This window comes from Toxorhynchites rutilus, chromosome 2 (genome assembly GCF_029784135.1).
Source record: "Toxorhynchites rutilus septentrionalis strain SRP chromosome 2, ASM2978413v1, whole genome shotgun sequence".
Classification (NCBI taxonomy): Eukaryota; Metazoa; Arthropoda; class Insecta; order Diptera; family Culicidae; genus Toxorhynchites; species Toxorhynchites rutilus.
The window spans coordinates 279,677,187-279,803,500 of NC_073745.1; the positions used below are offsets into that span (position 1 = coordinate 279,677,187).

Below are 126,314 nucleotides of genomic sequence, written 5' to 3' on the forward strand. Positions count from 1 at the left end.
AAATCAAGGTGAGGATACATTCGCGAATCAGTAACAATCGAAAAATCGAGGGAGAATCAAGTGATGACAAAGAATTCGGTGGGCTCCAAGAAAAGGTGGATAATAAAATTTTTACAAGTGTAGTGTAATAAAGATGGAAATGAGAGTTACAGTGAAGGTAAATAGCATGAAAAACGAAAGTGATAGTGGAAAGAATATTGAAAAGATCAATAATACGTGATCTTGCCTAGCAGTCAACTGACGAAAGCTTGTTTCGTGTATTTTCAGATGATCATATTTTCGGCGCTTTTCACCGTAGTCGTGTGTTTGCCGCGAACCTTTAGTGAGAATGGGTTGTCAAAAACGGTTGCGTCGGTTACCACAGAAACGCGAAAGCTTCAAGTGAACCATCCTACAATTCTCGTCATGTCGAATCCTGAGTTTGGTGATGAGCACAAACGAACCAAGCGAGCGCTTCTTTTTCGACCTCTGTTCGTCTATCGCCAGCAGCAGGTCAACAAACAGCGTCTCCAAAAACAGCGGGAGCAGCAACAGCAGCCTGTTACTGCAGCCCCAACTAGAAGTCCACCCAGACCCCAGAGGCCAATCTACGCATATCAGTACCCATATATGAGGTACTGATGTTATTCGAATGCACATCGAAGCAAACGCAATGCAGGGATGATCGACCAATGTGTGCTCACAGTTATTGACTCTGGAAAAAAACACATTGTGCTCTCACTGTGACAACGTTTTTCATATCCTCAGTAATTATAACTATCATTAACACGACAGTGCTAAAATGTCGTTTTGTTCAACGGGGGTATCTACTTCCGAAATTATATTTATTCAACAAACGAATCGCATCAAATGTGATAACAAAAATGACATTGACATTGTGTAAGTTATACGGAAGCTTTTTGCTATTTTTTAGGATAGTTACATGTTTTGAATAGAATAAAATTTGGAATTTACTAGAAATAATATGTCGCTGTATAGAAAGTGTATCCGAATACCCTTTAGATTTCTGGAAGGTTACTTTTCTTCTCAGTAATCAAGGGAGACTTTTGTCTCGAGGTTTTTTTAGTTTCCAGTTAGTAATAATCGCACCTCGGATGAACATTGTTGATTACGATATCGCCACTGTGCTAAGGTAGTCTCGATATAATTCACTCGCCTTTTTTTTTATGAATTTCCAAACAAAAAATCCACATGTAGGGGAAATTAGGGTAAAACCGACACCTTAAGGATTGCCACAAATTTCCAAGATATACCATGTGTCTTCGACTTCAAATGGTTAGATAACCTCTCTTCAACTATTCATTAACAATTCTACAGTATCTGTTGATCATTTTTCGATAAGTACTCGAATTTTGATAGAATACAAAAATTTATGTTTTCATGAGAAATAAATGGGAGTGCGGGTGAGATCGACACCCTGTCGGGTAAAAAAATGTGCCTAGGAAGGGCAACTTGAATGCCCGAGTACAGAGGGACAAACAGTATATCAGCAAAAAAAATCAGTAACTCCAATTTGATTATTCCAAACAGTATGAAACACATCAGTCTTACTGGTAAGATGTTATTTCCGTAGATGGGTCCTAATTTGATATTTTTGTCTCCGATGGTTATTGTTTCGTATGGAGGAAGCCAACGATGAATTAAACGTAAAAAAAAATCTGAAAGTAACGCTTAAACATAAGGGTGGTGGAGAGATGGTATGAGGGTGCATGTATGAGCAATTTGGTTTTCATCGATTGTGTATTGGATCAGAATGTTTACTGGAACATCCTGAAAGAAAATATGAAGCAAAGTGTCGACAAAATGTGATCCAATCGAGGATACCAGTTTTACCAAGACAGTGACCCAGAGCTCAAGACATATAAAGTTCGCACATAGTTACATTACAATTACTCAAAAGTTATTGACAATCTTCCGACATCAATCCCAGTAAAAAACTGAGGAAGTTATCTGTGTAGGAAATTTAGAAACCATGAAATTTCTTTAAATTCTTCTTCTTGTATGGCGTTAACGTTCCCTGTGGAACTTTTGCCGTCTCAACATATGCATTAACTAGCGTCATTAATTAATACTTAGTTGAGATTTCTTAAGCCAAATAACACGCCTTGAATGTATTCCGAGGGGCAAGCTCTAGAATACGCGTGACCACAGTGCAAGTCTGAGGAAATTTCTTTGACGAAAAATCCTCCGGCCAGAACGGGAATCGAACCCGCACACCCGGCATGATAATGTGAGACGCTAACCACTCGGCCACGGGTGCACCCTAAACCATTGTTCTGAAAACAGATAGCCAACCTTTTAACTCTCATATTAAAGGGTGTGTCACATCAAATTGCATCATGCATCACGCATCACGCATCAAAACGCTGTAGAAATTCGCCCAGTAGACCGATCCTTTTGAAAATTTTAGACAGTAAAATAAAAACTATTAAACAACTTTTGGCATTTTCTTTTTATTCATACTTCGAGCCCAAGCCCGTATGCTCGCACCTTCCTCTTTACCCCGTCCATAAGGTTCTGTACAACGTCAGGTTGTAGTTTTTTTTGAACAGAAATCCATTTTCTCTTGAAGTCCGCCTCCGATTTGACAACTTTTGGGTTCTTCCGGAGGGCCTGCTTCATAATCGCCCAATATTTCTCTATTTGGCGAAGCTCCGGCGCGTTGAGCGGGTTCATTTCCTTTGGCACAAAGGTGACCTCGTTGGCTTCGTACCACTCCAACACGTCCTTTGAATAGTGGCACGAAGCGAGATCCGGCCAGAAGATGGTCGGGCCCTCGTGCTGCTTCAATAGTGGTAGTAAGCGCTTCTGTAGGCACTCCTTAAGGTAAACCTGCCCGTTTACCGTGCCGGTCATCACGAAGGGGGCGCTCCGCTTTCCGCAAGAGCAGATCGCTTGCCACACCATGTACTTTTTGGCAAACTTGGATAGTTTCTGCTTGCGAATCTCCTCCGGAACGCTGAATTTGTCCTCTGCGGAGAAGAACAACAGGCCCGGCAGCTGACGAAAGTTCGCTTTGACGTAGGTTTCGTCGTCCATTACCAGGCAATGCGGCTTCGTCAGCATTTCGGTGTACAGCTTCCGGGCTCGCGTCTTCCCCACCACGTTTTGCCTTTCGTCGCGGTTAGGAGCCTTCTGAACCTTGTATGCACGCAGGCCCTCCTGCTGCTTGGTCCGCTGGACGAATGAACTTGACAAATTCAGCTTATTGGCGACATCCCGGACCGAACTTCTCGGATCACGTCTAAACTGCTTAACTACGCGCTTGTGATCTTTTTCACTGACGGAGCATCCATTTTTGCCGTTCTTCACCTTCCGGTCGATGGTTAGGTTCTCGAAGTATCGTTTTAGTACTCTGCTGACCGTGGATTGGACGATTCCCCGCATCTTACCGATGTCCCGATGTGACTCCGGATTATCGAAATGAGTGCGCAGGATTAATTCACGACGCTCTTTTTCGTTCGACGACATTTTTCCAAATTTACGAAAAATTGACAGTGAAGCATGGCCAACGTGATCTATACACTCTTATCTGATTATTAGCGAAAGCTGAAGATATAATTCCTAAAAATTAAATTTCTACAGCGTTTTTTCCGTGATGCAATTTGATGTGACACATCCTTTAGCCAACCTTTTAACTCTCATATTACACTATAACTTTATCTAAATAGAATGTTCCGAAAGCTTGTTTTCGACCTTCAAAAGAAGGGAAAAGAGATCTGCATGGTGGAGTACGATCACGGATTTGAGTCACTGTATATACTATGTAGACACTTTAAGATCCCAGCTTAGGTGAGCATCTACGTGAAATGTACCGATGGGCGTTGAACAAAGGGATACCATGAGCTCTGCCAGGCTTTTTGTTGACATGCCCGATTCAACGTTCATTTTGGCTGTTTTATTAGTTCAGCCCTGCCGTTTTGTCTTTCGAATATAAAAACGAGGCATCTACAAAAAGTAAGAACGCATTTTTCCTGTCTATGATACAAAAACCAGGTGTCGGTTTTAGCCTGACTGAAGGTGTCGGTGTTACCCCGAATGGACTCGAAATTTCAAAACAACGTTTTCGAGAATCGAAAAGCAACAACACCACCTATCGTCTGACGAATTACATTGAACAATTATGTACAATGAATTCAGCTCATAAAAGTATCGAATTTTCCGACCTAAACACTTTAAGTCCACGAGCGAAATTTTACATGGACTGTCTCATGTTTGCTTGTCGGTTCTGTTTTGTTGTTTGTTTGGACAGCAAAGCGACTTCCGCAGATGTGAGATACCTCGAAACGTAAGAAATGCCAAGTGTGTACAGGGAACATCGGACAGTTTTCAAAAAATTGCTTCTAACTGAAAAAATCAGGGGGTGTCGGTTTTACCCACAGTGTTGGTTTTTCCCTGATTTCCACTATATAGAATGAAATCAATAACAGAGCGACTTTTATTTCAAATTCTGGAGAAATTCAAGCGGTCTGAACACAAGATCTGCTTAGAGGCGGCTTAGAGGCACTGTATAAACAATTTGAGTTATAACAGTTCCTTTTTTGTGGAAGAACTGCAGCGATATTCATTCAAACAACGGTATGTCAAATGCGCTATATAACAGCGCCAATTAGACTAAGCATTCTATCAAACTATCAAACTTTGTTCAAAAGTAAGTTATGAATTTCAGTTTCCTTGGAGATGATGGTGAAGACATTTAAAGACATTTTTTCGTACCATGTAAAGACATTTGAAAAATCACTCGTCATCCCTAGTACAAAAAATAATATCTTCTCATTCAGCTGTATGTCCTGTTTAATATTTCTCTTCTGATTTGCCTCTGTCGGTCAAGGCAAACTCTGTGCTGTTCTTACTTTGTGCATTCTGTGCATTCCGAAGCAAAATATTTTCCACGTCTGTACAACCAATAGAAACCAAGGTTGGCCAGAGTGATATTTATAGTGCTTTCACGGCCATCCGACGATATGCATCAACCGCCGACCAATCTTGACTTCAATGGACTTTCAAGCATGCTTATAGATTTTTTATAATTTCACTAATATTTATAGACTTTTAGGATTACAATAGTTTGCTTTCAAAGCAGTATTTGAGCCATGGGCCATTACACTACTGTGTGCGATATCAATCATTCATTCCTTCCTTTTTTTTAACGAAAAACACAGCTGTATCTGACATAAACATTGAGAAAAACTGTTATCTGCTAGTTGAGCAAGACTATGATGTTCATGGTTTGAATTAAAGAGGGATCCAAAATATCAGAAAATATAAAATCAAGGATACCACTTTACGCGTTTTCTTGTCAGAGTAGAATCACTCAAAACAGCCACCAGCGAGCTTTATGAGATCATTCAAATATTCAAATATTAAGTAACGCACTCAGGAAGGGATGCCTTGAAATCTAGTTTTAAAATAGATTATATTAGATTAGATTAAAGTAGATTTGTTCTTTATCGCTGAATTTTAGACCCGTATTTTTTAATTTTTTATTAGGGTGCCCATTTCCATTTTGGGGTGGTTCAGAAATTCCCCCTCCCCCCTTTTCAAAATCATATTCCCTTTTATCAAAAATTCATAACTTTTGAACTACTGAACCGATTCAGATGACATATCAAATTAAAGCCGAATTAAATTTAACACTTGCAAGAATTTTGCTTTCGTAATTATTGATTGTATTTGTTTTTTGTTGTTTGGCTTTGGACTAGAGGGCCCTTTGTATTTTAATATTTTTTCTCGAAAACTGGTTTTTTTTTACATAGCATATCCAGCGATTTTTTTTTCTTTTTAGAGCTATGATTTTTCAAAGTTAACCGATGATCCGAAAAATCAATTTTTCCCTTTTTTCCGAAAATCACTTCTTTTAAAATTCATAATTTTTGAACTACTGAACCGATTCGGAAGATCAGCGTTGAAATGAATTGAATTAAAGCCAATGGGCTAGTCCTTAAAAAAATATCACACTTGTGGGAAAATTGGATTCTTGTCACATAGAATTGTGAACGAAGACTAAAAACATGTTAACTTTGTAAAATAATGACTTAAAAATTTAAAAAAAATACACCTAGCTGATTTTTGGATATGTTATGTAAAAAAACTTCAGCATTCAAGAAAAAATATCAAAAAATATAGCGCCCTCTATTTTTAACCGAGTAAACAATTAAAAAAACAAATACAATCAATAATCACGAAAACAAAATCCAATTTTCTCTCGAATGTAATATTATTTTGGAAGAAGACTTGCTCATTTGTCTTGATTGGATATGCTGATCATCCGAATTGATCATTTAGTTGAAAAGTATTTTTATTTAAAGTCAGTTTAAAAAAAAAGGAAAACAAATATTTTTCGGACCAACGGTTAACTTTGAAAAACCATAAACCATAATAACTTTATATTTTTTATACTTTCCTCTGATTTTTTGATATGTTAAGTTAAAAAACCCTTGCTATAAAAAAATAGAGCGCCCTCTAGTCAAAAGCCAAGAAAACAAAAAAAAATACAATCAATAAATACGAAAACAAAATCCAATTTTTATGCAATGTGATATTCTTCCAAAGAAGACTAGCTTAGCTTCAATTTGATACGTCGATCATCTACATCGATCCAGTAGTTTAAATTTTATGAATTTTTGAAGAAAGTCATTTTTGGGAAAAGAGGGGAAATTGATTTTTTGGACCACTCTAAAATAGAAATGGAAAAGAAAACAAAAAATAAATAAATACGAGTCTAATATTTTGCGATAAGGAACAAAACTACCAATTTTCACGAAAATCTGAGACATGGAATGGCTTTGAATCCAAATAATTTTTGTGCTCCCGTGCCTGAGTGGTTAGCATCACACATTCATGTCGGGGGTTCGGGTTCGATTCCCGTTCTAGCCGCTCAGAAAAAGTGTGGCAAAAGGAATGTTGTGGCGCGGGAAAACATCATGGGTATGAATGCCTCACAGAAAAAAGCGTAATTTCTATTATAAATATTTTTTGACGTAGGACTATGTCTAACCGTTCAATATAGGGGCCCATTTCAATAATTCGATGTGAAAAAGTGTTCAGTTTTTGAACGTTAATACCTCTTCAATTAATGGATGGATTTTGATTCCAAATACATACACTAATAGGAAATATCTTCAGCAATTGTTTATATACTATACATTACGGGTTTTCAGCTCGTATTAAGTTCAAATTGATGAAAAGTTGAAAGAAAGAAATCCCTACTTTCCCATACATTTTGTCTGCGTTCCCGCAGCGAACAGCTATTCAAGCAACCACGGGTACGGGCGAAACGTATGGACAAGGTGAAGGTGGGGGACGAAAAAGAGATTATGAATAAATATAGGCGGTCGCTACAACGTTAACTATATGACTATATAAAGAGAGCGATGGTTTTTTCGTTGCTCCTTTTTCAGCCATTCTTTGTGTGGACACCGACTGGACAACATCGTTGCTGGACGGGCTGGACGGCGAGGGATCGAGTGCCTTTCTCAAGGCAAGAGGGCGGAGGTGGTAGCGCTGGAGTAGAATAGAGTAGAGTTTTCAAAGGGCCTTTCTCAAGGCTAGAGACGAATGAACTGCAAAAGTTTAAAGTCTCTATAATACAATACCTTCCTACCTTCCTTCCGTTGCGTGGACACCGACTGGACAACATCGTTGCTGGACGGCGAGGGATCGAGTGCCTTTCTTAAGGCAAGAGGGTGGAGGTGTAGTGCTGGAGTAGAGTAAAGTTTTCCAAGGGCCTTTCTCAAGGCTAGAGACGAATGAACTGAAAAAGTTTAAAGTCTCTATAATACAATACCTGCTTGGCCACATTCTATCATCGGACGCCAGGCAGGAAAGATACCGAGGAGCGATTGTGAACGCGAAAACGCTTGTGCTTTGTTTTTTTTTATTATGTGTCGTTTTAATTTTAGCGACATAGGATGGTTATGCAAAACGCCAATTTCGGTCGCGCGCTCCATTAAATTTGCGGACACGCACTGTATAGAAGAGAGCGGCGATTGTGCTTGGCTTCATTCTATCACCGGACGCTATCACGAGATTTATTTTCAGCATAAGAGATATCGATGTATTTGCAGGCGATGTATGCGGTGCGATACCGAAAGAGGAAGAGACAGGAGTTTCTATGGGATGTGGAACAGAAGAGCCTAATCGCTTATCGAAGTGTGTTAAAAACGGTGGAAGCGTCGCGCCAGGTGAAGAGAGACTAATTGCCCTCGATTTGATAGAATGCTGGAGTTTTTGAACGCTTTTATTTAGCTGTAACATGTTTGTATGCTTGTATGTAACCTGTTTGTCTATAGCGCTGTACCACAATAATAGAAATTTGACCCCCTTCCTGTTGACCGATTGATCTGAAATTGAGAACATACCTATGTCTCTGCAGTCATTATAAAACTGGGTGTTTCGTGATCTTGGACATCCAGGATGGCGGCCGCTACGAAATGGCGGATTACAGATTTTCTCAAAACTCCATCAAAATGGGTATCAAATGAAAGGGATTGACTAGTAGAATACAGGTATTTATGAAAAACACAAATTCAAAATGGCCGCCTCCATAAATGACGGATTACATATTTTCTCAAAACCGCACCAATATGGGTATCAAATGAAGGACTTGACTAAGTAGTATTTGTATTTATGGAAAATGTAAATCCAAAATGGCCGCCACCAGAGAACCACCAGTTTCATTCAACTTGACTTGTTTGTATATCTGTAGGGTTGTACCACGTCCTACGTCTCGCTGGTTATTTCCCCGACATTACCCACCCGTCTTTTTCGTTTTAGTTTTTCGAAAACGGTAAACTTTTGTTTTGAAATATATCAACTCATAACTATTGCACCACGATCTGAGGAAATTTCCACAAATATAGGTATTTTAGTTTGGACATATTAACATTACTCTTATACTCGTGCACGACGTCGCAGATCGTCCAATACCCATGATGTTATTCCCGGGCCACAATATTTCTAAGAAAAAATGATAATTTTCAATTTAGTTTCTAAAATCACTACACTTAATTATCGCTATTTGATTACCTGCCAGGCAAATATTTTTAATAAAAATCAGTGTTTTCGGACCGATTGATTCAGCGCACAGAATTTTTTGTTTTATTCCATGGACGTCGAAAAGTAAACAAAAGCACTTTAACCCTCTACCGCCCAAGTTTTGACGTAGGATTACGCCTTTCGGGAACATATTGGTGTACAAATTAAAAATCGAGAATCAAGCACATCGTGAAAATTGTCCAATTTCCAACGCTTATTGCTCAGTTATTTCATGATGGATTGATGATATTTTTGCGTCAATCGATTTCGGCACTCCAATTTTTTAAATTGATGAGAATAATATATGTAATGGAACTAACTATCGAACAATTGAAAAATTTCAACCCCTATCCTAACGGAAATACCCACTTCTGATTGGTCGAGATTGACGACACATGCGGCGGGTCCCTAATAGAGACATCAAAACCAAGCTGCCTGGGGGAAATCGGCATTGCAAATACATGAAAGTAGGGGGAACTTTATTTCTAGCGAAATGTGTTCCCTAACAGAGACATCAAAGCCAAGCTGCCTGGAGGAAAACGACATTGCAAATACATAAAAGTAAGGGGAGCTTTAGCTCTCACCGAAATGTGTTCCCTAACAGAGACATACAAACCAAGGTGCCTGGGGGAAATCGGCATTACAAATATATGCAAGTCGGCGGCAAGTAAGGTGAGTGATACGATTATTTCTAGCAAATAAAATTTAAATTTAGAACTTTCATGTTGGTTGCTCCGTGAAATTTTATATCAATTACTGATCGTGTATTGTGAAAAATTTAGCACGAGTGTAAGTGTAAAATTGTATATGGTAGCAGTTGTGTTAAAAATGACTTGATATATGAAACGATTTATTTCAATTTTCATAAATAAAAACCAAGGTGTGTTCCCGCTCGAGAACGGGTTGTTTGGTTTAAGCTGTCTGTTTTGGTGTGTTCATTCTCACCCAAGGAAAGTTTATACGGCGAGAAAAATTAGAAAAGTGAAGAAATATCAGAATAAGTGATTTTCCACATGCTCTACATATAGTATTAGGTGTTGTGAGTCCAATTAAAATTCTCATTGAGTTGAATAAACACTCAAAAAGTAAAAATTATAAAATAAAATTATTTTTTCCATTTCAAATATGTTTTCTCTATATTAAAGTAACATGTTTTTACTGATGAGAAAAATTGATAATTGTATTCGGTATGTTATATTATATTACGTTGGTGAGTTTTTGTTCATTATTTCATCGATACATAACACAGGAGGTATCTCGTCTAGGATCACAGAGAGTGGCTTTCATCATATCTCGTTCCACTTTGGTATCTTTTATCTTATACGCACCATCCAACTACTGTTTACTATCTTTCTGTCATCATCACTCCGTAAAAACTGGTGGAGTGAACAAACAATACCCAACAACCAAACAAAACGGGCCTTTCCAGGGCCACTAAATCATTATCAAAGAGTTTAACGATGTAATTCTACAAACATATTCAAAATCAACAGATAGCCTAACGGAATCCTACGTCAACTATGCGGTCGTGTCGGACACAACCCTCCTGTGACTTTTTTATTTATCTAAAAAAACTACTCCACTTTTATCTCGAATTTCCGACTTTCAATATAAAATACTCCTAGCAGAATGCTGACAGCATAAAAACAATGTGTATGTGTGATAGATGAAAATATTCTAAAGACGTTCTAGTGGGGGTGAACATTGAAAATAATGTCTAAATAATGTGAAAAGAGCTAGGTAGTGCGGACTGAATCAAAACGGCTGTCAAAAAAGATCCAATTGAAATGTCAAAAAAAATCCAACGATCATGAGTGTTATTTTTCTTATGATAATCAACACTATAAAAAGGGTATTGTTATCAAGAGTAAAAATAATTAAAATTATAAAATGAACGAACTACATTTTTCTGTAAATTGTTTGATTAACCTTTGCATCTCTGAAAGAGCATCTCAGCTTCTCACTGAGCAACGCATTTTTAATGTCCCCTTTCATTGACATAACGTTTTCCTGAACGGAATAAAAACAAGCGAAGTCAGAGTCACGTAAATGTTTACTCCTGCGATTTGAAAATATTCGATAAAAAGTGGAATGAAGTGATGCCAAATGATTTTTAAAAAAAAGTCTGTAAAAACATATGAATGTCTGTTAAAAATGTGGAAAAGCCTGTAAAAGTGTGTAGATCTATAGAAATGTCTTTTAACGTTAATTTTTACACATTCATTAATACTTTGTACATTGCGATGCACGTAAGATTGTATTTTGTATATATATACAGCCATTCCATGTCAAACCGATATAGTGGTTCTCAGATTTTCGTCATTTTGTTCTTTATCGCAAAACATTAGACCCGTATATTTTTATTTTTTCATTAGGGTGCCCGTTTCCATTTTTGGGTGGTCCAAAAAAACAATTTTTTCCACTCTTTCCCAAAAACGACTTTTTCAAAAAACTTTCGAACCACTTAATCGAATCAAATTGAAGCTTACGAGTTATTTTTCTTTGAAAAAAAATTACTTTTGCGAAAAATTGAATTTTTGTTTTTGTAATTATTGATTGAATTAGTTTTTCATAGTTTTCTCGGTTTTTTACATTTTTTATGGAAAGCAGAGGATTATTTACCTAACATATCTCGATATCAGAAATGCTATAATTATCATTTTTAAGTTATGATTTGTAAATTTAACATGTCTCAAGTCTTCGATCAATATTCCTATATGACTAAACTGGACCTATGCGACTAGAATCCAATCTACCTGCAAGTGTGATATTTTTTCAAATTTTGCTTATTGGCTTCAATTTAACTCTTTGTGGTCGTTTGTCTGCTCTCAGCCACCACAGCAAGAAACCATGCTAATCTTATTTTTCACTCAACCAAGTAACAGTTTATGCTTTTCCTAAACGTAGCTTGATGTCTGGTAAACCTTTTCACGAATCAATGCGGTACTCCTTTGAGTACTAGATAACGGTACGCAGTATCAAACAAAGTAGTCACCCACACAAGACAACGCACAGTGCGTTGAATGCATAGGAATGCATTCACAATAGCAGAATTTAGCCATCGTAACACTGATGGAAGATATTGTTGATAAGTAAAAAGTTCTGATCATTTCAGATACGCAGAAATCATTATTTGAGTAACTGCAGAAGTAGTTGTTTTTGAAGAGTAGAATAATTGTTTCCATAAGTGTGTTACGTATTCTGTATAATCTCATGTAAAAAAACTTTGTTAAAAGTGAAAAGTGCTGATCGTTTCGGATACACATAAACGCTGGCATTAATTACACATTTAATGCTTCAATAGCAAAAGTGTCTCATATTTACGGGTAATAAAAATAAAATTATGTATTGATGATACTTCATATGATTTACTCTTGGAAACTGTTTCGAAAGATTTCACACGAAGATCAACCATAAAATATAATTTGATGTTTTTATATATTTTTTTATAAAATAAAAAAATAATATTAAAACATCAAATTAAAATACATCGTTAAGCTAATACGTATACATATAGTTCACAAAAAAATAAAAAAAATGTTCGTTTCCCAAAATCTTGCATGTATCACTGCTTTTTCAGGGAAAAATATTTCCGACCAGTACGACACCCATACCCAAATTTAATACGACCGCAAAGGGTCAATATATCGATCATCTAAATCGGTTCAGTAGTTCAAATGTTATGATTATTTGCAGAAAGTCATTTTTGGACAAAGGGGGAAAATGATTTTTCGAACCACCGGTTAACTTTGAAAAATCATATCTAAAAAACGAAAAAATTGTATCTCTGATATCGAGATATGTTATGTAAAAAATCCTCAGCTTTCAAGAAAAAAAATATAAAAAATATAGCGCCCTCTAGTCCAAAATCATAGAAAATTAAAAAAACGACTACAATCGCAAGTAAAATATTTTTTAATAAAAGGGTTGGTCATTAGTTTCAATTTTATATGTCGATCATCTAAATCGGTTCAGTGATTCAATAGTTATTAATTTTCCTTTGTCATTTTTGGGAAAAAGTGGAAAAAATTGATTATTCGGACCACCCTAAAATAGCAATGGGCACCTTAATGAAAAAATAAAAAGCCACAGTAGGGTTGTGTTCGAGACACGACCGCATAGTTGACGTAGGATTCCGTTAGGCTATCTCTTTGATAATGATTTGGTGGCCTCCTGAAAAGGGCCGTTATGTATGGTTGTTGGGTATTGGTTGTTCACTCCATCAGTGTTTACCGAGTGATGATGATAGAAGGATGGTAAACAGTCGTTGGATGTTGCGTATCAGATAAAAGATACCGAAGTGGAACGAGATCTGATGAAAATCGACCTCTGTGATCCTAGACGAGATGCCTATTGTGATATGTATGAATGAAATAAAGAAAAAAAAACTCACCAATGTAATATACAATTATCAATTTTTTTCATCAGTAAAAACTTGTTACTTTAATATAAAGAAAATGTAATTGAAATGGAAAAGGATTTTTTATAATTTTTTTTTATAATTTTTACTTTCTGAGTGTTTATTCAACCCAATGCGAATTTTAATTGGACTAACAACACCTAGTACTATAAGTAGAGCAATCACTTTTTCCAATGTTTCTTGACTTTTCCAATTTTTCTCGCCGTATAAACTTTCCTTGGGTGAAAATGAACACAACAAAACAGACAACTTAAACCAAACGACCCGTTCTCGAGCGGGAACACACCTTGGTGTACTTATTTATGAAAATTGAAAAAAATCTTTTCATACATCAAGTCATTTTTTACACAACTGCAACCATATACAATTTTACTCTTTTTTTTTTACTCTGTTCAATATAAAAAATAGTTATGGAGTGTCGAAATCGATTGAAGCAAAAGTTTCATCAATCCATCATGAAATGACTGAGCAATAAGCGTTTGAAATTGGACAATTCTCACGATGTGCTCGATTTTAAATTTTCAATTTGTACCCCAATATGTTCCCGAAAGACGTAATCCTACGTCAAAAATACGGGTCTAATGTTTTGCGATAAAGAACAAAATTGCCACTTTTGACGAAAATATGAGAATCACTATATCGGTTTTGCATGGGATGGCTGTATATATACCCGGCAAACGTTGTTCTGCCATAAGAAATATTTCTAGTGAATATTTTAGTTGTAAAATAAAAAATAACTTATGTGTTGTAAGTGTGTTTAAATGTTTCAACGATCTACACATACATACATACACATACATACGCGTTGTTAATTTTTATAAAAATCAGTATTTCTTCGTTGATATATTGGACATCCACCAAGGCTTGCGGTCTTATCGTTGATGAAATTTATAAGAAAATGCAGTGTATATTTTCCATCCGCCATGCAAGGCTATACAAGTTTTAGATCACCACACGGCCATGAACCGTCTGTGGTAACAATATAGAACAGTAACCCATATTTCGTCATAAGCAGACCCGAAAGCAAATATAAGTTGTTGAAAATAGAATGAATAATTTTATTCGATGTTGTTTAAATACATAGACATAGGCGTGACCCTAACTTAACTGTTTTTCTATAAATCTCTTTGCGTTTCAGCAAAACAATCTTATCCAGAACAGGAAATAATTATCATAGACAATTTTCGTTCAAGATTTTTCCCTACCTGCAGAGAATGCAATTTTTCATTAATTGTGAATAATCGTATCCTCTCTTTCGTCTGCAATGATGTCAGGGCAAAAGTACTTATGTGTATGAGTTCCAAACTTCATACACACCAGATGAATCAACCAGAAAGTCTGCCGGGCCGCAGATTGAGTAACTAAATATAATAACTTTTCTGTATTAAAACTATGGACAAATGTCATACGGTGAGTCAAATATCTTTGATGTGTTGAATAGAGCCTCTTATTTTTCAAAAACCTGTGAAATATTGTTATATCCAAAAAGTCTGCAACAAAAATAAAAAGTTTTACAGATATGTCTGTAAATTTACAAACATATTTGTTAATCTGGCATCTCTGGTGGTCTGAGAATTTATTGCAAGAAATCGCTTGAAAACATGCATGAATTTGCTTGAAAATGAAGTGGATTGAGTCCGCATCACTTAGGAAAAGAGAATCCGCGAAGCCCGTCTCAAGGCGGGCTTGGGCTGTAGAGGGTTAAGGCACTTGCTTGTAGGGCATCCCAATGTTCTGGTTATGACTGTCATAAGGTGAGTTGAAAGATACTGTTTACTGAAAAATATACAGTGTGGGCCATTTAAAGTGGAAGCATCCTGCAACCCCATAACTTTTGACAGAGATGTCAGATTAACAAATGTCATACCGCGTTGGAAGCGTCATTTCAGTACAATTTTAACCATGGAACAATACACACCTAAACAACGCGCTGAAATTGTTTAGCTGTACATTCAAAATAACTTCTCAATTGTGTTAATCATAATGTCTGATGAGGCGCATTTCAACTTGAATGGAGGAGTGAATAAACAAAATTGTCGGTTTTATGCTACTGAAAACCCTCAATTCATCGAAACGCAACCTCTTTACGACCAAAAAGTTACTGTGTGGTGTGGCATTTATGCCGATAAAGTCATCGGCCCGTACTTCTTTGAAAACGAAAATGGAGCAACGGTAACCGTGAATGGGGAGCGTTATCGGACAATGATAACCGATTTTTTATTGCCATTTGTTCGTGAAAATGAATTGGACAATTACTGGTTCCAACAGGACGGCGCTACATGCCATACAGCGGCTGCCACGACCAAAATATTGCGCGAAATGTTCCCCGGAAGATTAATATCGAAAAACGGCGATTAAGACTGGCCACCGAGATCACCTGATTTGACGCCTCCTGACTTTTTTTCATGGGGATATTTAAAATCCAAGGTATACACTGGTAAACCAAGGACCCTGGCTGCGCTGAAAGACAATATCCGACAAGAAATTGCTGTCATATCGGCCGAAACATTGGGCAAAGTGATGGAAAATGCCGAAAAAAGGGCACATTTTGCGGTCAAGGCCAGAGGCGGTCATTTACGAGATATCATAATCAAAAAGTAGTTAGAACAAATCTCCTTGGACCAAAATAAATGAATTTCAAAAAAAAAAATTTTTCAATTCCACTTCTTTACTTTGCTATTGCAAAAACAAATCCTTCCACTTTAAATGGCCCACCCTGTATCACGTCAATCAACCATTCCTAGTGAAAGTTCTTGTTTCAGTTTCAATTTACCCCGTTGTACTTTAACACATTAGGGACCGCACGTTTTGGGGCAAACTTGAACGCTTCATTCGTGAGATCGTTTCCTTCGATGTGATTGAGACGAAGGCGAGCCATCGGTAGGCCTTGTTAGATACTTGGCAAATCAAGGATTTAACCTTCAAGTGTAGAAAACACGGGTTATTTCGTGATTCATCCGTAACAGACGGAACGCGAAACACGATATAACTCGTGAGCGGTCCGCAATGTGTTAACACAATAATCAAATGTTCTTGCAGACGTTTCTTATATGCAAGTACTGTCATCAGATGAACCTTCGACAAGTTCATAGTATTTTGAACCAACAATTAATGAGATCGTTGGGATTGGTACTTTCAACCCATATGGCGTTAAGCTGAGAGGAACATGGACTCATATAAATTGATGTTGTTTTCCACTACTCCTTGGTTCAATGCAGCAATTCCTGTCGTTACATTTCACTACTTGCAAAAGGCTTTGGATATCCTCACGTGACTAGTAAACCAGTCAGCTTAATATCGTACTAATTCCGCTTTATCGATTTTGGAGTTTGCAATACATTCTGCTTTGAGGGAATATCCGTCGATCGCTATATTATTCCACACATCAGTTAACGATTCCCCTGCATACTTAAAATGATTCGTTTCCAGTTGAGATCCCTCATGATCATGAGGAAATATTGAACCTACACTAACTCCCGAGGAAGAGGAGCCATCCGACGTTCAACGATTGAAAGCACTGCGTCCTAGAGCATTTGTAGTAACGCGTATTGGATCAATATTCAATTGATTAAAATGATAAATCGAGAATATCTATGACCTTTTCAAAACGGGTTCTCGCCTGGTCCTCCATTCACATTGTTTATGATTACTGGCTTGATTATCCCTTGATGCTGAATGATCTCGAATTCGGGCAGCTCGCTTACTCTTTTGAAATCGAGCACATGAGAAAATGCGTTCAAAGAACAGTGCCTTCCTGAACGAACTGCAACGTACATTGGATCACTGTATTAAACTGCTTCTGCATGACCAAGGTATCCTAGCAGTCTGCGATAACAGACGGAAAGAGCTTTTGTTAAGCAGCCATGACAAAATCCAGATCTGTTTTTTTGGTCTGAAAAAAAAATTATTTTTTTTTCATTAAAATCTGTATTAGATTTTTAAGACCAAATTTTAAGCATAATTTTAGCTTTAGTATCATTGATTGGTATAGAAGTTATTGATTAGACGATGTTGATGGTAACCACGAAATCCCAGGAAAGATATACACTGGAGTCGCTTTTTTACGCGGGGGATATATTCCGCGTAAACAAAAACCGCGCAAAAGAAAACCGCGTAAATTCCAAAAATCCGCGTAAAGATAAACCGAGTAGTTTTCCAAATCCGAGTAACAATCTAACAAACAGCGAATTATCAGTTTAAAATGCAACCCATATTCTAACAATTGATTTACTCTTTTTTTTTGCGTGCTACAATCATGACATTTGTATCTCCTTTTATTTCTCAACTACTAATCAGTGATACAATTAAAACTTATTTGGTGAAAAGTCACATCAATTAGTATATTGAATTTTTACGCGGTTGATACGTGCCGCGTAAAAAAACGCCTAAATTTCAAAATCCGCGTAAAAAACGCGTAAATTGAGAAATCCGCGCAATAAAAAACCGCGTAAATCCCAAAACCGCATAAAATAAAACCGCGTAAAAGCGACTTCAGTGTACACTATAGTAAAAATAAATTGCTTTACTGAGGTGCAATGGCAATTGCTTTACTGAGGTGCAGACGTCTCGTTTGTTTTCACATTCCAGAAGCCGAGCTAGACTAAAAACAGACGAGTAGCTCGTCTGGCTCGACGACCGTTTGGCCGCGCTCGTCGATGAATCAGTCGAATCGTCTAGTTTGTTTGATGTGTTTGTTCACCTTGTAGATTGAAAGCATTGGTATTCTTCTGCCCCGTCTTTATCTTCAAAAATTGTCTCACGGCTAAACTAGTATTGCATAAGCAACCATCCTGCAACCATCAAATTCAGTTCAGTAATTGCTAGATTTTACAGATTTTCAAATGGGCCTCTTCCAAACAACACAACCAAATGTTTTTTTCGGCACATATGGGGCGGTATCTCGGTCATAACTTCACGAATGTTGTCTTTCAAATGTTCAAGAGTTTGCGGAGAGTTGGCATAGACACGGTCTTTCGCATAACCCCACAAAAAAAAAGTCTAGCGGGTTCAAATCGCATGATCTGGACGGCCAATTGGCATCACCAAAACGCGAAATTATACGTCCCTCAAATTTCGTTCGCAATATGGCCATGTTCGGTCGTGTTGTGTGGCACGTGGCGCCGTCCTGCTGAAACCACATGTCATCCGTATCCATATCTTCAAATTGTGGCAAAAAAAAATCGGTTAACATGCGGCCATAGCGCTCACCATTCACAGTTACCGTCTCGCCGTCCTCATTTTCAAAGAAATACGGCCCGATGACTCCACCAGACCATAATGCGCACCAAACAGTGACTTTTGGCGGATGCAATGGCCTCTCAACAATCACGTGTGGATTTTCTGAGCCCCATATACGGAAATTTTGGGTGTTCACATAGCCACCGAGCTCGAAATGTGCCTCATCGCTGAAGAAAATTTGATGAGAAAATTCAGCATTTTGCTGCTGTTGTTCGTTCACCCAATCGACGTATGCCCGACGCATTCCATGGTCACCACGCTCTAATTTTTGTACCAGTTGGACTTTATATGGATGTAGGTGCAAGTCCAAATGCAAAATTCGCCACAATGATGTGTTTGACAAGCCCAATTGCTGAGCACGCCGTGGAATCGATACATTCGGGTCATCCTCCACACTGGCAGCAACAGTAGCAATATTTTCGGCCGAACGCACATTACGATGATGCACAGGTTTCACAATATCCGCTACGGATCCAGTTTGTTCGAATTTACGCACTATATTAGCGATTGTGTGCTCTGTAGGCCGTCCTTGACTACTAAAATCCGTCCGTAATGCTCGAAAAACATTTGCCGGTTTTTCATCATTTTTATAGTATAATTTAACAAAATTAACACGTTGTGCGATGCTTAAACGATCCATATTGTAAAATGGCAGACATTCAACTAACGATATGACGCTTTGGTTGACAGCTATGTCAAACGGTTGTCAGCGCAGGGCTGTATATATATATATATATATATATATATATATATATATATATATATATATATATATATATATATATATATATATATATATAATCACGTTATGATATGCACACCAAAGGACCACGATCAGCACATTCCAAACATCGTACGATCGCGGCCAGCCAATAGCCATCGTTCCGCTGCATCAGCATTACTCATCGATATATACCAGCAGCAGAACCCACGACGCTGTTCAGTTCTCATTCAAATTCTTTCCGTGACCGTCCACGTTTGCTTAATAAATGATATTTAGATAATAAACTGTATGTTGATTATAATAAACGTTTTTTAAAAGCTGAACGTCGAAGGCCACAACAAGATTGGCGCAGCCGTGCGGTTTCAGTGAGTGGAATAGTAACGAGTGTGAAAAAACAGTGTTATAATCAGGATTGGTAAATCCGATTAGAGTGAATCCGCGAAACATTAATACGAACTGTAGAAAGTGCTAGCATCTGACGCCGCTATCAAAGTGACGAAAGAGTTGAGGTTCCACCGCACACCGCACCCCACCACTGGAAGAACCGAAGAACCCCGCACACACGATTGCAAACGGTAAGTTTTTTTTCTCTCTTCTTTCTACGCCCCCACATTCTAAGTGAAATAAAACTCGCCCCGGTCAGTGATTTTTTTTGTTGTGCATCGAAGTCCGTTCTAAGAGAGAGACTCGGACGCAATTTTAATTATTACTTACCGCGTGGAGTAAAAGTGTTCTAAGAGAAGTTTTACTCCACCTGGAATTGTGAATTCTAAGCGAAGCACACTTCCAGAAGCCACACGAGTTCTAAGCGAACGTGTGTGCTTAAAAATTAACAAATTTGTGTAAACGGTGCAAGGCTTCATTAATGCCAAAAACACCAAAAAGTGCTCTGAAGAAAACTCGCAGCTTGTGGAAAAGCATTAATCACAGCAATTGCGACTCTTCGGACTCAGAAGAAACCATTTCATCCGTTGACTCAGGAGACTTGGCACACATCCCAATTGAGAATCCCCCCTCATTGGAAAATTTATTAATTGAAGAAAGCTCAGATATGGAGCAAATCGGCGCGCAACTCCAGAAAATGATGGAGATGATGGACGCATTTTCCACCAAACAAAAGGAACATGACGCCATGTTCCTGCAAATTGAATCGCATTTAAATGGAACAACGCCAGCAGAACAACCTACTGCACAACCGGTAATATACGAATATCACCAACCAACAACCAGTTTTGAGATGCTATGCAGAATTCCGGATCCAATCAAAATGATTCCAACATTCGACGGCAATTCGAAACAATTGAATGCGTGGCTAACAACTGCTCAGGAAACACTCAATGCTTTCAAAGAGCACGTTACGCCAGTGCAATTTAAAATGTATACCACTGCAGTAATACATAAAATCCAAGGGAAAGCAAAAGACATAATATGTCTTGCCGGTAACCCAGACAATTTTGAGCAAATTTCGGAAGTTCTGACAAATGCTCTCGGCGATCGTCAAGAACTTTCCACGTATAAATGCCAGTTATGGCAATGTAAAATGACTGAAAATATGAGTATTTCGAGATACTACAATAAATCAAAAAATATTATTCAAAATATTAAGACCTTGGCGAAACAAACAGAAAAATACCGTAACAACTGGGAAGTCATAAACGATTTTATAGAAGAAGACGCCTTGGCTGCTTTCATCGCCGGACTAATCGAACCATATTTTGGCTATGCTCAAGCCGCAAGGCCGAAAGATATAGAAGATGCCTATGCATTTCTATGTAAATTCAAATCAAAAGAAATAACAGCACAAAACATGACTTTTGATTATTCTCCAAAAAAGTATCAGAAGAACAAAGATTTCGATAACAAATCAAGCAGTAAAAATCCTCAATTGAATAAAAATCAGAAACCCTTCAAATTGGATCAAAAAAGAGAGCGAAATGAAATTGAACCGATGGACGCTACTACTACACAGAGCCGTCTGACAATAAATAGGAAAACAATAAATAACCATGAGACAGTCAAAGATGATCCTGAGGATGATATTGCAAAATCAGACACTGAATCTGAAGATGATCTTGATCTAAATTTTCACTTGGGATACACAAATCTAAATCCAACTTAAATTACTTACCCTATCTCAAAATTAAACATCCTAAAAATAATCAAACCCAAAATATTTTGATAGATTCTGGAGCAAACAAAAATATTATTGCACCAGGAATCTTGGGAAAAACTAGCACCGTACCAAATACGAAAATAAAAAACGTGTGTGGAATAGGATTGGGCGATCTCGGATCGATTCTTAGAAGATCGATCTTTTCCATTCCGATTTCCGATTTTTAGGATCGATCTTTTGTACTCGATAAAATCGAGAAAATCGATTTTTCTTGCTTTCGATCTTTTCGATCTTTCTGTAAATTTGTTTTTCAGTATACATCGATTTTTTATCTCATAAAATGTCTCCTAACATTTTTTTGAACATAATATCAACATTTGGATTGCTTCTTCTACGATTTACTTCTGTTCAAATGCTGACAGAGACGGAACTAGTGGCAGCTACTGAGGGGATGAACTGTAAACGATTGCGTATAGGATCACTGAACCTGATGTTGGCATCAATTACAGGCGAAAGATTGTTTTCTGGATCCGGCGCCAAAATCAAGAATCGGCATCGACTAAATGACAAATGTATGACACGATTGGCTCTTATTGTCAGCTGAGTTTTGGGCGGTTGTTGAATTCCTAATAATGTTATGCTTTTCCAATTATTTTTTATGTAATGAAACGACTACCTGACAGCACAATATGAAAGCCTTGTGGCTATGGCCTTCATGCTGAGAAACAAAACAAAATGCTTTTGTTATTAAAATATGAAATTTGTATTCCCTGTTCAAAGAAAAGACGACATTCATATAGAACAAGCATATTCGAAAAAAAGCTTTAAATTTTTCGAAAATCGATTCGGTAAAGATCGATTCAGCAAAGATCGATTCTTTAGTACCGATTAAATCAGTGGATCGATCCTTAAGCCGTTTGGAAAATCGATTCGATAAGATCGATCTTTTTATGAAGATCGCCCAATCCTAGTGTGGAACCAACAGTGTAACCGAAAAAGGAAAAATTGCTTTGTTTAACGGCGCTTTCAAACCCTTCACGTTTTACGTCTTGAAATTTCACAACTTTTTCGACGGCTTAATAGGATCGGAAACATTGGCAGAACTCAAAGCACGCATCAATTACGAAGACGAAACACTAACACTATTAGACAAACAATTTTCATATGCCAAATTTTACCCCACCAAACAACTTTACAATCATTTTGTAACAATTGAGACCACAAATAACGGTGATTGGCTTGTCCCCTCTTATCAAAAACTTTACAAAAATATCTTTATTAATCCTGGACTCTATAGAGCAGAAAATAATAAAACAACCGTCAATGTAATTTCCACATGTAGAAACCCCATAAATATCCCGAAAATTGGATTAACAGTTAACAATTTTGAAACCATTTCTCCCTTCCTAATAAAACACTCAGAATGTATTTCTGAAAATGAAATTAATGACATCATTAGAACAAATCATCTTTCATCATTAGAAAAAACCAAATTAATTCAAATTCTTCACCAACATCAAGCAGTTGTATCTAAAAAGGGGGAAAAACTCACATCCACATCAGCCACTAAACATAAAATTTTAACCACTAACGATATGCCAATTTACACAAAAAATTATCGGTACCCACATCATTTCAAACTAGATGTTCATGAACAAATACAAGAAATGTTAGATAATGGAATAATTCGACCTTCCAAAAGTCCGTACTCCTCACCCATATGGGTGGTCCCAAAAAAAACAGACGCATCTGGAAAGAAAAAAGTACGAGTCGTAATCGATTATAGGAAGCTTAACGAACATACTATAGACGATAAATATCCTATGCCTCAAATTGAAGAAATTTTGGATTCCCTAGGAAAATCTGAATATTTCACAACTCTTGATTTAAAATCGGGATTCCACCAAATTCCAATGGACCCGAAACATATCGAGAAAACAGCTTTTTCTACAGACAAAGGGCATTTTGAATTCACTAGAATGCCTTTTGGGCTTAAAAACGCTCCCGCAACCTTTCAGAGAGCAATGAATGATATCCTCGGTGATTATATTGGAACGAAGTGCTACGTGTATCTTGACGATATAATTATTATTGGATATAATCTAGAGAACCACTTAGAAAACCTTCAATTAATTTTAAAGCGTTTATCCGATTTCAATTTAAAAATTCAATTAGATAAATGCGAGTTTTTGAAAAGGCAAACAGAATTTTTAGGACACATCATAACATCCGAAGGAGTAAAACCAAATCCCGAAAAAATTGAAAAAATTCTTCAATGGCCTTTACCGAAAAATCAAAAAGAAATTAAACAATTTCTAGGTTTAATCGGTTATTACAGAAGATTTATTAAGGATTTTTCAAAAATCACACGACCCATGTCGAAGTATTTAAAGAAAGACTCGACAATTGAATTACAAGACACTTCATACATAAATTCCTTTAATACTCTTAAAAAAATACTATCCACAGACCAAGTACTGGCATATCCGCAATTTGATCATCCCTTCATTTTAACTACGGATGCATCTGGCTTTGCATTAGGAGCTGTCCTATCACAGATACAGGACAATGTCGAAAGGCCAATCGCATTTGCATCACGAACACTTTCGGATACCGAGTCACGATACGCCACAAATGAGAAAGAAGCATTAGCCATAATATGGGCGGTAAATAAATTTAAACCTTACCTGTATGGTCAAAAATTCACTCTTGTTACGGACCATAAGCCTCTAACGTTTATCAAAACTTCTGATAAGAATTCTAAAATCTTACGATGGCGCCTAGACCTAGAGAATTACGACTACGAGATTAAATACAAGGAAGGAAAATCCAATGTTGTAGCAGACGCCTTAAGCAGAATGCCAATTGAAGCAAATGTTTGTATCACAAATAATAACACATCTTCTAATATTTCAGATCCTAGAGACCAAGAGGACGGTGAAGCATCTGTCACCAATAATCCCCCACAATCGGACAATCCCGAGAACCATCCAAACCTTTCCGATTCCCAAACAATTCACTCTGCCGACGACTCCTCCAACTATTTCATCCATTTCTCCGAACGCCCGTTAAATTATTTCCGTAACCAAATGATTTTCAGAATTTCTCGACTGGATACCATAATACAAGAAACCCTATTCCAAAATTATCACAGAACTATAGTATCTCAAAATTCTTTCGATAAAGATCAAGTTACACACTTTCTCAAACTCTTTCATAACGGTAGACAAACTGCTCTCATGGCTCCAGAAAACCTCATCCAAACTATCCAGGAATCTTACAAGGAAAACTTTAGTCAGAAAGGCCATTTTGTTTTCACAGACCGAATGGTAGAAGATGTTCAAAATGAAAATAGACAGGACCAATTAATTGCAAAAGAACATGAAAGGGCACATCGCGGTATTACCGAAGTTGAAGCTCAAATTAAAAGATCTTATTTTTTCCCCAACATGTGCATAAAAGTGAGAAAATTTATAAACTCTTGTGAAATATGTAATACCCATAAATATGAGAGGAAACCATTCAACATAAAAATTTCTCCTAGGCCCATTACCGAAAAACCATTAGAAAGAATACACATGGATATATTCATAATAGATAAACATTCCTTTTTGTCACTTATTGATTCATTTTCAAAACATCTTCAAATGATATTTATAAAATCAAAGAATTTAGTACATGTTCAAAAAGCACTAGGAAAATACATAAGTACATTTGGAGTGCCCAGACAAATCATAACAGATCATGAAACAACATTCAGATCTATTCATCTTAAAGACTTTCTCAGCCAACTAGGAACACAGATAGACTACGCAGCATCTTCCGAATCCAACGGACAAATAGAACGTGCACATTCTACCATTATTGAAATATTTAATACAAACAAGCATAAATTCAGAACTATGGGCACAAAATCAATTGTTAAATTATCTGTAGCATTATATAATAACACTGTACATTCTTCAACACAATACACACCAAACGAAATTCTCTTTAACCAAAATAATATTGTTAACCCTCAAGAAATAATTAAAGACGCACAAGAATTATTCCTCAAAGCTAAGTTAAATATGGAAAAATCACAAAAACAAATTGTAAAACAAAATTCAAAGAAAGAGGAACCTCCAATTATTAATGATAAACAGGAAGTTTTTGTTATTCCCAACATCCGTACCAAAAAACAAGCTAGAGCCAACAAAACCAATGCTAACGAAGTAACAGATCGCACATTCAAAAATAACTGCGAAATAAAAAGACACAAAAATAAAATTAAAAGACCAAAAAAAAGATAACTTTTCTCTTTCTATCTCACATTGTATTACAGATGCTCATCTCATACATAGGAATCATCATCGTCATCTCAAGAATTTCATGTCAGGAGCTCACCATAAGAAATCTTCATAACGATCTTATATTAATGCAGAAGATTGGTTCTTGCAAAATCCAAACGGGAAATATTAGGATAATACATCCAATTAATCTTACAGACCTAGAGTCAACAATCAACCAACTTACAAGTTTGGTATACAATAATCAAAAGAATAATAATGTACTTAATCAGATTAGCAAGCATAAAATACGCGAATTGTATTCTAATTTTCTACAAATTAAACCAACTATTCATAAGAGGACCAGAAGATGGGACATCATAGGCACAGCATGGAAATGGATCGCCGGCAGCCCCGACGCCCAAGACCTACGAATCATCAACAGGAGCTTGAACCAACTAGTCAGCGAGAACAATCATCAAATCAAAATCAACGAACAGATTGGCAACAGTATCTCTGAATTAACAACCGCAATTAATCAAATAATTGAGAAACAGCATATCAATCAAATCATCCTCGACGATATCGACATAATTACAACAATTCTGAACATCGACACTATCAACAAAATTCTAATCAACATTCAAGAAGCAGTACTCTTCTCTAAAATGCGAGTTACCAATAGCAGAATATTATCCAGCAAAGAAATTAACCTGATAAAAACCATCCTCAACAATCAAGGAATTCAAATGGACATACCTGAAGAAGCACTCAATCTAGTGACCCCAAAAATAGCCACTAGCGAAAATACTTTACTGTACATTATCCACGTCCCAGAAATGGAACCGGAAGAATCAACAATTATCCGTATATACCCAATAAATCAGAACGGTATTGTTATAAAAGAATATCCCCAATTCGTAATCAAACAAGGTAGACAACTCCTTACCACAACGGAACCAGAAAACTACGTCCAATTAAACATTTACACAAAAGAGTTCAAAGACTCATGCATTTACCCACTTATAATGGGCAACGATCCGCATTGTGTGATGGAAAAAAGTGAAGAAACATCTGCAAAATTAATAGCTAATAACAAGGTCCTGATCACTAATGCAAAAGACCAGGAGTTACGTTCCGATTGCGGACCTAGTAACAGACATCTTTCCGGAAGTTTCATAATATCTTTCTCGAACTGCACGGTTACCTACATGGAACGCAACTTTACTTCAATCGACAAAATTAGCGAAGTTGAAACATTCCAAGGAGCTCTTCATGACCTTTCCATTAAAAAGCAAATCATAAACGATCACGATGTGGCAAAAATAGAAGAAGTAGCACTCTCGAACAGGAAACATTTAGACAAAGTATTCCTTCAACAAGAATCCGACCAAAAATGGAAATGGAGTCTAGTAGGAGGGACATCCCTGTCCTCAACTCTATTGATTATTATTCTATTTTTAATCTATTATCATCTGAAAGCTACTCAACAAAGGAAATCAAGGAAACGCCAGAAGTTGATAAACCTCGAACTCAACAACATCCTGCCAGGAATTCAGAATAACCAACCAAGTGCCGAGGACGACACTTTTTCACCCCCCCGATGAATCACGTTATGATATGCACACCAAAGGACCACGATCAGCACATTCCAAACATCGTACGATCGCGGCCAGCCAATAGCCATCGTTCCGCTGCATCAGCATTACTCATCGATATATACCAGCAGCAGAACCCACGACGCTGTTCAGTTCTCATTCAAATTCTTTCCGTGACCGTCCACGTTTGCTTAATAAATGATATTTAGATAATAAACTGTATGTTGATTATAATAAACGTTTTTTAAAAGCTGAACGTCGAAGGCCACAACAAGATTATATATATATATATATATATATATATATATATATATATATATATATATATATATATATATATATATATATATATATATATATATATATATATATATATATATATATATATATATATATATATATATATATATATATATATATATATATATATATATATATATATATATATATATATATATATATATATATATATATATAGATTTAAAACTTTTCTTGATAAATCGTTGATTAGATGAACAAACATTGCCCCCAATAAATCCATAATAACAAAACGTCTGAGTGATGAACCCATATGCTCGAGGAAAAATATCAATGGAACCAAAAGATATATGAAACCTTTTCCCTTTTTGTTATGTTTTTTTTTTAATATTTTGGCACTGAGAAAAGAGTGTCGATTGATCAATTTTAAAACTGTTTGTTGTTTTTCTCAAAACAAAAACATGTCTTCTCATCTGACATCACTGATCACACCGAGAAAAACTGACTGAAGTCTCTCCAGTCTACCAAATAAAACATTTCAATGAAACTCGTGTACTGGAATTGGATATTTTGCTCGTCTCGACAGTCACTGAAACCGAGACGAGACGAGACGAATTGCTCGTCTCGTTTTCTGGAATAGGGCCCTATATTTCAGGTACACCCAAAAATGTAATGATAGTAATGAATAAAAAGGTAGCATAATAAGGTTAAGCTGGGGAACTGTTAACGCTAGAGAATGGCACGTAAAGTTACTATATAGCTAATGCTTAGTATATGGACAGGACAGGATTTTTTCATTCTAAACAAATAAATTGGGTATTGGGTATGGGTATTTAAATTTCTATTTGTTATGCAAACTTTATTAGTCCAACCATTTGATGGTGCAGCAGATGGTCCTAAAAGTTATAGTTTTGTTCTCGCCCAGTACAGTAGTTTCTATTTCTACATCTTCAACTTTTCTAAATCTCCAAAGTCTGGTCCTGGAACTTCAGATTTGATGTATTATTCTTGGCATATATTACTCAAGAAAGTAAAATAAAATTCTATTGGTGTCCGAATTAATCTGAGTGAATTCAGGTGTTTCAGTTTGTATTCAAATCAACAATCAATAGCAAAACGTAGTTCAAAAAACAATAAAATAGTAATTCAGCCGTAGTTGAATCTCTCCAGGTTATGTTTAACGACGGATTTAGTGAGAACGGGCGAATTCAGCATTTTCAATGGTTCGAGCTTCAATATTTCCTGAACTGATTTAACCCCTTCACGTATAACGTCGAACCACACTCGTGGCGATTAGACTGTGCCAGAACGTACAACATCAAACCTCATTCGTCGTCTATCGATGTGAAATGGATACATGCTTCATGCATGTGATGATGCGGGACTGCTCCGATCGTAAGTAAGATACACACACTCAGCAGAGTATCGAAACGACTCACTGTGCTCGTGTTTGGGCCCAAGCATATAGGGGCCTGGAATATATTTAAGAATAGAAATGGAATTTTGTTACATAACGAAACCTTGACCCTTGGACTGCAATCGGTCTCCTAGCTCGGTCACGACTTAACGTGTTAAACAGGCAATATTTTTTCACTGGAAGCAGATTCTTCAAACAATCTCCTACAAATTACAATCAGAATACTAATACAATTGTGGAAATTTATTTCGAAGAATCCATAGCGATTACTTATTGTGTTGAATTAAAAAGAAAAATGTATTATTTCTGTGATAATTTGCATCAGTTACCTGTGTGTTACAAAATATTCAACAGCATTTAATGATCTTCAATATCGCTCTCGATTAGATCTGTCTTATTCTCTAACCTCTAATTAATCGATTAATAAATATTTAGCGTTATGTTTATGTGATGCGATCCTCTTTCTATCAATTATAATATACTTTCATTCGAACGAACACTTCAACAAAATACGAAAATTAAGAAGAAAAACAACAACTCTATTCTTACGCTAGTAATAAGTGTTGAGAAGTATATCTGGTTCCATCAGTTACAGTTTGAAACAGTCTCTCTCATCATTTCGATTTGTCGATTACAATTGACTCACTGAATAGTATCTACCTACATTCCTCTCTGTTGCGCACGCCATCATCATTCACACGGTGGCCCTAGCATGCTTCTTTTCATCGTTATTTGCTACCATTGGTATGTTAAAAGTTCATTTGCAAAATAAACGCCGAAACGGGTGGCAATCTACTCAAAAAAAATCGTCTTACCATTTACCATACTTCACTTAAACCTAAACGTCAGTCCTTATGGGCAAATATAAACTTTCCCTTTTCTTAGATTAACTTCCGAACTATTGGTTCTAAAACATTTTAGAAAATGAAACAGAAGAAAGCTGTGTATTTGGGTATTATATCGAACAGAGATAACGTTCGATTCTCGCTCTATTCTTACATATATACATTGATTAATCGCACACTTTCGTTCCTAATTTTACGACCAACTGTTACAATATCCTAAACCTGGTGTGGTGTGTATTGTCTAGTGCTAACATATTGCTATCATTCCGAAACAGAGGAACTGGAGATGTAGTTTGTGCTGGCAGTTTGACTCTCTGGATGATTGGAGAAAAGAAAGAGTGAAACGAAACATACATTCAGTATTTATATATAAATGTGGGACAATGGAACAAGACGACTAAAGCAAACAAACAAATAACACAATAAGAGCAAAGCAAAGCATTTGTGGTAATGAGTTGTTATCCGGTAAAATGAAAAACCGTACATATACACCAGCGTACCAAAACAAAATCAACATAATTATTGCAGACAACCATAGGTAGACACATACTCGGTACGGAAAATAGCGACACAAGGTAATGGCCAGCACTAACCTAGATGCAGGGGAACACTTATATACCCGTGTGTCAGAAGCGTTCTCCCGCGGATACACTATTGGTTCTCTTTGATTACTAGAATGGGTGAAATGTTCCGCTTGGACCCACTTGCTACTCCCGATCGAGTTTCAGGATCCAAATGACACTACTAATTAAATGATCTCAATCGGTTGTTGTTATGACGAGCGGGCAGCGACTTCCGACGGGAAACGGGCGCATCGCTGCTGATGTCGGTGACTGTGTGGATGACTATGACTAGCGTGGTGATGAGCGTGATTGTGACTATGCGAATCTTGGGTCAATGTTTGGTCGTGTGATTCCGAGCCGGATGAGCTTTCGCTAAGCTCCAGCTCACAACCTTATGCACGAATTAGTGAATCAGAATACAAAGACGTTAAGGCCGCACGTTTATTAATGTCGTATGTTTTATTTTTTGGTTAGTAATTTTGGGTAGCCGTTATAAATAGGGTTGCAAATATTGAAAGCAGCTAACAAGCAATCTTTGGCAAGGAGGATTATTGGCTCAGCTTCTTACCTGCGACAGCTCGTTCAACATTTCGTCGATCCCGCAGAATGTACATCGCCGTTAAGAGAAAGAAAACTCCACCGATGATTTCCACGAAACTCGTCGAGAAGAGCGCATACTGCAAAGCCCTGAACTGGATGGCTGGGGAATCTTCGGCTACAGGAGCGAACGTCGTCGTTGTGGTGGTTGCATTTTCCGCAAGCTGTGAGTAACTGGTGAGATCAGCCGGGAATACCAGCGCAGCGCTTGCCGCAGTGAGCCGTAGTAATCGCTTGATGGCTTCCGAGATCTGATGTAGTAGAAAGAGATAAATATGAGCGTTGTAATTTCTGACAAAGATGTTTTTGTAGAAATGCATGGAGCGAGAAACTAACTCTTGACGGAAATACTCCTCAAAAAGGATCGTGCGATAAAGATTGGCTCGATCGGGCCCTTACATGAACTTGAACAAACAAATCCCATCTATTGTTATGAGGTCACGACAGTTGCTTTCTGCTTTTACTTCGTTCGTGTTCATTTCATTTTTCACTATCAAATGAAATGAAGGACCTTAGGATTTCACTTCAATTGGCATATCGTCACTCAATAATGAGTCTATCGTCCTTAAACTTGCTGCAAATTCATGCAGGGTAAAAATGTTTCTGTTCTTCTTCCTTCCTTCCTTCCTTGCTGCTTTGTGTTGTTGTAAACAAACAACGCTTCAATTTTAATTCTAGTGTATTGGTATTCGTAGCTACCATACACTGCATGATTTTCATATGTGTATGTGCAAGCGCTGAGCGTAAACAAATGTTTTTTTTTTGTATTTTTCAAGTGTCAAGTTTGTATAAGACCAGTTACATTTTCCGTTGTTTGAGTTGTTTTGAAAAGAAAATGCATGGTTTGGGCGGGATTCTAAAACTCAAGATAGCTTTCACATCCTTCAAAATGAATAGCAAGGATTACATACATGTTTTGACAATCTTCTCTCATATCGTTCGTACGTAGATATCGCCGCTATTACGGACGGAAATCCCGAATCAGGGCCGACCGTAGAATTTGTTTACGATAACAGGAAAAGCAGATAGGGATCAGGTAGAACACATGGCAGGGATAACTAGAATGACGCAGGCAAAAGAGTCTGGTACCAAGGCAAATGAGAAAAGTCAATGAACACCCTCACGCGCCAACAGGTACAGAAATCTTCACAAAAACAAAGGGTCTAAAATGTTTAGTCACCAGATAAGGGCCATAAATATGTTGACGGCAGCTCATAGAAAAGAATGTTTTTGTTGTTCGGCGAGGGTAGAATCAAGAACTAGGGATAAATTTTGTATAAAAATCAGAGAAAGCACATAAATAAACTCACTCTTAATTCGCCCGAAGTAGAAGCATCTCCATTTGTGAATTTGACCAGAGGAGCCGAATCAGCTGGCTCTAAATAGGGTTCATTCCCTATTTAATAGTCGCAATAATTCACATTCCAGCAAGACAATGCCGCTATTCATACCGGCAAGGAAACTATGTAATGAATTAACAACCAAAAACATGACTCATTGGATTGGCCGACACGCTCTTCAGACTTTAGCCCTATCTTTGGGGAATCCTAGTACGCAGAATCTAAGCTGGGGGAAAGCAGTACACCACGGTTGATGAACTCAAAATATCGAGAAATCCGTTCTGCAGAATTTGATAAATAGTATGCCAACACGATTTTTCACGGTTATTAACCGAAAGGAAAAGGTTGCAAGGAAATATATCAAGGTGGTCTTATAGAAGTTAGACAGAATGTATATGCTCTTTTCGTTTCACGTTCATTTATTTCATTCTTCACACCAAAGCAAAGTCAAATCAGTTGTCAGCGCCGTTTGTATGACGAAAATTATGTTCTCATATCCTTCTTTCAATTTCATTTTTTTAGAAGACAGTCCGGGGCAATCCAGTTTGACGAAATAATATCGAATGAAACTTTCAATTGCATGCAGCGAGCGTCCTTTCGCATGTTAAATGAAACTGGCATATATTCTTTCCGAATGATTATTCGAGCAGTTTCAATCGTCATTTGAGAGCGAAGGGAAATGGAAACAACAACAGAACGAATCGATCGTTGCTTAGTGTCCACGGCCTCATAAAGAGTTATCCCCAAAAACACTGTTTGCCGCTACCTTGTAGGCTCACTTTATTTCGCATTTGGCTACGCAAAAATTAAAACAATATTTCTAGTGCAACGAAAGAATTTTTTTATATACACTCATTAGTGCCAAACCGACATAGTGGTTCTCAAATTTCCATGGTAGTTTTGTTCTTTATCGAAAAATATTTAACCAGTATTTTTTTTAATTTATTCGTTATGGTGACCATTTCCATTTTTCCACTTTTTCCCAAAAATGACTTTTTTTTAAATTCATAACTTTTGAACCACTGAACCGATTTAGATGATCGACATATCAAATTGAAGCCAACGATTAAGCCTTATATTAAAGATATTGAATTTGCAAGAAAATGACTTTATTTTCGTAATTACCCCTTGCATTCTAAGCCCCTCATATAATCGAAATTTCACTTTCAACGTTAATTTTCGAATCCAATACATAATCGAATCACAAAAATACTATATTTCTATTAATGTTTGGCATCCATACATTAATGAAAAAATTGTTTTCTTGAGATTCGATTATGTATAGGATTTGAAAATAATTGTTGAAAAAAAAAAATGGTCGACTATATATAATCGAGTCCGACCTGTATTTTTTTGAAAACATTTTTACATAACATTTCTCGATACCAGAGATTTTTGAGATATTATTTTCCAAAATTAATCGGTGGTCCGAAAAATCATTTTCCCCTTTTCATAAAAAAATGGCTCTTTGCATTAAATCATAACATTTGAACAACTGAACCGATTTAGATGATCGACATATGAAATTGAAGCCTATAAGCTTACCTTCTTTGAAAAAATTGGAATTGAAAGAAGACTTAATACATGTAAAAATTGCAAAATAATAACTCAAAAACGAAAAATAACACCTCTCTGATTTTCGGATATATTATGTAAAAAACCTCAGCTTTCCAGAAAAAAATATAAAAAAATATAGCGCCCTCTAGTCCAAAGCCATGAAAACTATAAAAACCGGTACAATCAATAATTACGAAAATAAAATCCGTTTTTTCCAAGTGCGATATTTTTTAATAAAATGGCTTCAATTTGATATGTCGATCATCCTAATCGGTTCAGTGGTTGAAAAGTTATGAATTCTTGAAAACAGTTATTTTTGGGAAAAAGTGGAAAAAATTGATTTGTAATAAAAAAATAAAAAAAATACGGGTCTAATGTTTTGCGATAATGAACAAAATTACCACTTTTGACAAAAATCTGAGAACCTCTCTATATCTGTTTGGCATGGAATGGCTGTATAGAATTACAAAGAAAAATTGAATTTGAATCCCATTTATTTTATTGAAAAAACAGCATGATCTTACACAGCTGATCCTAAATAGAACGTTTACAGTGAAAAATTTATCAACTTGTTGCATTTTCAACGAATTCAAATATAATTTTCTGCCGGCGCTCTAAATCGCGATTTTTCTACATAAAAATGACTAACAAATTAATATAAATATTTTTAGCAGCCCTAAAAAAATGGAGTATTCCTAGATACCTTAAGAAGTTTTTGTTAACACGTTGAGCCACGAAATGTTCTTTCTGCGCTTTTCATTCAGCCCGCTTCAAGCGCATTTTCACAATATCAGTGTCGCTCCCAGCTCCCAAAGATACTTATTGTATAGTATAGTATAGTCAGAAATTCGACTAGAAAGTAGTCACGTTGTGTAACAGACCCGGAAACAAACCATATATTTTTTATTTTTCAATTTTGTAACTGTCAGTTCCAGTCAGTCAGCGCTTTCCCATCAAAAAGCTCAATGTCGGCTTCTATGGACCGAGGGGGCTCAACGTGTTGAGCAAAATATTGGAATAATATTCCAAGTGCGGCGAAAAAGAAATTGTTTTTCTGGGATTCAATCCATGAGCAGGAATATTAGGTGGAGCAGATGGTATAGTTTGCGAGCGTAGTGTGCGTGATAGCATGCACTGTCATAGATACTTTTTACATCGAGACGTCAATATTTCAATTGCCCTCCACGTCTATGTGAAATTGCAATTTTCAGCAAGTGTGTCGCCTAGTTGCAAAATCGGCCAACTCCACAAGTTTGAGAAATTCGTTTTTTCGGTTTTTCAGACCTTAGATACATTTTTCCTCTTATTGGAGGTGAAAAACAGCACAAATATCCATCAATTCACTATAAACACGCGTTTGAAAAATCATGATGTGATGCAAACCCGGTAGGATGATGCTACAGAAAGATGTCTGTCCTGATTTTTTTTTATTTTTGGAGTTGGCCGGTTTTGCAACTAGGCGACACAAGTTTTTATCAATTAAAAACAGATCTTTTTTGGAGTTCCACTGAATGTGAGTATAATTTGACAGTGTGCAGTGGACATTTGTTGAATGATGTCGAAAAAGATGAATAAAAGTAATATTTTTGTATGCCATTTTCACCAGCAAAATGATCAGGCGGGGCGAAATGGGCCACCCTTCTTTTGGACTTGTTATTGAACCAATAACACTTATTTCCCCACAATTGTGTTAGAAATACTCTTATTAAATATCTCCGTGAAAACCGTTTTCAAAATCAATTGTTTCATAAATAAATTGAAAGAAATCTCACACTGACTAATTAACACGAAAACCATATAGGAAAAGTTTTCAACAAAAAAGGCTCTGTACGCTTCATACCGAAATTTATTACTCTGCTCTTTTTATCAATTCGTACTGGTGTTATTTCTGAACATTTCCACTGATTTATTGCGCTGCTTTACGCTATGGAATAACGGTTCTACGGTGTTACGACAAAAGAAATCCGGAAGCTGGCATATGATTTGGCCGAAAGAAACGATATTCCTCACCCTTCCAATAGCTAAAAGCAAATAGCTGGAATAGATTGGTTGGCTGGTTTTCGAAAGCACCACCCACAACTCTCTCTCTCTCCGGACACCACAAGCAACCTCCTTTTTGCGTTATTTCCTATCGAAAACATGCTCGAAACGATGAATCCACTAACATGGTCATATTGCCCCGCATGGTGGCCCATTTTGCCCCGTAGTGTTTTCGATCGACGGAATTGGAACACATTTTTAAAAGTGTAAATTTTCCACATAAATCTTTGTTAAAGCTTATTCATACAATTTACATCGGTCAATAAGGTTTCAAATCGTGAGGTTTTAACATGTAGTATTATTAATAAATGTTTCTACGTGGTTTATGACGTTTCGTTCTTAGGGGGACCATATTGCCCCTATCTACCCTATTGGTTTTTTTTTCGCGATGGTAGAATGATATTTTCAAGGCTCACAGTGTCGGTGTATGTGACTTGGGAAAAAGATTTTACAATTAAGCAAAATTTCATTCAAAACACTGCTATTCCAGAGGACTAAGAATACGACTCTTCTCTGGACCTTTTTGCTCCTTTAATGATGAAAGTAAGTCACAAAAAAATTTCATTTTTTAAAAAACAATCAGTTACAAGATTTCATGATTTGGTTTCTAAAATGATGAAACCGGGATTTTTTTCTAACATTGTTTTGTTTCTGCAAATACCATAATTTGTCTACCAATTCAAATATACTTCGCCTACCAGGGCCCGAAATCTTCGAGGGGAAAAATGAAAACCGACTCTACTATCAGTAGCTTCGCTTCGACTAGAACTGCTTCGGCAGTCGCACACAAAAAAAAGTGACTTGACTAGAAAATGAATTGACTAGCGTTGATTAGCGAGGATGACTGGTGAACTAGTCCAACCAGTGGTTATTTTAACTGACTCGACTAATCAATACAAATCTGCCTCTTCATCCAACTGACTTCAATCTACACTTCTATTTCCCCCTGACACTGATTTTATACCCGCGTACGCAACCTTATTTTTACGTCCATATAAAGAGGAACGAAAACTTGTTTGGTCGTTTTGGGGAAGAAACTGCGCGAAGAAGCCAAAAGTCATTTCCGATTGAATACGGATATAGTCAGTCAGATAGTCAGCTGACTATCCTCAGTTGACTATGACTATGCCGAGCCCTGCTACCTACTCCCTCACCTCATATGTATTCAATTGGGTGGCAATATAGTCACCACGGCCTTATAATGTATTGAAAAAACATTTTTTACAATTCTAAATTGCCTCTGGGCGTGCTAATATGAAGGAAGGTACATCTTTACTTTACTTTAAGTCCCTCATCGGTTTCTTTTTAACGAGTATTACACTAGTCTTATCTTATAAGAACATTCAATACATTTTTCTCGCTCCTCATATAGATGCGCCCGAAAGCTCCAAAACTAATACAATAGGGCTCTTGCTACACATACATGCAAACATCATTTGTTTACATTCGTAGCTTCTGTGCAGCAGAAGCGGATTCATTATCAATCGACGTTCTTGTAGATGATTTCAATATAGTTGCGATCTTTCTATTAGCGCAAAATATTTCATAGAGCTAACATGAACTTTGTGAAAGAGTTAAGCAAGCTATTTACCGAACAAGAGCTCTTGTGTGACGCATATTGCTTAACTTACTAGCACCTATTTCGCGATGTTCATTTAGCGACTTTCCCACTAGATTTGAATCGAAGAAGGGAAGGAAGGTATTGAATTAGAGAGACTTTAAACTCTGAGAGTTCATTCGCCTCTTTGAATCGAAGAAATAACAGGAATGGATTATAAGCATGTTCAGACCTAGCTTGGTGCTCCCGTGGCCGAGTGGTTAGCGTCATAACTAACATGCCGGGGGTTCGGGTTCGATTCCCGTTCTGGTCGGGGGAGTTTTTCGTCAAAGAAATTTCCTCCGACTTGCACTGTGATCGCGCGTATTCTAGAGCTTGCCACTCAGAATGCATTCAAGGCGTGTTATTTGGCATAGAAATCTCAACTAAGTACTAATAAAAATGACGCAAGTAATACTACGTTGAGACGGCGAAGTTCCTCTAGGAACGTTAGTGCCACTGAAGAAGAAGAAGAAGACCTAGCTTCAAGACACAGAGGCTCGAGCTCACGTTCGAATGCTTCTTTGTATTTTCTATGAATTAGCCAATTGATGGATTTTCTTTTTGACGTAGGACTACGTCTTTCATTTCTATACCGGGGTGTAAAATCAAAGTTTCGAAAACGAAAGCGTTACGCCGGAGACCGAGATTTTGAGCGTTAATAGCTCCTAAACAGTTGAACGAAATGGTATGATTAACACTTCATTCGAAAGATAAAATGTCTACGCGTTATATACCTGTTACTTTTTGATCCAAAAACTTGTTTCAATAGTCTTAAAATTGCTTTCAAAACAGGCTATTGAAATCACCAATCGGTATATAAGCGAGCGCCGCTCGGAAATCCACTCAGTTCTAATTGAACAGCGATTGGAGCATGTTGTCGCTGTTGTGGTGAAGTTCTTCGTTTATCATGAAAGCGCGGATGAACGGTGTCACCAAGAGCCTGTTTGTGCACCTTAGGCCGAAAGGGAATCCATCAGGAGGAGAGTGATGCCACAAACGGTTCCGCTTGAAACATGCGAGCAGCCAACACACACACACATACACGCGCGGAACTATTTTCGTTTGGGTGCCATTCAGCATCGAGAAATTTCCGGAAAGATTCAATCGTTGTTGAAAAATAATCTGCCAGTTCCCCTGAAAACTGAAAAATATATTCATGCGAAAGAGTTCATTTTAATGTTTTCTATCCATGTAACACTGTGACCAAATATTTTTCAATTAAGTGCTATTAACAGGTGGTTATCGAGTTAGCATTAACCACTGGTGGGCTTCGAGTATCGAGGAAAATCGGGAAAGAACTAATCGTTGCTGAAAAATACTCTGTCAGTTCCCCTGGGAATTGAAAAATACATTGATGAGAAAGAGTTTATTTGAATGTTTTCTATCCATATCACAATGCAACCAAATACATTTGGTTTTGTGATTTTTCAATCGATCGCAATTAACAGGAAAGCTTCTGAAAATTATTCTTTTTCGGCGAGGAATCAAGGGATCGAGCGATTCATTACCTAGCTTGACCTAACCTGAAAGACATGCAGTTTGTTTGGAACTGTGAGGTAGGGCAGAAAAGCCAGGAGGCAGGAGGAGGATAAGAGAAGGTGACCAAGAGAGTATCAGCATCGATAAACGGATCCCCGGGAAGACATCGAAGCAGCCGCCACACACACACATACAAGCACGGATTTTTTGACGTAGGACTACGTCTTTCATTTCTATACCGGGGTGTAAAATCAAAGTTTCGAAAACGAAAGCGTTACGCCGGAGACCGAGATTTTGAGCGTTAATAGCTCCTAAACAGTTGAACGAAATGGTATGATTAACACTTCATTCGAAAGATAAAATGTCTACGCGTTATATACCTGTTACTTTTTGATCCAAAAACTTGTTTCAATAGTCTTAAAATTGCTTTCAAAACAGGCTATTGAAATCACCAATCGGTATATAAGCGAGCGCCGCTCGGAAATCCACTCAGTTCTAATTGAACAGCGATTGGAGCATGTTGTCGCTGTTGTGGTGAAGTTCTTCGTTTATCATGAAAGCGCGGATGAACGGTGTCACCAAGAGCCTGTTTGTGCACCTTAGGCCGAAAGGGAATCCATCAGGAGGAGAGTGATGCCACAAACGGTTCCGCTTGAAACATGCGAGCAGCCAACACACACACACATACACGCGCGGAACTATTTTCGTTTGGGTGCCATTCAGCATCGAGAAATTTCCGGAAAGATTCAATCGTTGTTGAAAAATAATCTGCCAGTTCCCCTGAAAACTGAAAAATATATTCATGCGAAAGAGTTCATTTTAATGTTTTCTATCCATGTAACACTGTGACCAAATATTTTTCAATTAAGTGCTATTAACAGGTGGTTATCGAGTTAGCATTAACCACTGGTGGGCTTCGAGTATCGAGGAAAATCGGGAAAGAACTAATCGTTGCTGAAAAATACTCTGTCAGTTCCCCTGGGAATTGAAAAATACATTGATGAGAAAGAGTTTATTTGAATGTTTTCTATCCATATCACAATGCAACCAAATACATTTGGTTTTGTGATTTTTCAATCGATCGCAATTAACAGGAAAGCTTCTGAAAATTATTCTTTTTCGGCGAGGAATCAAGGGATCGAGCGATTCATTACCTAGCTTGACCTAACCTGAAAGACATGCAGTTTGTTTGGAACTGTGAGGTAGGGCAGAAAAGCCAGGAGGCAGGAGGAGGATAAGAGAAGGTGACCAAGAGAGTATCAGCATCGATAAACGGATCCCCGGGAAGACATCGAAGCAGCCGCCACACACACACATACAAGCACGGATTTTTTTTCGTTTGGATGCCATTCAGCATCGAGAAAATTCCGGAAAGGTTCAATCGTTGCTGAAAAATAATCTGCCAGTTTCCCTGGGAATTGAAAAATACATTCACGTGAAAAAGTTTATTTTAATGTTTCCTATCCATGTAAAACTGCAACCAAATACAGTTGGTTTTGTGATTTTACAATCAAGTGCAATTAACAGGTGGTTATCAAGTTAGCATTAACCACTGGTGGTGGACTTCGAGAAGAATCCGGAATGATGTCATCGTTACTGCTAAATAATCTGCCAGTTCCCTTGGAATTGAAAATTATGTTCAAGCGGAAGAGTTTATTTTAATGTTTTCTATCCACATAGTACTGCTGCGATCGAATACATTTGGTTTTGTGATTTTTCAATCAAGTGCAACTAATTAGCAGGAAAGCATCTGAAGATTATTCTCCCCCATCAGTAAAATATTTTCGTATCGAATACAGTTCGCGCGCGCAATGGAAAATGTTTCGCATCGCGAAAATCATATAATTTTCAATTATTGCTCAGTCGCCGAAAGTTTCAAACTCAAAGAGTTCATTCGCCTCTAGTTTGCCTTCCAAATTTCCATCGTAAACCACACCTTCCTTCGATTCAGTCACGGACAAAAAGCATACTTAAGCGATATTGTGGTGGTGAAACGCATTCATTTTTCGTGAGGACATCGACAAGACAACATCGTTACTGAACGAGTTGAACGAGCTGGACGAGCTGGACGGCGAGGGATCAAGGGATTCATTATCATTAAGAGAAGAGGAAACGACCGAGAGAATACCAGCATCGAAAATTGGTTCCGCTTGAGACATCGGAGCAACCGTCACACACACACACACATACACATACACGCGCGCAACTCTTTACATTTGCTGATTATCGAGAAGAATCCGGAAAGATATCGCTGCTGCAAAATAATCTGCCAGTTCCTCTTGGCAGATATAAAAACATGCAAGCGAAAGAGCTCTCGTTTTCGAAGTGCCTCAAATATTCATTTAGTCATTCATTCAGAATGGATTCAGATTCAACTTCAAACAAATGATCACTGAATCAACGATAGTCCTACGTCACCATTGCGGTTATACCATAGATATAACCCACTTCCTGTTTTTTCGTTTGGATGCCATTCAGCATCGAGAAAATTCCGGAAAGGTTCAATCGTTGCTGAAAAATAATCTGCCAGTTTCCCTGGGAATTGAAAAATACATTCACGTGAAAAAGTTTATTTTAATGTTTCCTATCCATGTAAAACTGCAACCAAATACAGTTGGTTTTGTGATTTTACAATCAAGTGCAATTAACAGGTGGTTATCAAGTTAGCATTAACCACTGGTGGTGGACTTCGAGAAGAATCCGGAATGATGTCATCGTTACTGCTAAATAATCTGCCAGTTCCCTTGGAATTGAAAATTATGTTCAAGCGGAAGAGTTTATTTTAATGTTTTCTATCCACATAGTACTGCTGCGATCGAATACATTTGGTTTTGTGATTTTTCAATCAAGTGCAACTAATTAGCAGGAAAGCATCTGAAGATTATTCTCCCCCATCAGTAAAATATTTTCGTATCGAATACAGTTCGCGCGCGCAATGGAAAATGTTTCGCATCGCGAAAATCATATAATTTTCAATTATTGCTCAGTCGCCGAAAGTTTCAAACTCAAAGAGTTCATTCGCCTCTAGTTTGCCTTCCAAATTTCCATCGTAAACCACACCTTCCTTCGATTCAGTCACGGACAAAAAGCATACTTAAGCGATATTGTGGTGGTGAAACGCATTCATTTTTCGTGAGGACATCGACAAGACAACATCGTTACTGAACGAGTTGAACGAGCTGGACGGCGAGGGATCAAGGGATTCATTATCATTAAGAGAAGAGGAAACGACCGAGAGAATACCAGCATCGAAAATTGGTTCCGCTTGAGACATCGGAGCAACCGTCACACACACACACACATACACATACACGCGCGCAACTCTTTACATTTGCTGATTATCGAGAAGAATCCGGAAAGATATCGCTGCTGCAAAATAATCTGCCAGTTCCTCTTGGCAGATATAAAAACATGCAAGCGAAAGAGCTCTCGTTTTCGAAGTGCCTCAAATATTCATTTAGTCATTCATTCAGAATGGATTCAGATTCAACTTCAAACAAATGATCACTGAATCAACGATAGTCCTACGTCACCATTGCGGTTATACCATAGATATAACCCACTTCCTGTTTTTTCTTCTGTAGGAGCATTGTACCACTGCGACCATTACTTTGATCTATTGTAGTGCACTCCAGTTTGCTATGTATGCAGTGTCAGTTCGTTCCATCACTCAGGGAATAAGTGATAGTCGCACGAGAACTTTGCATATCCCCTACGAAGGTATGACTTCCTTTATGAAGTTCCTTACCTGTTTTGGTTCAGCAGACCAAATCTCGTTAGGCATAAGAATGCCCTTTCCAAGAATTCGCAGTCTTCGCTGAATTAGTGATTAGTGTACTGCATTGACACAGTAAATGTTCCGAAGTCTCAGCTTGAAATTCCAGAAACGACAGTTATCATCTGCCAGTTTTCCGATTTTTTTAAGGTGATACTTTCTCGGACAGTGTCCGGTCAATAGATCGGTTAATGTACTCAAATCTGCCTTATTCATGCTGAGTAGGTTGCGTGTTATTCTGTTACAACGTGTAATGAATAATTTTTGATTGTTTTGGTGTTGATAGAGCCCTTCAGTTGGCTTCAATAATTGATATCTCCCAGGTTCTGAGCTCAGATTTCATGCATGATGTAGATAATCCACAAAATGGCTCAGGCCCGACGAATTTAGTTGAAGATCCTAATCTTGCTAAGAGATCGACTTTTTCATTACCTTCTATACCGCAGTGACCAGGCACCCAGTATAGGTTAACTTCGTTAGTAGCAGCTAGTTGTTTTAAGGATAAAATACATTTTCAAACTAGCTTTGACTGATATGTGTATGCTTTTACTGCATTAAGAGCTGCTTGGCTATCTGAGAAGATACAGATATTGGCATACCTGTATTTTCTAGTCAAACAAATATTTGTACATGTTAGAATAGCTTGTATTTCTGCTTGAAAAACTATAGACAATCCGGCTATACAATCGTAATGTGCAATTTGCATTGTTTCTGTGAAACTTTTTGAATGATCAATCTGCTTACATTGATATGGATCATAGCCATAACAGAAATTTCTATTTTTCTCCTAGGTTTAACGCTAAAAGTAAATATTTTTGTGTAAAGAGCAAGCAAACCATTTGTCATGACAATTGTCATGCGTAAATGCGAAAACAGAATAGAAACATACGGTATGAGGCATGATGTCGACGCCAACCTCTCTCAGTTTCTATTCTGTTTTCGCATTTTCGCATGACAATTGTCATGACAAATGGTTTGCTTGGTAAAGAGACATATATTCGCATGTTATTAATATAGTGTAGTGCGTAATTTCTATAACTATTTCGCCAAAATAATTATTTAAACAAAGGTCAATCTTGTCCATCCATATAAATCCTATGTAGTGATCTTTTTTGCCTGCCCAACAGATTACTAATACATATGAACGGTGCAAGTGCCCTATGTTCGGTACTTACCAATCCAACAAAGTAAGGACTGCCAGCATCACCGAAAGCGTGTGAGATCAGGATTTGGAAAGCTTCCGCTGTAGACCGGCGCGTTGGCACGACAACATACTGTGGGAAACGTAGTTAGTGTGAAAAAAATCGAAAAACAAAAACAAAATACAACTTCGTTAGTACTGACACATATTTTCATCTGTCTCCCACTCCCGCTAGTGTGCAAATATTCTCACAGAGGGTCACACGCACAGTTTGCTACAATGGTAATGATATGGGTTCAGTGAAATGGTAATGTGCTAGGCTACTGATCAACAGATGACGCTAGTTGTCATTGAGTGTTAAAAAAGAAACAAAACAGAAAATGCCGATTTAGGGTAGATGTGTTAGGTGTGGGTGAATCTAACATTTGTTAGTACGGTATTGAATCCAATTTAGGTTTACTACTGCAAAAGCAAATATCTCGCGGGATAGTTGCAGTACAACGAGCATATTAAGTTTAATATTTATCAAAGAAATCTTATTACTAACACTGAATTGATTGTATCTCAATTTGAGCTAATTGTATGGGATACCTTACAAAAGGTTTGAATGCATTCGGGGAATGGCTATCGTGTGACAAAAAACGGTGGAGCAAGCAAAACTGAACAAGTGTCACAGGGGCGTGTAGATTAAATACTTGGTGTGGAGGGGCGTCTTGAATTAACAAAAAAGCGTGCATGGATGGATGTGAACTAAAATCGTTCGACTGTGCTCAGTTGCTTTAATTGTCTGTGGCGTTTGGTGAAACAATTCAATTTGATTGAGTGAACTGACTCAATTTTGCATGAATTCTGATAACTATTCAGTGTTTGCAAATCATCATTTCTCTTCTACATACTTCCGTTTGCATGTTTTCTCGAAACACAGACTGCCGGTGTACATCGGAAAAGGTCCGGAAATGAGTGTTTGAAGTTCTTCTTGGTTGGTGATTTCACCCGTAAAATAAATATAGCTCTTTAGGTGCAACGAGGCTTGGCCGCGACTCACAAACAAGCAGACACATTAGGTGTGTCCGTGTGAGTGTTGGCTTGAATGGGAACGAGCATTTTGGCGCCGGCCGGTGCGAACATGCGATTTCGATCGTTCGGTTACATGTCGTCAGGTGGAAGAGAGGAAAGGGTTTATGTACGGTTCGCTCGTATGATTTTAAAGTGTTGTGCGATACGTCCATTTCTCTTCTCGATATTATAAATTGCAGTGCCGTACTCAATCTTCACGGATGATGTTGCAGGTGTAACAAGAAATCATGAGTGATATTCGTTCAATCCACAGAATAAACACGTACGTATAAGAATTACAAAGATGTCCGATTACCTTTGGTGATACATGATTTGTAATATCGATGATCTTGTAGGCAGTTTATACTTGACTCATAAGTCTAGAAAGTTATTGGGTTAGTTAAGCTTTAGAAAAAATTTTTTTTTACAACATGAAATCACAGAAAAAGCAAAGAATTAGTTTGACCAATCCACCAACAGAAATGAAGCAACACGAAGAAACAGAAAACTAAGGGTATCTGCATATAATCCTGAACCAACAACTTGACGCAAATGCATTGAAATCAAAAACTATGGCATAGTATATAGGTTTGCGTGTGATTCCTGGGGCTAACAGAGTACTACCACCAACTCGTTTGGATGTGCGTATTTTTTGGTCAATTGCGAAGTGCGCCGGGAAAATAAGATTCACACAGATCCTCTCACCGATTTGCAGGAGAATATTTGCGACACAGACCGCCACTAAACGTGGATTCTTACCAGTAAAATATCCGCTACAATTGCCCAATTGAGATTCAGTGCTAATTCTCCGAAAAATACTAAAACGTATGCTAAAGTTGTGTTTGCCGTGACCATGAGCATCCCGCCGGCCAGCAGCGGAGCGCTCAGGATCAATCCGAGTGCACAGATGTACGCATCCGCCCGCGGATATTTGCGATTGAAGCGTTGAGACAGGTACGATCCAAGTGGAACACCAATTATACCGGTGGTCATTGTGATGGCTCCGAATGTGAACGAAACGCTACATTCAAAAAATGGAAAGAAGAGAGACAAGAGGTTAAAAATATTATGAACATCTACGTGTAAAAATGTAAAAATTTGTGCAAAATCATCGATGAAAACAGATCCTTGTGCGACGCGATCCTCTGTGAATTATACTGCGTCTAGTCCGCTTACCAGTAACATGTCGGCCACGATCGACCAGGTAAGGTTCAAGGAAATCTCAGCAAAGAAAACTAGAGAAAAACACCACGAGCCGCTATACTTCACGGCGACCAGAGCTAGAAAAACAAGGGGAGCACTGCAAAATAGGCCGGCGGCGCAAATCAGTGGATCGCAGGATGGATACCACACTCGAAGTGTTCGAGCCACATAAGCCCCCAATGGTACGCCGAACGCTCCTGCAGACATAGCGATGATACCGAACCTGAACGATACACTTCAATGGAAAGAGGTGTTATCCTAGAAAAGATCGCATATCACGTAGCGAGTACTTACTCGTTCAGCGTGATGTTTTCATTGCCCGGCTGCGATACCAGCCCTAGATAGATGAACTTGGGTCCCCACCATGCTAGGGCACCGGCAACAAATGCGACGCAGGTGAATCCAGCGGTGGATAGCATGAACGATGGATTCCGGACGATTGCCTTGATATCCTCCCGGTAGGACGTGACTTCCATTTGATGTGATCCTTCGCTCTGGCCTCGCTCGGGGTCTTCTAGCATCGCTATAAGCACTACTGCGATGATGCCGAGCAACGGGGTAACTCGCAGCGCGTATGCCCAGCTACCGAAAAACTTTGCCGTTTCCGATCCGACGATATATCTGCGGGATAAATTGAACATATTCCAGACGTTAACAATATTTCACTCGGAAGATTATTGAATTACTGATTGTGTTGTTAATAGATGATAAGCATTTTTGACGCCTCTTAATACCTGATGCGAATATTTATGTACGTTGTATTATTTCCATCAGTATGTATGATGACGATCTGAACCTCTACCTCTACCTTTTAAAAAAACTATTCATTGACTAATGCTACAGAGGTCACACAGAAAACATGTCTACAACAGAAACCATTGTTACATGGTTTACTCAATGAAAAATATATATAGAGGGTTACGTTCAGGACAAGACCGTATTGTTGACGCAGGACTACGAAATATAGCCATAGATTGTGGCAGCTTAATCAGAGCGATAAATGTATTCGGTTTACCCGAGTCAGCTGTCCTGAGGCTCGCAAGAAGGCTGTCACGAACAAGCAGTAATTGTAAACTAGTCTTTGGGCTTCAGTAAGTGGATCGAGCGTATGGTTGTGAGTACTAGTTGCATGTACACAGAGACAGTCGATTCAATTTCATACCGCCTGGAGCGAGAAAGATGTATATTAGGATGTCTGCTTCCACACACATGCTGATTTGACCCGCAACTCTTCCGCTCAGACCATTCATTCCAGCATCGCTTCTACTAGCACTACTACTAACAGCATCACCTTCATCTGTATGACATAAAACACAGTATGTTCAATAAATAAGGGGCCTTTTATTCAAATCATGGAACACCTAACACCATCTCTGTTGAACGTTGATAACATTAGAAAAGTAAAGGTCTCACCTTTCAAACGCAGCCAACTTTATGTAAATCGGTTGACAGGTCAAAAAGTTACGCCCTTTTTAATAACAGTATGTTTTGTGCTTGTGTCGTAAAAATACAATGGAACAAACAGCATACATTAAATTTTGTTTTAAACTTGAAAAAACATTTAGTGAGACGTAAGAATTGATGCAAATAGTGTATGGTGATGATTGTTTAGCTCGTTCAAAAGTTCATAAGTGGTTTGAACGATTTTAAAATGGTCGTGATGATTTGAATGATGATGAAAGACCTGGTCGTCTAGAAGGAAGGAATCGTGCTGAATTGGGGGAAAAAGTCCGCGAAATCATTGCTGTTGACGGATATTTCACTGTTGACTGTTGACTGAAGAATTAAATTCATCTACTGGTACTATTTGGACAATTTTAACTGATGATTTGGGTAAAAGAAGGGTCTGTGCACGCTTTGTTCCACATCAATTAAATGAAGACCAAGAAATCGCTCGTTTTGAGCATTGTAAAGACATCAACAGCTGAAAACGATCCAGATTTACTTGATTCAATCATAACTGATGACGAAACATGGTGCTTTAAATATGATCCTGAATCAAGACATCACGTTCTACGATTCTATTACTATACTATTCACAAGTTTTACATCGTTTGTGGTCAAAAATTGTTCCTGTTAGACCTGAATATCCAGAAGGGAAACTGCTGTTTTTATTGCATGATAATGCACCACCTCACAAAACCAAAAAAGTTTGTGAATTTTTGATGAAGAAACAGATTTGTGTGATAGTTAAATTCACAAAATTGATGTACGATATTAAAAATGTAGCACACCTGTAGTGAATTCTAAATTACTTTGGTTGCTGCCTGCAGTTGTTATATTTCTTATCAATTTCTTACTCGAACTCACTCATATTGGCATCCGAAACTTCCGCGTATAAATAACATTGAGTACACCGAGATTTCTTTCGGCAATCTAAAAGGACACCAAATAACTTCTGTATGAAAAACCAGATCGGCTACATATTTCGCGATTCTTTGTGCGTTTATTTGCTATTAATGAACTGTTTTATTACGAACCGAACCGACTACATACTACATACCGAGAAATATAAAAGAAAACCACAAAACAGAATAAACTGAAATAAAAAAAATATATATCTTCTCTTGACCAGAGCATCATCTTGAAATTCAAGTGAAAATTATATAAAAACAAACATTTTTTCGCACGGTATTCACTTGCAATGATTACCACCAGAATCATTTGCAGTAGTAATATTCCACGCCCTCAAAGCCTGTCATAGTCGAGTCAATCACATAAAATCTTTTAGTTATTCTGTGACTGTTCGCACTGATGCGAGTAAACTTGAGCTTTTTTCTATTTTATGATTAAAAGAAAATCGCTCAATAAGGATGCCTAGTTGTTTCCTACGCATTATTCTGCTCTCGAGAATCTTTTTATCACTTTTTATCCCCACTGCATACATTCATAATTCAATGAAGAATTCGTTTGTTTCCATAGTTCTTATTTCAAATAGCATCACAAACAGGCGCATAAGAACTTGACAAGACATAAATATCGACTTCACTTGCGAATTGGTAACACATACTTGTAGAGCGGTTTTCCTTCTCACACACACTTTTCTCACACAAGTTCAAGTTCACCATTTACTATTCTTCGTATACACCAAGCAAAATTTTCAAAGAACGATCGATATGGAGCACTAACTAAAAAATCAAAACTCGATTATGAATAAGTTCACAAACTGTATTTAAAACTTGTACGATGTCAACACGCATTACGCAGAACTAATTACATACGCCATAACACAAAAGTGAGTGGTGAACGCGAGCACAAATTAAATCTGAAGCATCACTCACACATACGAAATCAAAAAACCTTCGTCCGATGAACAACTTTTGACCTTACCAACCTTTTTCGAATGAAAAATAACTTTCAAACATAATATGAAACGTGTTTTATTCTATATATTAAAAGTCCCCTTATTTATTGAACATACTGTGTAAATACGACGATACTCGACATCACCAGCACGAGGGCAAAAAATCTTTAACGATAGCAGCAATGTATTGGTTAGTTAACAATTGCATTCCGGGGAGTCTCCGTAACCACATTGGCGCGTTTGCTTAGTAAACGATCGATCGTTAGTTCAAAATTCGGGGCCCTCATTGACCATCTTTGTGTTGTTACAGAATAACTACGTCCACGCAACAATCATCAGCGATGGAGATCGATCCACGGTCGAAATAAGATCGATTCATCCATACAACTGCTCTGCTCTGCAAGAAACATCAGGCTGCTATTCTATTAATAACTCAACAATGATCAACTGTCTACGCTGTCCGGTCTAACTGGATAATGAAAGAACAGAAGGAAAAACTCTTACGCCTAAATGGCTATTGTGTAAATGTACCATATGCAATGGTATAGAAGGAATACTATTACGCCGAAAAATGGTAACTGTGTGATGTGCTAATTATAGATATGATAAACATGTGACATGTACACGATTAAAATTCGACCCTGTTACAGCTACAATGCTAATGAGCCTGAAATAAACAAATGGGATAAAAAAAATGCATTCCGAATCTTCAAAAACATTACGTTTGAACAAGCGGTACTGTCGCAGACGAATGGATAAACTACATGCAATAAAGAAGTTGTGTTCAGTACGACGTTCACTATACATGTTGTATAACATCCTCATTGTGCGTCGGTCGTTGATAGATCTAAGAGTTTTTTGAAAAGCGCCTCTAAAGCTATCAGGGCGAAATCGAGGACAATGTGTAGAATGTAATAGTAAAAAGGACAAAAAGTGAAAAGATCAAATCTACTTTGCTCAATTTGCAAAAGAGGACTTCACGCGCTTTGTGCAGCAAACTATAATTGTGAATGAAATTGTTAATGTTTATAAATTTTATGAACTCCACTTTTTATGTTTTTTTTAACTTCAACACTACTTTTGTGACCTAATCAGTTATCTAGTATTTTTTGAATATACCCTAACTCATCCGGATTTTTGGCATATGCTCACAAAATTTGCCCCGTACTCAAACAGTTCAGTTGTAATATTTCCTCAATTTCTCCGTAGTGCAAGCGCTGCATTTGCCTTTCAAACGAACTATTTACGCGCGATTGATAAGCAGTGACATATAAAAATGTTCCTCACGTGCCTCATTTGTGGCTCGTTATTGACCGTATGGAAAGAGAAGCACAGAAATGTTCAGAACAAAGGTATGGAAATAGAAAAATGGTTTCAACTTTTGTGAATTTAAATTATTTAAGGATAAGGAAATCGTAATGTACACCATATCGAACAAACCTTAGAGATTCCGATTCGATTGATATGCAAATCATCAAAATCCGTTTGTCGTAAAAAAAGTTATCAATGTTTAAACGACTTCATAAAACCATTTTCTGATTTGATATTAACTCTCCTGTACTCGCGCGCAAAATCGTAACTCGTATACTCACAGACTGTGCGTGTCTCTGTAACATTACTATTGTTTATTTTTAGGCGTTATTGGTATTTATTTAAAGAAAAAGATATAATTGAATGAAAAAACTCCAAAAAATATTTTTTCTTTAACTCCATTCAGTTTCAATATACATCAATAGATTCTCTCATAGATTCTCGGTCTGTCAGACCGTATGCGCGGGTATAGGAGGGTTAAGAATGTGTAGTAAGGCGTCAAAATTCCAAATTGTTGAATTTTATCAAAATCTTCATCTTCAACTGCAAACACCATGCGCAGAATTTGTGTCAATGCTCTTGTCAGCTCTTGGAATTTTGATTATATTGATTATATTGAACATACACATCTCGGAAGACTCATGATTACGAGTCTTCCGAGATGGGTATGTTCAATATAATCAATATAATCAAAATTCCAAGAGCTGACTTAGTACTCGATTTGAAGAAATAGCAGCTATATACTTCGAAGTGTCTTTACTTGATTGAGCTCATATATGGGATTGACAGCACCCTGTCATCAACTCAAACTTTGTGGATTTATGTCAAATATATCTAAACTACTTCTGGAAAGGCAATTTTTTTACGGCATACGCCTTTCAGGAAGAAAGGCCAAACCAAGAAACAGGACACGTTTTTATGAAATAGTTTGGTACTTACGTTTTAGCGTCACCGGAGCCGAAATTCATTAGAAAGCAATTTTATTGTTCGCACGGGCACTCAGTTATCTAAGTGCCAATAGTTTTAACCCTTTCGCTACGAGCGTCGTCTATAGGAGACATCCGCGCGATGACCAGTGTGTACGAGTGTCGTCTATAGGCGGCATATATATTATCGTGCAAATCAACATTTCGCAGCAAGTTCCGAATGAAAAATCGAGATAACTATTTTTATTGTCACCCAAAACCATACGTTTCGTCTCGTATTCGGAAAAAGTCCCAGAGTGTCGATTTTTGACCAAAAAATTTTTTTTTCGAGATGACACTAGATCTAGGCGTTTGAAACAAGACTTTTGGCATCAACATTTTTTTTCGATAACATCGATTTCTTTTACCTCCCCCTTGGGTGGTTTTTCGATTTACAAAAAACTCAAACTTTGACCGCTTTGCGCCACTCTCCCTTAAGTCCGATTGAGCTGATATTTTGCATGGGGTGTTTTTTCGAGGTGGTGAACAATTTTTATGGGGTAACTTTTTGAAATTCGAGATGACCATTTTCATTGGCTCCCTAATGTATAGTAATAAGAGCAAGGACATTTTTTGATTTTTTTTTCTTAGACTGTATACCTGTCCTGTGAACAGTTTGAACAGGTAGACGAGACGCCACTGGTAAAGTTGTGGAAATAACCGGAGAGATGTAGAACTACACCAAGGGCTGTCAATTGAAATATATTCTTTTATTTTTATTTGTTCGAGTTTTTCAAATTACTTGTGCGTGAAGTAAACTGCCCGGAAAATAAATTGGTTGTCTGCAAAAATCTGCTCTTAATGAAAGTTTTGGTGGAAAAATTTTGCTGAAAAAAACCGTTGGTATTCTCATTAGCTGGTGGTATTGCTAACCACCAGCGCCAGTGACTTTGGCGCTGTTATTGGTATTGTGGATTCGATTTTCGTTGGATTTCGATGATTTTATTTCTATACACCCCTCAATTCCTTCTCACTTCCTTTTGACTCCTCCTTCTTCTTGGTTTGTTCTATTGGTTTTGTACCTCAACATTCATTAGATTCATTCGTACATTCGCTTGGAACGTGTTGGTGATGATGATGATGTTGTCCTTGAACTTTTTTAGTTCATTAGCCTTTAGCTCTCAGGATCCTCATTTCATTGACCATCTTTGTGTTATTACAGAATAACCACGTCCACGCAACAATCATCAGCGATGGAGATCGATCCACGGTCGAAATAAGATCGATTCATCCATACAACTGCTCTGCTCTGCAAGACACATCGGGCTGCTGTTCTATAAATAACTCAACAATGAACAATCAACTGTCTACGCTGTCCGGTCTAACTGGATAATGAAAGAACAGAAGGAAAAACTCTTACGCCTAAATGGCTATTGTGTAAATGTACCATATGCAATGGTATAGAAGGAATTCCCTTACGCCAAGAAATGGCAACTGTGTAATGTGCTAATTATTGATATGATAACCATGTGACATGTACACGATTAAAATTCGGCTCTGTTACAGCTAATATGCTAATGAGCCTGAAATAAACAAATGGGATAAAAAAAATAGCCTTCAGCAGTGAAAAAGGCCAATTTGAAAAACTAAACCTAAGCTCATATCAACCGGCCTTGAATAAGGGAATTTGGAAACCCCGCCTCCACCGCTACTTACTGGTTGTTAGCTGTATGACTATCGAGTGCTGTTTCAATTTTTAGCAGCAGTGAATAATTTATAGCTCTCACTCGATGCAACGTGACATGCGAAATCATCTCTAAAATTAGAAGAGAGAAACAGAGAGATACATAATCCACACCACAGTCCCTTAATCTATTCAACGAACGCATATTTTTTTGCACATAAATCTTAAGCTGCGCGGGACGAGCAATTGGAACAACGGCAATGTTCCCAAATATTTATACTCCACTCTCTCTTTCTCGAAGTAACGTGACATCGAGGAAAGAAACTATACCATGCATGTTGCCGCCCAAATCGCATGGAAAAGTATTGCTCGTTGCATTGTGAAAGAATGTGAATCCACCTCATTCTGTCGAATATATACCGAGAATTTGTGTTTTAAGGAAAATATTTTATTTATCATTTAATTTATATTACCGCCTTCAAAATAAGTCTCTTTAGAAGCAATAAACTTCTTCCAACGAACAATTCGGTCATCGAAGCAATGTTTGCAGCTGTATTCAAGAATTGCCTCCACCTGTTAAAACGTATTCCACGAAGCGGTAGTTTGAGTTTCGGAAATAGGAAAAGTCACAACCATGTCTCGTCGCCAGTAATTCTGCGTGAACTCTTTTGACACTTGTCATGCTGCGACTCCTCTCATGCCCAAAACACCAACCTCAATCAATATGAAGAACGGTTTCGTAAGAGATATTTATTCACGGGCTAGCTCTCTCAAACTCAAATGACGATTTCCGAGCACCATTACTTTTATTTTGTCGATGTTTTCATCAGTTGAGGAGGTGGATGGACGATCTTTGCAACACGAAATTTCACATAATATCTTTGACCAATACAATTATCAATATCAAAAATCGCCGAGCAAACAATAGTCAACTTGTTCTTAGTAACGCTGTAAACAAATTAAATGACAGATCGCGCTTAAACCCCACTGACAGTAGTACCGACAAAAAAATTGTAAAAATCTTCAGTGGAAAAAATCAAATTTCAGGTATATATTAGAGATTTTTTTAGGCAAAAACATAGCTATGGATATTTCCATTCTATTTGTTTTAACGCTCGAAATAAATACTTTTTCCACCCGAAACATTCAGATGCGCCGGTGAGGTTATACAGAGACCTACGTCAAAAAGACCCTGCGAGAAGCATTGGAAAATGTTGAAAGCAGCAAAGGAAATATGGAAAAAAAATCGATTGCTCATATGTTTTGCAGTGGGAAGTTTGCCCAAAATTGTCCAACATGAAGTTTTCTCATTTCTCCAATTGGAAAACACGGGAAGTGAGTCCAAGGGAATAATATTAATTAAAGATTATTGATTTTAGCCAAAATAATTTGAACTAAATATCTCAAAAAACCTGTGCTTTATTAAAAAAAAGTTGACAAGTCCTCGATGAAAGACTCGTTATAAGTAGAGTTAATTCCAATCAAAAGGGAATCCAGTTGCCAAAAAAATGATCTTCTCGTATATATCAGATATCGACAATCAACCTGTTTGCTAATATGTAAATGAACATAATGTTACCAAAATGTAATATTATTATCTGTATTTGAATCATAGCGAAAATACAACACGTTTCAAGGCTTCCTGTTCCGATTCCCCCAATCACCTCAGCAGATTAATTTTCAACATCAACTAAGAGGTACTGTTTAGGTAGTTTCTATGGAGTTTAGGGTAAGCTACAATACCTTATCGATTTTGGAAACAATTTTGGATTGCCATTGCTACAATTCGGGATAATACTTCAAACTACTACATTCATAATAATTACTTCTAGAATTAAAACAGCTAACATGCAGCTTATAAATAAATAAGTAAATCATTGTGAGGCAAGCTCACTCACCCGAAACCAGATCCAACCGGGATGGCAAAGTAGAACATAGCCAGCATCTTGGAGCGCGTATCTCCAACGAAGAGATCTGATATTATTGTCGGTGCGATGGTACTGTAGGATGCCTCCCCAATTCCCACTAGCGCTCGGAAAGTGATGAACCACCCGAATTGGTGCATAAATGAACCGAGCAGCGTTGTCGTGCTCCACAGGAACACTCCTAGGGCCATAATCCATTTGCGCGAGTAGCGATCCCCAAGGTAGCCAAAGAGGGGGGCACATATCATGTACGACAGCACAAATGCCGTCTGCAGCAGTCCGCCCTCATCGTCACCGATTGAAAAGTATGACTGAATGTCCGTCAGTACACCTGTAGAAGAGACATCAAACAAAAAATAAAATGTGAATATGGTAATGTAACAAAGGTGTTTTGTCGGAAAAGGAGCCCCATTTGCATTGCAAATCCACATCTGCCTCTCGCCCATACAAACGAACTCGTCGGAGTGAATTTGTAAAACCGTTTTCTGCTCTTATTGAAAACCCCCAAATCCCACAAAACACTTGAGGGACCTCGTTTTTAGCATCTCGTTCGAATCTTAAGCGATAAAAACTATTATCTGCCGCAATCGATGAAAGCCACTCCCAACAAAACGGCTAAACTATGTTGCTCTCTAATGCCCTACGACCAGATGTATAACGGTGCAGTGGCAGTGTAATCTGTTTACACTTTTATTATTGGCCGTAAAGTTGGCCACGTTAACGGCCGATCTGTTTCTGCAGCTCGACGAGTGATCGGACGGAGAGTTTTTTATGACCATTACCAGCAGCTACTCAATACTTTACACCGGCAGAAAATGCGCGTGGAATTGGAACTATGTATTTTGATATTTATAGATGGCACTTCTGGGAGATGCATCTCTACTGAAAACAAGTAGAGTCGCGATCGCTCTGTGGACCACCCGCGAGAAAGATGCCACTTAACGGGGCTACCAGCATTGGGAAAGATGTTCGATTTTAGATAAGTCAATAAAGTGAATCTACGATAACTAACACGCACACGCACACACAAACTTACAGATCAGAGGTTAACGCCAGACCAAACGACGCAATCGGATCGTTCTCGCCCACGTTTAAAGCCTCTCGAGAGCTGTCGGTAAAAGGGCTATCTCATTCTGTGATGGATATCACAAAAACAAAAAAAAAGGATGTGAAAGTGCTTGGTTGGATTCTATCCGGAGTCAGTCGGAGCGCTGTTTTGACAGCAAATTGTCTTCGAAGCAGATACCATCCATCGGATGCTGGTGAGACGTGAGAACAGCATATGAAACACATTTCAAACATAATCTGAAGCGGGGCGTTTCTCGAATGAGTGTCATGCTTTCTAGTAATAAATTAGCTCTTAAAATGTTTGGACAGGGTAAGTTATGCTGATGTGGGGCGCGGCTTGTGAGCACAACTTGTTGCTCGCCCGTTTTTTTCGATCCACAGCGCCCCGGAGTAGATGCATTACGGACGCAAGACAAATGTTTTGATCTCGTCAACATCATGGTATTGTGCCATACTATGTTGGTTGAGGTTTGTTTGGACGAGGTAGATGGTATTGTGATTCATTCACTTTGCACTTCATTTCATTGCACTGCCAATATTGTTCCGAGAGACGTAATCCCTTTAAAATATCGATTACTGTTTTCTTAGCATTTGTTATCAAATTCCTTTGCGACATCAAATTAGAATAAAAAGTTAACTATTATCGTAAGAACCTGTTTTCTGAAATTTTACACACAGAAGGCCATCAATTTGTGTAATGTCATAATAAAATGGATGACAAAATTTCGGTATATCAATGAAGATGTCCGTCTATTTGCCGGACAAGATTATTCCATCTTCAAACACTTTAAGCAGTTTTTTCGTTCCAAAACATTTTAAAAAATAATATAATTAGAAAGTATTCAATATGGCAGGTGAACTTCGGTTGGGGCGCTCACTTCTGAAACAATAAACGGTGAAATATGCAAAAGGAGTGTCTCCAGAAGCAGTTTTTGCCATTCATATGGAAACCCATCACTCTATTTTGAGTTATATAACCGTTACCCAAATGAAGATAGAAAATTTCAAAAATTCATCATTATCTCTGTTAAATCTTCCGATATAGAAAATATTTGTTTGAAACAACGTCAAAGAGCAATAAAATTTCGAAGTAAAATGAAAAATATTGATGACGAAATTTGAAAATAACGTAGGAGAGCTAATGTACCGCCTAAATTTCTTCCCGTGCCCTTTTATTTTAAAACGCAATATATACATTAACATATACGCTAACGTCATTTATGCTTTAATATCATAAATGCTACCAAATTTTCAACTTTTATCGGATTTTCTTGAAACTTTCAGAAAATGTATAAATACATATTGTGATCTGCATTCAATTCATTCACTTCGTTCACCTGCTCACTCATTAACTCACTAAATTACTCACTTATTTGCCCATTCGCCCGGAAAAAGGGAAAATTCATTTCTAAAAAATCCGAATTTCTCATTGCTGAATAAAATCTTTTCAATACAGCTTGAGAGGGGAGCTCATTAGTGCTCCCGTGGACGCGTGGTTAGCGTCACACCGAACATGCCGGGGGTTCGGGTTCGATTCCCGTTCTGATCGGGGGAATTTTTCGGGAATTCCGACTTGCACTGCGGTCACGCGTATACTAGAGCTTGCCACCCAGAATGCACTCAAGGCGTGTTATTTGGCATAGAAATCGCAACCAAGTACTAGTAAAATTGACGCAAGTAATACTGCGTCAAGACGACGATGTTCCTCTAGGAAGAAGAAGAAGAAGAAGAAGAAGAAGAAGAAGAAGAAGAAGAAGAAGAAGAAGAAGAAGAAGAAGAAGAAGAAGAAGAAGAAGAAGAAGAAGAAGAAGGGGAGCTCATTTCACTAAGGAGCAATTCCATGCCAAATCAGTCGAAAAACATTTTGATGCGACGTATGGCTTGAAAATGTGAAGTGAAATGACGAAGAAAAAAAAATGTTGTGAAGAAATTTGATCTTTTTTGAATATTGAAGAAAACACGTTTTGAGCTAAAACATTTTTAACATTAAATTTAATTTTTGGGTAACATGACGGTGTAACATTATTTTTACTAAATAGTTCATTGATTTCACAACAACTTTTCCGTACATCGTATTTCAATCAGACATCAAAATTTCGAGTAAGCTCATTCGAAAAAACGGAACTGTTCTGGATACTCCCTTGTAAAAAACAGCCGTAATTAAAATTGCTGCAAACGTATGTACAATGTTTAAAATAATCGGAGAGGATCGCGTCAAAATCGGCTATTGTTCGACTTGATTTGGCATGGAATTGCTCCTGAGTGAAATGAGCTGCTCTTTCAAGCTGTATTGGAAAGGTTTTATTCAACAAAGAGAAATTTGGATTTTTTTAAAAAAGAATTTGCCGTTTTTTCGGGCGAATGAGCAGATAAATGAGTAAGTTAGTGCGTTAATGAGTGAGGAGTGAATCAAGTGAATGAAATGAACGCAAATCATAATACGTATCTATACATTTTCTGAAGGTTTCAAGAGAATCCGATAAAAGTTTGATAAGCATTTGTGTCCAATTCCCGCCATTTTATGCCATTCTATCAAAAATGACAGCAAGTATGGTCAAATCTCTGAGTGTATAGTAAAACATTCCAATGATGGTTTGACTTTTGCGAAGTGCGATTTAACTGGACTCGATAGTGACAGAAATCAAATCGGGCATACGAATCATCACGATTCTATCCAATATTATTATCTCATATTCATCCACATCAAGAGCGCATATTTAAAAAAAAAACAGAAAGAATGACAAAATTCCATGAGAACTGTTTTTGTACAACATGACGCAATACATTCGCATAAACAAACAATCATGGAAAGTCCCAAAACCAGCATCGGCCGGGAGTGGGAACCAGAACACATCTACTGCAGAAACTGCTGAGTAATCGGTCCAAGCATGGGAAATCGTTTTCGGCTCCCGCACAAAGTTTGGCATCGATTCTGTGTACATTACAAACGGTGGTGACCTTGCCAAAGTTTGAGAAACTTTAGGGACAAAAACAGCGCCCCGATGATGACGTTTGTGTCGAATGTTCGGTGGTTACGTTTGGGCGGAAATAGCGTATACAATTAAAATACTATGGCAGTAAATGAAAATAGTAGGGTACCACGTGCCAATAATTTGTGCTTATAAACTTGGATGAGCTCAAACACAGGCGAAATAAAACAACGACGTAATGGTTGTTGATTCGAGTGAATCAACAAACTACAAGGGTTCAATGTCGAATGATTAGGGCTAGATTCGGTTAAACTGTTTAGAAGTTTGTGTTTGAGAGTAGTAATGCGTATATTTTTTTCCACATTGTGCTTACTTTGAAACAAGACCGCATCTTATCATATCATATCTACGGCCAATGTTTTTGAAGCATTCCGTCGTCATTTGATTACAGTAGCGTTTGCTGAGAAAATCATTCCTCGCCATTTGAATTAATTTACAATTCTTCTCAAGCAAACCTGTCCTCATTAGGATACGAGCTATGTGCATTGCTTTCATCTGGTTGGCAAATGAATGGTGCTGCTGCACACTACAGTTGATGCTGTTAAATTTATTCCCATTTTCATTTCCAACATTGTACACAAACGAAAGCAGAATATATTTACTTTGCAGCTGAAACGGGAGGACAGATACCCAGTTGTGTAATCCTCTGTGAACTATTCAAACAATGCGAGACGATCAAAACATGCCCCCGAGTTGGACTTACATCAAACAAACGTTTACAACAAATATCGAGACATATTTTTAGAGCAATGATTTTCGTGAACGAACTGTGTCACAAATGTGATTTGAACGTTCGAACCGGGAAGAAATAAGAATGTTTGAATCGTGCGCGTTGTACACAATTTTTGTTTAAATTTTGTTTGTGCAAGCAAGGCCCAAAGTAGAGATTGAAGAACGTTGCATGAGGAATACTTCTCAATACTACATAAACCATATTCACAAGACATGGTCCTCGCCGTTCTATGCTTGAAGTGCATCAGAAAAACAACGTGTATAAGAGCGGAAAACATTTGGCAAATATTGATGAATTAAAGTAAGAATCGGAGGAATTTTAAGTCATTCTAAAAATTGTGAATCACAAGCTTCGAAGATTTAAAGAGACATTATCAGATTATTTTTTGAATTCCTGGAACTATAAGAATCAAAACGTTCTGTAAACGTTGGTGAATTGAGCAAGGCATCACAGAAAATATTTAGTCATTCCGAAAAATGAGAAACAGTGTATTCAAAATGTTATTTTTCCTAGAAAGTTAACTAACCATGAATTAATCAGACAGCTTTATTAAGAGGTAAAAATCGAAGATTTGGATACGTTTATATTTCTTTGAATTAAACTGTGACATTAAAAAATCCCTTTAAAGCTGTTAACTCTTTGTGGTCGTTTGTCTGCTCTCAGCCATCATACCTTTTTTACCGTTCTGGTCGTTTGTCTGCTCTCAGCCACCACAGCAGGAAACCATGCTAATCTTATATTTTACCCAACCAAGTATCAGTTTATGCTTTTCCTAAATGAAGCTAGATGTCTAAAGAACCTGTTCACGAATCAAAACGATGCTCCTATGAGTAATAGATAACAGTACTCAGTATCAAACAAAGTGGTCACCCACACAAGATAACGCACAGTGCGTTGAATGCATGAGAATGCGGAACCAAAAATCATAACAGCAGATTAACACTTTGTAACACTTTGGTGTGATGGAAAAGATTGTTCATAAATATCAGAACTACTGTTTGCATAAATGTCCCATGTTATTTGAATAATCGTATAAGTGTCTCAAGCGACAAAATCTAAAGTGAAGAGTTCTGATCATTTCGAATACGCTGAAATCATTATTTGAGTTACTACTGGTTTGAATTATGTTGAAGTAGTTGTTTTTTTGTTTTTGAAGAACAGAATAATTGTTTGCATAAGTGTCTTCTTCTTCTTCTTCTTCAATGGCACTAACGTACCTAGAGGAACTTCGCCGTCTCAACGTAGTATTACTTGCGTCATTTTTATTAGTACTTAGTTGAGATTTCTATGCCAAATAACACACCTTGAATGCATTCTGAGTGGCAAGCTCTAGAATATGCGTGATCACAGTGCAAGTCGGAGGAAATTTCTTTGACGAAAAATTCCCCCGACCAGAACGGGAATCGAACCCGAACACCCGGCATGTTAGTTATGACGCTAATCACTCGGCCAAAGGAGCACCATAAGCATAAGTGTCTTATGTCATCTGAATAATCACATGTAAAAAAAGTCTTTGTTAAAATTGAAAAGTGCTGATCTTTTCGGATACACATTGCTGGCATTAATTATACATTTATTGCATTAATGGCAAAAGTGTCTCATATTCAACGGATAATAAAAATAAAATTATATATTGATTATACTTCATATGATTTACTTTTGGAGAATATTTCGAAAGATGTCGCACAAAATAAAGTTCACAAAATAAATAAAAAAATGTTTATTTTTCATAATCTTGCATGTATCACTGCTTTTTCAAGGAAAAATAATCCCGACCACTACGATACCCATGCCCAAATTTAATATGACCGCAAAGGGTTAAAACTGAGTAGAAATACACATTCAACACGAACTACGATTTATGAGCCACAACGATTTACGAGCAACCCTTGCACCGCTATTGTTGGTCTACGTCCCAATGGGGTTTTCCATCGAACCATAACACCCACGCAGCAATTGGGATAATTCAACTACCACATCGATGTACAGAAGTGACACTTAAAACCCAATCCCACAAGCTCATCCCAATAATACTCCTTTCATTGCGAAGGTCGCTTCGAACATTTACTACGCGCTGATGTGGCGACTAACAGCAGTCCTCGCGTGGGACGGAGAACGCAGCTTATAGCCCAGTATAAAAGCAGCCATAGTCCAGTATAAAAGCATACGAACAGTATGATTCTAGCTGAATTTTCAAGGCCGCACTTTGGTGCAGTTCCACTCATCCCAGCCACCACTAGACGCTTTGTGACAGACTCTTTGGAGCAACGATGGAAATGTTTTTAATGATATTTCCGACTCGTACACAAAATGCACATACACAGGACACATCGAAAAAGAATGGAACGAAGAAGTCCATAAATCTCGGTTGTTGATTTTTGTTGAGATTACAACTGTTCATCCAAAAGGTATTATCGCATGCAATAAACAAATACTGAACCAGGAGATTATGCCGATGAGAGTATAGAATCGGATATACTGTCGTTTGTCTATTTTTGTTTCTGTTATGAGTCATTGAAAAAGATTTTATCCCAACCAAATAAACAGTCATTTATTTTTCAAGTTTCCACTTTCCAAAATAACCAAGCGAACTGAGCAATCAAGAGCTATAGCGTGACAACCAGCCTATTGTAGCTAATTCCGAATTTTGAATGTCATTCAAAGTGCATGTGAACCCAGCGAAATTGTCCGATTAGTCCTGCGACGCGGTCAAATTTGAATTCAATTGAACCTGTTGTTGGTTGAAAATGTGCAATTTGTTCAGCGATAGGTCAGACACACACGCTTGATTGGCCACGGAAAAGAAGAAAAAAAAGTTCTCAACCAATCAAGCGCAACGAACAATGTGGATTTGCCAATGGAAATGGAATGCGACCACCACCTCACCTTTCGCATGTTCCGATAGGTGGTGCTTTGATTGGGTTATGGATTCCCAGAATCGTGTCTGCTTGTATAGTCATCGAGGTACAGCGCCTCACCAACTGAATTGGCTTGATTGATTTTAAATTAAATTTAATTAAATTATACCGTTGCTAGCAGTAGTGGCCTCGGAATGATAAAAATCATAAATCATAAATCTGGAATGTAGGTTCAATTTTCAACTGATCGCTTCGATATTACTGTTTCAAACCCGATACATTAGGCGTAGTACGCGAAGTATTGCAGTGAAAGTGGCGTGAGAATTTCCATACTAAGCCGGCGTTACATCTCCTGGTCTCAATTGAATGACATAGTGGCGACTCTTATTTTACGAATGACTTGCGAAGCTTGTCAAGCTTGTTAGGAGAGGACAACCAGGCGGTTTACAAGTCGACGTCGTTTGAAGCTGCCGAAAACTATGAATGACAAATTGCCGTTATTGAAGTTAATTCGACGTCAACGAGTGCGCATAAAAGGTGAAGGTTGAGATAGTTACAAATATTCAACGCCCTCTCACGCTAAAGGTCACGAGTTCAATTCTCACTCCCGACATTCTTCCAAAAATGGAAGTAAAAGTGACGAACCAGCCGTGGTTCGTGGTTCTGCGCAAGCAGTTGAAGATGGTTGATTGGTGGTTCATTCTTGCCCTCACGTTTTCTCAAGCTGATCATAAGTTGAATTTGTTTACTTATGTCAAGTCACGCACCGCACTGAGTATTCTTCACGTCATATTCAGTCACAAACGATTATATAACTGATCCACCACCACCATTATTCCACATTTCTAAAAAACAAAAAAAAAAGCTAGGATATAAATTTTAACCATCCTTTGGCAGCACATAAAAAATAACGCGTGTCTGTGATGCAAGATACAAACGCACTCTCCGTCAGACAGCACGAAAACAGGCTAGATGTATCATTTGATCGGTGTGAGGTCAGACCGAACCACATGACATTTTGTTGATTTCGAGAAAAATGAACTTGATATTTAAGTGCTATAAGGGGTTTTCGTTGAGCACTCATAACTATTTCGATACGTTATTCCTCCCGTAAGTATGATTTTTGAAATCTGATAAATGTGCGGTGTAGTTTACGAAATGTTTAACCTAATGCAATCAATAACTCGAAATTTTTAATTTTGCTGCTTGGTCCACTCTGATTTAACAGCGACAATACTACTTATCCACTATATAATGACGGAGGACACTTCGGAGGATTTTGCTCTCGCATTTTGTATCAAGCAAAACCACTGTGCGTGACACCAGAATACAATTTCATTCTACTAGACTAGGAAGGAAGTAGACTGGAAGGAAAACTGTTAACTTAGAACGAACACTGCATTTGCATTTCGAACGAGCGATTTACACGCCTCTGATTCACAGCGGTATATAACAATTGTGTCGCCTAGTTGCAAAACCGGCCAACTCCATAAGTTTGAGAAATTCGTTTTTTTCGGTTTTTTAGACCTTAGATACATTTTTCCACTTATTGGTAGTGAGAAAAAGCACCATGTGGCCATGATGATTATGGAACCAAAATAATGAATTTGTATTCCGTATAAACTCACGGCTTTTAGGGCTATCCACGAATCGAACCATTTTTCGATATAATATCAGTAAACTTCGATATGCTGATCAGTGCGACCATGTGCCATCGAATGTAACAAGTAATAACCGAACCTCAAAATAGCTAGATAGTGAATGTCAGTTATGTTGTGACACAAGTATTCAAAGAGTGCACGGAAACTCTTACGCAGAGTGCAAACAAGACGTCGGACGCGAGCACTTGATCGTTAATTGTGAGTTAAGGTCATTCGGAAAGTCGAGGAAAGTCGAACATCTCGGCCTATGAGATTCAGCGAACAAACTGAATGCTACCGATGTACTGTGAAGCGAATTCTTCTCTGCGAAGGCTACAAGTGTTATCGAGCAAGTATACAACCAAACCGAAGCCTTAAACAACAAACAATGGTCAGAATCCGGGCACGTAAGGTGTACGACCAAGTGCTCACGAAACGCGATCGATGTGTCTTGATCGAATATGGAGCTCATGGGAACGCCGATTTCAATCAAATCCCGGGAGTTTAAGGCTCCTGCTCGAGTCAAAGTTTCCAACAAATTCAAGTTTATTTTCCCGGATAAGTTAGTGAAAAAATCCAGTCCAGTTCATTCCTAAAAAGCAGTGTCCACCAAATTGTACGCAGTTCTCTCCAACGGAAAATTATTGGGGGATAATAGAGCGGAAGCTGAATATGAAGGGAGCAGTCACTAGTGACATTGATCAGATAAAGCATTGGTAAAACCCACTGGTCTAGATCATGACTGAAGAAGGTGGACACCGACTGATGAGTTGTATCAACAGTAAAGTAACATAATTTTTCGAAATAACAATAAATAATTTGTTGCAATTTTTCAATGAAATATAATGTTATTAAATTTGTTTCATCCTTAAATAATGTTTTATTTAAAAGAATGGTTGAAAAATATTCGCATTCGAAAGTATCCCATTCCAAACTGATCAAAAAGCTTCAAGTCTAATATAAGTTTCCTACAAATCGTTCCTAAAGCTTCATCCAAATTGACCAAGCCTGATCAATTCGTCATTCGGGGAAGAATTCATCTTTAATCTCTATTTTGACCAACGTTTTTCAAAAACGAAAACAAAACTCAAGTATGTATTTATATTTATAGTTTTTATACCTCTGACTGAAAGTGAAAACAATCGTCTCAACCAACTGCCATAAATAAACAGTTCAGACTGATAGCCACAATTAACGAGAACAACAACCGGTCGTGGGACCAAACGCGACCACAAGTTACGCGCCACCACGTCATCGTTACAATTCCCTCCCGCTAGCGCCACTCTCTGTGAAACTCTACAGTCATTGGGTTGCGACAAGTACGCTCGTACAGAGTGTTAATAATATTACGGCGTTTATTATTTTTGCTACTTCCCACTCACTGACCGGTGAACCCAAAAATAGTGACAGTTCGCGCACATCACGCGATCTTTGCCGCCGGTGCTGCGCTGTTGGTTTGTTTCCCACTAACGCGTCACGTCATCGACCCGCTGTGCAATTAATGGTACTTCCTCAGGAGAAGAATTTTACTGTTTTATTGTGCTTACGATGTAGTATCTAATACCAATAAGATGGTCATTCGATTGCGTCACTTTCGTTTCTTGGTCGGTGGTCGACGAGTGCATGTGTTGATTACGGATGATTGAGGCTGATTTTCAGAGGTCCGTGAAGGTATCTTTAATGAGTCAGTGATTATGATGTGAGAACTGGAAATGCGTTTGGCATTTTTCGCTAGAGAGCTAGTAACAAGGTTCATATGGCATTATTGAAGGAGTTGATTGAAGGAAAAGAAATTGGTTTTATTATTGAACTTATTTTCCGAAAGTACCACCAATTAACCCTAATTTTTTTCTGCTCTTTGTGAATAAGGCGAGAAAGTGAGAGTTAAAAGTATCTAATGATGTAGTAAAATTATGTGTGAATACCAATCGATCGCAATCGGTCGCAATCAGTACTTATGACTGATCATCAAAAATTGAAAAAAAAAACAAATAACGATAATTGATTATCATTCTCGAATATAAGCTCCTTATCAGGAAACAAACATTGTAGATGTTTCTTAACGTATTAAAAAGTACCACAATTTGGCGCAGATAGCCCATGCTAAACCTTCAAAGGTTGTTGCGGCAGCAATAAAAAAAACAGTTCGGTTGTAACCAGTGCTCATAAATATTATTAATAGCACGCTACAATTCCTGTCGGGTATGCAGCTTGAATAACGACACCACACTTTGACGCCGGCTATTGAGCGAATCATACGATATTATTTATTACGTATGAAGGTTATAAGTGGCTAGTAGTACAAACAAACGACCGATACCGGGGTGAGTGACTGATGTGACGGATTCGCCACCATGAGCGCTTTAACAATGCAATGGAATCAATCGTCTGCATTCATTAAAGTTACAATTAAAACTGAACAGTTCTTTGCAATAATAAAAACACATTACTATATTGTACCAACTATATAGCGCAATTTAATACGTTGAGTCCAGCGTCGGTCCCTAGGTTTTTTGTTCTAGCTTTAATATTTCAAATTGTACATGCAAACTGTCCTCGAAAGACTTTTAGAACTTACTAATACAAACATTTTGCGATGCAGAACTTGTTAATATCTCAACTCCACTCAAAGTTATTGATATTTCTTCCCAAAAAATACGCTCTCTTCATTTGTTTTTCATTCTGTTTGGGGCAAGCATAATCAAATTTTATTAGCGGTATTTGAAAGATCATATTTCATTCTACATAATATGTGATTTGCAAAACCATGTTATTTTTTGTGTTCGAGTAAATCAAAATTGGAATCATGAGAACAACAGAAAATCCGGAATCGATTGATGGCAGGATGGTGGAATTAATTTTCACTATCAGTTTTTAACCGATGTACACAGCTCTCACTTTTGGAGAATTTCTTCTTCCCTTTCGGCTTGCAATGTGTTGTACTTTGACGCCACTTTTAATCCGGGAACAATGCGCGTGAAAAATCAATGATTGATGGGAAAGTCGGCAACCACCAATAAACCCAAAAACACTCCTAAATTCTCACAAGCTCTCCTCCAGCAAACAAGAATAATCGAATGATCGGTTTGAAAAGGAAGAAAGAGTTATTAGATTTTACTTGTTGTAGCGTGGTCACAAAGCGTGGGCTTTACAATACAATGTTTCGTTCTCTTCTACTGCCCGTGTATTGAGAATCAAATGCACGGAGGATAGCTGTTTATTTGTGTTCAGAACAAGAAGTCTATATGCCTATAGTCACTGTATGTCACTGTAGCCAGTTTGGGGATCGTTTGATTTTACTCGACGAAAATGAGGCTCATCCATTCGGTTATGCTATTTGGCACTTCTCAACTACTTTTTTAACGTTTTTTTTTGTGGAAGCAAGGTCTATATAAAAAGCCAGTCATACTTCAATATTTTGAAAACAACGTGATCGTCGAGATACATGCCATATTGGGAAATTTGTAAATTATAAATTGCCGAAATCAAACATGCAATTTTTTGAGTAGTTTTTTTTTATTGGATGATGAATCTGATGTGTGTACCTTGCAAAGGAGGATTTATTTTTTGGCTTACCTTGAACGAGAAATCTCCAATAACTAACAGACCAAATTGAAAATCTCAGGAATAAATACGGACAGCAATGACGAAGTGGAGGCGATCTGGCATAGTGGTAACATCCGTACCTCTCACGCTAAAGGTCACGAGTTTAATTCTCACTCCCGACATTCTTCCAAAATGGAAGCAAAAGTGACGAACCAGCCAAAAGTGTTGAAAGTCACTATAATACAGAAAAAAAAAAAGCAATGACGAAAATTTCTATCTACCGAAACCGAGGAAACGATGACCTGGGAAAAATACCAATTGCTAGCTAATGATGGGAGAAGAATTGGGCCAAAATTGTTTACTATATCGTAAACAACATGAGAACGTTTCACAATACGTACGCGGTGTAGGAGATAAAAAAAACACAGGAAACTCATTTGATGGGCTGAGTAGACAGCCGCGCTAATGAATTCGCAACTGACCCTGGTCAATAATTTGAGACGTTTGAGGTCAGAGTAAAACACGTCTCACGGGGGATGGATAGTTTGCAGAAGCCTAGTAAACAAAAGCCCAACGCCCACTACCAATCAAACTGGAAAATAGGTACAACGGGACCAGATTCGTTATGAGCGGGGATAGATGCCAGCATCTGTAATTGTGGGTGAGGGATAATTGGGTATCAGCAAAAGTGTTTATTTCGAGCTGAGGAACCTGAACTTTTTTGTTTTGGTTGGTTATCGTTGATTGATTGTTCTTCTTTTCGACTCTTTCTTTAGGGGTGTTTAATATACTTATTCTAAGGCAGGGTAAATGGTGATAGTAAATTAATTCAAACATGGTCAAATTAGGAACAAACAACATGCTGTGAAAAAAAAACGGAAATTGATTGGTTTGCTCTTTAAATATAATTCAAGAGAGCTTGCACGGTTATCAATAATATAAATGTTATTCTGGTTCGAAATAAAAGGCAACACTATTCCGGATTGCTATTTGTTCATTAATCTTATTCGTATTGCTCGTCATAAGTCGCGCCTATCTCGTTTGTTTACATTGCTAGCATCCGCAGTATATGAACAATATACAATGGAATGCGCCATCACGCGACTTCTAGAAATGTGTTGTTTGTAGATGACCTTACACTCGCTGACTCATGGGACGAGTTCTAAGCGGTTTGAATCTGGCTCCACTGAAAACGACCTTGTTAGGAATGGCAACAATAAATCGTATTTCGCTCCTATAGAAGACGTACAAGACAACTGATGTCATCATCATGGCAATATTGGTGTCTATTTATAGCAGTGTGCAAATCCCAACAACACGGTGAAATTTTACCATCACAAAACAATAATATTGACATAGCATATTGTGTAGATTTTTCAGGGTTACCCCATTTGCAAAAAAACGAGGCAACTCCCAAGCAAAAATTAAAAATGTGCGAATCCACAAACCGACAGTCCACCGCATTGGGAGACAACTCATCATACGTACACGCGTACGTAATCAGCAACGTTACGCAAACCTTTGCCATGGCGTACGATTTTCTTCGCCGGTTCTTGTTTCTCTTGCGTTTCTTCAGCCAGTCGGCGAGTGGCGCGATCCGAAGACAGCCAATAGCGGCACAATTAGGCGTCGATACGTCACAAATGCACCGCCGCCACGGCCACGCTGCGCAACGGCCAAACAGCAGAGCAGTCAGTGGTATGAATGTTTGCGTGTTTGGGCGTGGGGTGGATTCGATATTGCTGCAACCAATACCAGTTTCCACCGACGAAGCGAACCAAACCAGCTTAGTCATTCGGCATGTGAATTAGCGTGTTGCAAGAATTACGAAAAAAATATTTGAGCGAGAGTAAAGCTATCGATAGTGGACCAAAATAAAAGGGCAGTTGCGCGTTAACGGAATGTTGACCCTATCTACCATCCGAAAGTCAACGACACCACGGTTCCAGTCAGAAGAACGGTAATGACAAGCAAAAGAATGTTGAAGAGGTAAACCTCGCGCGGTTGGATTGTTGACCTACACTCAACTCATTCGTCTATTGACTAATTGATGCATTAGGTACTACACTTAATGTGAACAGTTACAGTAGTGACCTCCCTTTAGCACATAAAAGGTTTTCTGGGCAAGGCGTGCGTCACAGTCGATGGATGCAATGAAATGAGGAAATTCGATGAGGGTTTTACAATCACGAGTACGAAAGTAGAAAAGCGTGCCGCTATAGTGCCGTGTTGGACGAAAATATGTGTTTGCTAAGCTGCGAACAAGAGATTTGTGAAGTGCATCAAATTGCAATTATATCGGGTCTTGAAGATTGCAATGAGCAATTACTTCTTGCTCGATACTCTAAAGAGTCGTACCCGATGTTTCACAATACTTTTGAGAAACCCTCAAGGTCTTCGATTGAGAAGGTTTGATAATAGCGATTATTTTCTCAAAACATTGAAAATGATCTTCAATTTTAAATGAGGCAGAGTGGCCCTAGGAATGAGATTTATAAAGAAACTGATTTTCAATGTTATCTTGCAGCTAATCCAAGGGTGCATAAACTTTAACATTGATTCGTTAGATAAATTCATCAGCAGACTTTTGTATACGTTTTATTGAGGTATTGTTGATGATGGTTATCGTCGTCCGCTGAATGTCTTCAACTGCTGCGAAACGGCTTGCTACCATAGTCAAATTGAGCTGAGTTAATAGATGAGAATCGCCGAAAGTCATATTCAACATCGACGGTAAGATCGAACTGCTTCATAATGAAGGCAATGTTCTGTGTATGTTATAGGATTGGGCGATCTTGGATCGATATTTTAAAGATCGATCTTTTCGTCTTCGATTTCCGATATTTGGATCGATTCTTTGTACTCCAAAAAATCGCGAAATCGATCTTTTCGATCTTTTTTATTGAAGAGATTTTTTGACGTAGAACTACGTCTTTCAGGAAGGGTGCCAAATCAGAATACAGGTCACGTTTTTATGAAATAAAGTTAACGTTAATAACTACTTTCACTGTGAACGAATTCTCATGATTTGCATACCAATCGAATCGGAAATTCTCTAAGATTTGTTTGATATGCTATACATTACAATTCGCTAATCTCTAAACAGTTTCTATTCAGAAAAACTGAAAGAACCTTTTTCCCATACATTTATTCTGCGGATTGGTGTGCTAATCCTACCCATATTTCGAATGCTTATAACTCTAACATTTCTTAACCGATCGGAAAGATGTTTGCATCAATTGATAGGAAATACGCGTCTATCGCAATTAATAAAATATTATTTTCCATGAGATGAACAATTGAATAACTGTAAAATGTCAAGCGTTATTTAAACGCCTTAACTGTCAAGTTTTGATTGGCCCGATTTACGGTTTCCCCAACACAGACTTTAAAATCGATGTACCTGAGGAAATACGCTCTGCGAATATACATGCAAGTCGGGGGTATTTTTGTTTCCACCAAGCTGTGTTTCCCTAACACAGACTTCTAAATCAATGTGCCTGGGGGAATCCGCTTTGTAAAAAGATGTAAGTCGGGGGTATTTTTTGGTGTTAAGTAGAGATGTCTAAATTTTTCGTTTATTCGATTATCGACTAATCGTGGGGCCAAATAATCGATTCATTCGAATAATTGTCTTTCAGAATTCGATTAATCGAGCGAATATTTATTTCTTGTAATCGAGATGAACAGACATTTATAATAAAAAAAATTATGCAGAATATGCAGAATAGTAGTTTTTGAATGGTAATTCAGTAGATTGATAAATTTACCATTTCGTGATTTTTTTGCGGGCGATTGAAAAAAGAGCACATCATGCAAATGATGCAAAATATTTTAATTGCACCAACATACAATTTTTTGTGTTCAAAACTACCTGTTCTTCGAATGTTGTTGAAATAGCAGATTTATTTGAAAATTTCTACTTGATCCCTATAACTACTAGTTCAAAAGAAGTATTTTTGTAGAATCATTGACCACTAGTATTTTCCTTGGCACTCTGAATTTGAATACTACCACTTTCGTACGGGAGATTAGATCACATCCTTCTATTCCGCTATTTACTCCTGCAGACGCTGAATTCTTCTCCCCAGTCTCCTCCACCATCAGGGAATTATTTTTATGCTTCAACCGTAAGTGGTTTAGCATAATCGATGAATTTCGACAACCAAAGTTTAAATTTTGCACTGTATTTTTTGAAAAAAAATTGTTTCCTTTTTCATTAATCGCGATTACTGTGATAATTATTCGATGTATTTCAGATACTAGAGGTGAATGAACTTTCGCGGTTTGAGAACCGTTTGATCGTTTGACAATTCTTCCGTTCACATATTTTGGTGTCCCGGGCAACATGTCAAACGTAAAAGGAGTTCATCAAATTTATTTGTAACGAAGAACATAATCTATTACAAAAATTTCCATTCATTCTAAAATAATATTCGAAGTGGTAAACAAGTGGATTGCATAATATAATTGCGTAGTTCTACGTCGAAAATATGCGGTCGTGTCCTAGATACAACTCCTTACAATTTTTTATAAATTAGTTTTCAGTGAACATTGACTTCAATCTCACCAAAACCACCTGACAAATTTCATAAATATTGGATCCCTTTCAAGGTTGTCAAACTAGTGGTCGTGAATTTAGGAGAAACAATTTTGTTAGGTTTATTACAAAACAAGTAGTCACAAGTTATATTTACACCATCACATTAACTAGGCTGATAGTGGAAACTGTGGCGAAATTGGATGGTTACTTTGGTACCGATTCAATCAATGAATCGATCCCCGCGCCGTATAGAAATCGATCCGTCAAGATCGATCTTTTTCTAAAGATTGCCCAATCCTAGTATGTTAGAACCAGAAATAAATCGTGTACAGGCAAACCAAAAAAATCACATAAAAATATAAAATACTTCACCAGAAGCTTTGCAAAATCGTGTTCAGTACACAATTTGAATTGCGTAGAAAAAGTTTCCCCAAAAAATTAACTCAAATCCACGCCGTCCACCGTTCGATTTCCTTCTGTTTCCCTGCTTTGCGATGGGACAGTTCGCCTTTTCGGTTGCGCGTGGGTGTGTTGTGCTTTTAGTTGCATGTTGAAACTTGTTGCTATTAGAAATCATGTCATGCGCGACTTAGAGCATTTGATGGAAGGATGGGTATGATTTGAGGAGTGAATAATTTATATTTTTTTTAAAATAATCATCATTCATTCATACCGCAATAATCGATTTTCACTGCTTTATCAATTTATCCCAGGGTTGAAAAAACATGGGGTGGGTTGAAATGCTCAGAGCTATATGGAAAAAAATAGTTTAGTTTTTAAAACCACTACACTTGATTATTCCCATTTGATTACTTGACGTGCAAATCTGGCCATATTTTTTGAAAAAATCAGTGTTTTTGGACCGACCGATTCAGCGCGAAAAAATGTTTGTTTTAATTATAAAAAAAAACCAGGAAATGTAAACGGCGCGAATCATTTCGGCTTACATCATTTCAACCGAACTCTCACACATTGGCGGTTGGATTTGATTGAATACCCTGCCGCTAGCCTATGAAATACCGGGGCGCCCTCTATAGTACCTTCTGTCCTTACTACATTTCACTGACGTAGCGGACCTTCTTTACGCGCAGCAATTCGTGGAACTTCTATGGATCAACCAAATAGACAAAACTTTTCTGGTACCGAAAATTTCTCTCTGCCAGAAGAAACCTTCATAGAGATTGATTCTACGAGTGCAGGAGACGATGTTGTACTGAGGTACGCACATGCGGATGTTCAGTTCTGCTCCTCTTCCATCATCAATAATACGACTCGTTGTAAGTCGCCAGAGGAGTAAGGTGACGAGAGTAACGTCACCACCAAAACTGGATCCAAATTGGTACATCCAGCTGAGGTCCACCCACCGTGGGAGAGAAACCTCACTAAGGCTCCAAAGAGGAAGTTGCAGCTGGTTCCTGCAAGGGAAGCTCGGAAGCATTTCTTCGAAATGCTGACTCAGTGCTTGCTTCAGAATCTTTACCCCGGAAACTAACGTGGTTCAATGTGCAAATACCAGTCATTCATCATGCTTGTATAAGTGATGCCAGTACTAAAATCGGAGTTGGAATTCTCTCGGAGGACTCTCCCTCCTATAAACGGCTCAGTTGAATTCCATATAAGATGCTCCATTGATTGCCATAAAAAGAACAAAGAAACGAGCTGGTCAAACCTAAATTCTCCAAATGTTCGTACAAGTCCGGTTATCTGGTTTATTCGTGCAAATACCAGCAAACCTCAAAATGGGTTAAGTTTGTGATTCTTTTGAAAAGACATGAATAACGTTATTCTAAAGTCTGAACATATAAAAATCATGCTCACAAAGTACAACTTTCAATTATGAGAGAATCAAAAGAGCCAAACGAGAATCTCACCACTGATAAATAACGGATTCCTAAGCGATCCAGTTAATACTCATGCGGACTAGAGTTACGGTCGACGAAACTTCGAAGCGTTAACTCCCATGCAGAAACTTCGCCATTAACTTCCGATTTGGCGAAACTAGGCTGAGGAAAACAAATCCAAAGCAACGACAAATCACAACTCCAAAAAAAACTCCAACGAATCCAAGAAGAATCTCAAGTACAATGGCACGGAATCTCCAAACTTCAAAGCCCTTGATAAATCTGAAGTCTCCTGATACTAGTGGAGCCAAACTTGTCTCCACACAAAGTCAAAAGCGACATCAGTAGGATTTCTGGTTAAGCGAAGATTTGTCATGGTGAACCTCCGTAATCCTCGGAGCTTGGCAATCTGGCAGTTGCTGGGCCAAGCGGAACCAACTCAGTGTTTACCGCAAGAAATTAAGAAACTGCGATCAAGCTTTGTGAAAAAAGTGAGTTTCGTCAAAGTCAACATCAACTTGGATCTAAAGCAAATTCGGATACTGCAAAAAGTAGAAGACTAAAAAAATTCCGAACAACAAACAGATGAGATTTCGATTCTCTCAAGTGAACGGACAATCCAACCTAATGCAGTACGCTAAGGTGCTGTAAAATGGCTTCCATCGCGCAAAAGCAGTGAATTGCTATCTAAGATGGTTCAATAAATACGCTGTGGATCCAGTTTGTAATTCATGAGTATTGGATTGAAAAAGGAAGAATGCTTGGTATTCGAAAAGGTTCATGTAAGTTATTCTACGATGACAAGCACGCCTTCCCAAGAGCTGCTTAGCGAATGCACTTATCAAATGCTTCCCTATCACAGTGTTTATGAAACAGGACATCGTCACAATCCGAGTTGAAGTACAAATCGCTATGGGAAAATTCGACAACATAATTGCGTCGGATTATTTTCCTGGCAACGTTCATGGCATTCCGGCTCAAGAGGTTACGTTGTTCGTAAAAAAACTGCAGAAAAGTTAACAAAAAACTTCATCATCGGTAACACTATGTGAGGAAGTTCTGTGAGGTGAGTGCCTTAGAATTTCTCTCGTCAAACAACTTAGACATTGCTGATATAGAATACGAACCAACGTTTACAAACGCTATTAGACAAGAAGTCTTGGACCCAACACTGCGCAAGTGCAGTAGTTTCTTAAAAAATACATAACTGTTACGGAAGAAATGTCTTCGTCTGATCAGAGACCATAATAACCATAATGTTATAATAGAATCCAAAAACACGTCTGAGAAAATCTTTCCATCTTAGTTTTTCTCAGAAAATCTGTATAGATATCTGTATTAATTGTTCAATTTTGAAGCATCTCAGCTTCATCACAAGAATGTTGATGATGTCCACTGATGGAAGCCTACACGCGCGCGCCTCTGTACATTGCACTACCTAAATACCTTTTTTGTAATAAATTCCTGGTACAAACACAAAAATGTTATATATATTTTTTTATTTTTTTTATACAAAAATAAACTTTTTGATCAAGGCCGATATGGAGTTAGCCTGAGTAACCGATTACTCGCGGTTGGCTCGAGGTTAGTATTACAAGTGAGGGGCTTAGAATGAAAGGGGTGATTTCATCGATTTCTCTACATCGACTCTCTCTTTTGGTCATAACTTAGCTGCAAATACATTCCCAGCTGTATTTGACAATGTGGAAGACAGGTCAGAGCCTCATCTATCGGATTCTACAGCAAACTCAAATTGGAACGTTTTTGCAGTTGAGTTATTAACTGAAGAAAAAGTTGATGAAGAGAAATCGATCAAGTCACTTACACCCCTTGCATTCTAAGCCCCTCAAGTGTTCTCATAATTGCGATGTTGCAGTCTCCAATGCTCTGTACGTGTGCCCGACACGGAATACTTCCTATTGGGATGCAGCTGACCATTAATCAGCCACATCCCCCAGGTCTGAAACCCATATCTAACGTGGTGCGTCTTCTCGACTCGCGGAATCCAGAATAGAAAGATCACTAGCCGACGCAATCATCAGCTCGTGTAGAGCTGTCATGAGCGGTACAATCCTCAGCCTTTGGTGAATGATCAGTGGGCTGCACAACCTTCGGCCCGTGTATCTGTAAAGAGTTTGTGTATGTATTGCCGCGACTAAGTAAAAGTATATAGATCGGGTAGGATGTATATGAAACAGGGATACAACGAAGAAAGCATCATTAAACTTTTTTTTTATCCCATTTATTTATTTTAGTAGTAGCCATTTAGGCGTTAAGTTTTCTGTTCCATTACATTATGGTAAATTACACAGTAGTAGCCATTTAGGCGTAAGGGTATTCTTTCTGTTTTTCCATTGTTCAGCAGACCGGACAGCGGAGACAGTTGATATTGATCATTGTTGGGTTATTTATAGAACAGCAGCACGATGTTTCTTGCAGAGCAGAACAGTTGTATGGATGAATCGATCTTTGTTCCACCGTGGATCGATTTCCATCGCTGATGATGGTTGCGTGGACGTAGTTATTCTATAACAACACAAAGATGGTCAATTGAGGGCCCTGAGTTTGAACTCACGATCGATCGCTTGGTAAGCGAACGCGTAACCACGGAGACCCCCTATCATTAAACGTTGACATCGGCGTTTCTGAGGAACAGATATAGATGAAGCAGAAGATCAGGATCACGGCTACCTATGATATCCTGGACGGGTATATCCGATTGTATGTCTTGTGCCCTCAAAGCTCTGGAGAGGTTTGTGTTATAGTTGTAATGAATTTAAAATGTAGTAATGTAACAATTCAAAAATGCGATTACTGTCAACGCAGGAAAACGTTACTCTACTCTTATATGAATGTAAAAAAGAGATGACGCTCATTACGACTGATCAAATTGAAATGCTACATGAATGAAATAGGAGATGTATCTGTAAATTCTGTATGAAACCCAACAAATTTGTAATCGGTATCTACAGATTCATGGTTCTAAATATCTGGAAATATCTGTAGAAATACAGATTATTCTATAATTATGGTTACCCTGTCAAAGACACATTATTTTGAAGCGAGATCATGGCTTGGCTAGAGAGTACAGGGAGAATATCAAGATCCTGAAAACCAAACTAGAAACGGCATTCACTTGGATTCAGCAGTTTGAATCAGAATCAAAAGAGTTAAACGAAGCGATAGCCTCTGTTTATAATAGCAATTGTCCACTAGAGAGAATTTCTTCGTCCTTATAAAACAATAGTTGTAATCAAAATTGGTCATATGATATGTCATATATTTTTTAATTATGGGCAGTTGCTACCTATGTACGAAGTTTAAAAAAAACGTTGCAAACGTAGTTCGGCTGTTTTTCGGGCTAATTGTGTGGGGAATTGCTCTATAATTGAATGATTGCAGTGATTAAACTGATCGTTAGGCGAAATTTTAGGTGATTTGCTATAAACGAACGTTGAATGTGAGCATCAACCGGTTCTCACCCAATTACATACATAAGTGAATGTTTAGTGATTGAAATTATGAAAGATTAAATGTTGGGCTTCCCGTACGCCCACACGCTTCGAACGATAATGGTGACAAGAACGCCCACCAACCCCGAAAGACGACGACGACGAACGCATAACACGCGCGGGAATGCACTTTTCCAATTAAACTTCCAAGTTTTCGATTGCATTCAGGAAACACAATCACCCACCCACCTAAGGCTGCAGAGTCGGGACGTATAACTTATGAATTATTTCCACTTCAGATTAAATTGTCTGGATGGGTACCCACAGAACCGACCTAATCCGTTCGGTTTCCGCCTCGACACGAATCAGTGTAAAATAGAAAAATGGTCGAGAAAAGAAAACAAGATAAATCACGATGCTCTTTAGCTCGGCGAGAAGTTACATCGGGTATTCCTCGCAGCATAATACCTGTGGCGTGATTTACTGTCCCTTAATGTATACCCAGAAATTAGTACCACAATGTCTTCTTCCATAGAGGCCTTGTTCTCCATCACTGTGCGGTGGTCCTCATTACCGCTGATATGTTAATCCGTGAATAATGGTACGAAAAAAAACACCACGCAATCTGAATCCAAAGATACATTCCACTACTAGTCGGCACTAATGTGCGAGACCGCCGCGTATGTGAGTTTTCCGTTGTAATATGTGGCCTTCACACACCGTCACATATCGTATCACTGGAGACATACGTATTCTATGCGCTGAATGCTTGCAGACATCAAGTGACTGATTCGCCAACTGCGTTGGCCTCCAACGCATACGCGGTCAGAGTTTCGAGAAAAGCAAATAACAAGTCAGTATGAGTTGTGGGTATCGAATTTCTGTTCATCGTTATCTATCTATCGCCGACACATGCTGAGTGATAGTCACAACAGATCACGCGATGTGTACGCGAAGAAATGTGACATCTGGTTACATGCCAAACGGGGGTCGAACCATGACGGGGTGTACCACGAGAGTGGTAGAGAAAAGCGGAAGGTCTAAGTCTGGTTTGATGAGCATTGGTTATTTTCTTTGGATTTGTTTTCATTTTACTTCGGTTCCAGCGTACGCAGGCGACTCTACTGAGACATTCCAGACATATCTAGTTGGGCTTAAAAGCTAGCGCCCACCTTAAGCCAACGGGTTTAGCTACGTAACAGAATGCTAGGAACAAGGCTTGGGGAACCACTTGTGGAGACGTTCGCGTAAGCTGATTGGATTGTGATTGTGTGGAAGCTAGAAAAATAATTAAACCCAATTTCTCATGTGTCTGACATTCCAATCATTTCTGTGGGTGACTATTGTGTGCCATCTGATCGCAGTTGTTGAGGCAATTTGTTGGTAAGTGATAGGGCTTTCAATATCACTGCTTGAGAAGTCTAAATAATGTCATTTGCAATTAATTGCAGCTTTGATTCATCTACAAGCGAGCTTCACTCGTTTTTCTATTATGACAACATTCCGGTTCTTTGAGCAATATATGTTATACGAAAGGGTTAATGATAGAAAATCAATACTCCAACAACAAAATATCTGTTATAGATCTACGATTTCACACAAAAAATAAGAGGAAAAGTTCATGGTCTTCCATAGTAATTGGGGATTTTTAATTAATTTTCATCTATAGTTTTTTTCAGTATATTTTTAACGTAGGACTACGTCTAACAGGAACATATGTGGGGTAAAATGAAAATCTAAACACTGAACATGTATGCAAGAATGTATGATTTCGAATGCTTATAATTCGAGCATTTCTTTATAAATCGCAAAGATGTTTGCACCAATTCCTACGCATCTCTCTAATAACATTAACATTTTAACATTTAACTTTTTTTTTGTTGAGATAATCAATTGAATAATTGTGAAAGGCTAAGCATTATCCGCGCTAAATGCCACGTCTTGATTGGTTCAATTTGTGCCCCTCAAATGATTCCGACTAAAGGGGGCAACCAAAACAACAGGGGAATATTATTCAAGTACAAGCGAAACATTGAATCGTAAGCCACTCCCCTTGTGATTCCACCACCAGTCAAATCAAATAAATTTATAAATATTCTATCCGCGAAGCAGAGCTCATAGGCCATGGATACTCACAGGCTACTGTTCCAGCATAACCACGAATATCGATATTAGCAGCGGCCAACGAGTTTTGATTTTATTGCCATCCAACGGTATACCGTGACCCATCGCTTTCGTGTAATCGATTCAACACAAAAAGATGATACTGGTGCAAAATTGCCTTTGACTGCATTCAGTTTGTCTAATGGAGTCCATTGGCAAAATAAGGACATAAATTTCTATATATTGCCATATGTTTGTTCTCGCGAATCTATTGGCGCTTTTCAGGACCACAGGACCAACCTTTCACTAAAGAGTTATTTTTGAGCGGTCGTATTAATTTTGGACATGGGTGTCGAACTGGTCGGAATTATTTTTCCTTCAAAAACCAGATTTTGCAAGATTTTGGAAAATAAACATTTTTTTTTGGTTTTTTGTGAACATATACAGGGTGGCGCATAAGTCATGCAACCGAGTTGCACAAAATAAAATCGTATAAAAAAATGTCTCACGATACAAAATCTTTATTCTCGAATAAAAAACGATACAAAGTCGACAACTGAACCGCTCAGGAACCAACACGCTCGATAGTTGCAGCGCGATGGTAATTTTTTTTCCTTCAGAGAGCGTTGCGTGACTTATGCGCCACCCTGTATATGTATCAACATAACAATGTATTTTAATGTAATCTCTATATATATAAAAATGTTGTTCGTTTGTGTATGCGTTAAAAACTCGAAAAGTACGGAACCGATTGAGCTCAAAGTTGGACACAATATACAATCCACTTCAAGGAGTGTTGTTACGGCATAAAAAATTGTAAAATAGGAAGAAAAATTATTTTATATATGACCAGAGTGCGTTTCTGAAATAGAGCTTCTAATGAAAATCGACTATTCAGTAATGAATATGTGTTCCATGTGAAGGGAACATCTTTTTTCCACGTGTTTGGCAAAATCATGAACTGAAATTGTGTTTCGAAGTGATTTAAAATTTATCGATTCCCCTCATCTATCTATATATATATATATATATATATATATATATATATATATATATATATATATATATATATATATATATATATATATATATATATATATATATATATATATATATATATATATATATATATATATATATATATATATATATATATATATATATATATATATATATATATATATATATATATTTATATTTATATAAAAGTTTTCTGTTCGTTTGTGTGCGCGTTAAAAACTCGAAAAGTACGGAACCAACTGAGCTCAAACTATGATACAATATACAAAACGGCCAAACACATCTAGGATTGTTGTTACAACATAAAAAAATGAAAAATTCAACTTAACCATGCAACCACAATGTGCCACAGCAAAGCGTGGCAGGGTACAGCTAGTGTTTTTATATAAAAAAGAATTTGTCGCTTGAGACACTTTTGCGATTATTCAAATAACATGAGACATTTATGCAACCAGCAGTTCTGATACTTAAGAACAATCTTTTACATCACACCAAAGTGTTACAATGGCTAAAATCAGCAGTTATGATTTTTGTATCACATTCCTATGCATTCAACGCACTGTGCGTTGTGTTGTGCGGGTGACTACTTGGTTTGACACTGAGTACCGTTATCTATTACTGATAGGAGCACCGCATTGATTCGTGAACAGGTTCACTAGATATCAAGCTTCGTTTAGGAAAAGTATAAACTGATACTTGGTTGAGTAAAATATAAGATTAGCATGGTTTCATGCTGTGGTGGCTTAGAGCAGACAAACGACCAGAACGGTAAAAAAGATATGGTGGCTGAGAGCAGACAAACGACCACGAAGAGTTATAATACAATTCAATCCATGATTTAGCTAGAAGACACAGGAAACTACTCGGATATTTGATAAGTTATTTCAATTGGCAACCCTAGGTGTAGTCCTATGTCTCTCCGTTTATGTCTTCGACATTACCCATCCGTCTTTTTTTACAAAGTTTTATGTTCTCTTTAACTTGTTCTTATGCCGTTCTTCTATACAACCAATGATTTCAAGATCTCAAGTTAATTTTGAAAAACTGGAGGTTGGTTATATATTATAATCATTTATTTGAAGTAGCATCTGAATCAATTTTCTATGAATGAATGAGTATATACTATGCAAAATATCAGCTATATATTAGTTTTTTTGGAAATCGAAAAATTACCCAAGGAAAGGAAATCGGGGTTTCGAGAAAAAATGTTTGATGCCAAACGTCTTAAAATTGCATGAAACGTCGAAATCTAGTGTCATCTCAAATTTTTTGTTGGTCAAAAATCGACACTCTGGGACATACGAATACGAGAATACGAGACGAAACGTATGGTTTTGGGTAACAATAAAAAAAAATATCTCGATTTTTCATTCGGAACTTGCTGCGAAATGTTGATTTGCACGATAATACACCCTATGCAAATTACCGGAACATCTCGATTATAACACTGAGCGTTTTTATCACGTCTCGTTTATAACACTCTTGACTTTGTCTCTGGAAATGTTTCGTTCATATCACGTTTTTCGAAACATATGAAATGAGATGCAAATTTCAATTCATCGTTGACTTATTGATCAAAAAAATGAGAATTGAACAGAAAAAATATTTTTTAAGTATTCATACCATCTCTAGTGATCAGCCGTATTCACATAGCTTACGAAAAAAAAAAATTACTGTGGGATTTGTAGCGAATATTGCGTATTTCATTTGAAAGCCCCTCGTACTACTTCCATAAGCACAAAATCAACAACTATGGATGATTCTGAGCAATTTTCTCCTTGAATGTTTGGAATGTTAATTCTCGAGATTCATCAGTGAAAGAATCAATGAAACAGTATTCTATTTCGTCAATTGTTGAAATTCCATTGGAATGTAGCCGGTGATACATTTTTATGACAGATTTGGAAAATTGCAGTTTTTATTTATTCCTTTGGAACGAAAAGTGGGTGAGACAAAAAATCCTCCGGGACGTGAGTCGAATTGGTAATGTGTGAATATCAGTGTGTGCTTTGATTAGTTAACGGTATCCGACTTTAGCGTTCAAGTAAGTGACCACTTCCACGCCAAGACTTACGTGACTATAGAAAAAAGTTGGACATAAAAGATTATAACTTATTTAAGTTTAGGAAAATAAAAATGATTTACTTGCAAACTAAGAAATTTGTACGTAATTTTGGAGCACATGCATCATCCTAGTTTAGTAGTGTCTTTATTTTGAAAAGAGTTTCGGCATTCGTAAGTTTAAAATATTGTATGTGGCTGAAAGTTTTTGGCCGATTATCGAGGAAAAGAAAGTTTCAGTCTGGTATATAAATGCGAATCTAGCTTACTGTGAACATTAAAACATTACATTAACTCGGAGCAAAAAGAAGTATTGCAGGAATCGATACTGGCAAAACCAAATAACTTTCATATCGTGTTCCTATTTCTCTGATACTCTGATACTAAAGCTGTTTTATTAATTTGACGGATAACTGCACTGCGCACCATTGAGGGGATTACATTTTCTCTGATAATAGATTAATATGAGCTTTTTCTACAAATGCCGAATGCTGCTTCTATTGTTCAACCAATGGACCAAGGAACAATTCGAAATATAAAACTTATCTATCGAGAAAAATAAGAAACGGAAATAATGCTAAATTCAGAAAACCTGAACAAGGCACTAAAGAACGTGCCTTGTATTACTTTGGATTTTTTTTCACTATTAGAGTCATCATGGCATCATGTTTAATCAACCACAATCAACAAATCTTGAAAGCGAATGTGGTGCAGTTAATAAAAAGGAACTTCTCTGTCCAACTTGTTCATAATTACAGCTCCTGAGGCTCAGATGGTTGTACCGGTACTCGAAGAAGAAATAATGTGTCACATTAGATATTGATTTTGAGGAAGATGATGAAGTAAGTGAATCCATACAGATAACAACTGGAAATAACAACTCTGAAATATGTGCTCGAATATCATCAGCAGAAGGCAATTCACACGAAATGACAGTAAATAATTCGAGTTCTAAATTGAATGCACCGAACGATCACCTTTTTTTAGCTCGTATACTGTTTTTAAGAAATATACGAGAAATTGCTATGAGAAACGCTCTGGAACAATAATTTCGATATGTTATGTTGCATAGTGTAATAATTTGTTGTATTACAGCTCATATGATAAATAATGTAATAAATGTTTTTCTATATATGATGCATGTCATACATAAAAAGTGTTTAAGTAATACATATTGCATAAAACAAAAACGATTTTTTGTTAGAAAAAAAATCTGCTTCCAGTATATAACGTTTCCATTACATCACATGAATTTTTTTTTTTTGAACGTGATATAATCAGGACTTCTCTGTATTAGCTCATTTGAACTTTATTTATTAGTGTCGCAGACGTTAAAATTTGGATTTTTTTGAAAACCGGAAAATCACCGGAAATTGTGATTTTCAAATTTTTATTGATGCCAAATGTCTTAAACGTCGAGATTTACAATTAACTAAAAAAAATTATCAAAAATCGGCTTCTCAGGCGGAAAAACGATCAAGAGCCAAAAATTGACAACAAAAAAGAATTTTATTTTCGTAATTATTTATTGTATCGAACCATCGGTTGTCTTTGAAAAATCATATCTCAAAAACGAGAAAAAAAACAGCTCTCAAGAAAAAATATAAAAAATCTAAATTTATATTATCGCCTTCAAAATAGGCCCCTTTTGAAGCAATTCACTTTTCACGACGAACAATCCAGTCTCGGCAGTGTCCAGAAAGTCGGGTTTTAGCTGTATTCAGGAGTTGCCTTCAGTTCGGAAATGGAAAAAAGTCACACCCATGTCTCGTCGCCAATAATTATGCGTCGGATGAACATGGGATCAGAATTTGATCGTTCAAGCATGTCTCCAGACACTTGACTGGGAAGGAATTTTTGAAAAAAATATCAGCGCTCTTTTGGCACTAGTCGTGCTGCGCCGTTCATCTTTCCTCGGGCGTATTTGAATGTCTTACACCATTCGAACACTCGTGTTTTCAACAAAGTTTTGTTACAACATTTTCAACGCACAAGAAATTTTGTTTGCAACACAAAATTCACATAATATCCTTGACCAATAGAGTTATTCATCGCCGAGCATCATCAATCCATCATGAAATGACTGAGCAATAAACATTTGAAATTGGACATTTTTCACGATGCGATCGATTTTCGTTGTTCAATTTGTACCCCCAATATGTTTCCGAAAGACGTAATCCTACGTAAAAAAAAAAGAAAAATGTTCAGCTATTAAAACGTCTAAAAATGCTATTAAAAAGCCTAAAAATGCTATGCGTTGCAATAAGATACCGAGCATTGACATATGTGATGTACATAGACATGCTTTGACTCATGTCACACCCTCGTTAACACGGAATTCAGTCAGTCGTGATTATTCAACTTGAGTGACAAAGCAGAAAAAATATAATACATGTGAAATGGCTATATTTTTGTTCCGTATAAGCAGAAATTGGATACTCAGTCGCTAGAAATAATTATACCGCCGATAGTGGTGTGTCATTTTGGTCAAAGGTCGAAAAAATTTGAGCCCTAACGGAGTCGAGCTAAACGATTGACCCCTGGGGCAATTGGAAGCTTACACCGGTAAATATTGTTGTTAACATAACATAGTCTATTGTGGAGTACTAAAAAGGCACTCGCGCTTGTCGATATACAAGCAGCAGATAGAACACAGAAATGATTGGCTCGCCAGCAGAAAAACCAAGTTTCTCACCCGTAAATCGTCTGAAGCCTGATCGTTTCAACAGACATGTCCTTTACATGTACGTTATCTCTCCCACTCTCGAGAAAACCAACATGTTTCCCTTCAAAACACAATTTTATTGTGTTATCTGATTGCATCTCTTCGGAGGTTGTCCCATGTGTGTACAACAAGTGCATCTGCTGCACATAGTCACAGCGATATGCGCCAGCGAAAGTGGAATGTGAAAGACGCCGAAAGTAACAAAATTGGAACTTTTTTTCGCTGCTGACACAAGCGGCGGCATTTCCCTCGTTTCTTCAAATGTAGCAAACAGAGCCCATAATTTGTACAACATGCTCAACTTCACGTTTCCCTATTCGATAAGATCACAAGTGGACCTCCTAGTGAAAACGTTAGTTGAGATTCGCGCCCTATCCTATGAATGGAAGAGGCTGTTTATGTTATGTTTCAGGAGCTAACTGAATTCATTCAGTCGGCTCAGATCAGAAGTTTGCGTTCATATTTCATTTCATTTGCGAGTGTTTTACAAAGTGAAAGCAAACATTTTCAGTCGATCCTAAGCAAATTACTGCGAAATACTTTGAACAAACAAAACCGGAGGAAAAAGGCCGAACGCAGAAACTCGGAGCTCTCGAAAAATACTTCCTGGGAGTACTCATCTCAACCCTTTCATCCTACACACTGAGGCTCGCGCGGTTCGGAGGAACGTACTCTGCACGGTTTCATCTCTGCCAGGACACTACAAAGGTCAAGAGAGCATGTCCTATGCTGTGTATGTTTGTGGATTTTCAACCTGAGAAAACTTCTGCCTGCGCTTTCTCGGGCAAAACAAAAGCTTCTTCTCTACTCAGAAATGGAAAAGAAAAACAGTGAGTGTCCTTACCCCGTGTGTATGTGTGTACAGGGAAGGCTTTTTTATTAACCACCTTTTGAACCGTTTCCACGTGTAACAAAGGAAAATTCGCAGGTTGCCCTAAATAAGCTCTAGGGATTGTATAAATTTTATTATCCTGTACTTCAGAATATTTCAATTCATCACTAGCATAACAGTGATCGATAGTACAATAGCTGTATCATAACACGACCGAACGTTGGTTAGTTTCTGGACTTGAATGCCTGACAATGCGACTACATTAGTATAGAATTCGTCTGAGTTCTTATCGGCCGTTCTTGACATGATTGGGAAATGATAAATTGTTCAGTTTTACTAATCTCATCGTTTTTTCTTATAAGTTCTCAACCCGGTTCCGACAAATTCGACAAATTTCGAAGATACATACATCTTCGATTAACAAATACAGAATTTTAAAAAATATAACATTTATTTGTATCTATTTTGCGCACGACACCACTGTGGTGTGCCCGGCAGTGGGCCACCATTTTGCGAACTACACAACTGTGGTGTCGCAGGACGGCATAGTGTTAATAGCCGATTTCAATACCATTCGTTTGGAAAAGGGATCAAAAACGTCACAGGAGGGTTGTGTCCGAGACGCGACCGCATAGTTGACGTAGAATTCCGTTAGACTATCTGTTGCATGCTGATTTTGGACATGTTTGAAGAATTACATTGTTGAACTCTTCGATAATGATTTTGTGACCCTGAAAACGTCCGTTTTATCTGTTTGTAAGGTATTGTTTGTTCACTCCACCAGTGTTCACAACCGAGTGATGATGATAGAAGGATGGTGCATATCTCAATAGGAGATGCTAAAGTGGAATGAGATATGATGAAAGTCGCCCTCTGTGGCCCTGGAAGAGATGGCTACTGTGTTATGTATGGATGAAATAAAGAAAAAAAACTCATCAATGTAATACAAGATAATTATCATTATCGAACACAACTATCAATTTTTCTCACCAGAACAAAAGCGTTTCATTATTTCGTATTTTTCTGAGTGTTTATTCAACCCATTTCCATTTTCAACGGAACACGATTCTACATGCTTCAATGAGAATGTCAATTAAACTAACAACACCTAATACGATATGTAGAGCATATGGGAAATCACTTTTTCGAATATTCCTTCATTTTCCAATTTTTCTCGTCGCATGAACTTTCCTTGGGAGAAACAAAATCGTTCCATATTTCATGTCATTTTAACACAACTGCTACCATATACAATTTTACACTTACACTTGTGCTAAAACTTTTACAATGCATGATCGGTCATTGACATAAAATTTCACGAAGCAACCAATATAAAAGTTCCAAAGTTAAATTTTATTTATATTCTATCAAACATAAGTTCTATTCAGTTCATTGAATAGATTCTTATTGGAACTAGAATAATAAAAACACTCGTTCATCGCACCCAACTTATTCGCCAGCACGTAAGCAATCAGTAATGCTCACGCTAGTTACAATGAGCACTGTCCATTTGTGCGCGTCGTTCGTTAAACTATCGACCACGAGCGCATTTACATGCTGATTTCCCCCAGATACCTTGAAATTGCAATCTCTGTTAGGTATTACATGTCGGTGCAAACGAAAGCTCCCCCTACTTTCATGTATTGACAATGCCGATTTCCTCCAGGCAGTTTGGTCTTGATGTCTCTGTTAGCGAACACACTTCGGTGGGAACAAATGCTCCCCCTACTTTCATGTGTTTACGATGCCGATTTCCCGACGTTAAAATTTAAGTTTTTTGAAATCCGAAAAATCACCGGAAATCGGGGATTTCAAAAATTTATTTTGATGCCAATTTGTCATAGAATTGCATGGTACATCGAGATTTACAGTTATCTCACATTTTTTTTTTGTCTCGACTTTTCAGACAGAAAAACGATCAAGTGACAAAGAAAAGTTTTTTTTTACAAATTTTTTTTTCGAGATAAAGGTAAATCTCGACGAGTAATGTAAGTTTACGACATTTGGCACTAACAATTTTTTTTGAAAACCCCGATTTTCGGTGATCTTTCGTTTTTCAAAAAAAATTTACGTTTGTGACAATAATAAATGAAGTTCGAATGAGCTAATATTTGGTATAGGGTATATTATCGTGCAAATCAACATTTCACAACAAGTTCCGAATGAAAAATCGAGATAATTATTTTTATTGGCACTTAAAACCATACGTTTCGTTTCGTATTCCGAAAAACTAACTAACTAAAGTCCCAGAGTGTCGTTTTTTGACAAAAAAAAAGTTTCGAAATGACACAAGATCTCGACGCTTCATGCAAATTCAAGACATTTGACATCAAACAATTTTTTTCGAAAGTGAAAGTGAACTCCTTTTTTCCTTTGATTTGATTTGGTGATTTTTCGATTTTCAAAAAACTCAAACTTTCACCGCTTTGCGCCACTCTCCCTTAAGTCCGATTGAGCTAATATTTGTCATTGGCATTGGCACACTTCGGTAGGAACAAAAGTTTCCTCTACTTTGATGTATTTGCAATGCCGCTTCCTCCGTATCTTCAATTCCAACCAATGAGAATGAGGTATTTCCGTTTGAAGATTTTTCGATTGTTTGATAGTTAGTTTTATATGATATATTATTTTATCCATTGTGATGAATTGTTATGGAGTGCTCAGAGCAATTGATGCAAATCTCTCGTTAATCCATTAGGAAATAACTGACCAATAGTTGTAAGTACATGAGCCTCCGCATGTGTCGTCATTTTCTACCAATCAGGAGTGGGTATTTCAGTTAGGACAGGGGTTGAGATTTTTCAATTGTTCGATAGTTAGTTTCATGACATATATTATTTTTTTCAATGTAAAAAATTGTTATGGAGTGCCGATATTGATTGACGCAAAAATTTCATCAATCCATCATAAAATGACTGAGCAACAAACGTTTAAAATTGGACAATTTTCACGATGTGCTCCATTTTTGGTTTCAAATTTGTACCCCAATATGTTCCCGAAAGGCGTGATCCTGCGTCAAAATCGATTGAACGGTTCATTTGCTACGAATTTTGAAAATTAGCTATATTTTCAAAATCACCGTTTCGAAACATTTGTATTAGGATGTTTCATGAGCATGAGCATATAGGGATCTATTCCAATGTTTCGGATGGGAAAAGTTTAAATATGATGAGCCTTAACTGATGACTGCATTTTGATTCCAAGTTCATAAACTAATAAGAAATATCACCATTTTTTTACCTAGGACATATATATTGGAAATAATACAAGACAAATAATGTAGCAAATAAAATAGGTAAGTTTTTCCGATTTATTCGCCACTCGCACAATGCTGCAAGTAACATTCTTGCATGCAATCCGGGCGTTGGCTTACATGGTATGATTTCTTTCTTCGACGTTACGTTGCCTCGAGCGAGAGATATAAATAGTCCACTCTGTAATTTCAGTTTTTAGTTTTACTCTAAACAGCGATCAAAGTTAATGTTAACAGTGAATTTGGAATTATTGCAATGGATTTGGAAGCATTCTGTGCAATGAAATATGCATTTGTCCAAAAAAAATCAAGAATAGAACAATATGTTTGTTGTTTTTCTTTGCTAATTTAAGAATCGATTCCGCACATATTACTTTGCTTCGAGCGAGAGGTAGAAATTTTCCGCTCTGTAGTTTCAGTTTTTAAAAGCAATTAGGATTCGACAGTCATTCAACTAGCAGCCAATCGGAGGCGAGTTGGCCTTTTGCGAGACTAGAAGCGAATGAACTGCAAAAGGTAAAGGTAAATTGTAAACCATTCCTAGACGTTTCTCGATAAAAAATGCCAGTTTACACAACAAATTCTAACAATTTGTGTATTCGCATGGGTTTTACGGCCGAATTAGTCACTTTCTGCAATTTCGCGTGATATCCATTCTACACAACTTTTTCAAAACAATACAATTATATACTGTCAAAAAATTTCCAACGGAATCAAACCTTAGCATTCGTTGATCATTTTAATTTCATAATTTTCTGGCCCACAAGTCGATAGATGAGTATTTTAACACTGCTTCTACGGTGATATACCAATTACAACATCAAATGATTTCGCATTATAGTCACGCCCTCATATTTTACTTTCATGACGATTACTGTGCGCGCTCTGATAACGCTTCATTATCAGCATGTCTGCGCTGCTGATGAAATTTGTCAGACCCATTACGACGACACCCCAAAGCGAGATGCGCCTCGTGATCTTTGCCAACAGCTTTGAACGACGCAGATACCGCTTATGCTATGAAGGGAGTTTTTCATATGCAATAACACCACAATCACGCTGCTGCTGCTGCGTATTCCGTGATTCTCACCGCCACGCCGGGGGCTGATGATGACTGACAAATATGCTTCAACGAGTGTCACTCAGAAGCAGCCTATCATTGCCACCACGGTACCAGAAAGGGAGAGACACGCAGGGAAATGTTGGTGTTTAATTCAACATTAAATTAAATATTCTTTAAATCCAATTACACTAACAGTCCAATGATTTATCGTCTGGTTGAGAGAACGGAATCCTTCGTCAGATCAGGGGGTGAATGATGCAACCGACCAGCAAAATGTTCTGATCTTGTGCTCTTCTGCTGTCGGTGATAAATGGTACAATGTAGTGCGGGCTGCGATTAATTACTTGTTTGCTCAGTTGTTTCACCCTCGCCTCCATCGTCGTCTGGTAGTGCGTCTAAATCCAGCTTCGGATGATGCTTCCCGGAAAGCACAACCCCATCCGATGCATTATTTGTATAATCATGGCTTCTGATAACGTGTATTTTGATTGCACCGCGCAACGGAGCATAACGAATTAATGATGGAAGAGAGAGGCCGATGACACTTGTGTAAATGTTTGACAAACGTTTAAGCCCCTATGCGGCGGCAGTCCCGTGAGAAATGTTCATCCATGACGATTGCTGTATATTTTGGCCAAGAAGTGTTCACCGAATGGGGGAGTCCGGGTTTTTGACACCTCTCGGCAAAGAAGTTGTGGTTGTTGAAGAAAGAAATGATTAGGGTAAAGCGGCACCCTTGCGTTTGCTGTGGACCGTTTCACTTCCAGGGAAGGATTCTAACATATTGTTCAATATTTTTATTGCTTTTTTCGGGTCGATGTCCCTCCTGCTGACTGAAGGATCACTGATGGGTTTGCGATATGAGGGGGAGATGATAATGCCGGTGGTTTAAGAGAAGGAAATTTATTCGATAAAAAATGCAATAAATAATAAATGCATGTTCTTTTATTAACAACAGGGGTATATGTCGCTATTGTATGGATGCGGAAACGTGCATGCTGCTGGCAGTTGGTTTGATTCGAGTTTCGAAACAGAAATTATTACGTACGAAGCAAGAAAGTGTCGAACCAGTCACAAATCACCGAACAGGTTTGTGGGACGACCATTTCCTCTTCTCTTGAAATGAGGAACAATCGTTCTTGATACAGCTCCATAACAAACACCCGAAAAAAGGTCCAAAATGAGCCCTCTGAAAATTTATGACCGCCAAATGGTTACAACCGCAAAATTGAGTTAATCGCCATAACCCCAACCATCGTTGTCGGGTTTTGGATTGTTTCAAAGTGTACACGAATCAAGAATACGTGCACAAATGAACTCAACCGTAATCCGGAACGCCCGTAATCCGTCCCCAAAGACACCTCCGGCTGTGGAGCCGGTACACGCGAGATGTGCATTTGCGTTTTTTCAACGTAGTCCTCTGCACCTTCCCTCCAGTGGTTCTGGTGATGGTACGGAGCGATTGAACTGAATCCCGGAGACAATATCTCATTTTTCAACAGCCAAAAATTAAATGCGAATTACATATTCATTTTTCTCTCCCTCGAACATAAACCCACTCACCCGGAATATGTGTATTTTGCTCGAGAGGGGACTCGGAGTATGGAAACGTGCTGAACTCTTCTGGGAACAACTTGAACGAAATGATTTTCTTTCTCAAACCTAAGTTGGCACGAAAAAGCTGGCTACGACTAACGAAGTGCAGCATTTTCGATGGAGGTACAGAAGAACGAATTCTGCATTGAATTGACCCCGAGTACGAAGGAAAAGGGTGAAGCAAGATGAGTTGGTGTGTGCATTGTTCCTTTAATTTACGGCTATCGGTGAGTTTAATTATCTACACGAAACGCTGGGAAAATTGGTGGGCGTCAGTTTTGGATTGGTGGAATCGCACGAGAAAGACGATGGGAAATTTTTGTGTATCGCGCAATTCTGTAAAGAAGTTTTGTTTTGTTCTTGACTCTTGAACTTTTTTTTCGTCATTCTCTTTCCGAGGCTTCCGTACATCTTTGAGAATTTCCACCTGTGAATAATTTGTTTTGTCAGTTCATGTACATGATGCGATGATTTGTGTTCTTCATAATGCTGATGTATTTGACTGCTGTTTAAGAATGTTTATAATTGGAATTTTCAAATTAGCAGAAGCGTTGTTTTATATCTCGAATATAGAGGGTGTACAGAAAAATAATTTCGGGAGTAACGTATTTCGAAGTTATTTAAATTAAAATGTCAAACATGGGTGGGACAATGTTCGTCGGGTCAACTAGTGTATTAAATAATCACTTACGTATAATTGGCTTTGCCTCCTGCACAACACAATCCAGAGGTCTCCCCATGAAACTCTAGCGTATTGCAATATTGGCATATCACATTCTTGGAATCAAATAATACAGAAACAATAAACTTTAATCAATCATGCAGTCATATAAGCTATTATTGGAAGTTTACAGCACTTTTGACGTAGGACTACGTTTTCCAGAAAACAGGGCACGTTTTTATGAAAACGGGGAGTAAGTTCGTAGCGTAATTTTTTTTTAAACAAAAAACAATAATTTAATCAATATTCGCCGTAGTTAATTTTTTCCGCCATGGTCATCACGGTCATTTCGAAAAATTACCCCATAAAAAATGTTCACCACCTCGAAAAAACACCCTAGCAAAATATCAGCTCAATCGGACTTAAGGGAGAGTGGCGCAAAGCGGTCAAAGTTTGAGTTTTTTGAAAACTGGAAAATGACCCAAGGAAATCGGGGTTTTGGAAAAACAAAATTTGATGCCAAATGTCTTAAAATTGCATGAAACGTCGAGAACTACTGTTATCTCGAAAAAAAACTTTTTATCAAAAATCGAAACTCTGGGACTTCGTTTTTTTTGGACTACGAGACGGAACATATGATTTTGGGTACCAATAAAAAAAGTTATCTCGATTTTCCATTCGGAACTTGTTGCGAAATATTGATTTGCACTATAATATGCAAAACATTAACTCATTCTAACTGCATTTATTAGTGTCGCAGGCGTTAAAATTTGAGTTTTTTTTTAAAAAGCGAAAAATTACCGGAAAATGTGGTTTTAAAATTTTTGTCGATGCCAAATGTCTTAAAATTACATGACACGTCGAGATTCACAGTTATCTCAAAAACATTTTTTTTTGCACAAAACCTGGAAGACCATGGTTATCTCGAAAAAAAAGTTAATGAAGAGAATCGTTCAGAGTAAAAGAAAAAATTAAGCAAAAATTGCCGAATAATCAATATTAAATAGTGACTTGTACAGAATTCATTGGAATTTTCAGAGCTGCCATCTGATTTGGGAATAATCGCATAGTTGATTTATTATTCATTAGAAAAAGGAATTTTTTTTTCGAATTCAATTTTTTTTCCAATATTGTTATCTTCTCTCCATTTTTGACCTACTTTCACCCCCATAACTAAAGTGACCAGATGGTCAGAGGTCTAACGCGGGACACAAATAACAAAACGTTATGTGAACATATACGATAGATTAGCGAGTCTGAACTGATATGTATTATTTCTTTCTAAGTATCGGCACTCAGTTGTGATTTTTCGGTAGTTTAGATTTTGTTTACGCCTGAAAATCACTCGCCCAATCAGAACATTTACGCCTGGCAAGCACGATTCGAATTCTACAATTTTCTGCGAAAAAAAAAATTACGAATATTACCGAATGGAATGCTCGAGAATTCCATTCCATTTTTCATCGATATTAGTGTTAACGTATGCATTCAAAAAAAGTGGACTAATTTCGGATGACGATGAAAGATAATTTAATGTTACAAATTTTTCTCAAATCTTACGTTTATTAAGCCTACAACAAAAATGATTCAAGGCTGTTGATTCGCAGCAGCACTGTCAAGCAGCTTGATGATTTTTTCATACTGCAAGCTCCACCCCACAGCGAAGGAGTTGGACATCCTGAAGCACTTTGTGTCCGCCAGATATAGCTGATCTGGTATTCACAACATCATCTCCCTGCTGCTCCTTAAGCCGGAAGATCGAAGCAACCGGCCAAACGATGAAGGAGAATCTGGCCAAACTGGACATTTTTATGTGGAAGCGTCAGACAAGACCGGCCGTATCTGAGCAGCAGGCAATCACTTAGAAGGAGTAGCTTGAGGTGCTGGTGAAAAACTTCTTTCCGGCGATAGAAGTTCAGTGCTTATAATGAAAGACGAGACGTACTTGATGCTAACGAATGGCAGGGGATCGGGATCTTTACGTTCCCCAAGTAAGCGATGACTTCGAATATATCATCCACATCAAGTTCTCGAAGAAGGTCCTTCTCTGACAGATGTGAAAGGAATGTCCAAGCCGCTCTTCTTTCGAGTCATATGGTGAACGGGGAGATATATAGTACAAAGTTATTGCCGGAAGTTGCGAAGGTGGTGTGGTCTTTATGCCGAACCTGGGATCAACCCATTATGCCAAAAGATCACTAGAGGATGGAACGGCTGGAGATAAACATTGTCGCGAAGACCGCCAACCTTCTCAACACTTCCCAGCTGCGACCGTTAAAAACTTTTGGGCGAATGGCCAAAATGGAGAGACAGTCGACCACCAAAGCCACGAAAATGTAAAAGAAAGCGCCGACATACATCTTTTCATCGGCCATGGTTGAGGTCCGGCCAACTTCCGTAAGACCGCCCAGCGCTTCATTCACGATACTTCATCAAACAACCTTCCCTCTTCCTGTCGACTATACACTATACACTAGTTCTTCCGGCTTATACACTAGTTCTTCCGGCTTATTTAAAACGTTAAGCCCTGACCGAGCTAGGGGACCAAAGATGATCTTTTCGTCTGGCTCGCGGTGGTCCCAGGGTTAGACATCAATTGAATATAGGCTACCCAAAATCAAAATCAATATGGCGTCATTTGTTTACCAACATATCATTTGCGAGGATTGAAATCGTTGAAATCACGGAGATAGTGCTGCTTTATTCCTAACTGCATGAGCGATTTTCATATTTCGGTTTCACATGGAGGTGTTCACATTTAACATGGAGTTTAAAGTTAGCCACTATTCGACTATATAACCGGACCGAGCTGTAAACAACAGTAATTGACAGAACCAAAATGTCAGTGAACCGCAGCAATATTGGGTACACTGGCAATATGAGGGATTTGATGGTTTAGTCATACCCCTGGTTGGTCCCTGCGGATCAATAGGGTACTATTATAAAAATCATTTTCCATTTTTGTTGCTGTCGCATCCAGTTGACACTCTCTAAACAAAAAGCCCACCGTCGGTGCGATGAAACCAGCTCAACGTATTAGTCTTAGGATGCATTAGAAGCGCTTTCAAACAGTCTGCCAAATAAAAGTTTTTTTGAGGTTCATCCATTTAAGAAAATCAACATGATCAAATTGTGATATTGAAATATACTGATATCGCGGGACATTTTCGTTTCTTTTGCCAAATGCGGGACGTTTCGCGGGACGTAATCTTACGCGGGACATTTTGTTGAAATGCGGGACGTCTGGTCACTTTACCCATAACCCATTTTCACCCGCATCGACGGTACGCCACTGAAATCTGAAATCTACACATATTTCATAATGTCTTCAAATGTCTTCGAAGTATGTCAAATGTCTTCACAGTATGTCAAATGTCTTCAAAATGAAAACATGTCTTCAAACCTGGCATCGCTAGTAGGCAGCTAAGTTCGCGCGTGAGCCCTGAACGCATTGTTTACTGGATTTTTATGCTGACTATGAAAAGATGGTGGCTTAGCAGCCCCCTGGGCGAAACGTTCCATTCATTCTGAGAAAAATTACTTTTTGAAGTCTCGATGCACTTGAAAAAAATTGTGAGGAGTTGTATCTACGACACGACCGCATATTTTCGGCGTAGAACTACAAAATTATATTATGGAATCCACTTGTTTACCACTTCGAACCGCAATAGTTCATTCACCTCTAGTATCTGAAATGACGATTTTCCCAGGCTTCTCAGTACAAAGCGAGTACACCAAAAGTAACCCCCGACTTGCATGTATTTACAAGGTGGATTCCTTCAGGCACATTAATTTCGATGTCCGTGTTAGGGAAACACAGCTCAATGGAAAAAAATACCCCCGACTTGCATATTTTGACGAAACGGATCCCCCCAGGCACATTGATTTAGAAGTCCGTGTTAGGGAAAGTCGGTGGGCACAAAAATACCCCCGACTTGCATGTGTATTTGCAAAGCGGAATTCCACAGGTACATCGATTTTGAAGTCTATGTTGGGGAAACTGTAAATCGACCAATCAAAATTTGGCAGTTAGGGCGTTTAGATAACGCTTGACATTTTACAGATATTCAATTGTTTATCTCATGAAAAATAACATTTTATTGTGATAGACACGCAGAAATATTTCCTATCACTTGATACATTATATGCAGGTTATAAGCATTCGAAATACGGGTAGGGTTAGCACACAAATCGGCAGAACAAATGTGTGGGAAAAAAGGAGGTTCTTCCAGTTTTCATGAATTTAAACCGTTTAGAGATTAACGAATTGTTATGTATAGCATATCAAACAAAACTTAGAGAATTTCCGATTCGATTGGTATGCAAATCATGAGAATTCGTTCACAGTGAAAATAGTTATTAACGTTAACTTTATTTCATAAAAACGTGACCTGTTTTCTGATTTGGCACCCATCCTGAAAGACGTAGTTCTACGTCAAAAAACCGAGATCACAGGGAGCCTCTTGATCTTCCTTATGCCCAAATTGTACTTCGTCAATATTGTTCTCTTACTCCATTTGCGTACCTTCTTGCCTAAATAAGAAGTTAGTAATTTCCTTATTTTACTAATAATAAATAGCATTAGGATTATGATGTTTTGTGCCACAAAACTTATAGTTTCGACGCAGTTTCCCTTTAGTGATTCCTTTGCCGATAATTGGGTGGGATACTTTATCCGATTGCGAACCATAACAAAACGTTTCTCTCCCTTTGTTATATTTACCAAACGTAGGGTAGATAGGGGCAATATGACCAGGCGGGGCGAAATGGGCCACCGTTCGTTTGGGTTTGTTATTGAACAATTAACACTTATTTGCCAACAATTGTGTTAGAAATACTCTTATTAAGTATCTCCCTGAACACTGTATTCAAATTCAATTGTATTGAGAGAAATATCGCACTGACTGATTATCACGAAAAACATAAAAAAACAGTCAACAAAATAAGCTCTGTACGCTCCATGCTGATATTTATGACTCTGTTCTTTATATCAATTCGTACTGGTATTATTTCTGAACATTTTCACTGATTTATTGCGCTGCTTTGCCGTTTCATGTAAAAGAACGGTTCATTTTTATTAAGCGTAAATGTACGGGGCGGAATGGGCATACAGCTATCAAAATTTGTAAACATAGTTGGAAATAGTTAGATGTGGAATCATGGTGCGGAATTATATCAGAACATCCGATTGTAAAAAGTGGTCACAGACCTTGAACGCGGCCACCGATGCAACGAAGAGAAGTACAACATTGTTACAAGCATCCTTAGTGCATTGTGTCCCGCGAGAAACACTTGAACGTTATCTACGTTGTGCAGACCCTTTGCTGCTCCATATTTCTCAACCTTTCAATAGTCAAAATCAATTAGCCGGAATAGATTGGCTGGCTGATTTTCGAAAGTGTCACCCACAAATCTAACTTCGTACACCAGAAGCAACATCCGCCGCTAGGACTAAATGAGTCAATCGCGTTGCAGTCGAGAAATTCTACGATTTACTGGAGGACATACAACAGAAATACAACAGAAAGGCACTTCAACGTCGATAAAACATCAGTGATTCCAGTAACTATCTTTGTTTCCATATGAGCAGCAAGTAAAATAAAAATTATTATCTTTATTCAACAGGTGCAGACCAAAAATTTCAAAATCCTAGCAATGCGGAGAAAAAGGCAGATGAGCGCAGGGTGCTGAGCAAGGAATAACCATTATAGAATATTCCACGATTTGTTCAGCGCTCTTTGATGCTTCGAAAAACATTACTAACCCAAACATCGTGGTATGGTCCCTCATCATTGACACGCTTTCCCATCTCTTATAGCGGTAGCAGTACACATCAAACACAACTTAGCACACATATGTGATCATGGTTTTGCCAGGTTTTGCAAGTCGAATCGTCGCTAACACATTTAACATCGAGAGTCAAAGCATGTTTATGGTAAAAAAAATAACTGCCAAAATAAATGTTCGAATAATTGGCGCACCTTCTTTCTTCTTCTACAGAAGCACGAAAATTCAACCTGAAGTGCCGCATCCAGAGGCCACACATCGCTTCAAGAAGACAACTTTTGGCGCTGTCTGTTTTTTCTTTTTTGGCGCACACATGAATGACGCAAGCGACGTGGAAAAGATGATATTGAAGTAAGTTTTTTTTCCCTTATGGATGTGCCGAGTTCTGTCGACGAACTCGAGGACAAGGTTAAGCGAAGTCATCGTGATCTTGGATCAGGTTCTACAGTTGGCGAAGTTTCGCAAAACGAACTCGCAAATGTGCCTGTTTTGCGAGGGTTCATTTTTGTGGGATTTTTTTCGATTGCTTGTGCATGGATGCTGGAAGTTGTTCGCCGCATTTCCGATACTCTTCTACGTGAGCTGGGTGCAGAAGATGATACAGTCGGAAGAAAATATCACAGAGGAGCTGAAGTTGTTGGTGATTATCACGCAAAAAGATTTCCCCAGTCGCTTCGAAACGGAAATCCTATCGTGTTTGTATTCGTGTTGCAGACACTGAGAAGTAATCGTAATAATTGAAACTCGTCTAATCGTCAATCAATGCAAATATGTTTTTTATACCATTCCAAATTTAGAGTTTCCTTTGAATAGTCTGTTGGAAATGTACTGTTAACATAGGAGCAAATCTCAATCATGTTTAGTGAATGTATTCGACATGATACACTCATTACCATTATCATTAGTTATCCTTTAGGTGTCGTGCACAAATTTCGTAACGCGAGTAGGGGGAAGGGAGGTGAAGGTTGCGTTACTTAATGACATAGGGGGAGAGGAGGCAAACTGAAACACCTGAAATCACTCAGATTAGTTGAAACACCTAAACACTTTATCTTACTTTCTTGAGTATATGTATTATTATATAAAAACAAAACATCAAATCTGATGTTCCTGGATCTGACTTTAGAGATTTAGAAAAGCATCTGAGGATATCTACGTAGGTATTGAAGCTGTAGAAATTGAAGCTACTGAACTGGGCGAGAATAAAACAATAGCTTCTAGGACCATCTGTTGAACCATAAAACGGTTGAAAGATTAAAGTTTGAATATAAAATAGAAATTTAAATAAAATTGTAAGGAGTAGAACTACGCAATTATATTATGCAATCCACTTGTTTACCACTTTGAATATTATTTTAGGATGCATCGAAATTTTTTGTAATAGATTATGTTCTATGTTACATTTCCCTCTGAAATTATTGCACATCTCATGTTTACGTAGTTCTCGAACCACGAAAGTTCATTCACCTTTAGTATCTAAAATGAAGATTTTCCCAGGCTTCTCAGTTTAAAAGTACATTTTACGGAAACACATTCCAGTTTGCTTAACGACAAGGGAGTACAAAAGTACTCAACACCAGAAAATATCCCCGACATGCATGTATTTGCAAAGCGAATTCTCCTAGGCACATTATTTATGAAGTCCGTGTTAGAGAAACACAGCTCGTTGGGAACAAAAATACCCCCAACTTGCATGTATATTTGCAGAGCGGATTTCAACAGGTACATCGATTTCGAAGTATGTGTCGGGGAAACCGTAAATCGGGCCAATCAAAACTTGACGGTTAGGGAGTTTAGATAACGCTTGGCATTTTACAGTTATTCAATTTTCAATTGTGATAGACGCGTAGAAATATTTCCTATCAATTGATGCAAACATCTTTCCGATCTGTTAAGGAATGTTCGAGTTGTAAGCATTCGAGATACGGGTAGAGTTAACACACAAATCGGCAGAATAAATGTATGGGTAAAAAGGAAGTTCTTCCAGTTTTCATGAATTTAAACCGTTTAGAGATTAGCGAATTGCAATGTATAGCATATTAAACAAATCATAGAGAATTTCCGATTAGATTGGTATGCAAATCATGAGAATTCGTTCACAGTGAAAATAATTATTAACGGTAACTTTATTTCATAAAAACGTGACCTGTTTTCTGATTTGTCACCCATCCTGAAAGACGTAGTTCTACGTCAAAAATGCCCGACTAATTTGTTTAGAATGGAAAATTCTTGTCCTGTCCATATCCTAAGCATTAGCTATATAGTAATATTTAATTCATTACTATCATTACAATTTTGTGTGTACCTCAAATATATTATAATGAAGATATTGACGTTGCCCAATGTGAACAAGCATTCCCTGGTAACTGAAGAAATTTCCATTGCACGTCAATAAAGCAATGTATTTTTACTACAGTGTATATGTTTCCTTGTATTACGTAGGTACCATCAACATCGTCTAATAAATAATTTCTATGCCACTTAATGATACTAAAGCTAAAATTATGCTCAGAAGCGGCGACCTTTTGCAAACAATCCTGTGTTCCATCGATTGCCCGGTTAGTTTGAAACATAGGAGACGATCCTTTAGTTAGGTCCGACCGACCGTTAGCGAGCGTCGGACGGCATACGTTTGCCCGGTTAAGTAATTGCTATCTATTGTATTTCGGCTCCGGTGACGCTAATACGAAAGTACCCAGATTTTTTTAGAAAAAGTTAAGATAAAAAACTTTTTTCAGACCAAAAACAAAGATCTTGATATTTTCATGGCTGCTAAAAAAGTTTATTCCGTCTGCTATCGTAGAATGCTAGGGCACCTTGGTCATACTGAAACAGTTTAATACAGTGTACAGGAAGGCACGATTCTTTGAACGCGCCTTCCTGTACACTTTTTTTATCATGGGCTCGATTTTAAAAGGGTGAGCGAGCTGCCTAAATTCGAGATTATTCAGCTTCAAGGAATATCAAGCCAGAAATCCTAATTAATGTGGATGGAGGACCAGACGAGAGCCCGTTTTAAAAAGGTCATAGATATTTTCGATTTATTATTTTAATCAATTGAATCTTTATCCAATACGCGTTACTACAAATGCTCCACGATGCAGTACTTTCAATCGTTGAACGTCGGATGACTCTATTTCCCCGGGAATTAGTATGTTCAAGACTTCCTCATTATCATGAGAGATCTGAACTGGAAACGAAACATTTTATGTATGCAGAGGAATCGTTAGCTGTTGTGTGGAATAATCTATCGATCGACGGATATTCCCTTAAAGCAGAATATATTGAATTCGCAAGCTCCGAAATCGATTAAGTGAAATTAGTACGATATTAAGCCGAGTGGTTTGATCGTCACGTGAAGACAGCCCAGGGATTTTTGCAAATAGTGCAATGTATGGATCTCCTAACTCCAGATGGGCTGAAAGCACCATATGATGTCAGCATTAATTTTCCGCCTGTTTGTTCAAAATTCTGTGAACTTGTCGAAAGTTCTACCGATGTCACTACTTGCATATAATGAACTTCCGTAAGAACATTTGATTCCGACCTGGACAGATATCTAATTTTTTTATGTTGAATGAATGACTCTGACTTTATGTAAATATTAGCGTTGTCTTGTGTTACTTTTTATTACATAGGGGAGGGAGGGGGTCTAAAAATCGCATTTTTAGTTTTACGTAATTTGTGCACGACGCCTTATCATTGGTGGCATTCTGAGATGTGTCGTATAACGAAACGAAACGCTCAAAGATATGTCACACGTAGTCACGAATAAAGATTCAAGAAAGAAACAGCACAGGTGTGACAAAACAGCTGTAATATAATTAGTATCATAACTTTAATTCGATACGTCTACAATCAACAAGTAGTCCCGCTAACAACGCAAGTTATTGTGGAAATAACCTTCATTTCATGCCCATATTCTTCATATTTTTTCAGACAAGATAAACAAACCATTCCTTTTCTACTCACCGGCAATCGTGAAACGATCCATGTAGTTGATAAGGTTCACAAAGCACAGCACTGACACCGTGAACCAGGCCTTCCCGGTTACCGAACGCATCCCGCCAACACTGCTAACCCCCGAATCGTCGTCATCCCCGGGGAGACCCGGCGGAGCCTCCGGGTCGCCTTCGTCCTGTGAAGAAGCAACACTATCGGAGTCAGCCAGCACCAGTCGCTGCTGGGAGTTGGTGGCTGGAATCTTACCAGCCGGATTGCCGGTGACAACCTGCTGAATGCCGGACATTTCCGCGGCTAGCTTGGCTGCAACTGGCTCTGGTTCGACCGGTTCGGACGCTACCTTTTGGTAACCTTGACTAGACGGCATTCAAGTTTCGAACGATAGACGAATTTCTACGACAATCGAATTCCACTAACTGCAGCAACCGGCCACAATACGAAACTGTCAAATACGTGTTTGCTTGTTTGTTCCTCTTTCACTCTCCCGCCGTTGCCGAAACGTGACAATGTGAGCGAACGAGAGAGAAGTTCGCAAAAACAAAAAACTGTTTATGTGGCGATCGGATGATTCTCTGCTTTCTGCTATGAATAGATTCTTCTTTAGCTTCTCTGATCGCTTTTCACCTTCTTCCACACGGGCGATATTGAATTCGTACGAAGCAAATTTTTCACTCTTTCTGCAACACCAATTTTCGGCGACCTCTGCTGAAGTGCACTTTCGACTACTTTCTTCTTTCACTCCGGCAAGTGACACAACTGCAAACTTCCACGAGCGAAGCTTTCCCTGCAGTTCGAAGCAAACGCAAGATGTTTCTTCGAACAATTCGCAAGGAATATTGCTAAAAATATCTGCTTCTCCGTACGTTTTTTCACCTACACTAATGCACAGTATCGCACTGAAAACCGTCGACCGATTAATCACGCGATTTTGATATCCTCGCGAAGTGTCTCGAAAACACGACCGAACGACGAAAGATGCAAATAACGACTGTTTCGCGGGAGAGGGTTTCTCTTTCACTACACTTCGAAATTCGCTGGCGAGTGAGCGAGAAAAAAATTGCGTATTTCGATCGGTCTCTTTCTTTGGACTGACAGCATTCAAATACACAGCTTTGAGCTTTGTGTTCCATCGGTTCCAAGGCGCGTAGAAGTATATCCTAAGGTGGGCCAACTTGCTAAAACCACTCTTCAGCCATCTTGGAAATCTACTGTGTTTTGTTTGTAAACAAAACACAATACGCTTGTGCCGGAGCTCGCTCGTGATCAGTCTGTCTCTTTCACGCTTCAAGGAAATAATTCCCCTTCTGCTTTCTTCCGTACTGTTTTCATATACCGCTCCCCTAACAAACTTAGTGACGAAACAGCCTCACCTAGTACCATAGACCAGTCTTGATCGGCTCCATCCGCGTTGACGGCATTGAGCTTCGTATTACAAATTGAGGGAGTAGGCATGACAATATGGGTTTGCAGAAGAAATGAACGTAGTTTTAAAATAAAAATTATGAATGAAAATTATTTTTACCAAACCAAATTAGTACTATTTGTAAGTGAAAATCACTTTTGCTTGCAAGCAGTGAAAAAATATCATACACAAATTGTGTCTAAAGATAATTTTGCATTATAATGGAAAGTTTCGGTGAGAATATCTGAAAATTTCATAGAAAATAGTTTAAATTAGGGTCAGAAAAACGTACTTCTAGTAGGTAAATAATGCCAAGAAAAAAAATTCATACAAATTTTAGCAATTTAAAACTGCCTTAGGGTCGACTAATCTGATAGAGAATAGTTGTCCTCATACAAACTAATATCGTATCCAGATGTCGACACCAATCCGCCGTCAACGCGAATCCGCGATGACAGTGGAATTGACGAATTTACGATGCATTTACAACCAGATGGCGCAGCGAGCAAAATGAGGATGTTTTGTTTTGACGTAGGACTACGTCTAACCGGAAGATATAGGGGGTGAAATGAAAATCTAGGCACTGAACAAGTAGGAAAAAATGCAAGATTTGGAACGCTTATAACTCGAGCATTCCTCAATAGATCGCAAAGGTTTTTGCATCAATTGATAGGAAATATATCTACACATCTATCATAATGAATAACATTTCAGTTTTCATGAGATAAATAATTGAATAATTGTGAAATATCAAGCATTGTCAAAATGCACTATGTGCCCATTTTTGATTGGTCCATTTTGTGCTCCTCAAATCGTACCGACCAAAACGGTCAACCAGAGCAGCAGCGAAATACAATGAAGCACGATTGGAAAGGAAAAAGAAAAAATATGAACGAAACATTGGTCGCAGTCTCACACATGCGTAATTCTCGCACCAGCCAGTCAGCTTAAAAATCCCCGCTCTGCTGCTGTAACGATCATTCTCATCCAAACCGTACACCACATCGTTTCGCATCACATCACATCAACAAACCAACACAAACAGCCATGTCTGGATATGGCAAAGGAGGAAAAGTGAAGGAAAAGGCAAAATCCCGCTCGAACCGTGTTAGTCTGGAGTTCCCCGCAAGGGTAGCTAGGCCGAGCGCGTTAGTACCAGTGCATCAGTCCACCTAGCCGGCGTTATATAGTTTCGGCCGCCGAAGTGGAAAAGCTGCTCGCGACGATAAGAAAACCTACATTCAGAACAGACCACATTCGGTTCGGTGGACATCAAGACAACAACAGGCAGTTGCAGCGAGTGGCGAGTGGCAAACGGAATCGCAAAACGACAGCAGGTAGCGGAAGAAAAAAGTTTGTTCTTTATACAATCTGCTTTGGTGGCAAATCCAGAACAAGGCGGCATCGAGGGCGTTCGAAATGGTTTTTTTCAAAACCACGAGTACAAAGTTTTCTAAATTGGAACCATTCCATAAAACATGGCGCTTATCAGGGCCATTAAACCTTTAAAAAAGAGTTTACGAAATACAGTTCAATGCATTCTAAAATAATATCCAAAATAATAATAAAACACAAATTGATTTTTTCATAATTTGTTTGCCAGGATGTGATGAGTATGTGAATTTGGCAGTTGTTCTGAGCTTATTGATAGTTGGGGACTTTCCTGATTATTCAACTTTCACCAATTCTCAAATTGTTTCCAGATTGAAAGTACAGTAATTTACAATTACTTCGACATTTAGCTAATTGGACGGACATGTAATGCGACATATTTAGTTGGACATTTTTGTAAACATAGAGATCCAAATTATGAACCCACATTGAAAGTCGACACTGTACCACTGTCATCGCAAATGTTCAATTACAGGTTAAAATCGCCTCCAATGCGACACTGAGTGGTGCTTCGGCACGTCGCATAAAATGTAATTTACTGTACAACATGTCACAAGCTGGATGGGAAGAAATTTTCCAACTGTGAAAGCGAGTGGCAACAAATCGCTAAACAGGAAGGTTTAGCCGAACAAAATGGGGATATTGAGTGATAACAAAACAATAAACTCTTTAGATTAAAGATGATTTTGTGGTCCTGAAAAGGACCCTTTTTAGGGTTTGCTTCCGGATCAGCAGTCGGAAAACGCTCTTTACATGGAGCTGGTATACTTCGTCACCTCTTTGGTACCTTCGGAAACCGCATGTAAGTTCACCGGGCAGCAACAGACTAATTACGATCTGGATTTCCCACGCCGTAATGGTTGACCGCTTATTGTATAGGGTCAGACGCGAGGCTTCCGCTACGATACGCTCAAAGATGCATTGACGAAGCTCATGACGCTCAGCGCCTTCGATGAGAAACCGGTGTCGAAATGAACCTGCTTCAGCACCTTATGATGTAGATAGCATATGATTCCTTCTGCTTCTTGTCGGTTTCAGAGATATTCTTCTGCGCCGTTCCGAACTTTTTGGCGGCTTTTCCGCTATTCCGCTGCTCGCGACGATAAGAAAACCCTCATTCAGAACAGACCACATTCGGTTCGGTGGACATCAAGACAACAACAGGCAGTTGCAGCGAGTGGCGAGTGGCAAACGCAATCGCAAAACGGCAGCAGGTAGCAGGAGAAAAAAGTTTGTTCTTTGTACAAACTGCGTTGGTGGCAAATCCAGAACAAGGCGGCATCGAGGGCGTTCGAAATGTTTTTTTTTCAACCACGAGTACAAAGTTTTCTAAATTGGAACCATTCCATAATACAAGGCGCTTTTCAGGGCCATTAAACCTTTTAAAAAAATAGTTTACGAAATACAGTTTAATGCTTTCTAAAACAATATCCAAAATAATAATAAAACACAAATTGATTTTTTCATAATTTGTTTGCCAGGATATGATGAGTATGAGAATTTGGCAGTTGTGCTGAGCTTATTGATGGTTGGGGACTTTCCCGATTATTCAATTTTCACCAATTCTTAAATTGCTTCTAGATTGAAAGTACAGTAATTTATATTTAGCTCGACTTTTAGCTAATTGGATGGATCTGTAATGCGACATTTTTGTAAACATAGAGTTCGGGGTCCAAATTATGACCCCACATTGAAAGTCGACACTGTGCCACTGTCATCGGAAATGTTCAATTACAGGTTAAAATCGCCTCCAATGTGACACTGAGTGTTTCTCCGGCATGTCGCATTAAATGTAATTTACTGAACAACATGTCACAAACTGGATGGGAAGAAATTTTCCAACTGTGAAAGCTGTGGCGAGTGGCAAACGCAATAGCTAAACAGGAAGGTTCAACTGATCAAGATGGGGATATCGAGTGATAACAAAAACACAACACCAAAGGTTCTTTTCAGAACCATCAACATGTTCATAAAGAGTAAACAGTAAACTAATCCATTTTTCAGGTAGATAGGTAGGTATTTACGTAGGAGAAGGAAATAAAACAATATATTCAAAATATATATTTAACAAAAGCTGTCCCCTTTGTATAGTCCTACATCACTCCGGTTATGTCCCCGACATTACCCACCCGTCTTTTTTTGGTATGAAATTCGTTCAAATTTTCCAGAAAAATCAGAATTTATCTTCAAATTTCCCGGTTTCATGTATAATTTCCACGCTGAAAAGGTTAGAGAATCATCATTTTACAATGTGCTATGTATATTACGAGGAATGGCTTGTTATAAGTATTGGCGATCTAACGCAAAACGTAAACGATCGGTGAGACATCTGGATTTTGTTTTTGAACTAAGAAAATGATGCTAATGTAACCTAAAACTCAAAAACAAAACACGTATATTTTACTTCCGGGCTTTCCAAGGTAGTTCTCACACGCAGAAATCGTACATTTTTCTACTTGTGTTTGATTGTGCTCTCGAATTTCATTCTTTAATTCAACCATTGTCAACATTTTTATAGTTTTCACTACGGAAAGAGGTAAATAAATAACATGTTATATATAAAATTACGCAGAATTAAATTTCTTACAAACTCATCGCAATCAAATAATCTTTTATGATTATAACATTGTAATTCATGAAAAGAACTACAAACCTTCCATAAGCTCACATGGCAAAATTTGAAACCGTCATCACTTTCACCGCAGCGCCGCCTAGGTGTAGATTTGTACGTTAGATCGCCAATTGTAACTTTCATTTTTTTTAAATTAAGTAAACGATGAATAGGGTGTTTTGCGCTAAAAAGACGGGTGGGTAATGTCGGGGACATAACCGGAGTGACGTAGAACTATACAAAGGGGACAGCTTTTGTTAAATATATATTTTAAATATATTGTTTTATTCTCTTCTCCTACGTGAATACCTACCTATCTACCTGAAAAATGGATTAGTTTACTGTTTACTCTTTATGAATATGTTGATGGTTCTGAAAAGAACCTTTGGTGTTGTGTTTTTGTTATCACTCGATATTCCCATCTTGTTCGGTTAAACCTTCCTGTTTAGCTATTGCGTTTGCCACTCGCCACAGCTTTCACAGTTGGAAAATTTCTTCCCATCCAGCTTGTGACATGTTGTTCAGTAAATTACATTTAATGCGACGTGCCGGAGAAACACTTTGCCACTCACTGAAACTAATTGTTTGCCTTGATGAGCGCCGAACCGAAGCTGCTCTGTTCTTGATGCGGGTTTTCTGATTGTCGTGAGCAGCTTTGCAAGCCAACTCGAGCACTCCGACGGCCGAAACTCTATAATCGCTGTTAGGTATACTGGTGCTCCGGCACCAATCCATTCGGCCTAGTTACCCTTGCGGAGCAATCAGTGAATGCGACCAACAGGGAACTGGAGACCTGCACGGTTCGAGTGAGACTTTGCCTTTCCCTTAACTTGTCCTCCTTTGTTACGTCCACGATGCCGATGCCGTACAACCACACGGGTTTACGGTTTGAAAGAAAATAAGATATTTTTTTGGGGTCCGCGTGTTTTATACTCTAGCGGTACACACTCACAGGATAGAGACAAATCGGCAGACTCAGCCAGAGGGGCGAGTCCAACGAGACGAACGAATGGGCGTTAAAAGGGAGCGATGGCAAAAAAATACATTCATTACGATTTGTTCGCTTGTTGGATTCACATGCAGGCTAAAAAGGGTCCTTTTCAGGATCACAAAATTATCTTCAATCTAAAGAGTTTATTGTTTTGTTATCACTCGATATCCCCATCTTGTTCGGCTAAACCTTTCTGTTTAGCGATTGCATTTGCCACTCGCCACAGCTTTCACAGTTGGAAAATTTCTTCCCATCCAGCTTGTGACATATTTTACAGTAAATTACATTCAATGGCACGTCGCATTACCACCATTCAGTATCGGATTGGAGGTAATTTTAACCTGTAATTAAACATTTGCGATGACAGCGGTACAGTGTCGACTTTCAATGTGGGGTCATAATTTGGACCCCGAACTCTATGTTTACAAAAATGTCCAACTAAATATGTCACATTACAGGTCCGTCCAATTAGCTAAATGTCGAGATAAGTGTAAATTACTGTACTTTCAATCTAGAAGCAATTTAAGAATTGATGAAAATCAATAAGTTCAGAACAACTGCCAAATTCACGTACTCGTCATATGCTGACAAACAAATTATGAAAAAATCAATTTGTGTTTTATTATTATTTTGGATAATGTTTTAGAAAGCATTGAACTGTATTTCCTAAACTCTTTTTTGGAAGGTTTAATGGCCCTGAAAAGCGCCTTGTTTTATGGAATGGTTCCAATTTAGAAAACTTAGTACTCGTGGTTTTGAAAAAAACCATTTCGAACGCCCTCGATGCCGTCTTGTTCTGGATTTGCCACCAAAGCAGTTTGTATAAAGAACAAACTTTTTTATTCTGCTACCTGATTCCGTTTTGCGATTGCGTTTGCCACTCGCCACTCGCTGCAACTGCCTGTTGTCTTGATGTCCACCAAACCGAATGTGTTCTGTTCCGAATGCGGGTTTTCTTATCGTCGCGAGCAGCTTTGCCAGCTAACTCGATCACTTCGGCGGCCGAAACTATATAACGCCGGCTAGGTGGACTGGTGCACTGGTACTAACGCGCTCGGCCTAGCTACCCTTGCGGGGAACTCCAGATCAACACGGTTCGAGCGGGATTTTGCCTTTTCCTTCACTTTTCCTCCTTTACCATGTCCAGACATGGCTGCTTGGGTTGGTTTGTTGATTTGTTGTGATGCGAACCGATGTGGTGTACGGTTTGAATGAGAATGATCGTTACGGCAGCGTAGCGGGGATTTTTAAGCTGACTGGCTGACTCGAGAATGACTTCTTTTTCCTTTCCAATCGTGCTTCATTGTATTTCGCTGCTGCTCTGGTTGCCCGTTTTGGTCGGTACGATTTGAGAAGCACAAAATGGACCAATCAAAAATGGGCACATAGTGCATTTTGACAATGCTTGATATTTCACATTTATTCAATTATTTATCTCAAGAAAAATGAAATGTTATTCGTTATGATAGATGCGATATATTTCCTATCAATTGATACAAAAACCTTTGCGATCTATTTAGAAATGCTCGAGTTATAAGCGTTCCAAATCTTGCATTTTTTCCTACTTGTTCAGTGCCTAGATTTCCATTTCACCCCCTATATCTTCCGGTTAGACGTAGTCCTACGTCAAAATACTGCAAATCCTTCTCGTATCGGCCCCCACATAATCAATGATATCAGCCAATTTGATATGATATCGATTTCATCGCAATTATCCATAGTATCAATAACCTGCATTGTCAAACTTAAAATTTTCGAAAATTATCTATGACTTTGGTCAAATCGCGTGTTGAAACCATCGTAAATATACAAAACTCCAACTTTCTTACCATATACTGACGACATTCAATGGCTGAAATGAATCTAAATTGAAATCAAATAAATAATCACCACCGAATCTTGCTTTTCAGTGCGTAAAATAAACATACACCTTCACTTTTGTGGTTCTGAGCTCTAATGTAGATGTCGCATGAGCTGATTCAGCTTTGCGTAAATTCGTCAATTGGCTGATATCATTGATTATGTAGGGGCCGATACGAGAAGGATTTGCAGTATTTTTATCACAAAACACCCTATTCATCGTTTACTTAGTTGAAAAAATTAAAGTTACAATACTTATAACAAGCCATTCCTCGTACGAGGGTCACTATTTATATTTCGGGAATTGGCAACACTGGTGTCATGTGAGTCCATCTGACGGTTCCATCGTAAAGTTTGACATTTTTGACGATATACGTACTCAGAACATTTTGTCATACGGACGCTATTTGTTTATTTTATATTTAGTTGAAAGTTTGGTCTCGGCAAGGGTAACTAGGCCGAACGGATTGGTGCCGGAGCACCAGTATACCTAACAGCGATTATAGAGTTTCGGCCGTCGGAGTGCTCGAGTTGGCTTGCAAAGCTGCTCACGACAATCAGAAAACCCGCATCAAGAACAGAGCAACTTCGGTTCGGCGCTCATCAAGGCAACAATTAGTTTCAGTGAGTGGCAAAGTGTTTCTCCGGCACGTCGCATTAAATGTAATTTACTGAACAACATGTCACAAGCTGGATTGGAAGAAATTTTCCAACTGTGAAAGCTGTGGCGAGTGGCAAACGCAATAGCTAAACAGAAAGGTTTAACCCAACAAGATGGGAATATCGAGTGATAACAAAACCACAACACCAAAGGTTCTTTTCAGAACCATCAACATATTCATAAAGAGTAAACAGTAAACTAATCCATTTTTCAGGTAGATAGGTAGGTATTCACGTAGGAGAAGAAAATAAAACAATATATTTAAAATATATATTTAACAAAAGCTGTCCCCTTTGTATAGTCCTACGTCACTCCGGTTATGTCCCCGACATAACCCACCCGTCTTTTTAGCGCAAAACACCCTATTCATCGTTTACTTAATTTAAAAAAATGAAAGTTACAATACTTATAACAAGCCATTCCTCGTACGAGGGTCACTATTTATATTTCGGGAATTGGCAACACTGATGTCGTGTGAGTCCATCTGACGGTTCCATCGTAAAGTTTGACATTTTTGACGATATACGTACTCAGAACATTTTGTCATACGGACGCTATTTGTTTATTTTCTATTTAGTTGAAAATTTGGTCTCGGCAAAAAAATGGAACTGAATCGTGAACATTTTCGTGCGATGATTTTTTACGACTTTCGACGTGGATTATCACAACAAGAGTGCGTCAATCAACTTAATTTGACTTTTGGCGATGAAGCTCCATCAAAAACCACGGTGTATCGCTGGTATAGTGAATTCAATCGTGGTCGTAGTTCGCTGTCCGACGAGTTTCGTGAAGGTCGTCCAAAATCGACTGTAGTGCCAGAAAATATCGATGCTGTGCACGAAATGATTAAGCAAGATCGTCATGTAACCTATTGTGAGATAGAGGCATCCCTAAGCATTAGTTCCACCAGCATATATGCGATTTTACGTGTGCGAAAATTATGTTCACGTTGGATCCCACATAATTTGACAATCGCTCAAAAAAAGGCTCGTGTCGATTGGAATAAATGCTTTGAAAATTGGTTTAAGCGCATGCAAAAGTGTATCGAACATCGTGGCGAGTACTTTGAAAAACAATAAAAATATATTCGCAGCTTAACTATTTGTTTTTGTTCCTATTCCCGAAATATAAATAGTGACCCTCGTAATATACATAGCACATTGTAAAATGATGATTTTCTAACCTTTTCAGCGTGGAAAGAATACATGAAACCGAGAAATTTGAAGATAAATTCTGGTTTTTCTAGAAAATTGTACAAATTTCATACCAAAAAAACAAAACATCCTCATTTTACTCGCTGCGCCATCTGGTTGTAAATCCAACGTAAATTCGTCAATATAATCAAATTGCGTGTCAAAAAGAATCAAATAGAAACGTCAAAACAGATCCAATAATCAGGAGGGGAAAAAAGTGTTACTTTTCTTATAATATTCCACTACATAGAAAAAGTATTGTTATTAAAGGTGAAAATAATCCAATTAATAAAAATGAACGAATTACATTTTTCCATCCAACTCAAATCAACTGACATTTTGCCAGATACTAAAACTTCAGTATTATTCACATACATAAACTAAATTATGATTCAGTTTTACTTCTCTCCAAATGTTAGGTGTTTATTATTCTGGACGATTTAATTATATTATATGAACTTTTTTCTTTCATTAATATCAGGGACAGACATACAGCTGTACTTGCGTTGTACGTGTACAGCGTTGTACAGGTACCATCGTACCATGACAGACATACTTTGGTTGTACATTGTACCGTATGTCAAACTGACAATCAGAATTTTTTCCAATTTTCACCACATATTTCAATGAAAAAGGTTTTTATTTAGCGTCTTAGCTATCAAACACAACAAGCAAGTTTCCAGTCAAAGTTATTAACTCAAGAGAAAGTCAATGAAAAGAATGTTTACCAAGTGTTTTGATTCGATTTGTTTATGCTACCCACCACTAACCGTCTATGGCGCTGCGCACAGTACAACTGTAGCCATGTACAGCGGTAAAATAGGTCGGTACAGGTACAGCGATTGTACCGAGTTGCTTGCATAGTTCTAGCGCTGTACATGGTGACAGACATACAATTTTCGAAGTACAACGCTAGTACAGCTGTATGTCTGTCATAAGTATAACCCTCCTGTACTCGCGTGCAAAATCATAACACGTATACTCGCGCACGGTGTCACAGACCGAAAATTGAACTTCTCTGTAATGTTGCCATTGTGTATTTTTCGGGCTTCATTGGCATTTATTTTAAGAAGAGGGTATGTTTAAATGAAAAACCTCCAAAAAATATGTTTTCTCCGTCTTTATTATGTTTTAATAGTCATCTAATTAAGCCTCCTCAAAATAGATTAATTTCTTATACTCCAACACAAATAACGAATTTCGAATTTTTCACTGTTATTAATTAAAAGTAAGCAACCGAATATAATTCATGGAAGTATAAAGAGCTATAAAATAACATAAAAACGAATTAATCGATTGTGGTTTCATTGGAGTAAAAATCAGAACATAGCATAACTGCATGTTCGAAACAAACACGTTTTTTACATTCCATGCAATTGTTGCGTATTTTTCGGGTCTTTTATCGAAGAGAATAATGTATACCGACCTTCTAGATAATCACCAGATGATAAAGGTTCTGGAATATAAAGTTTGCATATTTCTAATATTCTTTGTTTCTTTATTCTTGGTAAACTAAAAGTTAATGCATTTTTATAGATTGGGCATAAAAAGATGATATAAAAGGATTTCTAGGAACTTCCTTTTTTTCTCTTGTTTTCTTGTTGATATTGTCCATTATAAAAAAAATATCCCCGAAACTGTAACTGTTAAAAATTATCATAAGCCACCTATTAGTTTATAGCTTACTGTTAACAATTATTCCACAAGTGAAATTCTTTCACAAGTGTGTATATGTTTGACCATTATACTTAGTGAATAACTATACGAAAGTCAAACATTTACATTTTGCTTTTGAACATATGAATCTAACGATGAATATATCGACGAATAGTTAATATATGGATCTGTTCAATCCAGTTACAAAAGGAACTGAAACCAAATAAGAATAGTCCGGTAATGATCTTATGCATTATATTCAATAAATATTCCACGCCACTAACATTAATTTATACATTTCATTCAACAATATTCTAGAATATGAAAAAAGGCACATGTCCAAAAAAGTTACTCCTATACTCGCGTCGGTATGTCAGACCGAAAGTGTTGAAAAAGTGGCACACGTCCCCTTTGTACCAACACATGCGATACGCTAAACGATGACGAACGACGAATAACGAAGCTAGAGAGAATCGCAAAGTCGTAGTGTTGATATTTCCTGAGAAATGAACGAATTATTGATTTCTCGGTCTGAGAGACCAATGCGCGAGTATAGGAGTGTTAAAACATATTAAAAAAAACCGAAATCACAACATTTATTTCAACTTTGGTTCGGTCAAAAAAGTAAATAAACAAAGCTCGAGTCACGAAAACGTTTGCTCTTTTCATAGGGGAAACATCTAACAGCATGCGGAAAAAAGACCATGGGGAAAAATGTGCAAGAAATTTATTTTTCAAGCAAAATGCACTTGAAAAATAAATTTTATTAATTCCGCATGACCCAGGATGAACCGACATTGAATCTATTCCAATCATATTTAGGAACATTTTTTGTGTTACAATGTGAAAAAAATAAAAACATGTTCATATTTACATTCAATCGATGGTCTCAAAATTATGTTTTGCTTTTCTCTTCGCCTACCACATGAACAAAGCAGTGAGTAACATACTTGTAGTGTTCCCCGATTTTTGAAATTAATCGTTCATCCACTAATCGAACACTTTTCAGCAGTTTATTATTAGATACGATTAATCGCTCCAAATAATCAATTAATCGTCACACTAAGAGAAGTAATTAGTTAGACTAATATTTCTCATTTGTTAGAAAGCCATCTGGAATCAAAAAAGTGTTCATTCCGCCTGAAAATTAATTATTATCTTTTACGCTCCCCTAAACTCGTAAACGAAGCTCATTTCGCATCGACGGCATTGAGCTTCTTTTAGGAGTTGAGGAGAGCGTCAAAGATAATGATTGATTTTCAGGATAAAAATGCAGCGCGGTACGGTTTTTTTTTGCTCTGGGTTTGGATCGATTAATCGATGTAAATTATTCGTTCGCTTCGATTATTGGTTGTGCAGTATTCGTTCGATTAATAATCTATTTCTGTAGGAAGTATTCGATTAATCGATTAATCGAACGATTATCGAGGATCACTACCCACATTCCGTTTTACCTGCCAAGATCGGGTCGATGAAATGTCAACAATCGACCTCAAATGCTGCCACCTTGCAATCGAGTTATCGACCTTTCATATGCATTCATCGAACAACTTGACGCCACTTTTTCGCCAACATGTGCAAGGCGTCGACCTGCTTGCAGCGCTGCTTGCCGCTTGTTTGTATTGGTTTGTTATTGAAAATGAAAAGGAAATACATTGATCGTTTTTAATCATTTTATTGAAGAAAAATAATAAAAAACCATGTATAATAAAAATAAGGTATATAATGGAATCAGTGCATCCGGGTTGTCTGGATTGACGATTCAAACATAAAAAACATTGATGAATACCTCCTTGCCCTTGATGACACAAATATGTACATACTTGTTATTTTATTTAAATTGAGTGTGCCCACCCACAATCCAATCGACGAAAAAAACATCGACCTAACAACGACCGTAACGCTGTTACCTATTCACGATGACGACGATGAGGTATCGACATCTGGATACGGCATTAGTTTGTATGAGGCAAACTATTCTCTATCATATTAGTCAGCCCGAATCAGTTTATATTTGCTAAAATTTGTATGAAATTTTTTTCTTGGCATAATTTTTTCTACTTAAAGTACGTTGTCATGACCCTAATTTGAATTATTTTCTATAGACGTTCAGATATTCTCAAAAAAACTTGTCATTATAATATAAAATTATCTCAAAACATATTTTTTTATGACGTTTTTTACCACTTGCAGGCAATGGTGATTTTCACTTACATAGAGTACTAATTTGATTAAGTAAAAATCATGTTCATTCATAATTTTCATTTTAAAAGTGTATTCATTCCTTCTGCAAATTCATACTGTCATGCCTATTTCCCAATATCGTCAACGCGGATAGTTCGTTAGTCGAAAATTCTGAATAATAAAACAAACCAAATGGCATCACTGGTGGTTCTTTTTTCCACTCCGCTAAACTGTCATCTCAAACAAAAACAAATGGATCATACAACTGGTGAGTATGAAATATATTTTGGCTTTTTAATTATTAATTATTTTATCTTGTCTTATCAGCTATGAATACATTCGACTCGTTTGCTTCCATCAATCGGTAAGTGAGAAAGATGATTTCTCCCATCACCACAGTGCGGATTTCCACTTCTATCACAGCAGCCAACAACATCCATTTTCCTGCAGCAGTAACCTCCAACCCCTGTTGGCAACGCCGGGGGACAGCATCAACAGCAGCAGCAGCAGAATTTGACCATGGTATGGTATTGCGAAGAACTTTCCCCATTAGAGGTTCCGTGCTTCGCGCACATTCAAAAATCCTCTTCAGACACGAAAACTCAACGACAAGGAGGTATTTATCAACTTGCTCAGCTGAATTACCACCCCGGAGGAACCCGAATGCACTGATTCCGTAGTATAGTAGAATGAAAATAGGCGAGGTAAGCGAACGTAATCGCATGAAATTTTAATTTTCGCATTTTTATCCGGATCATACAACTGGTGAGTAGGGAATTCATTTCTGCTTTTCACTTACTAATCATTTTATTTTGTTTCAGCTATGAATACATCCGACTCAATCAATCGGCGAGTGAGAAAGATGATTTCCCTCATCACCACATTGCTTATTTCCTCTTCTGTCACACCAGCCAACAGCATCAGCTTTCCCGCAGCAGTATCCTTTAAGTCCAGGGTGTTATTCCGGGGAACAGCATCAACAGCAACAGCAGCAGGACCTGGCCATCGATAGTATTTCGAGCAATTTTCCCCATCGGAGATCCCGTGCTTCACGCACATTGAAGAATCCTCCTCAGCCACATATCTGTGTCATCAAGGGCAAGGAGGTATTCATCAATGTACTCAGTCGGATTTGAATCGTCAATCCAGACAACCCGGATGCACCGATTCCATTATATACCTTATTTTTATTATACATGGTTTTTTATTATTTTTCTTCAATAAAATGATTAAAAACGATCAATGTATTTCCTTTTCATTTTCAATAACAAACCAATACAAACAAGCGGCAAGCAGTGCTGGAAGCAGCGCTGCAAGCAGGTCGACGCCTTGCACATGTTGGCGAAAAAGTGGCGTCAAGTTGTTCGATGAATGCATATGAAAGGTCGATAACTCGATTGCAAGGTGGCAGCATTTTAGGTCGATTGTTGACATTTCATCGACCCGATCCTGGCAGGTAAAACGGAATGTGGGCAGTAAAAACTAATATCATATCCAGATGTCGACACCGTTCAAAAGCCATCGCTGATAGAGTTGGATTCTGCTCTACATACATTCATAAGATAACTATATGCAGAGGGAAATTTTAGCTGCGAGTATTTATCTAGGTCATGCAGAGCCAATTAAATTTATTTTTCAAGTACAGTTTGCTTGAAGAAAACAATCTTGCAACTTTTCTCCCCATGTTGTCAAATGTTTCTCCTATAAAAGGAACAAACGTTTCGTGACTCGTGCTTTGTTTAATTACCTTTTCTAGTAAACCTGAATCGAAATAAATGTTTAGATGACAAAAATACGGAAATTTCAGTATCTGCCAAAATGTCAGCTTGGTCAACATTCATTTTTATTAATACGATTATTCTTGCCTTTAATAATAAAACTTTTCTATGTAGAAGACTATTATAAGAAAAATAGCACTTTTTCCCCTCCTGATTTTTGGATATTTTTCGACAAACAATTTGATTCTATCCGCATGACCCAAGTATTTATAAACGAATCAAAGGTTCCAGATTTGAAGAAATATTTTATTTTTTGACATACTCTGAATGACGATGGTTTTAAATTTTGCAATGTGAGCTTATGGAAGGTTTGTAGTTCTTTCCATAAATTACAATGTTATAATCATAAAAGATTATTTGATTACGATGAGTTTGGAAGAAATTTAGTTCTGCGCAATTTTATATGTAACATGTTATTTTCTTACCTCTGTTAGTAGTGAAAACTGTATAAATGTTGACAATGGTTGAATCAAAAAAAGAAATTCGAGAGCACAATCAAAAATACGTTGGAAAATGCATGGTTCCTGCATGTGAGAACTACCTTGGAAAGTCCGGAATTAAAATATACGTGATTTGTCTTTGAGTTTTAGGTTACATTATCATCATTTTTTTAGTTCAAAAACTAAATCCAGATGTCTCACCGATCGTTTACGTTTTGCGTTAGCTCGCCAATATGTCAAAATGTAATCATCTTGAAAGCATACAATACGCTTTGACATGGTTCGTTAATTCTTTTATATATGGCATTTTTCGTTGCAAACGTTTCATGTTTCCTATACGCAAAACGTTTATGCTCGAATGAAGTACTAGTATCAACTGAATACAACTGAAATCATTGAGAGAACGCAGACTTTCAGATGCTTGTGATCATCCTTTCTCTTTCACGCTTCAGATAAAAAATTCCCCTTCCACTTTCTTCTGTACTGGTTTCATATACCGAGAAGAGAAAAACCGGAAAAAATTCGGTAAACTCTGAAGGAAGGTCGGAAAATTCGGAAAATTGAATTCCCTTCTTGAATGACGTTAACGTTCCCTGTGGAATTTTTGCCGTCTCAACGTATGCATTAACTAGCGTCATTTGTTAATACTTAGTTGAGATTTCTTAAGCCAAACAACACGCCTTGAATGTATTCCGAGGGGCAAGCTCTTGAATACGAGTGACCACAGTGCAAGTCGAAGGAAATTTCTTTGACGAAAAATCTCCCGGCCAAAACGGGAATCGAACACCCGGCATGATAATGTGAGACGCTAACCACTCGGCCACGGGTGCAAATTGAATTCCCACATGTTCGAAAATTACATCATAATAAGCGTTGTTAGTCCATTCGATGTTTGCGCTATCAAAATTGATCTTTGTTCGTAAGTGGAAATGGATTTTCAGGCGCAATAACGCATTTCCATATCTTATATCTATATAAATAAAAATGTAAGGCAAAATCTGTTGGTAAGCGGAAAACCCGAAGAAGGGATGATCCGATTTTAGCCTTCTTTATTTTGTTGTATTCGTCTCTTTCCGTAGATCAATATAGTGGAGAGAAAAATCGGAAAATTTTCGGAAAATCCTGAAGGAAGGTAGGAAAATTCGGAAAATTGAATTCCCACATGTTCGAAAATTACATCATAATAAGCGTTGTTAGTCCATTCGATATTTGCGCTATCGAAATTGATCTTTGTTCGTAAGTGGAAATGGATTTTCAGGCGTAATAACGCAATTCCGTATCTTATATCTATCTATATAAAAATGGATTTCTGTCTGTCTGTCTGTCTGTTTGTCTGTCTGATTCTTATGGACTCGGAAACTACTGAACCGATCAACACGAAAATTGGTATGTAGGAGTTTTTGGGGCCGGGGAAGGTTTTCGTGATAGTTTGAGACTCCTCCTCCCTCTGTAAGGGTGCTGCCATGATTCCATGGTGGTTAGACTCTCCACCCCCCTTTTCTAAGGCGGGGCTGCCATACATCAGAAATACAAATTTCTGCATTACTCGCGAATTAATCAAGCAAATGAAACCAAATTAGGCATATTCAGGTTTCAGGGTGCAATAAATGTTTCTATTGTGGTTAGACCCTCCACCCTCTCTCTAAAGGGGGGCTGCCATACAAATGAAACACAAATTTCTGCATTAATCGAGAATTAATCAAGCAAATGAAACCAAATTTGTCATGTGGAGGTTCTAGGGTGCAATAAATGTTTCTATGGTGGTTGAACTATCCACCCCCCTGTCTAAGGGGGGCTGCCATAGAAATGAAACATACATTTCTGCATAATTCAAGAACTAATCAAACAAACTGAACCAAATTTGGCATGTGGAGGTTTCTAGGGGGACAAGAAACAATTGTAAAGTGGTTCAACACTCCTTTCACATTTCTGAGGGGGGTGGGGTCTATCATGAAAATGAAACACAAATTTCTACATAACTCGAGAACTAATCAAGCACAATTTGGGATGTGAGGGTTTTTGGGTATGAGAAATGTTTCTATGATGGTATGACGCCCCTCCCTCCTCTGGAATGGAGAGCGGTCCCACGAAAATATTACACATATTTCAACCAAGAATATTCCAACCAAACATGATAATTGAAAATTTTCGGAAAACTCTGAAGGTAGAAAGGAAAATTCGGAAAATTAAATTCCCATATGTTCTACGCACGATGAAACTCACTACTATATCTTCTTCTATCTATACCAATAAAAAAATATCGCCGAATGTGTTGATAAGAGCAGAAATCGAGGAAGGAATTGTCCGATTTAGAGCTGTCTTTATTCTATCATATTTTCTGTATAAAACATTTATAAAATGTAACGGAGAAACATGTTATTTGCAATTGGTTGAAAAATCTTGAACGAGAATTGTGTCTGAAAATAATCTGATACTATATAATGATGAGTTTTGTTAGAAATACTAGGAATTTTATAGTAAAAGGTAAATTCAATGCGGTCGATTAGAAGATCAATCAATGAACAGTTCTGCGATTAGACCCATGAACTTACTCATAGTAAGCAAACGTGAATGTTTGAAGGTATTGATAACAAAAAACAAATTTTGGGCGGGACGAAGTTTGCCGGGTCAGCTAGTTTGGAAATAAATGACACCCCGTACGAACAACATACATCGTGCGAACGTACGAATAAACGAATGCGTCAAAATTGTAGCTCAGTTATTCGTGTCGACGACATTGAGCTTCGTTTCCCTACTCTCTCAAGAAAAATAGGTATATATGACGAATTTATTTACCAAAAATTTACCACCAATGATTAGTCATTTTTCGCCGGACGAATTATTCGTACATTATACACGATAACAATGGTAAACAAATGCCAGTATAACCCAATATATCCCGTCGGTCCAACGTTGGTTAAACATATGCCCTAAACATTGGCAAAATGATTCAAAATAATATACCTTTATTGTTGCTACATATTATTTTTTATTATTTAAATCTGCACATTACCAACTTTTCGCTAGTAAAATATTCATATACTACGTTGGTAAAGTAAATTCATCTGCAAGCAGTCGACATCAGGTAACGAAAAATCCATCCCCTTCACTTCGACGCAGCTCTGTTTCTTATTAAAAAAAGTCACAGAAGGTTGTGTCCGAGACAGGACCGCATAGTTGACGTAGGATTACGTTAGGCTATCTGTCACATGCTGATTTTGTATGTTTGAAAAAATATATTGTTAAACTCTTTGATAATGATCTGATGGCCCTGAAAAGGGCCGTTTGGTTTGTTTGTTGGGTATTTTTTTTTGGCAGCGGTAGCTTTTTCGGAGCCGCTGCTGCCTATTTCTGTTTTTATTTTGGTGGTTTTCGTTGACACCATCACGTCGAGCTAAACGGCGAATAGCGAGTTTGATACACTGGATATTGTCATGTAGAACCTTGCGATACGCTTCGATCCTCCTTTGCCTTCCTTGCCGCATGAGGTCATGTTGGTTGATGTTGATCTGATGTGACCACACTTAAAACACTAAAAACATATATGTTTACCGATCTGCGCGTCGAACAAAATGAGAAATCTGACTGAGCAGCAGCATCAGCAGAAAGAGAGAACATGCCTGAAATTTTATGCTCATGATGTTTGCTGTTGCCATCAGTACTGGACCGATGCGGGACACAGCTCGATTGTTGATGTTAGACCTCGATGTTTACCGCCGCTGCTGCTGCTACTGCCACTTAAGTTCGATATGAGACACAGCTCAATTGTTGGCCGCTCAGATTCGATGCTTCGATGTCTTGAAGTTCACTGCTGCACTTTCACGATTCCAAGAAACGTGTGCTCGCACTTCTGATGGAGAGAGCATGCCCGAAATGCTCCGCTCGCGATGCTTGCTGCTGCCACTAGTAGTAGTAGTAGTAGTTTGCCGCTGCTTATACTGCCATAGAAGCTTGATGTGAGGCAAAGCTAGCCTATTGACCACACAGCTTCGATGCTCGTCTAAATATTAGCCGCGTCCACTGTTGTCCGGTCCACGTCCGTTGTAAAAATGAATAAAATCCACGAACGCTCCATTCTTTTATATCATTTGGTATGTGTGAAGTAGGCGCCTCCTACTCGATTGTCATGCATTTTTAATTGTTCGATTGTTAGTTACATGATATATATTATTTTATTCAATGTGAAAAATTATTATGGAGTGCCGACAACGTATGATGCAAACATCTCATCAATCCATCATGAAATGAATGAGCAATAAGCGTTTGAAATTGGACGGGTCGCTCATTTATTTTCTAACGTTCATTTATTTTCTAACCGGGAAGCAGTTAACATACTACGCTGCGCTTTTATGTACATGAAAAACCACTTTTAACATGCGGGGGAAAAATCTTATATGAAAATTGCCAGATTTCAATGTTGCCAAGCGTAGTTATTGATGGTTAACCCTTCCGTTACGAGCGTCGTCTATAGACGGCATCCGCGCGACGAGCTGTGTGTACGAGCGTCGTCTTTAGACGACATGAAATTCATACTGCTCTTCGATCACACCAGCGCGATGTGCATACTTTTCGGCGCAGTGCTCCGTACAGGGGTAGCACTTCGGCGGAGCACACTACCGTAATGAAAGGGTTAAACCGACGCCGAACCGAATAGCGATGAACGCACCCATATCACGAACTTCGACATTTTATTTGCTATTATGGTGCTACTCGCCCGTGTAGTTCGCGCAAAGGCATCGGCAAAATATTATTTTAGAAAATTCCTTGAGGCATGACCGGAGCCGTTTCGCTATATATATATGCATACATATGTCATTCGCCTCCCTTACCGCATCCAGTCAGGTTGGTTGATGGAAAGTATGTTTCTGACGTGATAAGTTTCCTGTTAGTTGCACATGATCAAAGAAAATATAAAAGTAAACAGTATTTTTGATCGTAGTTTTATATCATTTTTATGACAATAAATTAAACTCTTTCGTTTCAAAGCAATATCGAAAGTCCTGAAAAGGACTGGAATGATTAAATGGGTTGTACGGAATCTGCTGCGTGCTAATGTGAGGTTTAAGTCGGATGTAGCAGTTGTTAACTTTTTGGCAGCGGTAGTTTTTTTCCGGGTCGCTGCTGCTTTCCTTGGCTTTGGCATCTTCGGCTTCTGTGCGTCGGTTTGCAAGGGTTTCGTTGACACCATCACGGTGAACTAAACAACGGATAGCGGGTTTGATACACTGGATGTTGTCATGTGGAACCTTGCGATACACTCTTCCTCAACCGGATCCTTTGTCTCCTTTACCTCCATAACCGCATCCAATTGTATTGGTTGATGTGAACAGGAGTACCAGCAATGCACACTAGAAACACATATGTTTATCGATCTGAGCGTCCAACAAGAATGAGAAATCTAACTGAGTAGCAGCAGCAGCAGCAGCAGTAGAGAAAGAGAGCATGCCTGAAACTCTCTACTCATGATGTTTGTTTTTGCCAACAGTAGTGGACCGATGCGAAACAACACACATGTTCTCTGATCGGTAAAAACGGGCAAACCGTTCATGGACTGTTAGAAAGAACTACTTCATCAAAAAAAGTGGTCGTTCTTTTTAGTTGGGCTACAGTTCCTACTCTCATTAAAATTGTTACTAAAAGAAGCTACCAATTTTGACGTAGGACTACGTCTAACCGGAAGATATAGGGGGTGAAATGGAAATCTAGGCACTGAACAAGTAGGAAAAAATGCAAGATTTGGAACGCTTATAACTCGAGCATTTCTCAATAGATTGCAAAGGTTTTGCATCAATTGATAGGAAATATATCTACGCATCTATCATAAGGAATAACATTTCATTTTTCTTGAGATAAATAATTGAATAATTGTGAAATACCAAGCATTGTCCAAATGCACTATGTGCCCATTTTTTATTGGTCCATTTTGTGCTCGTCAAATCGTACCGACCAAAACGGGCAACCAGAGCAGCAGCGAAATAGAATGAAGCACGATTGGAAAGGAAAAAGAAAAAAATGAACGAAACATTGGTCGCAGTCTCACACTTGCGCAAGTCTCAAGCCAGCCAGTCAGCTTAAAAATCCCCGTTCCGCTGCCGTAACGATCATATTGTTCATTCTTTGTGTGAACACCGACTGGACAACATCGTTGCTGGACGAGCTGGACGGCGAGGGATCGAGTGTCTTTCTCAAGGCAAGAGGGTGGAGGTGGTAGCGCTGGAGTAGAGTAGAGTAGAGTTTTCAAAGGGCCTTTCTCAAGGCTAGACACGAATGAACTGAAAAAGTTTAAAGTCTCTATAATACAATACCTTCCTTCCTTCCTTCCGTAACGATCATTCTCATCCAAACCGTACACCACATCGTTTCGCATCACATCACATCAACAAACCAACACAAGCAGCCATGGTTGGATAAGGCAAAGGAGGAAAAGGGAAGGGAAAGACAAAATCCCGCTCGAACCGTGTTGGTCTGGAGTTCTCCGCAAGGATAGCTAGGCCGAGCGCGTTAGTACCAGTGCACCAGTCCACCTAGCCGCCGTTATATAGTTTCGGCCGCCGAAGTGATCGAGTTAGCTGGCAAAGCTGCTCCCGACGATAAGAAAACCCGCATTCAGAACAGAACACATTCGGTTCGGTGGACATCAAGACAACAACAGGCAGTTGCAGCGAGTGGCAAACGCAATCGCAAAACGGCAGCTGGTAGCAGAAGAAAAAAGTTTGTTCTTTATACAATCTGCTTTGGTGGCAAATCCAGAATAAGGCGGCATCGAGGGCGTTCGAAATGGTTTTTTTTTTCAAAACCACGAGTACTAAGTTTTCTAAAATTCCATAAAACACGGCGCTTATCAGGGCCATTAAATCTTTCAAAAAAGAGTTTACGAAATACAGTTCAATGCTTTCTAAAAAAATATCCAAAATAATAATAAAACACAAATTGATTTTTTCATAATTTTTTTGCCAGTATATGATGAGTATGTGAATTTGGCAGTTGTTCTGAGCTTATTTATGGTTGGGGACT

At 38.0% G+C, this 126,314-nt stretch overlaps 2 protein-coding genes and 1 long non-coding RNA gene across 5 annotated transcripts; 2 read left to right on the forward strand and 1 right to left on the reverse strand.

The window, feature by feature from the left end:
• Positions 1-18: 18 nt before the first annotated feature.
• On the forward strand, positions 19-889 carry LOC129770890 (uncharacterized). The gene is made up of 2 exons (XM_055774061.1): positions 19-157; positions 268-889. Exons 1-2 carry the CDS (start codon positions 134-136, stop codon positions 619-621), a joined length of 378 nt encoding a protein of 125 aa, XP_055630036.1. The 5' UTR covers positions 19-133; the 3' UTR covers positions 622-889.
• Positions 890-29,355: 28,466 nt separating this feature from the next.
• On the reverse strand, positions 29,356-104,108 carry LOC129768791 (protein spinster). Of its 3 annotated transcripts, none has more exons than XM_055770674.1 (8): positions 103,142-104,108; positions 55,371-55,728; positions 46,563-46,889; positions 45,825-46,086; positions 44,044-44,142; positions 31,049-31,328; positions 30,511-30,871; positions 29,356-30,231 (listed from the first exon to the last, which is right to left on the reverse strand). In XM_055770674.1, exons 1-7 carry the CDS (start codon positions 103,497-103,499, stop codon positions 30,690-30,692), a joined length of 1,866 nt encoding a protein of 621 aa, XP_055626649.1. In that variant the 5' UTR covers positions 103,500-104,108; the 3' UTR covers positions 29,356-30,231; positions 30,511-30,689. The 3 variants fall into 3 exon arrangements, with proteins under 3 accessions (XP_055626649.1, XP_055626650.1, XP_055626651.1); XM_055770675.1 differs by lacking the exon at positions 45,825-46,086 and adding an exon at positions 46,242-46,503; XM_055770676.1 differs by lacking the exon at positions 30,511-30,871.
• A 13,130-nt stretch (positions 104,109-117,238) lies between these two features.
• Positions 117,239-118,321, forward strand: LOC129769209 (uncharacterized). The gene is made up of 3 exons (XR_008741837.1): positions 117,239-117,350; positions 117,410-117,847; positions 117,904-118,321. It is a non-coding gene; the product is annotated as an uncharacterized LOC129769209 (long non-coding RNA).
• Positions 118,322-126,314: the final 7,993 nt, after the last annotated feature.

Bases quoted from the DNA above. Each gene is read 5' to 3' on its own strand.
- LOC129770890 (XM_055774061.1), top strand. From the start codon at position 134: ATGGAAATGAGAGTTACAGTGAAG. The intron at 158-267 runs GTAAATAGCATG...GTGTATTTTCAG, and splicing joins AAATGAGAGTTACAGTGAAG to ATGATCATATTTTCGGCGCT.
- LOC129768791 (XM_055770674.1), bottom strand. From the start codon at position 103,499: ATGCCGTCTAGTCAAGGTTACCAAAAGGTAGCGTCCGAACCGGTCGAA. The intron at 46,087-46,562 runs GTAAGTACTCGC...TTTTGAATGTAG, and splicing joins GAAAACATCACGCTGAACGA to CGTTTCGTTCACATTCGGAG. The intron at 30,872-31,048 runs GTAAGAAGCTGA...TTCGTGCATAAG, and splicing joins TGTTGAACGAGCTGTCGCAG to GTTGTGAGCTGGAGCTTAGC.